Source organism: Hippopotamus amphibius, chromosome 8 (genome assembly GCF_030028045.1).
Source record: "Hippopotamus amphibius kiboko isolate mHipAmp2 chromosome 8, mHipAmp2.hap2, whole genome shotgun sequence".
In the NCBI taxonomy this organism is placed as follows: Eukaryota; Metazoa; Chordata; class Mammalia; order Artiodactyla; family Hippopotamidae; genus Hippopotamus; species Hippopotamus amphibius.
In genome coordinates this window covers 91,714,039-91,858,217 of record NC_080193.1, presented here as the reverse complement: position 1 = coordinate 91,858,217, position 144,179 = coordinate 91,714,039, and the positions used below count along the sequence as shown (strand labels likewise).

The window sequence follows — 144,179 nt, the reverse complement described above, 5'->3', positions numbered from 1 at the left end:
CCGAGATGCACTGGTTATCTGTGGGTTGTTATCTCCGGTGATTGGTACTCTAAGATCAAGTAGAAACCAACCACATTTTCTCGGTGCCACTTCTATGAATCCACTCTACGAATTTGCTATGCCCTGTCCTGGGTGAAATTTCACAGAGTTTCCATATTTTTTTATGGTGACTCAAATAAAAGGAATAGAAATATCTTTTTTTGGATAATACAAAGTCCAGTACAATCTATGAATCACACAATTTCAGTCAGGTGTAATATTAAAACTCCAAGTTTGTATCCAATTTAACTCTTTACATCTCCTGAGCAGTCACATTTGGCTCCACTTTAGACAGAAGATGGCACGGGGAAAAGGGATGACAGCTCAGCTTCTCTCTTTGCATCCTCCACAGCTTGCTAACTGAAACGTGTGCTTTTGCGGTGTTGGTTGAGGGTGAAGCATGAGGAGAGGTAAAGGTGCAGGGAAGAGCTTTCCAGAATGACTCACTCATAATCTGGTGTTGGTGCCCTGGAAATGGCAACCCAGAGCCAACTGTTTCTTTCATAGGGATCTTCTGCAAATTGTTCAGACATTCATCCCTGGATACCCCTAATTATAGTTTATTCTCACACCCTCAATTCCTCTCCACTAATACACTTCTGACACCCCCTGGGCCCCTGGACTGCCAGCACTCCACATCCAGGCTGAGATCCTATTGTCCTTTCATATAGTATTCTAGACAGGCTGCTCCTTCCAATGGGGTCTGGTCCCCAAGAAAGAAACACCTTTGTCCCACCTTCAGAGGAAGAGCAACTCACTCCCAGCATCCCCTGGTCAGTCTTTACCCTAGGATTTCTCCTGGGAAGAAACAGACCCCAGTTCTGAGTTTAGCAGACTCCAGGGGATGAATATCAAGTCCTCCAAGGAGATCTTCTGAAACCCCTTGTCTCACTTGACTCAGGGGAGAAAGAAGCCACTCACCTTTTCAGCGCTCCTACTTCTTAAATGCTCTCCAGGTGGGAGATCACTCTTCCTGGTCCTTCCAGCTCATCCTGCATCCTGCACAGGTGATCTACACCTCACTTTTCAGTGTGGGGTACCTGAAACCCGTTATATTATTCTTAGCCTTTAGAGTTTCTGCTGAAACTCAATGATTTTAAAAAAAAAAAAAAGTACCATTTTAACCATATTGCTGCATTATTTTCTTCTGTTTGTTTTTCTCTTTTTTTAGTTTTCCTACATTCATGTTAATTATTTAACAATCAGAGGAAAAAATGAGTATTTTTTTAAAGGATATCCAGGGCTAATTTTGCCAGAATGATTTGGCAGCAGTTACATATGTTTGTTCAACACACATTTTAAATATTATTTTTAACTATAATATAGACACATTCCCTTTATAATTATAAAAATATTAACAAGCTTCTTTAGAATTTTGCCACATATATAACCAGAACAAACCACCTCTACAACATGTCACTATACCAACATCAATGCCACTGCTCTCCTCTCCCCATTAATATTTCCTGTGGTAATTTAAAGAGTCATGATGGTAAGGTCAAAGGCTTACAAAGGGAAGACTTCAAGAACAGCACATCTCTGGTGAAGTCACCACTATCCAGTACTTAAACACAGCTCTTCACAGTCTAGAAAATCAACAGTGTAGAAAATCAACTTGATCAAGGACTCCAGAATTTTTCAGACTCAGAATAACCAAACAAAATCATCTGAAAGTGACACATATGATTTATATGTAATGTGTTCAAATTTCAGATCGTAAACCTATTTGTTCAAGAAATGTTACTCTATGTTCTCTATCTGAATTAATCGATTCTGAGATATCATGCTGCTGAATGGAGAAATTTAACGCTGGTCATTTCATGATCATCTGTTGATTTCGGGTCACCTTCATGGATTCAGGATATCCACACAAGAAGAGATGGATGGATGGCTTATATAACCCGGGGTGGGGGAAATCTGGTCTTCCACTATCCTTGATAAAACACCCCCTTCCCCAGGAAAAAAAGCCTTCCCTGCCTCTTTCTCACCAAACCCCCACCCACCTCCTCAAGCACTCACAGGTTGTCATTAATAGAGGTTGGCAGCTACCCCAATGGAATCACTCTACAAAATAACCTAGAGCCAACCTGTATGAGAAAGAGAAGTATAAACAAATAAATCAGAAGGGCAAGAGGCAAAGCAGGAAAAGTGGGCAAAATGTGATAAGAAGTTTAAAATTTATTCCATTGCCTGTGATTTCAAAACTCATGATAAACGACTTTTTCATTTTCTAGTTTCAGAGACACCCATGCAGACTTAGGGGCTAGGACCAAGAAAGAGCTCACAACCTGCCCACCCCCCACCCCAACTAAAGACAGTGCACTGTTAACCATGGGCAATTCATCGTCAAGGAAATAACTAAGTCCTGATCATTTAATAAATTGTAGCCCTCAGGCACTAAATGGTGCTTCTGTGGCCTGGGGAAGTTCATTTTTTTTTTTCAAAAGCTCAATAGGCATCCACTGTATAGCTACCCTGGTGGGATCTAACCTAGAAACAATGTTGGTTCCAATTCTTTAATAGCACATATTTATTATAAGCCTTCAATAGAAAATACTAAGTCAGATCAGAGACAGATTGTTTATGGCAGGCCTCCCAGAGAGCACAAATAATCACAATACATGGTGGAAGGCAGCAAGTGCCCAAGAGAACAAAAGGACGGTTACGGGAGCCAAGAGAGGCAAGTATAGAGAGTTTCAAGGAAGGGGACTGGGGGACGGCTGCCTAGGGGTTTCAGCTGAATCCTAAAGGACAAGGAGATGGATGTGTGGGGGTGATGGAGAAGGGTAGTCCAAGGAACTGGCAAGAGCGGAGGCAAAGAGCAGGAAACAGAGGGATTGTAGAAGGAATAAAGAATAGGTTGGAAAGATAGGTTGGGACACAGACAGCAAGGCCTTGAAAATCCACCTAAAGACTTCGGAGGATTGTTTTGGTGTTTTTTTGCTTGTTTGGTTGGTTGTTTTTGGGGCTTTTGTGTGGGGGTGTGGGGGGGGGGCGTGTTTGTTCTTTTGGTTTGGTTTGTTTTTTTCTGATACTAGGAATGCACTTGTGATTATTGAGCAAGGGGGGGCAACTTTCGGACCTGTGCTGCAGAAAACAATGGAAAAGAGATTGTAAAATGGTTAGGGGAGGGACTGGAGACAGTGAGAAACAGGAGTCTATTGAAATAGTCCTGGTGACATCTGCAGAAAATCTCATCTAGGACTGTGTCACCCTGCTCCTTCGCCATTCCAGAACTTACCTCTTCAAGTGCTAAAAGGACGGAATTAAAGAATGGTTGAATGAAGATGAGGGAGAGAGTGAATGAGTCCCTTTCTGGTAAAAGACGGGAAATATAACTTGAGGAAGACAAAAGAGTTTTGAGAGGACGACACTGATTCCTGCAGATAAATTACAATTAGGTGAAAGGTTAAGGTCATTGGACAGGGTGAGAAATTAGGGTCATGAATGACTAAAAGGACTTTGGAACTCTCTACCCAATGGCTCCCTCACTCTCTCCTTCTTGTAACAGGAAGAATAATTTAACAGGTATATTCTCTCTTTCCTGTTACTACCTGCTACAGTCTCAGAATATATGCAACAAAGCACAACTTTGTTCATTAAAACATACATTTTAAAAACATACTTGATTGGGCTTCCCTGGTGGCACAGTGGTTAAGAATCTCCCTGCCAATGCAGAGGACACAGTTCCAATCCCTGGTCCAGGAAGATCCCACATGCCATGGAGCAACTAAGCCCGTGTGCCACAACTACTGAGCCTGTGTGTTGCAACTACTGAAACCCGTGAGCCTAGAGCCCGTGCTCTGCAACAAGAGAAGTCACCGCAATGAGAAACCCTGTGCACCTCAACAAAGGGTAGCCCTGCTCGCCACAACTAGAGAAAGCCCGTGTGCAGCAACAAAGACCCAAAGCAGCCAAAAATAAAATAAATAATAAATTTAAAAAAAAACATACTTGATTATATTTTTTCTAGATACAAGAATATCATCTGCTCACTAAAGTTAAATAATTTAATAACTTGGAAAATTCAGAAAATCACTTGCAATTTCATCCCAGAGATAAACACATTTAATTTGTAAAAGTCTTCCTAGATATGTGTAGATCTATGGAATGTAAGTCAGTAGATTGGTAGACGCAGGTAGAGTAATATATGTTGCTAGGTAAATTCTTCCTTTGGAGCAATCATCTAATCCATTGATTATCTGAAATAAATTCCTGTGCTCTTTTGTTATCCTAAAATTTGTCACTGTTGCTTTTACATCTCTCAGAGCCATCTCAAAATGAAAATCTACACCAAAATTAAAGAACTCTGTTTAGCTATCTCTTGGACCACATTACTGTCCCTACTTTACTTAGTTATAATATGTATATAGGACATTCGCTGCAAGGGAGCTGGCAGCCCTTGTCAAACTCCAGGAAGTAAATAGCAACTACTTTTAATCTCGGGGCTCAGATACATAAACTCAAGCATCCAGCAGTTGATAATGAGCTCAAGGTCACCTGGTCCATAAAAAGCAGGCCTGGAAAACAAAGCCAGGATTCTTCAGACTGGAACGTTCACCTAGGGATGGAAATTTTTCCATAGAATATACAGTCTTGTAGATTTGAACCAGAGAGTACAGTTCAACCTCTTCACTTTACAGACATTGAAACAAGGATACAGAGTGGTTTTACGGTTTGGGTGGGTCAGGTGGATGGTTAATAACTGATCTAGATATTTCTTTCCATTGTATTAAACCTGGACGGAGTACAGAATTTCCCCCCGTACTAGTGGAGACAAGGTATTAAGGGAGATGTTTTTTCAAATTTAAAAAAAAAAAGTTAATTAAAAACAAACCCTGATTAAGTTGAAAATTAGAGTTCATTAAAAATGAAGAAAAGATAGACTATTTTTGACTTGATGAAAGTATTTAAAAGTGAATTTTATTTTTTAAAACTGAGTGTCTATTACTTCAATGAGTTTTTAAATTAAATTAAGTCATTGCGTGTTTTATAATTTTTAATTTACTTTTTAAACATTGCATCAAGCTTTACTACACATTTAAAACAGATTCTGTCAATGTGTGATATGACTTTTTTTTTTAAGTGTGTGTGTGGTGGGGGATTGTGTATGTAGGTGTTTGAAAGGTCGTACATCAAAATATTAACACTCTATGGTGAGATTTCAGGTGTTTTATTTACCTTTTTCTGACCTGTGCTTGTTAACTTTCTCATTTTTCTGTAATAAGTGTATATATATATATTTATATAATGCAAAAAAAGATTTTGCCAGTGCCTCCGTGATCTTCCCAGCCTTTGCAGGAAAATAGTCATTTATTGTACTTGAAAAGCAATGTGTTATTTGTTCATTGTGGCAGATACTGTGTGGCTTGCCTGTATAATATCCATTCCAGTCTCTTTCTAGTACATCTTCAGACACTGCAGTGTTTGGAAACCTGAAAATTATAATTCTTAGACTCCTTTGCAGCTAGGGTTCCAGATGAGACTTAGGTTCTGCCAATTAAGACACCATCACATGAGGCTAGAATTTGAAAGTGAGTTGAATGGGAAGGGAGGCAGGCTCTGGGGTACAGATTGAAGCAGATCACAGCTGAAGTTGTGTGGCTCTGAGGTCCCACCTGCCACCTCCCTGACTCTCTAGCTTCTTGCCGCAGTGGGGGTAACTTGCCCTGATCACAGGGGAGGCAGGGTGATTCTGGAGGTGTTCCTGGAAATTCCACCTACCACCTATTCCTCCACCTTTTCCAATAATATTGTAAGCTGTCTTATACATTGTAAAAAACCCATTCTGCTTAAAGGGGCTCTGATGTTTCTGTTGCTTACAATTAGGCCCTAACCCCTGGAGTCATGTTTAAAATGTTTCCACTCGCCCTCCTTCTAGTCCTTAAGCTCCACCATTAATTTTTCTCCTTTTGTAGTTACAACAATAATAGCCGCTTGTTGTAAAAAATAAAAATAAAAAAATCAAGGAACACAAAAGTTATTCATTGAAAAAATAAACATCTCTCCTCATGCTCCCTACCCCTCATCCTATATCCTAAAGGAATCCATGTTTAATAGTTTGCTATTTCATATTCCTCCAGGTATTTTTTCATGCCTATGGAAACTGAACACACAGGGGTTTTTTTTTTCATTTTTATAAAAATGACATGATATTACATATACATAAATCCTGCAACTTGATTTTTTTTAATCATTCCATATTTGTGTGTACTCAGCTACCTAGTTCTTTAGAACTACTATATATTATTCTACACTGTGGAAAAACCAAAGTATATTTTAACATCCTCCTATAAATGGACACGTTAACATTTAAAAACAATGTTGTCATAACTATCCTTTATAATATATCTTTGTGTGCATATTTGAATATTTCTTGAGATAGATTCTAAAATCTAAATGCAAGAAAAGTTAAATGTTAGCAGATTGCATTTAGCAATGTGTTTAAAGAAAAATGTCTGTTTTGCTTCTTACTGTATCACTGGTGCTCAGCATAGCATCTGCCATGTAGAAGGCACTAAATAAATATGTGTGAAATGAATGCCAAATGAATGATTGAAAATAGATTAGGAAATGCACTAATGCAATTCATCACATGAAGGGATTAAAGGAGAAAAAAAAAAAACATATACACCCATTATGATGGATATCCCCCCAAACTGGGTAAAACTCCACATCCATTCCTGATTTTTAAGAAAAATTGTTCATCAAGAAATAGAAGAAAACATCATTAACCTGATAAAGGGACTTTTCAGAAACCAACAGCAAAATATATTTCTAAATATTTATAAAAGAATAGTTACTACCTCCAAGGACTCAATTACGAATAAAAATAAACTTGCAGGCCGGAGCTGGGAAAAGAGGCAAAATATTAAAATAAGATATAAAATATCAAAAATCCCATAGACTGCCACAAAGAAATGCAAAGCAGGTCTAATCAAAAAAAGCAAAATCATCTGCCACACAGGTGCATTGAGTTTATTCTGATGAAGTTCATCATACTGGGGGCAGGCCTGGTGGTCCATTTTTAATATCTGGAAAACTATGGGGTCACACAAGGAAAGATTCTCAGAAAGAAATGAGCAGCCTGCAGCCATTCTGCCCCTTTCCCAGTACTCCTGGCCTCAGCAGCAGCAGCAGCAGCAAAACCTATTCACCTCTGCCCTAATGTTCTGCTGTACTGGTTCTAAATACTTCTCATCCCCTAATTGTGGTCATTTGTAGGATACAGACAGGCCAAGAATAAGGCTATTTTTAACTTCAGGAAACTCTGTGATATAAATTTAAATTACAGGAAACAATCGAGTGTCCCATAATTTGGAATATTACATAACCATTTAAAAATATAGGCAGCTTTATATGTTCATATATAGAAAAAAACACACTAAGATGTAAGTGAAAACAGTAATGTGGCAGTGTGTATACCATAACTATATACATGGACATTTTTGTTTCTAACAACTTTTTTGAGATATAATTTACATATCACAAGTTTACCTATTTTATAATTCCATGATTTTCAGTGTATTTCCAAGGTTGTGCACCTGACCATAATCTTATTATGGAGTATTTTCATTATTCCAAAAAGAAACTGTGTGCCAATTAAGTCACCATTCTCCCTCCCCCCAGACCCAGATAACCACTAAACTACTTTCTTTTTCTACAGATGTGCCTATTTTGAACATCTGATATTAATGGAATCACACAGTATGTGGTCTTTTGCGACTGGCTTCTTTCACTTAGCATGGTGTTTTCAAGATTCATCCATATTGTATCATACATCAGTACTGCATTCCTTTTTTATGGTCCAGTGACATTTTATTGTATGGATATACCACATTTTATTTACCCAGTTGTTCATTGATGGACATTTGTGTTGTTCCCACTTTTTGGCTATTATGAATAATGCTTCTAAATGCATTTGTGAACAAGTTTTTGTGTGGACATACGTTTTTATTCCTCTTAAGTATATATGTTGGAATGGAATTGCTGGGTCATATAGTAATTCTATATTTAACATTTTGAGGAACTGTCACGCTGTTTTGCAAAGCGGCTGGATTTTACATCCCCACCAGCAACATAAGAGGATTCCAATTTCTCCATGTCCTCACCAACATTTGTCATTGTCCATCTTTTTTATTATATCCATCCTACTGGGTATAAAGTGGCATCTCAGTTTGGTTTCAATTTGCACTTTCCTAATGACTAGTGATGTTGAGCATCTTTTCATGTGCTATTAGCCATTCATATATCTTCTTTGGAAAAATGTCAATTCAGATCCTTACCTATTTTTCATTCGTGTTATTTGTCTTTTATTAGAGTTATAAGTTATTCATTTATTTTGAATACAAGCCGCTAAACATATATATGATTTGCAAAGATTTTCTTCCGTTCTGTGGATTGTCTTTTCACTATCTTGATGATGTCCTTTGAAGCACAAAAGTTTTTAACTTGGAAGTACAACTTATAGATCTCCTTTTTTATAACTTGTATTTTTGGCATCATATCTAAGAAACTGTTGCCTAACCCAAGGTTTTGTGTACATTTTCTAAAGTATACAAAAACTTATGTGAGCATATGTGCTTTCTTCTCTGAAGATTCACAGAAATGTTAATAGTGATTAACTTTGTGGGGAAGGAAAGAGAATTTCATGTTTCACTTTATTCATCTGTATGGTTGGAATGTTTTACCATCTATATATACCACTTCTATTTTGAGGATTATTTTTTAATCCAAATTGAATACTAATGAATAGCAATTGACTATTGTTGACATTTTGGAAGGTCTAATAAATGACAATCCTCTTTTCTGCCTGAATCTGAATTGAGATACCAGTTGAGATACAGATAGAGAAATCAGAGAGGTGAAAGCCATAATGGCAACCTGATTTCTGATAAAGCCATATTGGAGGGGATGACTTGGTGTAAGAGCCAAACAGACCTGCTAAAACATCTTGCCCCTGCCCTCACTCTGGTTTATATTTTGGAACAGTCTACCTAAGAAAAAGTTGGAGTCTAGGAGTATACACAATTCCTGAGGACTAGTGCCCAGCACTGCTTAGGGGAAAATAGGATAGCTACAAGCAACAGGACACTCTATGCCTAAGAACTTTTAATATAGTGTCTCTACCCAATAGAAAGTTGTGAATCAATGCCTTTCACCCACCAACCAATTAGCTGATTTCACTTCCATGACTAATGATTGAGGCAAGAGGCTTAGAGCATTTAAGAAAAAGCCCTTTCCATAGACTATAGAGAAGTAGAGAAATAAGTAACTTCCCCTAACAATTGCCATGAAATTTTAAAACTACAGTAAATAGAAACGTTTCCTATATATTAGATATCCTTATATCTTGCTCCTTGGTCCACTATAAAACTAGTGTGTACATACAAGTAATTTGTAATTAAGTAGCAAATTGAGAACCTAAACCAGCTTGGAAATTCCAAGGCATTTGGACAGGTACCATATTTCCTGTGAAGGGCATTTTGGGAAAGAAGCTCAAGAGTCCAGGATATAGGATTTACATTCAGAAAGCAGAAAATAGAGAAAGAGTGTTTAAATTCTAAAGCACAAGAATGGAGCTAGAGAGTAGAAGCCTTTTCAAAACAGAAAAAAAAAAAAAAAATCAACAGAACAGTTACTTAACTACTACTGAAAAAAATCTGCATGTAAGTAGACCCATGAGTTCAAACCTGGGTTGTTCAAGAGTCCACTGCAGTTGCTAAATTCAATGCAATAAATGCTAACATAGAAATAAGCAATAAGGATGCAGATGCAGAGAATGGACTGGAGGACACAGGGTTGGGGGGGGGCGAAAGGGAAGCTGGGACGAAGTGAGAGAGTAGCATTGACATATATACACTACCAACTGTAAAGTAGATAGCTAGCGGGAAGTTGCTGTATAACAAAGGGAGATCAACTCGATGATGGGTGATGCCTTAGAGGGCCAGGACAGGGAAGGCGGGAAGGAGTCGAGGGAGGGAGGGGATATGGGGATATGTGTATAAATATAGCTGATTCACTTTGGTGTACCTCAAAAACTGGTACAAGAGTGTAAAGCAATTATATTCCAATAAAGAGCTTAAAAAAAAAAAAAGAAAAGAAATAAGCACAGAGGAGAGCTTTATCTAAGGTACCATAATCACAGCTTATTGTCATTGAGTAATTGCTACCTGTGAAGGCTTGTGGTAAACAGGTTACAAACCTTATTTCTATTGAGCATGAGAAACTTTGTTGGTAGGTTCTATTATAATTCCCTTTGCCAGATGAAAAGATCAAGACACAGAAGGTTTTGGCAGCTAAGTTTCACAGCTAATCAACAGAGGAAGCAGAATTTGAACCCTGCTGTTTGAACCTTGCCTTTGCCCTTAAGCACTGACCATCAACAAGTTCAACCACCCAGTCATGGTCAGGGAGAAAGTATTAAAATATGCCACTCAGTGATGTTTCTCAAATGCATTCTCACTTAACTCATGGAACATTTTATTTCAGTTCATCTTTGCTTGGAAATATTAGCCTGAATGGATGACACTATATTTTAAAGGTCTAAACAACCAATTAAAAAACTAGAAGCATCACATACATTTAAAGGTAAAAGCTCCAAGTTTGATAGCAGTTGAGCATGGACTCATATCTTCATGGGGACAAAGCAGGTACACTGTCTTTTTCGTCTTTGGGTCCTTAGCACAGTATCTAGTACTATAGATGAGGAAGTCAACAGTATTTGTTGAATAAGTAATTGAATGAACAAATATACAAATGAATGAACAAATTAAAATAGCTGCTGAATACAAAAAATAAATCACAGAAGAGAAACGAGGATATCTCATGGTGCAAACAAAAATGAGTGGTGCCTTGATTATCTCCACTGATGCAAAAGTTACTTGAAGATCATAGTCACAATCTTGACATTGAGCATATCATATTGTTTGAATTCTAGAATATTCCATTTCCAAGAGACATAGAAGATATGTAATCTGACACAATTTTGAAAGCCTCCTTGGTGACCTACCAGGATGTCATTAGACCTCCATTTGAATATATCCAATGGTAAAAAGCTGCTTGTGACCAGCTTACATTGCTTAATATACAAAAACCTTTTCTGTCTTGACCCAGTATCTGCTTTTTGGTCCTAGTTCTACTACTGGAAACCACATAGAACAATCTAATCCTTCTAGCTCATGATAACCCACCAAATACTTGAAGACATTAATCATGTTTTCTTGTTCACACTCCCATATCTTTTCTGTTTTCCGAGAGTACCATTTTTTCCTATAGATTTCATATGACATGTGCATGTGTGTTTCACCAGAGCAGTGACATGATTAATGCAAAGTAGCCACAATTGTGGTTAGAGGCTTGAGAAGTCCCTTAACAGCGTATATGTAAAAATATGTAAAGAGACAAAATTATGTGCTCCTGAATGGAGACAGAGCTTTCCAGGTCTCCAAAGTCCCCCATGGAAGTAATATATGTGAATACCACCTACCCCTCTTCTCAGAGTAAGCATTCTGCCAGGCATATAAGCTCAGTTTTGCATTTTCTGGGGGAAATTTTATATCCTCATGGCCTCTTCTCAACCTGCCTATGATGGAATCTTTGTTTATACACTCAACAGGTACAAAGAAATAGTGCAGCATAAGCCCAAGTGTTTACTGTGTTTACTAAGTGTTTACTGTAAGACTGACCTTCAAAAAGTCAAGTTTCCAGAAATATTCCCCAGCAAGCCTAGGAATCGGGCCTAGCTAAATTTCATTGCTAAATATCCAGATTTTTTTCTCACATTCTAATTTCCCTCCTCAGGTCTTAAGTTTTCCAATATCCAGTTTTCCATTCCAGGAATATAAAGGGACCGCCGCTGGATATGCTAAATCAATACTGTTGTAGAGAAAAAATCAATTTGGGCTCAAAATACAAAAACAGGACCTCACTATTTATAAGAACTGTCCTGCAGGAAGTAAAGAGCACTGAAAGAATGAACCAACATATCCAGTTTCCTAACACATCTACATGAAAGGCTTTGGTTGGTACATGAACACAGTCTAAGACCCTCCAGGATTTGCTTTGTGGTCAGCAGGGCCGGGGGGGCGGGGGGTGGTGACATGACATTTAGTTAAAAAAAAGATGAGAAACCATGGCATTCAATAGGAAAGGATGCAGTGTGTACTTACAAGTTAGCACAGAACACAAAGGCTTTATGAAAGGGGCACTGATAACATACATCGGAAGGAGGTCACAGGATTGTACAAGAGGACATTTAGGATCTGTTACGGGTCACAGTGTTTGTCCAGGACGAGAGGACATTGCAGATTTGTAAAGCGGTCTCAATATCTGTCCAGGAGGATAAAATATTAATGATCTGTTAGTTGAGAATTTGTTCTTTCCGAAACTGACAGAGTTTTGTGGCTTGTGAATCCTGCTTCTCTCTTCAGTACAGAAGAGGCTGAGAGTCTCATTTTTCCTAAAGGGCAGTGTGTCCCTCTCCCTCTCCTGAGTGGAGGCTTCCCGCTGCTCCCCACGTCCGGAGCTGTTTTGTCATCCTGTCTCCTTCTCCCACTCACCCTTCAGCTACAGGGGACTTTTAGTGCCTTAATGTGGGCAGAGAGCAGTTTCACATTGTCCTTACTGAACTAAAACCCCAATAAAGAAAAGAAAAAAATTCTCTATCTGGCTCCTTACATTGAAATTAAGTTAAGGAATTACTTCTCTTTTTTAAGGAGCCATTTTTTGCCCCTTGGTAGTGAAACAAAATTGCACAAATCAATGTTAATTTATGACAATGAAACAATAAAATATTGATGAAATAAAAATCCCTAGACTTCAGTAATGAGAACAGGCATTAAATCAATTCTCCACACCGGAACAAAAGCAATCTCTCCAAAACACTAACCAGTGTGTGTTTCTTGCTTAAAATACTTTACTAACTTCCCACCATTTGTAAACTAAAGTCAAAACGCATCAGTAAGATAAAATATTTTCTTCTTAGTTGACTCTTGCTTTTTGTTCACGTCCCACCATTCGGATGTAATCTCTTGTTTCATACTTCACCAATTCTAAACTACTTACATTCTCCAAATGTAATCATTTAATTCTTCAAATATTCAAAGGAACAAGCAGCTTTATTGAGGCATAATAGACAAATAATGAACTGCACATATTTAAATTTACAAGTTGATTATTTGTGACATATGTTTATACCCCTGAACTGATCACTAAAATCAAGACAGGGAATGTCCCAACACCCTTGAAAGTTTCCTGGTGGTCTTTTGTAATCCCTTCCTCCCATCTCTCCTCGCCCCCCATCCCTAAGAAACCACTGATTTCCTTTCTGTCACTATAGATTAGTTTGCATTTTCTACAGCAGAGTTTCTCAACCTCAGCACTATCGACGTTTTGGAACAGATAATTCTTTGTTGTAAAGGGCTGTAATCTGCATTGCAAGGGGTTTATCAGCATCCCTGGTCTCTACCCATCAGATGTGTGTGTAGTACGCCTGCCCTGGTTGTAACCATCAGAAATGTAACCAGACATTGCCTAATGTCTCCTAGGGGCAAAATTGGCTCTGACTGAGAACCGCTGTTCTAGAGTTTTATATAAATGAAATCATATGGTGTATACATACTCTTTCTTATCTGGCTTCTTTCCCTAAGCATAATTATTTTGAGATTTATCCCATAGGGATCTTTTTCATCAGCCTATCTGATCAGAAGAGTTTCTGAGAGTGAATGTTTTATTATCAAATAGGTAGTATATAAAGTATGACAATGCAGGAGTCAAAAGTCTTGGGTTCTGAGTTTAGCATTTTCACTCACTGGCTGCTCTGTATTAGTAACATGAAAATATTTGTCTAGTTCACTTTGCAAGATTAACAAGAAGGTCAAGTCTGTATAACATTAAAGTACTAGTATTTGCATTCATTTTTTAAAATTTATGAAAATATAAAGTACATGTTCATCAAATAATTTAAACTGTCATCTAATTTACATTTTTTATAGAGTCCTTGCATCTATAGAGTGTTCTATGTACTGTGACACAAAAATTAGTTTGTTCCCAAAGAGCCCACAAGACACTGTGATTAAATGAAACAGTAGAAATAGGAAGACAATGACAAATGACAATGACAAAAAAAAGTCCCTATAGTATGAGACAAAGGTCTCCACAATCCTCTCTAACTCAAAAATGTCATGCTCATGAGAGGGACCATAATCTAGCTTTAGGATGTCATTATGATCTCTTGATAATCAGCATTTCCTTTCCAAGCATAATCCCTGGCAAGGCATGATCTATTACCACTTTAGATGCAAAATAATATAGTAGAACTATATGGAAGATTCAGAGTCCAAGTTCTGAGGGTTTAATACAAGGCACAAGGTGTTTCTTTCTATTTCAAACAAACCAAAGTAGTACGGAGATGATGAACATAAACTTCATCCATCTATCACTGGAGGAAAAGTCTGAGGTTCGAACGAAGGACCTTGTAAGTGCCCATCAGTGTGAATGCGCTTTCTGGATCCTAGAGAGCCACCTCCAAGAAATGCCCAGTTGTGAAAGTGCTGACTTTCACCTGCCCCCTTTAGTCAGTCAGGACTGGAACAATTAGACAATTGGGTGGAATGCTTAATGAGAATAGGTGGTAAATCTCACCAAAATTTATACCATTCTCTAGTGTTTGGTCCAGCCCCTTTGTGGTAGCCACACTCTAAGATGCACCCCAACCATCCCACCTCATTGAATTGACATCCTTATATAGTCTTCTCCCATATGGTACCAGTGTTAGTCTGTATGAACAACAAAATACAGCAGAAATTATGCTATGTCACATATATCTTGATCTCTTTGTTTCTCTCTGTCTCTCTCTCTCTTTGATAGGCACCCTGGGATAAGCCAGGTGCCACATTATAACCAGCCCTATGGAGAACCCCACATGGTAAGAAAATGAGACAGCTGACCAATAGCCAACAAGAACTGAGGCCTGCAACCGCCCCATGAGTGAGGATCTTCTGGCCCCAGTCAGGCCTTCAGATGACAACTTATCTGTAACCTCATGAAAGATCTGGAGCCACAACCACTCAGCTAGGCCACTTCTGAATTTTTGACCCTCAGAAATTTAGTGAGATAATAATAAATGTCTGTTGTTTTAAGCTGCTAAATTGTGGGATAATTTGTTATACAGCAAGAGGTAACTAATACACTAACCTACTCCTGAAGCATGGGAGTTAGACATGGCCTACATTTCGTATGTATGTGGTCTTAGGATATTCACACCCCAACATGGTAACTACTTCTGGAATGGCATCCCAGAGTCTAAAGATGACCCAAAATGCTCTTTGTATGATAGAAGAAAAGGAAGAAGGATGTGGGGTGGCCAAAGGCACAGATGTAAGTTGATCTGGATGTTCTGGGTCTGTATAAAGGATCTGGGTGAAGGAAGGACATACATCCGATCCAGAACAAGTACCTGAAGCTGGTTGAGAAGCACAACATGGAGACTTTAATAGAGGTCTTTCTTACATATTTGTTCCAAGCAGACTGAGATCTGGAATACAATTCATGAGTTAAGTAGAAACTTATTACCAAATAATTCACTTAAAATCTGTACCATTAGACCCACAACTTTGGATAGAGATAAGACATTGTCTTATCCAGGTGCACATGCCACCTGGGAGAGGAGCAAGAATCCTCTTCCATTAATATTATGGCAGAAGTAGAGTTGGGGTGGTTGATAAAGTTAATTTCTTTTTTTTTTAATTAATTAATTTTTTTAACAAAAGGCACAAAGAGAAGAGAAAAAAAAACTAGAATAAGGACCAAGGTGGTTTTAACTGAAATGCTATCGGGGAAGTTGATTTAAAAATGAACAAGCTCTTGGAACAAACATATAGACACCAAGGGGGGAAAGTGGGGAGGGTTGGGGGGGAATGAACTGGAAGATTAGGATACCAAATTGTACACTCTAAATATATGCAGTTTATTGTGTGTTAACTGTATCTCAATAAAAGTTCTTTAAAAAAAATGAACAAGCTCTTGGATTGGAAGAATCAACACTGTGAAAATGACTATACTACCCAAAGCAATTTACATATCCAACACGATCCCTATCAAATTACCAATGGCATTTCTCACAGCACTAGAACAAGAAATTTTACAATTTGCATGGAAATGCAAAAGACCCCAAATAGCCAAAGCAACCTTGAGAAGGAAAAATGGAGCTGGTGGAATCAGGCTCCTTGACTTCAAACTATACTAAAAGCCTACAGTGATCAAGACAGTATGGTACTGGCACAAAAACAGAAGTATACATCAGTGGAACAGAATAGAGAGCCCAGAGATAAACCCAAGCACATATGGGCAACTTATCTTTGACAAAGGAGGCAAGAATATACAATGGAAAAAAAACAGCCTCTTCAATAAGTGGTGCTGGGAAAAATGGACAGCTACATGTCAAAGAATGAAATTAGAACACTTCCTAACACCATACACAAAAATAAACTCAAAATGGATTAAAGACCCAAATGTAAGGCCAGACACTATCAAACTCCTAGAAGAAAACATAGGCAGAACACACTATGACATACATCAAAGCAAGATCCTTTTTGACCCACCTCCTAGAATAATGGAAATAAAATCAAGACTAAACGAATGGGAGCTATTGAAACTTAAAAGCTTTTGCCAGTGAAAGAAACCACAAACAAGACAAGAAGGCAACCCTCAGAATGGGAAATAATATTTGCCAATGAAGCAACTGACAAAGGATAAATCTCCAAAATATACAAGCAGCTCATGCAGCTTAATACCAAAAAAGCAAATAACCCATTCCACAAATGGGCGGAAGACCTAAATAGACATTTCTCCAAAGAAGATATGCAGATGGCTAACAAACACATGAAAAGTTGCTCAGCGTCACTGATCATTAGAGAAATGCAAGTCAAAGCCACAATGAGGTATTACCTCACACAGGTAAGAATGGCCATCATCAAAATATCTGGAGACAATAAATGCTGGAGAGGGTGCAGAGAAAAGGGAGCACTCCTGCACTGTTGGTAGGAATGTAAATTGGTACAGCCAGTATGGGAAATAGTATGGAGGTTCCTTAAAAAAATAAAAATAGAACTACCATATCACCCAGCAATTCCACTACTAGGCTTATACCCAGAGAAAATCATAATCCAAAAAAAAAAACAGATACCACAATGTTCATTGCAGCACTATTTACAATAGCCAGGACATGGAAGCAACCTAAATGCCCATCAACAGAGGAATGGATAAAGAAGATGTGGCATATATATATACAATGGAATATTACTCAGCCATAAAAAGGAATGAAATTGAGTTCTTTGTAGTGAAGTAGATGGACCCAGAGACTGTCATACAGAGTGAAGTAAGCCAGAAAGAGAAAAACAAATACCTCATGCTAACTCATATATATGGAATCTAAAAAAATGGTACTGATGAACCCGGTGACAGGGCAAGAATAAAGATGCAGATGTAGAGAATGGATTTGAGGACACGGGGGTGGGGGGAAGGGGGAGAATGGGGGTGGCGCGGAGCAGGAGGCAAAGGGGAAGCCGGGATGAAGTGAGAGAGTAGCACATACATACACTACCAAATGTAAAATAGATAGCTAGTGGGAAGCTGCTGCATAACACAGGGAGATCAACTCCATGATAGGCGATGACTTGGAGGGCTGGGATAGAGAAGGTGGGAAGGAGTGGTGGGAGGGAGGGGATTTGGGGATATATGTTTAAATACAGCTGATTCACTTTGTTGTACAGCAAAAACTGGCACAACAGGGTAAAGCAATTATATTCCAATAAAGAGCTAAGAAAAAAGAAAAAAAATAAAAATGAACAAGCAATGATAACAATAACAAAACCACAAAAGTGGCTCACAACCTTAGCTGCAGATGGGAATTATGTAGGGGGCTTTTAAAAATCCTATTGCTCAGAACACACCCTAGATCTCAGTATGTTTAAGTGTGAGAAGCAAGAGTCATGTTATTTTTAAAAGCTCACTGGGTGATTCCTATGAGTAGCCAAGTTTGAGAAACACCGAGCTGTGAGATTACGAGACATCCAAGAAGAACAAAGAAGGAGCAAAGAGGCAAAGGAAAACAAATCACTGAATTCAGCAGATTCGTCCTGTCCTTCTCATGGGGATAACCCAAGGGCTCTAGCTGCCGCTGTTTACTTGACAACATAAACTCATCAAGCTATCTCAGTATTGTAGTCCTCATTTTTTACAGCACCAAGCATGCTGCTGACATTCTATAAGTGCTAAATAATAACAATGGTTTGCCATCAGGTTGTTTTTTTTTTTGGTAGTTGTCATTACCGTAAAGCTGGGTGTCAGGGGAGAGGTTTTGTTCAGCAAGTTCCAATTATTAGGACATCACAGCGCTAGACAAATCAGAGTTTACCATAGACTCCAGGACAGTGAAGCTACAAGTGGAATGTCAACAGAAGCAGTTCCTGGAGTGTCACCTTAGTTTTCCCACAGCTGCATAGCTCCATTGGCTTTCCAGAAAATCTGGGTCTCTCTCTCTCCTCTCTCATCCTGCAGCCACCCTCTATTCCTCCCCATTGCCGACATGTTCTGTGACCTGAACGCATAACCTAGCCGACTACTTCTCAGCGAAATGGCCCTCTGGCTCTTCTCCCTCCTAACAAGACATTTCTAAGATCACCTGCTCTTAGAACATCTTGGGTAGCTGTTGTGAAAGGAACACTCTGAAGTATGCAAAGTCTGGGGAACCCTCCGGCTGTTGATAAGGAAAAAACAATTAAGGATCAAAGCCTTAAGAAAATTACATTTCCAATGTCATACCAAATGACCTTTAATTGTGAATAGCTAAGAATTATTCCACGTCCAGGCTCTTATGTGTCTATCTAGAATCTTTACACTACAAAATTCAACCTTCTGCTTTGTTTTAATAATGTCTTTAGGCTTCCACTGGGAGTTTCCTCAATACACAAAGATGTTAATTGGCGAACAAGAAAAGTATTTGAAGGACTTCATGCCCTACAATTATTTTGGGGGAGAGTAGGGTTTTTTTTTTTTAACATCTGAAAGAATAGTTGTGCCTCATGTTCTCAGTGATAACTTGCTGTAGCAATAATTCTATCTGCACGAGGCTATCGTGTGTTTTAGAATCGCAAAAAAGACTTTCCTCCGTTGGTTTCCTCTGTAGCATCCCAAGACAATGTAATGAGAAAATAAAGCAAGAAAAATGCAATTCTCTTGTGACTGCAAACAGCTAATTTAATGAATTACACAGTAGACAAAAAGTGAAGATGAAAACAAGATTCTGACTCAATTTATGTGAAGCTCCTTCTCTTTTTTTTGCACACACACACACACACACACAAAAGGCTCAAAGTTTCAAATTTATTTCTTTCTAATCCAGAGACCAAAGAAGTTCAAGCATGTAATTTTTTTTCTTAGTAAAAAAAAACTTTTACCATAGTAATACCGCATATTATGACAGAGTCCATTGAGAAGAGGCAGGGGTGTATTACAAAGTAGTGTTCATGTTTTGTGGAAATTTGCATGCCTGAAGTTCCTTATTATAGTAATTTGAACTGGGGAGATGCAATTATTATGCAGCAATAAAGGACTATTTTACTGAAGACCTACTTGTTCATTACTTGGTTTGGGGTACATTGTTATTGCTGCTTTTTACAACTGTGTGATGGAATCTGTGTCACATGAAAGCACAATGACATATATGCAAGGCTTTTGATTATAGCACTGTTTGTAACTGCAAATAAATGGGGAAAAATGAAATAGCTATCAACAGGAAATATTTTAAATAAATCACGACATATCTGCTTAATGAAATCTAGGTAAATGTTAAAATAATTAAGTTATTTATAAAATTCTCCTTAACAGATCTAATTACATGAAATTAGAAAGGTGTAGTTTAGTATGTACAATACGCAATCATTTGTGGAACAAAAGAGAAATTAGATATGTATATGTAACTTGTATTTGTGTAAGTTGATAATAAAAAATAATCATGCAAAAAAGAATTGAGAGAGAGTGAGAATTAGGGGCAGAAAGAAGAATTTTTACCTTTTTCGTGTTGTATGTGGTCTGTACCTTTCTCTAAAAGACTTTAATATATAGCTAGCGTGGTATACATGAGCACATTCAATATTTTAAACTTTTTCCTGTACCCTGGGTAATTAATTGTCATTTGAAGCATGTTCATCAGGAATACACACTTAAATACTTATTAGTAATAACTATTATTATTAATAATAACTTGTATTTAAAAGTAATCAGAAGCCCACGTTCCACAAATAGACTAATATATCACATCACCAATCTTGCTTTCTGGTTAATAGTAAAGGTCATGTCAGTTTAAAAAAAATAGATTTTATTGATTTCTTTATGTATTTAAGGAATATTTATTGGGCAGCTACATGATAACAGGCATTTTCAGCACTTGGCCCAAATCAGTGAACAACAACAATTAAAAAAAAGAGAGAGAGAGATATATATTCTTGTAGGGATCTAATACACCCACAGAGAACACCATAATTCAAAAAGATACATGCACTCAAATGTTCACTGTAGCACTATTTACAATAGCCAGGACATGGAAGCAACCTAAATGTCCATCAACAGATGAATGGATAAAGAAGATGTGCTACATATATACAATGGAATATTACTCAGCTGTAAAAAGGAATGAAATTGGGACATTTGTAGAGACATGGATGGACCTAGAGACTGTCATACAGAGTGAAATGAGTCAGAAAGAGAAAAACAAATACCGTATATTAACATATATATGCGGAATATGGAAAAATGGTATAAATCAACTGGTTTGCAAGGCAGAAAAAGAGACACAGGTGTAGAGAACAAACATACGGACACCAAGTGGCGAAAGCAGGGGGTGGGGGGGTGGGGGGGGTGGAATGAATTGGGAGATTGACATTGCCATATATACATTACTAATAAGAAAAAAAAATCAAATTGTACACTTTAAATATATGCAGTTTATTGTATGTCAATTGTTTCTCAGTAAAAGTTCTTAAAGGAAAAAAAGATTAAAAAAAAAGATTTATATTCTTGTAGGGACCTAATATATTTTTTAAAAAGTTTTTTCTTGATAAAATTAGTGGATTTGACTTCTGTTTCCAGCCATGATGGATTAAATACTACCTGACTTCCCCTCCCCTGCCCCATGCAGGCACAATCAGAAAACTAAACAATACAAATAAGTATTTACAGACACTGAAAAACAGGGAGTCCAGGACAATGAGCCCTAAGGGAAGGTAAACAAGATGAACCCTACATGTTTCCCTCAGCTTTCTGCCTAGAGTCACTTTCCAAACGGTAGCACAGAAATGGGGATCCCTAACAAACCAAGTGGTCTTGCTGATTATAAAAGGCAAAGATCAAAGTCACAGAGGCAGCTGAAATTTGTAGGGCAGAACACTGGAGAAAAAGGTTCTACATGAAACTCAAGAAATCTGCTTAGGCATTCTCTTGAGTCAGAAAAACTGTAAGCTGTAAGCTGAATAATTTTCAGTGCTCACACAGGGCTGAGAGACACCCAGGTTCCAATGAGCCAAAGTGGAGACATCACTGAAGCACCTGCACATTCAATAGAGACCCCAGAAGGGCCATGCTTTAGTAATGGGGCTAAACTAGTCCTAGAGAAGGAGTTACACAAGACTCACTCAAACAAAACTTAAGAACAAGCTCAACTGCCTGCCAAACAAAATTCAACATTCTTTCTAAAAAAGACAACAAAATCTTGATTCTCAATAATTTAACATTATAATGTCTGGTATCCAATCAAAAATTACTATACATGCAAAGAAGCAGGAAAATGTGATCCATAACCAAGAAAAAAAATCAATCAAAAGGAAAAGTCACAGAATGTCAGAGATAATGAAACTAGTACACAAAAACTTTAAAACAGCTACAATAAACATGTTCTTGGATTTAAAAGAAAACACAAGCAAAATGAAGAAAGAAATGGAACCTGTGAAAAAAGAATAAGAACTTCTAGAAATGAAAAGTATGCAATGATAAATTCACCATAAGTGCTTAATATCAGATACGACATATACCCTGACTTGAAGATATGGCAAATGAAACCATCCAAACTGAATCACAGAAAGGAAAAAGAAAAAAACAAAAAACTAAAAATTAGCAAACAGTTACGGGACAGTCACAGGACTTTTTTTTTTAATTAAATGATTTATTTATTTTATTGGCTGTGTTGGGTCTTTTGCTGTGCATGGGCTTTCTTTTTAGTTGCAGTGAGTGGGGGCTATTCTTTGTTGTGGTGCGCAGTCTCCTCATTGCCATGGCTTCTCTTGTTGCAGAGCATGGGCTCTAGGCACGTGGGCTTTGGTAGTTGCAGCACATGGGTTCAATAGTTGTGGCTCACGGACTCTAAAATGCAGGCTCAGTAGTTGTGGTGCACGGGCTTAGTTGCTCCGTGGCATGTGGGATCTTCCTGGAGCAGGGATCGAACCCATGGCCCCTGCATTGGCAGGTGGGTTCTCAACCTCTGCGCCACCTAGGAAGCCCAAGACTTTAAATATACATGAATTTAAATACTGAAATTCAAAAATCAGCAGGGGGCAAAGGAAGAAAAACTAAAGAACTAATGTCCAAAATTTTTTTTTAATGTGTTGAAAAACAAAATCCTACAGAGATCCAACATACTCAACAAACCCCAAGCAGGCACATCATAATCAAATTGCTGAAAATGCGTGATAAAAAGGCAGTCTTAAAAGTGACCGGAGAAAAAAAGACACATCACTTTTAGGAAAACATTCCAAAAGACAAAAGAATGACATCTTTAAAGTAATAGAAAAGAAACTATCCACTTCAAATTCTATGTCCAGTGAAATTATACTTTAAAGATGAAGGGAAAATAAAGGCTTTTATCAGAAAACAAAAAAAAGAGAAAACTGTCACTAGCAGACCTGTGTGCAAGAAATACTGAAGGAAGTTCTTTGAATTGAATAAAAGATATCTCATGGAGACTCAAATATGCGTAATGGAAGGAAGAGAGCTAGACACAGTTAGCATGTAGATAACATGTGACTTGTATTTTCCAAATTTTTGACCTATTAAAAATTATAATATATCATGGGGTTTACAACAGATGAAAAAATATAATGAAACAATGATAGAAAAAGGGACAGCAGGGAGAAGTGGACACAGCTCTGTTTAAGGCTCTTATATATGAAATGCTATAATATTATTTTAAGTGAGACTCTGAGAAGTTAAAAATAGGTATGATAAATTCTACAGTAGCCATTAAAAATTCAGCAGACATAAGTCTAAAAAGCTAAATACTATGTAATTTATGTATTTATATAACATATAAATTTATATAATATATGAAGAAATGTCCAAAGAGTCAGGTAGGATATTATTTATCTGAATTTTTTACTCTTTGTGATATCTGTCGGCTCCACAAAAGAAAAAATAATTTTTTTTTTGTGATTTCTTTTCTCTTTCTAAATATATACTTATTTTTACCTATAGTTTTTTTTTTTTTTTTAAAGCAGCAAATAGACTTTATTTCCACAACACAGTCTGTTTTCTCTTTCCCCCAGGAGCATAAATTGACCTCAGCCACTAAAGCAGAGGACAAAAGTTGACAAGTGACAGAAGGCAAAGGGTTACTAGAAAAATACATTCTGCCCAAGGCTCTCCTTGCAGGGATTTAAATCCCTGTCCCCAGGCTCCCGCCAGGGCTCAACCAAATGGAGGGAACTAAGCACATGAAAAGAGGCTGGAAACTGACAAAAGGGAAAGGAACCTGGCAGTGAAAAGACCAGTGGGGTGGGGTGGGAGCTTGGCTCCTAGATTAAGTGCTGATAAAAGGAAGAGGGAGAGAATAATTTATTGGGTGATGTATGTAGTTTCAATTATGTCCACTCCATATCTCTAACTTCTGGCCAGTCTATGGAGGTAGAAATTGGGGATGGAAGGAAAATTAGACTCCTTCCTACTTCCCCCAGAGAGTAGACTTCATTATCCAGCTCTACCCATTTCCCAGCCTGCCTCCCCCCAAAAGCTTCCAAATCCCTTAGCTAAAATTTGCATCAGAAAATGGAATTGGAATAAGGGCTGTCTTGCCCAAATCTTCCAGCCTCAGAACTGAAATGAAAGTTGAACAGGTTTGGGGAAAGGGAAGTTTAGTAATGAGATTACAGTCTCCCCTCATCCCCTACTCAAAAACTCAGATCCCTGGGCAGACAGAGGGTGGGAAGACCAGGCAGCTGTTTTCATCAGGGACCCATGCAGACCTGTTGGACAGTAGGTGAGAGAAGGCTGAGGCTGGAGGCTAGGAGAGCTCATTAGGCTCCTAGAGGGAGAAGCAGGGGCCTGGGGTCAAGGAGGAGCACGAAGCAACGCAGTAACAAATAGAGGAGCCTCTGAGCCCCCAAACTTATGGGCCACCATCCACCACCACCCGCCCCCCCCCCCCCCCAGTGCTAACCAGAGGGGCCCCTGCGGGTGGCAGGCTAGTCAAGGGCAGAGCTTGATGCGGGTGCGCTTGGAGAGCACCCGGAAGAAAGGGAAGACACGCTCGCCCAGGAAAGCAGCTGAAAAGGTGTGCACGTGAGCCAGAGTCTCCGCATTGTAGAAGCCCACGCGCCCAGCCTCATAGTCCAGGTACACGCCAAAGCGCCGCGGTTTCTCACTTGGGCTCAGCAGTGTCTGCTCCGTTGAGCTCTGTGCCTGGTAGCGTTTGCCATTGGTGCCCACACACCACACTTCCCGCTGGAGCAGGGGCTGCTGGGGCAGGTGGAGCCGGCGGCGGCGATGGTGATGGCGAGAGGAGGAGCTGGCATCCCCGCTGCCCACAGTGGACCCCCCAGAGCCCACCTTCTCCTTATGATGGGTCGATTCACGGGCAGCGCCCACCGCCCAGCCCCGCCGCCTGCCCACCTCTACCTCCCAGTAGTGCCGGCCAGAGCGGAAGCCCTGGGCCCCCAGCACACAGCAGTCTGCCGAGAAGCGCTCGGAATGGTCAGCAACCTCTTGCCGCCGCTCTGCCAGGCGGACCCCCCGGCGGTCGGGGGACAGCATCAGGGCCGGGTGAGCCGTGTCAGGGTCCAGCGTCAGGTCCACTCGGGCAGCCTGACAGAACATCCGGCTCATTTTCCTCACGATGGCGTCTGTCAGGAAGTCATGGCTATGGGGTTGACACGGGTCAGGGGACCAGACCTCTGGGGGTTGCAGCTGTACCTCTTCACACCTATTGAAAGTCTCCTTGATGTCCTGGAGCAGCCGCAGGCCCCCCTGCTGGCTCCGCTCTTGGGCCTCAGACAGCAGGCGGCTCAGCTGGGCAGCCTGCTCGGAGAGGCGGCTGGCCACTGCTCCCGCGCGCCCCAGCTGAGCTTCGTGCATCTCTCGGAGGCGCCGCTCTAGCCCTGCCTGCTCTTCGGCCAGAAACCGTGTCAGCCGCCCAAATTCTGAGGCCACAGCTGCCAGTTCTGACTTCATCTGGCTCTTCAACTCTGTCACCCGCCTCTCCTCCTTGGCCTTCATCTTCTGCACAGCCTCCAAGTGCTTCCTCAGCGGTTCCACATGCCCCTGCAGTTTGGCCTTGTACTCCTGCACCACCTCCTCCAATGGCACCACGCTGTGCTGTTTGTGGCTCCTGGATTCTCGGCACACCACACAGATGGCCTCTTCATCCACCTCGCAGAAGAGCTTCAGGGCTTCTTGGTGTTTGGGACAAATGCCCTGCTCGTGCCCACGGCTCCCTCGACCAGGGGTTGGGTGCATTTGGCGAATCACCTGGACCATGTTGGCCAGCTGCAGGTTGGGGCGGAAGCTCCGCCTGGGGAAGCTTTTGCGGCACTGGGGGCAAGTGAAGCACCTCTGAGGGACTGGAGGAGGGGGCAGGGGGGTGACGGGATCTAGCTCCTCTTCCTCGTCCTCCTCCAGCACTTCCTCCTCGTCCTCCTCATCCTCCTCTCTCAGGTCCTCCTCCATGTCCCCCAAGTAGTTGTCCAGGTCTTCCTCCTCCTCCTCCTCCTCCCCCACGTAGTCCATGTTGTCCCGGTTGGACCCGCCCATGCCACTGGTCCAGGACACACCCTCCTCTTCCTCCTCGACCTCCTCCTCCATGTCGCCCTCATAGTCTTCATCCCGCATGGGGGTGTCCCACCCCCCACCGGCCCCCACAGCCTCCACTTCCTCCTCCTCTCCGTCCTCCTCCTCTCCGTCCTCCTCCTCTTCCTCCTCCTCCTCTCCGTCCTCCTCCTCTTCCTCCTCCTCCTCTTCCTCCTCCTCCTCTCCGTCCTCCTCCTCTTCCTCCTCCTCCTCTTCCTCCTCCTCCTCTCCGTCCTCCTCCTCTTCCTCCTCCTCCTCTTCCTCCTCCTCCTCTTCCTCCTCCTCCTCTTCCTCCCGGTCTAACTCGTCCCTGTCCTCTTCATCCTCCCCTCCCCACAACTGGGTTACACACACTCGGCAGAAGTTGTGCCCGCAGCCGATGGACACGGGGTCCGTGAAGTAATCGAGGCAGATGGCGCACACCGCCTCCTCCTGAAGGGTCTGCACAGGGTTGGGTGCCATAGCAACGGCAGCCATCTTAGTGTCCAGTCAGCCGGGGTAGATGGGCTGTGGGGGGCGGGGGGTCTTCCCTCTCAGACTCCCTGACGACCCGGCCCCACCCCCAGCCCTGCCTCTCCACACCTTGCCTCAAGCGCAGCCAGAGAAACGTCCTCCGGACAACCCACCCCTCCACACAGAGTTCCTTTCTCCCAGACGACAACCGTGTCCCTGAGAGGGGAGGGGACACAGCTCAGCGCTACCGCCAAGTACCTCAGGTGGCCCTGAGTGCAAATCTGCCCCAACGCTCCCTTGGCCTCCTCATAAACCCCCGCCCCTCCTCAATTCCTGGCTCCGCCCCCTCACTTCCGGCCTTCCCCCAACACTTCCGGTCCTGGGAGCCACCCAAGCTCGCGAGTTCCCTCCACGGTCACGCAACGGCCCTTTCCCTCCCTCCACCACCCCTCCCCGCCCCGGTCCCCTGGGTGACAGGAAACGGTGAGGGAACGCTCTAGCGGACACTCGGGAACAGGGCGGGAGACCTAGAAGGACGGAGGCGCACGCCTCTCTGATGCGAGGGAGCCGGGAACGCAGACGAAACAGAAAGCCCGGCCTCCCCCATCGCCCGCCACTGGGGATAAGCTTCGGGGGACTGTGGAAGGGCTTGGCGCCCGTCTGGTCTCGGTGCTATGACCGCATCGGCCCGGCGCCATCCTACCGACCGGACACGGAGAACCGCAACAGGGACTCCCCTTACCTATAGTTTTGAATTTGGAGTTTAGGACTATTTTTTTCTTAAAGAGAGCTCTCAGACGTATTTAAGCTGTAGGCCACACAAGACCTTTAAACAACGTGCTGCCCAAAGGCCTGTAAGAACAAAGAGAGGGCTCTCGATCAAGCTTTCACAACAGGCTGCATGACTGTTTTTGTGCCTGCTTGCTAATAGAAGTTTTTATATGTGACAGAATTGGGCGTAAGACTTATTTCCAATATAATATACTACCCGGTAAGGAGGTTGTTGGGTAGGAGACCAAAGCAGGGTAACCATATAATTTATCCTACAAGCAAGGCACTTTTAAGAGTGCTAAACTACTAAACTGAATGGGACATTAGAATAACAGGCACTAACGGAGTTGGGTCCAAGCAAACTGAACTTCATTCTACCTACTGAAGGCTTCAGATAGCTTCCAAAAAAGGACTTTTGACAGATCAAATGGGCTTAGGTCAGTTTGCGACAGTTTGAATGAATACATATATGTGTAAATACATATATATATACACTTATGTATGCATATGTATATATACACCTATAGGTATATACATATGTGTCTATACATGTACACATGTATGCATGCATGTATATATGTATACACACATATATATGTTGGGGGTTTTTTAGTAATGTGATCATCATTTCAGATAGTTGTTTCTTTGGGAACAATTTAAGAGGTGTTTTTAATGTCACTTTGTACTCAAAAGACACAGCTACTCAAGAACAAAATGAGGCACTTTTTTTAGGCAGATAATTCTGTTACTTGTGTTATTTGTCTTCCTTATGGAATCGGGTTCTTCATTATGAGGCACAGTAAGAAAACCTCAGATGTCAATGCTTTCTCAGAATTGCATCAAGGCAGAGGTCAGAGTGTGGAATATTTAAAGGGCTGTGAAAGTAGGAGCTACATTCAGTGTTTCTGTGTGTTGCTCTCTACGTATCTGGTCCCCACACCTCCCTCTTTATATGTAACTATCCTTAAAAGAAATATGCTACAGGAGCTGTATGAAGTTCCTGTCATTAAAATCTCACGAAGTAAGTAAATATGACTAGATTTCTCACAATCTTCTATGTTGGTCTGACTTCCTTAGACTCTAGAATTTGGAGCCAAACAATTGTGTAAAAAAATCATCAGATTTTTGGCGTGTCATTTTTTAAGTTTTTGAAAATATCAAATATTTCCAATTGACGCTCTTTGTCCGTTTCCTATTTGGAAAGAAATCTACCATCTCACATTTCCCAAAACAGTTGCCAATGGGCTTTCATCAGAAGAGGTTCTGGGCACACATGTCAGTCAATACCCAAGTTTTCAAATGCAAGGTGATGGCAGAGTCATTAGGAGAAATTATACACTTGGTGTGACTTCACACTTGAGTGGCTTTTCAGTTTCTCATTTGACAGTATGTTAAAGACAGTGAAAAGTGAAAATGGACAACACAGAGAAAATAAAACACACACTCTTAGTATCCATGATTAATCAGCATTTAGATTAAGAACAGTTTTTAGAAAATAGACTCTTCTGCCTACAACTTTAATTTTAAAAAAATTCAAACAGTTCACTTTTCATAGACGCTGCAATACAGTCAGCAGAATTGTATTTTTTTTTTTTTTTTGGAGGCTTTAGTAAAAAGGGTATTGGGTTTATTTCCTATATTGTCAATATTTCTAATGCTATTTGTACCTAGTTGCTGTCATTGTCCGCATTTTCATCAACAACAAGGTTGAGGGAAATTGCCTATGGAGTGAATGAGTGAATTAAAAGGACTATAGAAGCTTAGGGAATTATAAACTGATGATTTGGTTAGCCAGTCAGTGCAGTGCCTGGATTTTGACTCACAAGTCCCCACTCTACAAGGTGCCTTATGCTGTTTCACTCTTTCTCCTACTCTTCTGTTCTTCTTGATTTTTTTCTTTCTTTTCCTTTTTTTTTTTTTGTCTTTATTTCCTTTATCTTAGGTACATACAATTAAGTCGATGATGCTCTCCTCATGGCCCACCATCATCACTAGTTTATTCACTTTGTTTTATCATTTATCTGCTTTGTCTCTGTCCCCATCCCATTCCCTTTTCCCATCTCTAGTCACCTACTTTACTGTATTTAAAATATACCCCTAATATATCATCTTTATGTGTATTAAACAGATATCCTTAAAATATTTGTTTTATAAAATTTTATAAATATTAGACTTAAATCTTATTATTTATTACCTTTTTTAGTTATACTTTTTTTGAGCTCTAACCACATTGTTGTTAATCTAGTTGGTGTGATAGCAGTACAGTATTGCATTATGTGGTTTTACCACAGTTTGAGTCTGATTTTCCTAGATACCATTATATATTAAGGACCAAATTTTGCCCAATAAAAGTGCAGCTGTGAGCTTTATCAAACACATTCACTCATGGATCTGTGCCAGAGTTTTTCTGAGGTATATACACAAATGGGAGTGTGGGATCTACAAATAAAACCATATTTAATGTCACAAAGCACTAGCAGGATATTCCCCAAATGACTGTATATGAAGCTTCCCTCCACTAGGGCCTCCCTATCTCACCATGACATTATCAGTTTTCATGATTGGCAAAGTCGTGTTATTCATAAATTTAAGTTCCATTTCTCTAATTACTAAGAAAAAAAGAACATCTCTTCATATACTTCTTAGCCATTTGGTTTCCCTTTCTCTGAATTACCTATTCATTGTCTTTGCCCAATTTTCTATTTCCTTCCTTTTCCTTGTTAATTTGCAGACATTTCCTCTAAGTTCTAGGTTTTAATCCCTTCTTATATTTCAGAAATTTAAAATATCCTCCTTCAGTTGCTGTATAACAAAGGGAGGTCAACTCGATGATGGGTGATGCCTTAGAGGGTCAGGACAGGGAGGGTGGGAGGGAGTCATGGGAGGGAGGGGATATGGGGATATATATGTAAATATGGCTGATTCGCTTTGGTGTACCTGAAAAGCTGGTACAAGAGTGTAAAGCAATTATATTCCAATAAAGAGCTGAAAGAAAAAGAAAGGAAGAAAGAAGGAAGGAAGGAAAGAAAGAAAGAAAGAAAGAAAGAAAGAAAGAAAGAAAGAAAGAAAGAAAGAAAGAAAGAAAGAAAGAGAAAAAAAAGAAAGAAAGAAAGAAAGAAAGGAAGAAGGAAGGAAGGAAGGAAAGAAAAAGAAAAAGAAAGAGAAAGAAAGAAAGGAAGGAAGGAAGGAAGGAAGAAAGAAAGAAAAGAAAGAAAGAAAGAGAGAGAGAGAGAGAGAGAGAGAGAGAGAGAGAAAGAAAGAAAGAAAAAGAAAGAAAGAAAAAGAAAGAAAGAAAGAAAGAAAACATCCTTCTTCAATCTACCATCATAGCTTAACTTGGTTATGGTAAACCTAGTTAAAAACTGGACAGAGAATCAGAGTAGATTTTTTTTTTAAATAAATTTATTTATTTATTTGCTGTGTTGGGTCTTCATTGCTGCACACCGGCTTTCTCTAGTTGCAGTGAGTGGGGGCTACTCTTCATTGTGGTGCACGGGCTCCTCACTGTGGTGGCTTCTCTCACTGTGGAGCACAGGCTCTAGGCACGTGGGCTTCAGTAGTTGTGGCACACAGGCTCAATAGTTGTGGCACACGGGCTTCATTGCTCCGTGGCATGTGGGATCTTCCCAGACCAGGGATCGAACCCGTGTCTCCTGTATTGGCAGGTGGGCTCTTAACCACTGCGCCACCTAGGAAGTCCCTGAAAAGATATTTTTTTAAAAAGACATACAGATAGCCAAAAGGCACATGAAAAGATGCTCAACATCACTAATCATCAGAAAAATACCATTCATAACCACAATGAGATATCACCTCACACCTGTCAGAATGGCTATTATGAAAAATACAACAAATAACAGGATGTGGAGAAAAGAGAACTCTCGAACTATTGGTGGGAATATAAATTGGTACAGCCGCTATGGAAAACAGTATGAAGATTCCTCAAAATACTAAAAATAGAACTACCATATGATCCAGCAATTTTATTCTTGGGTATTTATCCTAAGAAAATGAAAACACTAATTAGAAAAGATATATGCACCCCTATGTTCATTGCAGCATTATTTATCGATACAACAGCCAAGATACAGAAGCAACCTAAGTGCCCATCAGCAGATGAATGGATAAAGAATGTGTGTGTGTGTGTGTGTGTGCACTATTTCAATGAAATATTACTCAGTCTTTTGACTTAGTCTTCTTTTACTAATTTAATAACTTAAAAAAATTTTACTGAAAGATCTTGTGCATTCTGTTAGTTTTCTTCCTCAACATTTCAGTTTCTGTTGCTCTTATGAAAGGCATTTTGCTTTCTTATATTCTCTACCTAGTTTTTATTCTCTTTTGCAAAAGAAAGCTATTGACTTTTGTATGTGGAACTTGTATCCATCATTATTTACTTACATATCTTCTCCCTTCTGTTAATACTTCTTTTTTTCTTTCTGGGATTAATATTAAAGAAGTGTTGGCATTTCTACCTCTAGCCCTCATATCTCCTGATTTTTCTTTCATTCTTTCCATTATTTTTAAATCTTTTTCTAATGCCTTAAAAGAAAGTCTCTCAACCTGACCTTCCAACTGACTAATGCTTACTTCAGTTGCATTTTCTCTTCACTTCAACCCAACCATCAAGTTATTTCAACAGCTTAAGTGTTAACTGAGGACCACTGGTTCACTCTCACTGATGCTACATGGTATAGAAGAATTACCTGGGTAAGCTCTGACCTAATCCCTGATGCACAAGATTGTGAGATATAATAATTTTTTTTCTTAAAGATGCCACTAATTTTGGCCCAGTTCACTACACACAATTGATAACCAGATCGCCATGAGATGATAGTAAGTGAGGTTGCAACTTTGACAGACAGATGAATCAAATCCCAGCCTAGATTTTGAAAATAAAATAATCTAAAACTGGTTTAATCTAGACTTTAAAAGGAAAATAAAAGCTGCCCAGACTGGTTCCATTGCAGACAGTCTTTTCCCTGCTCTTACTGCTCAATGGTGTCACAGGAGTCACGGCATAGTAGAAATGCCGAGCTCTCAGGGGGCTTTCACATCACTAGATTCATCTGTGTGGACCACTGGGGGCACTTCTGTTCATAGTGTGTGGCCTGTTTATTAACTGAAGTAGTTCGCCTCATTATGAATACATCAAAATGTGGTTGTGTTTGCTCTTTGGAGTCTCAGAGTGATTTTTAAAACACCTCTTTTTTATATGCTGAGAGCCTCTAATGAGGACAGAAACCATCAATTCAAAAAAACATTAAGCTTCAAAAGGGACATCTAACCATCCTTTTGGCTCTTAGTTGATGGCCCATGCATAGGGGTCGAACAACAGATTGTTATTCATCTAAAGAAGACAATCTACTGCTGACCTTGAAGAAACATGTATTTGCCTTTAATTTGCCTCCAGTATGTAAAATTCAGAAGTCACCTGCCCAGGAGAGAACACTGAGTAGCTGTGGGAGGAGAGAAGTGGGGTAGAGTAGCGAGATATAATAACCTCAGTGTACTATGAGGAAAGAATAGAAGCAACTCAGGAAAGTCGTTTTTTTTGTTTTTGTCTTTGTATCTCCTACTTAGCCTCAGTTTTCTCATCGACAAAAGGAAGGTAATAATACCCATTCTCAGGGCCAGTGTGAGAATTTAGTGAGGATTTATATCTAAATTGCCTGAGAAGCACTCAATACATGGTAGCTGTCGCCTTTATCACCACCATCACTAAAAAGGGAGGAATGAATCTCAGTAATTCAGAGCAAGGTTAAAACCTAGAGAGATCATGGAAAGAAAGCATTTGGTCAAGAAGTCACTCCAATAGCAATGAAGCTTTAGATTAGCTAGAAAACCAGCAGAAATACCACATGTAAGTTGCTTGGGGGCACTGGACCAGAACCCAAAAAGTCAGTTTAGACAAAGTACTCAAATGCCGTCAAGAGAATGAAGAACTCATGTAGAAAGAAAGATGGGCTATTTTGACCCATAGAGCCCATCCCACTCTCTATGCCATTTTTAAAGGCTGATTTGCCTTGATCGATTTCCATCCTAATGTTCAAGAACAGGGAAATCTTCTGGTGAAGGGCAATAAGGATAAAAAAGGAGAGAGAGAGATGTCATCAAGAATTCCTCTTGGAAAGGGCAGTAGTTATTTGGAAAGAATACTTTGATAGGGTAGCAAACACTGTCAGTGCCCAGCCTACATCTTATCTTCTTGGATCCCTCATTCTATTTCTTTGTGCCCTTCCAGCACAGCTTCCATGTGCACTTGCCCCTCAAGGCCCGTGATGGTACCTCTTCTTTGACGGACAGCACTTAGGCTCCCGGAGTCCTTTACCTGCATATACAGAGAGCCTCAATCACATGAGAGTTTGTTACCCTCAGGTTGGTCCTTGGCCAATGACTGACGGTGCCAGCGCATGGAAGCCCAGTCTTCTTGCCCTAAGTCACAAACTATGAGATGCAATGTGTATCACACAACTTCAGGTCAAGTCTAGGGCTTCACCTGAAGTTACACCTTTGCTTGGCTTCTTCCTCTTCTATGTTCTGCTTCCATCACTTCTTCTCCAGTTTCTCCTGAGAGCATCTTAAATAAATCACTTGCACTTTTCTCATCTCCAGGTTTGCTTCTGATAACACAACCTAAGACAATGAGCTACTTCAGTGTTGGCTGCAACAAGAAAAGGATGCATAGGTAACAAAAGGCAACCTGTACTCTGAAATTGGCAGAGCCTATTAATGGGAAAGCCCTTTGTTTCGGTGGATATGGGAATTTACATTTAATTTAAAATTAAATACCAGACAGAGCTGGCATTTGTGTGATATAATCACTCCCCCATATACACACATATTCAAGTCATCTCCTCTGTAACATATCAAGCAATGTGTATGTCACACACTAAGATGTTCACACATGAGAGGATTCTTTTGAAGAACTGACCACGTGGTGAGTTCTTCATTAGAAGGGGCAAGAAACAAATGGCGAAACTGCTCTTGTGAACCTATACAGGGCCAGAGATTTAGGGTGCATTTCACCCTGGTTACACATATAAAATACAAGATTTTAAGTTGTAACCAACTTAGAAGATGGAATGGAAAAACAACAGCAATATATTAGCCTTAACCTAATCTATTTGTTCTCCTCTTTCCTTAACACTTCAGTTATATAAAATGCTTAATCCATCTGTGCTGAGTTTCTCATTCTGTTATCAAAAGTCTAACATAAGTATAACATTTGCTCCCCTCCTTCCTTCAGTGATCAAACACTACTCTTCACCCTCTCAACTCCTCGGCAGCTGTTTTCCCACTTCTCCCTGTCTCCTTCCTCTGGGTGTCCTCCCACCTTCCTGTACTTGAAGGCTGATGTCATCTGGAAGAAACACACAGCCTCTATTTTCAGAGGCTCTGTCATCATTGCAGGCGTCTAGCATCCTGTCATCATCCATCCCTGTCAGCTAATACAGGTAGACAAAACTTCAGTGACATTATGCAAATGTGTAACCTTCCCTGGAGAATTGCTGCCTGGATGCCATTATCTAGGCGTAACTGAAATAACACATTGTCCACTTACACAGCTGTAACCTACTCTAATGTGTCAGAAAAAACAAAGGAAAGTTATCTTGACCTCATTTGCTAAGGGAATCTGCAGCTTCTGGAGTAGAGTAGCCTTCTAGACCAAAGGTCCCACAAGGAAAAAATGCTTTAGAAATCCATAATGCATGTCACCCAGAAGTCAAATGTAAAACTCACGGAGTAAAATTGCTTCTGGGATCCAATAGGCTGGAGAAGGGGAAATCCACTTCCCATTTTAATCACGTTCTCCTCTCCTTCAGGTTCATCAGGCTAATTCAAGTAACCTAAATGCACTAACATTCCAAGATACTGAAGCATATAAACCCTTGTTATTTAAGCATCCTAATCGACTCACTCACCGAAACTACTCCTCATGACCATTTTAGCCAGCAACAACCTTAGCTCTCCCTTTCACTCAACAAATAGTTCATAACTCTTAACTGTGTTCAAACACTCAGTAAGTCCTGGGCAAAGCACAACACCAAATTACCAAGGGCCTGTTGTCAATGAGCTTGGAACCAAGTAGGGGAAATAAGAAACATATACACATAAAATCAGTGAGAAATTGTGCATTGATTTGAAAACCCAGAAGTGTTTCAAGAAGGTAACATTTATAAGCAAAGACAGAAAAGGAGGTTACAGTAATTTTCTAGTTGTAGCTGTAACAAATGACCACAAACTTAGTGACTTAAAACAAAATAAACTCATTGTTTCATAGTAAATACAGTTCTGGAAGTCAGAAATCTACCACAAGTATCAGAGAACTAAAATTAAGGTTGTCAACAGGGCTGGTTCCTTTCTGAGGTTCCAGAGGAGAATCCAATCCTTGCCTCTTCCAGCTTTTAAAGGCTACCTCAGCATTTTTTAAACTCATAATGATAGCATCATTCGAATCTCTGCTTCTGTCTTCTTGTCACCCTCTCCCGATCTGATCGGCTGTGTCTCTCTTATAAGGACCCTGTGCAAACATGGGGCGCCCCTGGGTAACACACAATCATCTCCCCAACCTGAGATTCTTAACTAAACTACATCTGCAAACTTTCCTCTTCCATATAAGGTAACACATTCACAGGTTCCAGAGATCAGGACGTGGACATCTTTGGGGAGAGGAGACATTATTCAGCCTACCGCAAAGGTGTTCCAGGCCACAGAAGTTTTCTGATGAAAGGCATGGAAGCAGGTGGGTATATCACCATCGGAGGAATGGTGAGGTAAGAGTTTATGCAATGGAGGTAGGAAATCTCCATCTAAGTGGTAGGACAAAATCCTACTAAGGAGGCTGAAAACTATTTAAAGACAACTAGAAATAATCAAATTGTAGAGCAGAAGAGTTTTAAAATATCATTATGACAGTATTGTACAGAATGATTTGGAATAGGAGTCTCAAATATAAATGGTCTAGAGGCCAATCAGGTACCTTAAGTGAATGAAATGCTCATAGTGTAAAGAGAAGGCAGTCGTGAAAGGAAAGGAGACCACAGACTCCCTTCTAAAAAGGCCAGCAGAGGCAGCCCAAGCCAATTACAGCCCTGAAGGTTGAGGACCCTGTGGTGTCATCAGATCTTTTAAAAGAAGTAAGAAATCAGAATTTTATATAACATCTCTCAGTTTGTAAGTGTTAATAACTATTCAAAAAATGTTTTTCAAAAACATTGTAATATTGAAACAAAGCATGTCTGTGAACTTGAAACACCCAGAGCTGGCAGTCTGAAGCCTCTGAATGAGAAGACAAGAGGAGTCATTCAGTGCTCAGGGCCAATCTCTGCTCTGTATGTGGAATTGTGACTGGGATTAGGAACAAGGTTGTAAACTTAATCCCTAAAGCGTCCTTTTACTGATTTCCACATGTCAAAATACTATCCACCACTATTATCTAGTGAGGGAAACAGAACATAGACATGAAAGGATAATTAACTCCAAAAGTTCAAATATGCTGTGTCAGTGAGTATTATTTCAACGGTTGCTTCAGGAATCAAAAGGACACTGATGGTTTGGCCCGACAGAAAGCCTTTTGGATAGACTATTTCCTCAAGTCTGATTTCAGTTATTTGGCCTCAGTCATTACATGTTCAATCAAATATCTTCATTCCTATAGCAGAAGTAGTTGTAGCCTAACCAATAGCCAATCCCATCTCTGACTTCTTGCTAACAAAACCTTGATTCTGTGCAAGAATCTGTGTCCTTGTGTTTAGTGGAAGCTGGATCCCTCCCCATATCTGGGGGAAAACCTTGTTTAGTATAAATCAATCATGACAATTCCATTCCCCTCCCCAGTGACTGGTTTCAGAATTTGTCCAACGATGCAGTTCTGACCATTGAGATGGGAAAGCAATTCTGTTGATGTAACTTGTAGAGCAGTCTTCTTTGCTCTTATAAAGGCACAGATATGGGAGATTGCTGTGTGATGTCTGGAGCTGCTGCAGCTATCTTATGTCCATGCTGGGGCAAGCATGAAGCAAGATCCATCATGCTGAAAATAGCATGGCCAAAAGGTGAACCAGTATCAGCAGTGATATTTGTTGCTAAAGTTAAACATGGGAACACAACAAAAGGTGGCATGTGGCTGGTTGGTTCAAGAACCATAAGGAAGGAAATCCACAAACTTTTATAGCAATAGTTAAAATCAGGCCTTTCAGCACCAAAGCCAGATGGGTGGGAAGAACAACATGAAAAGTAAGAAAGAAGAAAACAGACGAACACAGTGAAGGGTCAAAGGAGCAATTAAGAGCAGAACTGACTGTAGAGATTCCAGGGAGTAATAATGCAGAGCAGCAGGAGAAAGGAACAAGCTACACACACGTCAGGCCCTGGGGGCATCGCTAAGAGCATGGATGTCCAGCCAGCCCAGCAATCTAGAGAGTGTTTAGTAAAAAAGAAATAATTTTTAAAGAAAAATTGCAATACATGCCTAAGAACCTTAAATGGTACCACTCTGAAACTCTACTACACAGTAACAAAACTTGGGGACAGTAAATGGACAGTTTAATTTCTACTCATTTAGTAGCAAACTAAATTTTATCAACTCAAACTGAAATAACTGAGATTATAGGGACTAAAGAGGGCACGTGTAATAGGATAAGTTAAATGATAAGGAAGTTAGAGCAAAACAATTAGGTGTACAAGCAAATGCACAAAGCAAAAGAAGCAAAAGAATGAAGACACAGAGAAGCAGAAAAAGCTGTATTCATCCTAAAACAGAAAACCTGAGATTGTTATGCAATTTGAACAGAATAATTAGAAAAAAATTATCAATAAAATATGACTCTATGGAAGTATGACCTAAAGATCAGAAAACAAAAGCTAGTTAAACTTATGAAAATTATGAAAGCTATGACAATTAAGGCAATTATGGTCAAGTAAAGCTATTAAGAAATTCTCCATTAGAAACAATTTGAGAACCTTGACTACATTTTTTGAATGAATCTCAGTAAAAAAGTATAGAGTAATCCTGTCTCTGCTTTTTGACAAATGAATATATATATTAATTTTTAGTATTAAATGTATTATTTCTGAGTCATATGTATCTTCTGAAGGTGCTGATATTGTTGGAAAATCCAATATAGCTTTAAGAAGCCACATGTATTTTATGGGGGAGAGTCAATAAACTAATTGCTAAACAATTTTCCAAATTCAGATACTTATTACTATTTATAAATATTAGTAATATTTAATACTGTTTCACAGGTTGGAATGCAATCCATTTTAAGGACTACTTTACAGACGTTCTATCCTAGCAGGGGCTAGTGAATTACATTCTTAGGGAATTTCACCAGTACCAGGTAACTCCTTGCCTAAATACTGATGCTTCAGGCGTCTCATAAAATACAGACTTATACATGTGTAAGATTTTCTATAATGTAAAAATTATATTTGTGTCCCCAGATATGTTCTTTAAAGTATAGCTAATTTACAATGTTGTGTTAGTTTCAAGTATACAGCAAAGTGATTCAGTTATACATATATATATGTATATCCTACATACACATATGTGTTTTATCCTCATCGCCTACATTAGTGGTTCTCAGCATTTTTTTTTCAGCTTTAACATATGTAGTGGACAATGTTCACAAGTTCCATTCCCTTTCCCTTGGTTACTAAGATTTTGCTGATACAAAGAAAGAAATAGCTGGGACCTCTAGATGTAATGTTGAGTTATAATTCGCATCTTTATTCATACTTTCTTTATCCTTATGTTTTTCCTTATTGGTAAAACTAAATAATAATAATTAAAATTGCAGCTTATAAGGATTTAAATGATCCATAATCTCTCATATATTATCAGTATATTTATAGCAGTTGCATTTCAAGACAAGCCTGTGAATTATGAACATTTCCCACCCAGCTAATGAATTACAACTCAACCCCTTTCCTTCCATATCAGAAAGCAGGTAAGAGAGAGAGTCTTGGGTACACCTTAATTATTTGTAACAAAAGGAACTCATTTATAAACTTCAGCACTCTTATTAGTAACAAAAGACCTATACCTGGGTTCACAACCCATTTTATCACAGATGCCAAAGTGTGGCTTGACGTTGTTTTAGAGAACTGCTAGCCTGTTAAATGCAAACTAAAGTGTTTGTAAAGAAAAAATTCAATTTCATATGTTTGTGCTTTCAGAGGGCGAAAAAAAGACATGCTCAGCATAGTAATTCTGGGTCATTAAAGAACATGTATTTGGAGAACAGGGTCAGTGTGTATTAATAAGTTTTATTATTTTCTATCTCCCAAAGTCACAGCCTTCATTTTACCTATGGACCAGAGTATAATGAAAATATGAAATGTTATTATAGGTGAAACTGCATAAGAAAATTCTTTCATCATGCAGAGCCTATGCAGATTTTCAAGATCTCATTATGACCTTAATATGCAATTTCTAATGTTCCTTGTGCCTGGTGAGACTCAATGGTGAGGGAGGGGCAGCAGGGAAGAAGTGGCTTAAAGTATTCAGGAGGCTGAGTTGATAGTAAAGCTCAGATGCCTCAACAGCAGCAGGAGGCAATCAAAAATCTCACACATTCTCTATTAGAAATGCAATATTCAGAATGCGTTCCCTGCCTCACAGACCACGCCTAGATTAATGGGTGCTATTTGGATCTCACCTTCTTGAATGGGGTGTGAAAAAACAAGAGAAAATTCAAAGAAGAGTGAAGGGGATGGGTTTGAAATCCTGTTATAAAAGAACTGCCTTGAGGACATGCTAGGTGAGATAAGCTGGTCACAAAAATTCTATGATTCTACTTCTATGAGGGACTTAGAGGAGTCAAATTCATTGAGACAGGGGCTCAGGGGAAGGTGGCATGTGGAGTTGCCTATTTTATTTTATTTTATTATTTTATTTTTTGCCCACACCGCATGGCTTGCAGGATCTCAGTTCCCCGACCGGTGACTGAACCCAGGCTACGGCAGTGAAAGCCCAGTATCCTAACCACTAGGCCAGCAGGGAACTCTGGAGTTGTCATTTTAGTGGATATAGGGTTTCAGTTTTGTAACATGAAAAGCGCTCTGGCGATTGGTTGCACGACAATGTGAATGTACTTAATACTGTGAAACGGTTGACAAAAATAAAGATGGTAAATTTTATGTTATGTGCACTTTACAACAATTAAAAGCTTAAAAGAAAACCAGCTGAAAGAACCAAGATTGTTTAATCAGGAAAAGAGAGAGACTCAAGGTCAAAATATAGAAGAAACAGGGCAAATCTATTAATGAAGACTCACTACATGGAAAATAAAAAAAACCTTATTCTTATGACCTTAAGAAAAAGCCAGCCCCAACTAGTATTAACCACTGGGCTACAAATTTTAGCTCAACATAAATAAGAATAATTCAACAGTCAGAATGTAGGACAGAAAGATAGAATAAATGGTTGATACCTATGGCCCATATTAGTGACCCTGAATAAGTCATGCCCCAGGAACCAGTTAGTAGCAGTGAAGTAGTATGAAAGAGCATTGGGGAAGGAGTCAGATGACCTGAGTGTAAGTCCACCTTTGTCACTTATTAGCTGTTACTATCTTAACATACTTTAATGTACCTTAATTTCCTTATCTGTAAATCAAGCGCTTGGAAAGGACTTCTAAGTTAAACGGCAACTGAGGTAGGCATCTAACTCCACACCACACCGATTTCTACTCACATGATCAAAAGACGAAAAAAAATTGTGTAGCTATGTCAGAAACAAGGAGATATGGGGCAGATATAGTGCACACAGGTCATAGCAAAAGCAGTCACCAAGATGCTATCTGCAACTCCTACCAGTGGGAGAGCATCACAAGAGTAGAGAGGATCTTGGAGCATCACATTACAAAGCTATTTATCAATATAATTTAGAGGAGTCAGAAATGAATTCATGGCTGAGCCTGGGGAGAGGTGAAAACATTCCTTTGAATCACTTTAACACTGCAGAGCATCAATAGATCAAGCTATTTGAGACTGTGGTTTGACTTTTTTTTTTTTTTGTAGTAACTTTTTTTTATTAGTTATCTATTTTATACATATTAGCATGTGTGTGTCAACCCCATCTCCCAATTCGTCCTGTATCCTCCCTTTATTGAACCCCATTCAAAAGATAGTAAAGGATAAAAGTCCTCTAAGACTAGACAGAGGCCTTCAGCAGATGAGCTATTTCAACATATTTCTAGAAGAGAAAAAGCAGATGAAAGAGTGTTGACAAATGAGATAAAATTGTGGAAGCCGTTGTCTAGAGTTCAAAGCAGAATTCAGTGCTACTGAGATAATCAAGTCTCTGGACTTAAGACTAAGAGCAGGTAAGACAAAGGACAGGACAGAGAGAGGCAGAACATAGGGTAATTGATTGCCGGTCTCTGTGCACCACAGAAAAGTTGATTCCCTGCCCACTCTACCCCCACATCCCACACTGGCATGTAGAGTATAGGTAGCTGGTATTTACCTCCAAGGGGAAAAAGTCAAAGCAGAGAAAATTCCTAGACATTTTTTTTTGAGATGTGGGGATAATTAAGGTAGCTAGTGAGTGTGTTCATGCCCTTCTGGTTCTGACAATTAGCAATAATAGATTGCTCCCCCAGCAGTCCCTTTGAAGATGGGGGAAAAAAAAAAAAGGCTGGTGGTAGTAACATTGCCCTTACACATAGAGCTTCCCACCCATCAGTCCCTCCTTTTAGAATCTGACTCAATATCTGAGGTCACCAAAAGCTGAGAAAAATCTAAAATATTAAAGATGAAAACCAAGATAAACAACTCCAGATAAAATGAAAGCTATTTTGTATCTTCAAAGGTATTCAAAAGGATATTGCATGCAGAAAACAAGAAAATTGGTATGATGATTTTTTTTCAAGACAGCACTTTTGTAATAAAGCTGCAAGGAAATTTTTCACTAAAATTTTAAAGTCAGAAATATTCTTTAGGGTTCCAAATTTATGTATTTTTTTCCTCATCATTGTTTTAAATATCTTACAACTTCTAGGAAATATTCCTAGATTTTGATAAACCTATCTCCATGTTAATTCCAAATCAATCTATAGTATCACTTGAGATGATATCAAGGAAAAAAAAACAGAAATTTATAATAGTTAGAAAACAAGAGCACCTAAAAATTTATGTTTCTGAAATAAAATTTTCAGTAGGTGAATTGAAAAATACAAGGAAATCCCCCAGAAGGTAGACTAAAAGATATAAGTATGAAAATTTTCAAGAAAGAAAAAAAAAAAAAAAAAGGAAAGGAAGGAAGGGAGGGAGGAAGGGAGAAGAGGAAGGAAAGAAGGAAGGACCCAGAAGTTTAAATTTGAACTGATAGACACATAAAAAGAAAAAAAGAATACAGAAAATGTACATATTCTGGCTGCTCTTTTAAAAAGTACTTAACTGCACAACCCCAGACTCAGAGATTCTGATTCAGGAGATCAAGGATCAGACCTTAGCAACCATAACTTTACAAGTGCCTCACACGATTTTGATTTTAGTGCAATTGCTGAAAAAGGCTATTACTGTTTGGAATGATCTTCAGTTGGAATGTTGGGTAGAAGTAAATGTAGAAAAGAGAGGAAAATTGATAAACCAGAAAAGCTAATGAGTACTCTTCCCAAAGCATTTCTGCCATCCTCCATTCTTAAATGTTATATAGTCGTATCCATGAGGAAACATAAAAGCTTATATTTCACCTCAAGGCTGAACAGAAGTGGTCCGATATCCTGTAGTTTTTTGCTTTGTTTAATAAGGAGAAGATCAAAATGTTTTGAAGAGGTCAGCTAGGGGAAAGAGAGAGGAAGTGGACCCTCCTAGAACTATATGAGGATACATCCTTTCCATTAAGGCAACTCAAATCTTCTGAAGTTTCATTGATTGCTTTGCACTTGAGTCAAGCAAGAATCAGGCCCTATCAAGTTTATAAAACCCTTTTCAAGACCAAAACTGTACTTTCTTTCATGCTGCCTCCTGGAATTTTTTTTTTTTTTAATTTCTTTAAGAAAAACTGTGAATGCAATAGTGAAAAAAGTGAAGGAATTGTGGGAATAATGACTAACCATGCAGAAATTCTTTCAAAAATATTAGAATGCTAGGTTCCAACTATGCTTTTATTGAAAAAAATTATATATATTTGGATCAATAGCGGCCAACAATTCTAATAATGAAAATAATAGCTAATATTGTCAAACACTTCATGCTGGGGACTGTCCAAGCACTTTACATATAACTACTTATTTAAGCCCACAATAACCCTAAGAGGTAGGTTTTAAGAGGTGAAATAATTTCTCCAAGTTCTTGCACCTGGAATCAGTGGCAGAGCAAGGATCTGAATCTAACAGTCTGACCTCAGAATCTATCCTCTTAATCAGTAAACTTATAAGCTTTAAGCTGACAATGGAAATGGAGAAAATATAACTATATGACAATGAGATGATGGTCAACAGCTGTGACAAAAAGATTAAGAATTAAAAAAATAAGAGGGTAAACGATAAGAACAATCATCTTAACCTCAAGTGTACTGGGACACAACATGAAAAAAAATGGAGATAGAATTGTACAGAAAAATTATGGATGTTATCTTAGGTACCGCCAAGATTTGGTGGCGTGGAAATTGTGACTAGAATGTGGAGAATGCAACAACTAGATCAAATAGAAAGAGAAAAGAACTATATGTAAAGAAGGTATCAAACACTTTAAAAATCAACACACGAGAGTGGGATTATTTGACAGAAAACACTTAGGTGAGAATTAAAGGAAAAACAAGTGAGAGCTTTGAGATCAAAGTAGAGGACAGATTGTACAGCCTGGATATGGCTAATAGATCCCTAGTATTGATTACAAAAACTCCCAAAATGTAGTCAGGAGGAGCCATTCCCTTTGCTTCTGGGAAGAAGATGCTGTGGAAAGAGTATGGGCTCCGACATGGGCAGAACTGCATTCAAACCCTAGAGACATCACTTATTGTGGTGACATAATGCAAAATTACTTAATTTCCTCAAGTCTCCTATGAAAAATGGGAATAACTTTCCTTACGACATGCTATTTCAATAATTAATTAAAATAACACACAAAAAGATACAAGCTCATTAAATGTCAGTTCTTTCTTCTGGAATTTTTGTTAGGCTGAAAGTAAAAGATATAATATATGCTTAACTTTCCTTGCTTGTCCACATTGCCCCCTCAAGAGGGAGAAGAAGAAAAACTGTTATGTTTCACTGATTGCTGGACAATCAGGAAAACTGAGATCAAATCTGGAGAAATATAGAGTATGGTAAGTGGTGAGAACATGATAAAACCTTGGGAAAATCTATCCATGCCATCTTGGAATGTGATTGTGTGGGTCAAAAAGTGCTTTCGGTTTTTTAAGTGAAAACAAGACACATTTTTCATTTCCACCAAGAACTTCATTGAACAACATATTCACCCTTTTGTTCCACTACCTTCTGTCATTTTTCAGGCAACTTCATAACTCCATCTAACCAAAACTTTTTATCTTTTTGAGCAAAGCACTGTTGCACGTGCCTTTTCCAGTCTTCGTGAGAATTTAAATTTTTTCCATTAAGATAATTTTGTAAAGACTGAAATAAATGGAAATCCAAAGGTGCAATGTCTGGTGAATACAGCAGATGAATCAGAATTTCCCAGCCAAGCTGTAACAGTTTTTGCCTGGTCATCAAAGAAACATGCGGTCTTGTGTTATCCTGATGGAAGACTATGCGTTTTCTGTTGACTAATTCTGGACACATTTTGTCGAGTGCTGCTTTCAGTTGGTCTAATTGGGAGCAGTACTTGCTGGAATTAATCATTTGGTTTTCCGGAAAGAGCTCACCACAGAGGACTCCCTTCCAATCCCACCATATACACAACATCACCTTCTTTGGATGAAGACCGGCCTTTGGTGTGGTTGGTGGTGGTTCATTTCACTTGCCCCATGTCCTCTTCCATTCCACATTGTTGTACAGTAGGCACTTTTCATCGCCCATCACAATTTATTTTAAAAACAGAATGTTTTCATTACGCTTCAGTAGGAATCGCATGCAGAAATATGGTCAAGAAGGTTTTTTCGCTTAACTTATTTGGAACGCAAACATCAAAGCAATTCACATAACCAAGCTGGTGCAAATGATTTTCAAGGTTTGATTAGGATATCTTGAGTATGCTGGCTATCTCCCACATGGTAAAACATTGATTGTTCTCAATTATTGTTCTGATGTGATTGCTATCAACTTAATAGGTCTACCCAACTGTGGAGCACTGTCCAGTGAGAAATCTCTAGCACGAAACTTCGCAAACCACTTTTGACATGTTCGCTCAGTCACAGCACCTTCTCCATACACTGCACAAATCTTTTTTGTGCATTTCAGTTGCATTTCTACCTTTCCTGAAATAATAAAGCATAATAGGCCAAAAATGTTGCTTTGTCCTTCCATCTTCAATATTAAAATGGCTACACAGAGATTCACCAATTTTGATGTCTTTTTAGATGCACATTGATATGACAGCTGTCACATGCAATCTAACAAAATTGAGTCACATGACATTAAAGACAACTAAGTGCTACTAGAGCCATCTAACAGAAAAAAGTGAACAAACATTTTGGCCAACCCAATAATAATAAAGGAACGCAGGTGTAAGATGAAAAACGGCATGTTCTATTAAAAGCAAGTAATGTGTTTTTAGAGTAGGATCTGCTTCATACCATATATTATTAAACTTTCCTTGAATATTTATTTTTCCCCTCCTTATCCCATACTTTGATATCAAGAGGAGATATACTCCTAATAACCAATAAACTAATAAAGAAATCACAAGGGACATTAGAAAATACTTTGGTACTAATGAAAATGAAGACACAATGTACCAAAATTTATGGGATGCAACTAAATCAGTGCTTAGAGGGAAATTTATAGCTGTAAATTTCTCTATTACAAAAATAAAAAATTTTCATCAATAATTTAAGTTTAAACCTTAAAAAACTAGAAAAGAAGAACCAACTAAACCAAAAGCAAGCAGAAAGAAAGAAATAATAAAGATTAGAGTGGGTAGAAGTAAAGAAAGAATAGGAAAATAAAAGAGAAGATTAATAAAGCCTAAAGTTGGTTCTTTGAAAAGACCAACAAAATTGGCAAAACTTTGCATAGAATGACCAAGGAAAAAAGGAGAGAAGACTAAAATTACTGAAATCAGGAATGAGAGCGGGTACATACTACTGAGTTTACAGAAATAAAAAGTATTTTAAATGAATATTAGGAACTATTGAATGCCAAAAAATTAGATGACCTAAATGAAATGGACAATTTCTAGAAAAACACAAACTACTGAAACTAACTCAAGAATTTTTTTCGAACCTGAACATATCAATAACAAGAAAAGAGGTTGAATTAATAATCAAAATAATTGCCACAAAGAAAAATCCCAGGCCAAGATGGCATCACTGGTGAATTCTACCAAATATTTAAAGAAGGCTTGACACCAATCTTTCACCAAACCTTCCCAAAAAATAGAAGAGGAAGGAAAACTTTCCAACTCATTCATGAGGCCAGAATTTCCCTGATACCAAAATCAGACAAAGACATCACAAGAAAAGAAAATTACAGGTCAATATCCTCTAAGAATATAGCCATAAAATTCATCAATACAATACCAGCAAAAAAGAATCTAGTAATATATAAAATGGATTATTTACCAGGACTAAGTGGGATTTACTCCAGGAATAAAAGGCTCTTGTAATAAATTACAATCTATCAATGTAATGCACAGTATTAAGAGAATAAAGGACACAAATCATGCGATCATTTCAATACATAAAGAAAAAACCAACTGACAAAAACCAAAATCCTTTCATTATGAAAACACTGAGCAAACTAGGAATAGATGGGAATTTCTTCAACTTGATAAAGAACATCTACAAAAACCTCACAACTAACATCATACTTACTGGTGAAAGACTGAATGATATCCGAGATCAAAATAAGGATGTCCAAAAAAAAAAAGATAAGATGTCCATTCTAACCACTTCAACACTGTACTGGAGGTTCTAGCCAAGGCAATTTGGCTAAAAAAGAAATAAAAAAACATCCAGACAGAAAAGAAATAAGTAAAACTACCTCTATTCACATATATTATCATGTACATAGAAAAATCATAAGAAATCCACAGGAAAACTATTAAAGTTAATAAACAAGTTCAGCAAAGTTGCAGGATATAAGATCTACATACAGGAGTCAGTTGTATTTCTATAATTAACAATAAAAACAATCACAAAATGAGGTTAAGAAAATGCTATTCATGGTAGCCTCAAAAAGAATAAAATACTTAGAAATAAATTTAGCAAAAGATGTATAAACTTTGCACACTGAAAAAAACTACCAAACATCATTGAAATAAGTTAAAGAAGAACTAAATAAATTAAAACACATATCCCATGTTCATGAATTGGAAGACTTAATATTGTTAAGATGGCAATACTCCCCCAATTTATCTACAGATTCAATACAATATGTACCAAAATTCAGGTGGCCTGTTTTGTTTTGTTTTTTTACTTTATTTATTTATTTATTTATTTATTTATTTATTTTATTGGCTGTGTTGGGTCTTTTTTGCTGTGCACGGGCTTTCTTTTTAGTTGCGGTGAGTGGGGGCTACTCTTTGCTGTGGTGCGCAGGCTCCTCATTGCCGTGGCTTCTCTTGTTGTGGAACACGGGCTCTAGGCGCGTGGGCTTCAGTAGTTGCAGCACGTGGGCTCAATAGTTGTGGCTCATGGGCTCTAAAGCACAGGCTCAGTAGTTGTGGTACACGGACTTAGTTGCTCCACGGCATGTGGGATCTTCCTGGAGCAGGGATTGAACCCGTGTCCCCTGCACTGGCAGGCGGATTCTCAACCACTGCGCCACCTAGGCAGCCCTAGGTTGCCTGTTTTTCATAAACAGACAAGCTGATTCTAAAATTCATGTGGAAATACAAGAAACACAGAATAGTTAAAGCAATTTTGAAAAAGAACAAAGTTGGAGACCTCACACTTCTCAATTCCAAAACTTTATAGTAAGTCAGTGTACTACTGACATAAGGCTAGTCTTATAAAGTAAGTAATAAAATTGAGAATCCAGGAATAAACTTTGACATTTACAATCAACTGCTTTTTGACAAGGCTGCCAACAATTCAATGGGAACAAAGTAATCTTTCCAACAAATGATGCTGGGACAACTGGATATTCACACTCAAAAGAATCAAGCAAGATACCTACTTAACACCATGTAAAAAAAGAACTAAAAATGGATCATAGACCTAAATGTAAGAGCAAAATTATAAAACTTTTAAATGGTAACATAAGAATAAATCTTCATGATCTAAGATTAAACAATGATCTATTAGCTATGACACTAAAATCACAAGTGACAAGAAAAAAATAGATAAATCAGATATCATCAAAATTAAAAAGGTTTCTTTCAAAAGAAAGCATCAAGAAAGTGAAAAGAATTCACAGAATGGGAGAAAATATTTGCAAATCATATATTTGATAAGGGACTTGTATCTAGAACACATAAATAACTCTTACAGCTCAATAACAGGAAAACAAATAACCCAATTTTAAAAAATGGGCAAAGGAGATGGATAGACATTTCTCCAAGGACAATATACAAATGGCCAAAAGCACATCATTCACAACATTAGTCATCAGGGAAATGCAAATCAAAACCAAAATGAGATGCCAACTCACACCCACTAGCATGTCTAGAATCAAAAAGTCAGATGATAACAGGGGTTGTGGAAGACGTGGAATAATCAGAGCCCTCACGGTAGTGCTCTTGGTAATGTAAAATGATGTAACCTCTTTGGGAAACTGTGGCAGTTCCAAAAATGGTTAAACACAGAGCTACCGTATGACCCAGCAATTCTACTCCAAAGTGTATGTGCACGAGAAATGAAAACATGTGTCCACAAAAAAACTCGTGCACAAAGATTTATAGCAGCATTATTCATAATAGCCAAAACGTGGAAACTCAAATATCCATTCACTGATGAATGGATAAACAAAATGTGGTATGTCCATACAATGGAAATCATTCAGCCATTGAAAGGAATGAAGTACTGATAAATGTATGAAAGAACCTTGAAAGCATTATGCTAAGTGACAGAAGCCAGTCACAAAAGGCCACATATTGTATGATTCTATTTACAGGAAATGATCAGAATAAGCAAATCCATAGAAATGGAAAGTATTTAGACTGTTTGCCAGGGGCAAAGGATAGGATAAAAAGAGAATGATTGCTAATGAGTACAAAGTTTCTTTTTAGGGTGATGAAAATGTTTTGAAATTTGATGGTGATGCTGATGGTTACACAACTCTGTGGATACACTAAAGATTAGCGAATCGTACACTTTAAAAGGGTAAATTTTATAGTCTGTGAATTATATCTCAACAAATCTGCTATTTTTTAAAAAAGTAAAAACAATTCAAGTAAGGAAAATAACTTTTCAGAGCTATATTTAAATATTTCTATTTACATTAAAATTTTGCATAATTATCTTCGTACCTTTGATTATATGTTAGTCATACTGATACTAAAATTTTGAACTTTCTACTTAATTTTAACTAGACTTACTGGTTTTCTGCTTGGTACTCTCAGTAGTGCTCTGATAACCAAAATAAGAAACAAAAGAGTCGACTTTGGTGTAGTCTTGGCCAATTATGACTTGGCAAACAGCAACCAGAATATTATCTGAGGCCAGCTTTAAAGTTTCCTTAATTTTCCTTGCATGAAAATGATCATGTGTGAATACACGTTTCTTTCACTGAAGCTACCAAACAAGTGCCAGGCCAAAAAGAAAACCAAAACCAAAATAAAAACAAAAACAAAAAAAACTCCACAAAAATCATGTTTAACGCATCACCCATAGAGAAGATAACTATCAACACCAACTATATTTTCATTAAATTTAAGTCCAGGATGGAGAACTAGCTTAGCAGGTAAATCACATTAAATTAAGCTTGGCTCCTTATAACAAAGACAACAACAAAAAATCCAAAATAGAAGTAACTTTACAAGATACAAGTTTATCTCTCTCACATTAAAGAAATCCCGAAGTTGGCAGCCCTGGACTTGTATAGGCTCTCCACAGTGTCATCAGGGAACCAGACTCTTTTTAGCTTCCCACTCCCTGGTATCTGGGTGTGATCCTTGTCCAGCAAATCTATCCACTTTCAACATTAAAATGAAAGAGGACAAGAAGGGCTCATACAACACTTTTTGTGACTGATTGTTGGCACTTAATCACACAACAAACTGCAACGGACACTAAGAAATGTAGTCTTTTGGTTAGGTTAAAAGATCATAAACCTATACTAAGAAAAGAGGGAAGAGTGAATAATAGGAAGCAACATCTAGAAATCTCTGCTATGAAGAGTATGTGTAACAACGATCAAAACTTGTCAGCTCACCAAGTCTAAACAAACAAGCATAACTAGTTTAAGTTTTTCCTTCTGTTTTTATGTAGTGATGGTAATTATTCTGCAGCCATTTACAAGCATATATTCTTCCAAAGCTGTGTGCCAGATCAAGAAGTCATAATGTTCTATGTATACAATGAGCTCTCTTTTGACTCATTAAGCAATGACGAAGGATGTTTAGAAAAAGCAGGAAATCATCTTAGTAATGGCAGAATCTGAAATAATTTCTAGGATGCCAAGACCATTTCTCACTAAATGTGGAGACTTCTCCCCCTGCCATGGCTTGAAGATGGTTGTAAATCCTTCAGTCCATCCTTCAATTGAGATGTGGGCTCTATTTTCCCTCCCCTGCACCTGGGCTGGCCCCATGATGTGTTCTGATCAACAGAATGCAGCACAAGTGATGCTCTGACTTCTAAGGCTAGGGATCAAGAAGCTTCTTCCTTCACTGCTTGAAATACTACTCTGTTTGGAACCCAGTTGACACACTTTTAGAGGTTTAGGCGAAGTCTAAGTTGAGAGGCCATGTGGAGAAGAACTAAAACACAAGGAGGTTGTGCAACCAGTAGCGACTGCCCATCATGTGAGTGACCCTTACTGAATGGCTCAACCCAGTCAAAGCTACAGATGTCTGCAGTCCCAGCTGATACCATGTAGAACACAACCATCGGGGTGAGTCCAGTCAAGCCACGGGTTACGAAATATGGTAAATTTTAAGCCACTAAGTCTTGTCATACAGTAATATATAACTGATATACACACCCTCCTATGTTAGATTGATGATAAAATATACAATTTGTTTTCATCTGACTTAGACTTAAAATATTTGTCTTTTTAAAATAACGATTCTTAAATTTGTTAAATCATTGGGAAAAGACAATTTCTCCTCATGAATCAAAAACTATGTCTTTAAGTCCATACTGTCTTGACCAGTAGTACACTGGTCATCATGTAAATATTTATTTAAGATATGATGCTTTTCAAGAGATACACATTTATAATGTCAAAAGTAAATGGGGTGTAAAGAATGAAGGCTTTTTGATAAACAGCATAAAATCTCAGTAAAAGACATTCTTTTGGAAATAATTTTGAGCATTTTGTGGAGAATGACATTTACAGCAGGAATGCTTTCCCTCAAAAAAAAAAAAAAAAAAAAAACCAAAAAAAAAAGGAAGGAAAAAAGAAAATAACTTTTAGTAATCTCTGTTGGTCGTACTGAATTGACCTTTGATTTTTTTATTGCTTTTGAGAATATATTTCCTATACTGTTATGCAGAGTTTTACAAGTTTTTAAGTTCAAAGCCAAATTTCAAATTCACATATTTTTACTATGCTGTAAAGAACAAAAATAATGCATCTTTTTAGATATCTCTCATGTGATTACTTTGTGAATTCAATAGTCTATGCCATTAAGGTTCCCCTTTTTAATTCTTGAAGGTGATATTGAATCTATGCATGACTGAGAATTCAATGTAAAAATTAATCTTGGTTGCAATTTATGCTTGTTCGATCCCAGTGAGAGTATGTATTTATGACGAATAGCTCAAGAAGATATACTTTCTATTCTGTAAGGTTAAAAAAAAATATAAAGATTAGAGATAAAACATTTTTATCTAAGAATATCTCCTTACTTAAGAATGTAATTAACCTTTTTCAAGAAATAACTCACTACCTTAAATATGAAGAAAGAATAATAAATAATCTGAATTATTTTCAGAACTGCATGATAATTGTATCTTGGTAACAACAAATTTACCTGTGATTTTGATAGAGTGTAAAGCATTTATTTAAAAAATCATTGATTCCCTCTACCTTTAATTACATGACATCTATAAAATATTTCAAATTTAGATAGGTGGCTAATATTCTGACGATAATAATATGATTATTGCAATCCTATATCTTGAAACTAGAGAGCATCTGGAGATGTTATCCATCTCTGAAACATCATACCTACTTCTCATTTCTCCTGACAGCCAATAACTTTGTCTGCCTTGATCAAGTACATCTATCAGTGAATTTCTTCCCTTGATAGAATAAACCCTGAATTTAGAAAAGCTAGTATGGTGTTAAAAGCCTCCTAAATTGTAATTCCTTGTATTTACAAAGGACCTAACAATTTACACATGCAGTATTACTTGATGTGCACAGTAACCCCACAGGATAGACAAAGATGATTGTTCTTGTGACGCAGGTCAAGAAGAGGAGACTGTGAGAAGCCCTGTTCGAGTCGACAGTTGGTAAATGACCCAGTGGGAACTCCGTCCAGAACGTGATGTCTGGTTTAATGCACTCACTGCCCTATCATGCTGTTTCCAACCACACAATGTACTTTCACTTGAGGGATTGATAGCTGAACCTACAACTGTTGACTTAAAAAGGAAAGTGTAAATTTATTTTATGTTGTATTAGAAATTACAGAACATTGTAAAGGACAGGGGCATAAAGTGTGGTTATTGTCAAAAAGAGCCTTTGCAAAAACAGCAACTCGGAAGAACACATATTTCCTCCCCATGTGTCTTCTGATTCACGTCTGCTTAGCTCACTCAGTAAAAATGCATTTTTTACTACCACTGCCTCTGAGGATCCAATCTCGCTACAGAAGAGCAAAATGCATGCTGTTCTGCCTCATAAATAAAAAATATAGCTGGCTAAATTCTGATTTCAGAGTCACCATTGTTGGCAATGATATAGAAACTTCCTTTGTTGAAAAAAAAAATGGTTTCAGTCTATGTTCTTAACATATAAAATGAAAACAAACATTTGGCAAAATGTTATATCTGAACCCTGTTTCACAAATACTTGAATTTGTCCTGATAAAGACAGCAATGCTTGATATCTTAAGTCATGGATGTGAGAGTGTGCGCTGATAAAAGGGTGGCAGTTGCAGAACTTATTATCAGGAGATGGTGATCTAATTTCATAAATCCTTGACTTTTGTGTGGCAGAAATATGTAGCAAAGCTCCAAGAAATTGAGAAACATTGTACTGGCCCAATCATGCCTAGCAGTGATTTGAAATCAGGTAAAGAAAATCCTTCAAGCCAGAGAGAGTACATCTACATAAATATCAGGAGCTTCCGTATCATTGCATCAGCTCTTATTTTTATAATGGCAAACACCCAGCAGCTGAAGCCAGCGAACTCCATCAATGCCACAGTGAAACAGGCTTGACTCATAACTGCAAAACACAAACATTGCCTGTCTTCCTCCAAGGGCGAAGACGACTCAAACACTAAAGGCTCAGTTCTGGATTTTTTGGTAAGATCCCAAGACAGCCCAGCACTTAAATATTTCTCCAGTTTTTTTTAATGTTCCTTTTTCACCAGATGGGACAAAGTTTGCCTCTTTTCTGCATTCGTCACTAGTACATTTTGCAAGAATCTTCTCTGAAATAGCCTATCTTATGAAACGGTAAAAATGAATTTTATTGGACCAGAGGCAAAAGAAATGTATACAGGTCACTTTCCGCTCTCAAACGCAGGCATATTAAAATCACATTACCTTCATATTTTAAAGCAGATAGGGGGGAAAATCCTAGTTATCTTTGCCAGGCTGTTTCCCAGCATTACTGTAAGAAATTCACCATTAGCAGTGAACCTGGGCATTATTCTTCACGGGTTATATTTCTGTCTGTTCCATCCATCTTGCACTGGCACTCCTGAAGATTCCCTTATTTAACCCATTACACATATGGCTAAAAAAAAAGTGTGTTCCTGTTAATCATCTTAACTATTAAATATTATCAATTGAATTTTTAACTGAAACTCAATATCATTAAAATCATCAATACCCTGTTTTACAGTTACCATTTCCTTGTTTTAAATCAACCTCAGAAATGTCCTTGGCATAATTATATCTGCATTTATCCTCAGATGAACTCAAGCCTTGTCAAATGAAAAGACACCAAAATGCCATCTAAATATAATCTGATCATGTATCCAAGGTTAAACTAACCTTTGATTATATAATTGTTTGAGCAATGGAGCCTCATTATTGAAAGTCTCTATTTTTCATTACAGATCAATAAGGCTAATGAAATCAACAATTTGCAGAGCAAATGTCAAGTAATCCACTGGATCATCTTGGTAAGGAGAACTCTGACGTGGAAAGGTCACTCCAGAAAAATAATCCAGTGTGCAGTGGACTGATGACAAATGGGCCCCTTCTGATGGCTGCAAAACCACAAGCCAACCATGTGCCTTCTATCACCACAGACCACCTCTTGTTCTTTAGAGCAAAGATGATGTTATCAGTTCATTTTCTACTGAGTCGATGTTTTGTGGTTTGGGTTTGCTTTCCCCATGGGAGTGAGGATCAGTTGAAAAAAATCTACATTCATTAATGTCTGGACTACACTCATTTATGAGAAGGTTGGCCAAGGACAGACAGTAAGGGGGCAGGTAATTAATCTCTGTGGAGTTGAAGCCCAATACAGAGGCTTTGTGATAACTCTAACTAATTAAGGTAACTTCTTTAGACCTGAATAAGACCTTTGCATGCCATTCTTTTGCAAGGGTCAAGCCCATTTTTCCTGTCTTCATGTTTTAATGTAGGTAGCAGGAACATCCTTTCATTCCCCTTCCAACTTATTCCCTCACCCAACCCCCCACCTTCTACAAGGTGCTGCTGCTTCTGAGGTTTGCTGCTGGCTACAGTTGCTACTGTTCCAATTCTTCCCTAGTTTTGTGGTCGTTTGTTCTTTCTGCTATGGCTTCTGGTACATACATGTGATCACCATGTATAAAAATACATGCACCCACACATACCTATATTGGCTAGCCCATGCTGCTTTGCTAAGGGTTCCATTTTCTTTGTGATAATGTAACTTTCTAATCAATGAAACCAATGAAGCAGATTTTGGGTGTGGTTGGCAGAGCTGGTGACTCATTTGCTCTCTCCTTTCAGCCTAAAATGCAGACGTGAAGACCAGAGCTATTGTGAACACCTTTAACAAGGCTGTAAGGTAGAGAATGGTGCCCACTGTACCATCCTTGGACCACTTGCCTCTAGACTTTCTGTTACATAAGATAAAAATAATTCCCTACCTCATTTAAACTGCTGCCTTTCAGATCCATGTGACTGATTTATTCCTAAGATAGATGATTCCACACACAATCACTACTCTATTCATGCCAAGCACTTTATATGTATTCCTTCAGTCTTCATGACCCTTCAAGACATTTTTGTCCCCATTTTACAGATGAGGAAACTGAGTGTCACGCATGAATCATTCAAGTTAACTTCATAATTTAAAGTTAGCCCATTATCAACCACTACACCACATTGTCTCTTTCACACTGCTTTTCCAAGTTCATCCTCTTTACAGTCGTTGCTTCAGTGAGCTCAGGGACTGATTCTTTGCACTGAACTCTTCTGGAGCCACATCTGGGTTCAGAGATGTTGTGGAGAGCTGAGGGAGTAAACAGTTCACGCCCTTGAGTGAGATTATATGGACTCAAGTCTCCGGAGGACTAAAGCTATCTGTATGGTAAATTTTCAAAGCCTGTTTTCTTATCTTTAAAATGGGACAAAAATAGTACTGAGGAAATGAAGGCTGTTGTAGGAATTATTTAACATATGTAAACCAATGAAAATGGTGTCTGATCATGGTAGGCATGCAACAAGAAAGCATTCACTGCCTTGATTACAATATAGTCCTGAATTTAAGAAGCTTATACAAATTAGGTCATGGTTTCTTTAATAAGAGCCAAAGGACCATTGACTTTCACCAGTAACTGGAAATAAAAGTTTTGGTAATTTTCTGATAGCTACACTGAATCAATGTTGAAGTAAAACCCAAATTCTGGAGAGAAAAAAGAGAGAAAGAAAAAAAAAGCTAATAATTCATACGGCAAAAAACTTTTTTAAAAAAAAGTATGTTTTATTTACTGAAGTGGGTGAACCTCTGATGGCTTTATAAAAGTAGGCAATTCCAAGAATCCTGTGGAATCTTGTTTCCTCTTGGATGACAAAGCTAGAAAATAATTGGAGAGCATCAAAGCTCAGAGTTTTTGAGAGTGAATGCCATTTAACAGTCAATGAGGGGTAAAAATATGGGGGGAATGGAAGTCTAGCCGAAGCAAAAAAAAAAAAAAAAAAAAGTAAGCCAAAGACAATGCAATCAGTCTCCTGTTCAAGATGTACAGCAGGGGAGGAGAAAGAGACCTTTCTATTAAGGAAGAATTTATTTAAAATATCTGGTGCAGAACTGGCAATAGGAAAACACTCAACTATAAAGTGGAGAAAAATGGGGGAAAAAACAAACCCTGAGGTCCAATTCTGTAGCCTTTTAGTTTACATGTGATGTAACATTTTAAACAAGAGATAACTGAAGCAATATGCTATTTTTAGTGAACCTTACAATTACCTACAAATGGAAATGATTTATAACAGAACAAACTTTTGGAAAAGGTTCAAAAGAAGAGAAAGAAATGGCTCAGGATCAAGATTCTAATTCACAATTTCCTGACACTTGACACAAGCTGACAGTGTAACTAGGGATGATCCCATCAAGGACGTGTTGAACTTTGAATTATTTTTGGTATATGGATTCTTCTCCTTCAAAAATTACTACATAATGTTCAGATATTCCCCAGAGATAACCACCTGAATATGATATCTCTATGGATTATTTACCACCCAAAGCAGGGTAAGAGATTTATTGCCCTAAACCCCCACAATGTACAGATATATTGAGAATTCAATGACAATATTTTCTTATAGATAAAAAGCCATAAAACCACAAGCTTACCTTTGAATGAAGAGGCTTAGCTTACCTGCCGGTTCTTAAGAAATTATAGTGTAACATAAAATGACGTATAGCAATTATTATGTATGCTTCATTTTGTTCATTCTTCCTTCCTGTTGCCTCAACCATAGTTCTAGGAGACTGATAGACTTCCTACTTGGTATTCTACCCTCCAAAATGTCCAAAAGGTCATCATCAACTGGCCTTATCTTTTTGTGCCATCATTACCTGATAGCTTCCTCTTCTTATGCCCTTTTAAAATCCCCATCACCTCCCCTACACCTAGATGACTCTCATTTCATTTTAGCAGCTCTCCTGTGAATACTGCCTTTACTTTAAGGCTCTAAGTTTTATAAATCTCAATAGTACTACCTAAAGAAAAACGTGCCTGGTTAAGAAAAATTAGGCGGGAAGGCTTTCTGCTAAAAAGATTAACCATGAATATCACAATAGTTTGTATATGTATATAGAATACTACAGATAGAATCAGTGGGCTTTTCTGGGCAAAGAATGATTCAGCCATTTAAAATCATCATTCAAGAACCCAAATCTCATTTGGAAATAAACCGTTTAGCTAAGTTCAGTTTAGCAATTTGCTCGAAGCCCCACATGACTAGCCTGCCTTATTTGGTCAAACATTACTCTAAAAAGGCAGATTACACTATTTTAAACAAGACTATGCCCAATTATTTCCAAATGGCAGAAGTAGTCCAAAGCACTGTTTTATTAACTATACATAAAAAGTAAAAATTTCTGGTTTTCAGAAGAATGAGTATAGATATTAAAGGCATTGCTCCACTGCCTGCCCCTTTCTCTGCCTGAAAACCACACAGAAAAACCCAATGTAACCTTCAAAACAGTACACGGTGGATGAAAATGACTTCGTAGATGGAAGGTCAAACCACAGTGCCTCAAAGGGAACACAGACAAGAAGGTAGAATTTGATTCACCCCTTAAAACCCTACTCTGAAGGAAAACCATTACCACCTAAGAATTATTTACCAAGCCAAAGGTCAGTGGTAATGGGAGAATAAAAACATTTTCAGACAAAATATTTAGAGATTGTATTCTTTCTCATAAAGCTACTGGAGGATATCCTCCATCAAAATGTCAGTGTAAAGCTGAAACCAGGGATTCCAATAGAGAAAAGCAGCAGAGGGGCTTCCCAGGTCCTGGGAGAGAAGAGAAGTGGCAGGATGAAAGCCATGTAGCAGATCTTACTCGGGAGCAGTCCACACTGGAGAGGGGAAGACAGAGGGCTTAGGAGGAAAGTGTCTAGAAAAACACTGAAACCAGTATATTACCCAAACAGGTTCATCTTGGAGAAAAATTATACTGTGAGACCTTTCTCAAAGATGTCAGAAAGTAGTGGACGTAGGTTTCAAACATCTAATAAAAATTTAAGAAAAACAAAAAGGTTTGCAAAAAGGGAATGCAATCACTTCAAATAACTTGGAAGAGCAGGGAATATGTCCACAGTCACCATGGTGAAAACCCTGAAGAGAGATTTAAGTCACCTATTAGGAAGATTTGGAGAGGAATGGAGACAGAAAGTCAGAGTGCAGAGATGACCATGCACCATAAGAGGAAATCAATAGATGTCTAGAATGGATGAATCGAGAGAATGCAGGGCATACACACGTACTAATGGAGAAGGCAAATACCAAAGTAAACTGCTGAAAGAGTGCAAAATGATTGTTTCTGGGGAGAGACTGAGAGAGAGCTTCAAGAGACTGATGCTTTTTTGTCTAAATATTTTGGTGTTATTTGACTTTTTAAACTATCTACACAAATTACTTTGCTACAAAATGGAAATTTTTTTAAACGCCAACAATCCACATAAAAAGCCTTTCTTACATTAAAAAAACCCTTCTTAATGACTACATCTGAATTCATAGGAAACCAGCATGAATATTAAAAACATGCATTTTTTTGGCAAAAAGGTAGATGAAATAAATCTGGATAGCTTTAACTACTGTTTAAATTATCTTGAGATTAAATTTGCTAACTTAGCAAATTAAACACTGATAGCAAAAAAAAAAGGGGGGAAAAACCCCTCATTTCCTATTCATGGCTTCAGCAAGCTACATTTGCTATTTCTGACTTGACTTTCTAATTAAAGAAAAAGAAAACCTTCTAATAAAATATTGATAAAATGCCATTCTCTTAGAAATATCATTCAAGGGGAATCAAAAAATGTTTAGTGAATATCATTGTGAATATTAATTCCTCTGGCCCTAAGAATGAATCCTAGAAACCTTTTCAAAACATAACCCATATATCCAGAGCAAACGCTGGTTAGTTCCTCTGCCAAGTAAGTCACGTGTGGCTGTGTGCAAGGTAGCATTCTTGATGTCCTGACATAGAAATGCCCCCCTAGGGTACAGGTCTCCACCACGGCGTTCTTCTTGCACAGGTAACAGGGGCCTGCCTTGCCAGAAACAATACCTGTGCAGTCATCTGTCTACTTGTTTGGCTCTCCTACTGGAGTGCAAGCCCCTCGAGGGCTGTGTTCCTGTCTTATTCACTTTTCTTGTTCCAAGTGAGCAACAAAGCCTGATATCCAGCAGTTTCCCAATAAATATTTGATGAATTGATGTACAAATTAGTGAGTGAATCAGTATAAGGCTCTTGTTCAACCTCCTTTGAAAACACAAATCAGATCTATATTTTTCAAAAGGAAAGGGATAAAATGCTATGTGTAATTACTAGTGAATCTTTGCACTTTAAATAAGAGGATACTTACTGAAAAAGTCAATTGCCTGCCCTTTGTGCTTCTGTCACGTATCTGTAAAAGAAAGGTCAATGGAAAATAGCTTCAGACTTCATTTACTTTTCAGAATGTATTAATTCCTTTTTAAAATACTTGTTAATCATACATGTTAATCATTACTTCCACAGCCCAGAAATATAATATGTATTTACCACCAGGAATCAGAACTCTAGCACTCACAGGAAAAAAGAAATGATTATTACTGTGAGAATGGTGATGATTTTAAGGTACATGCATCAACCACATTCTACAGGAAATTCCACATAATTTAGCTTTAGAAATGTGTCTTGAGGAATCAGATATATTACATACATAATATATGGTTACATCTAGTCAAATACACACATGTACATTTTGCATTGCAATAGGTGCCTGAATCAGAATACAATCTCTAAATGGTGTGACCATATCACATATAAATTTCCAACAATAAAAGGTACCAAAAATGTAACTTACAACTGTGGGAAGTGCAGGCATAAAAATCACCTAGAGAGGAGGGGAGTCGAGGGAGGGAGGGAATACGGGGATATGTGTATAAAAACAGATGACTGAACTTGGTATACCCCCCCCCCCCCAAAAAAAAAGAATATTCAAAAAAAAAAAAAGAAAAAAAAATCACCTAGAGAGCTTTTTCAAACTATATTTCTCCTTCCCACTCTCTTGGTCTTTGAGGTTTTTTTTCCCCCCCTTCAACCCCCAACTAGGAAGCCATGGCCTCCCAATTGAGATTCACCTTTATACTGAGCCACAATTATTGACTGGAATAGGTCCTATACCTCCCATATGCTGTGCGGAAAGCAATGCACGTATAAAGATTACTTAAGTTTTTCAAGAGTGGCTCAGTTTAGTGATGGTAAATACATCCTAACGGATAAACTAACTTGACCAGTTGGTTGTGCCTGCCTGAAATAAAAGATTTTAAGACCCTTTTTGGCCTCAAAAACAGACGTAATGATTAGTAATGTCTGCTGAGATAGAGGCGGGTGGGGGCTGCAGCATGCACGGGATGGATGCCATCTCCTCTTCTAGATGTTCTAGATCAACTTAATAAGTTCATGTAAATAGAAGTCAGATTATAGGCAAGAGCGAATGCTTTGGATTTCTTAAAGAAGCAACGTACCCTGGAAGGTGACGTGGCAGAAGTAGAACGCATGCTTTTAACCTGGGCCCTGCCAATAATGAGGTAAGTGATCTAAAGGTCTCCAGGCCCGTTTCCTCATCTTTACGCAAGAACTCCTCACTGGCAAGACAACCCGTAAGATCTCTACCAAAAAGCCTAAAATTCCTTTTCTTCTTCTTTTTTCTAATTAGCTTCTAACCCATAAGAGCTGGAGTGTTCTGAACCTTACACATAAAGCCTCGTCAACTTATGAAAATCACAGCAATCAACTAAGGCTCATTTTCTAATTTTTATATTTTAAGCGTAACTATAGGTCTTCATTTAAATATGTAGGGTGTGCACTGCATTTTACAGAGATGGTAATGGCAGATAGTGACTTAGCTTGACATTTTAAAGAAAATCTTCCCTGAGAACCAAAATGTAAAGATGTTTATATAGCTTTATCTGTAATGAAAATAACCCAAATATTCAATAGCATGAATTTGATAATTATATGTTGTGGATAGGTTACTATACAACTATAGGAAATTACATGTAAGAGTATTTAATTACATGGAAAAATATGGGAAGTAAAATATATTCAGGGTTTAAATCCTTAGTTATAAAATCTGTATGTGTGAGCTTGTGTGGAAGACAAGAATGTTAATAGCTGTTATTCTGAGTTGTGGATTAACTCAGTATTTCCAAGGCCCAAGTAAATGAGTAAAGTAGAAGGGGGATAAGATAGTAAGGAGTGATGGGGACTATGGAAAACTGAAGCACACATGCCCTTCCAACAGCAGTCAATCTATTTTTTCACATAAAGACAGTCAAAAAACCAATTTGTCAGTTTATGGTTCCTGAATTTGGCTACCATTTTCTTCCTTGTGTTTTTGTATGTTGCAAATTTTCTACATAATACTTATGTAAGAAGAGTTACTTAAAAACCTGAAGGTAGTTACATTGGTAAAATTCAGAAAAAGACCTATATATTTCATTGATGGGAGAATATTTTGGCAATATTATTTTAGCCAGCAGGCAATGGGGAGTGATTTTGAAAATTTTATAGTATTAATAATGAAAACATGAGTTTCACAAGTTATGAACTAAAGGTAGAAAAAAAAAATCCTTTTTTTTTTTTTTTAAAGACATTTATTAAGTTTATCCTAAAGCCATATAGCAGAAGGGCTGAGGTACTCAAAAGGGACTGTGACACAATAGTGACAGAAGTTTGGCCAGTGCTTTCTAAGGTGCATATATTAAGTCTTGGTACCCAAAGTACATGCATTCAGGGGATGAAAGCTAAACAAAATCTTACCTGAATGGGCAGGAGAGGCTACATAGCTGGGGAAACTTCACTCATAGCTAGAGAGAGAAGTCAGAAGCAAGAAATTAGCCAGACAAGCCAGGTCCTGGATGTTGTTAAGGCTAACGTGAGTAAAGTGAAGATAGGACAGCCAGCAGTTGAGCTGGGGATGGGGACAACAGCCAGGATGATTAAGAACCAAGATGAGCTGGGCTACCCAAAGCCACCTTTCAGAGATATCTCTGATCCACCCTGCTCATGTAGGAATGAAAGGTGATCCTGAGAGTGCCTACAAGGTGCTCAGTGTTTTCATCTGCCTTGACATCCATTTGAGACAGACAGTATTATCTCGACTTTATAAATGTAGACACAGGTTAACTAAACTACTGAACAAACCCAAGTCCAACTGACTTCAAAGCTTGTGCAGGAGGCATGCCCTTCTTGGGTCTTTAATCCAATCTTCAAGCCTGACATTAGGCTCAATGACCTTCTCAGCGTGGCCTGCACAGACAAACTAGAGCACTAGGGCCAAAGGAATCCTTATCAGAGCTGGAGTGTTAGTCACAAACCCTTTAAGCCAGGCCAGAGTCAGAACAGTTTAGTGTTTTCCCCACTTCTCCCACATCACCATTCTAATAGAAACTTCCGGGTATAGAAAGGTGCACTCTGTGCCTTAGAAAGCTATGCAAATAATCAACAATCCCTAATCCATAAGAGAGTATGCAGGTAAGTAGCCAAACATAATACATACCAGTTGTCTGGGGAAAAAATTAGAACTGCTTAGTTTTCATTTATTAGGTGTTTAGATGTGCATATTCTTGAAAAGGGTTGACTTATAAAGATATACATTAAGTTCACAATTTGTAGTTCAGTCCATCTTCAAATAATATAGTGGCTTATAGTCATCAAATAAAAACAGCATTATTTTCTGCCATGTTTAGAGAATAGGCATTTGTGACTATGATGAGGTCCACAAATCTTTAGAATGCCATTGACTCTTTTTTTCTACCCCAACTCATGGAGGCAGTAAGAGCTAACATGTAATGCGGTCCCCCTCTCTGATCTTATTTCTATGGGAAACATCAAACCTTCCAAAACATAATCTTCATCTATGCAGAGGTCACTTAATTGCTGAATTCACAAAGAAGGCTCAAAAGAAATCAAGAAAGATGAAATAAATGATGTCTTATCTATGAAAATTTAAATGTCTAACTCTTAGGTGAATCACTAAAACTCTCACATTGTTTGTTTATCCTTATTTCATCCATAATCCTAGTATACTTCCTAACTGGTTTCCATTCCCCAGAAAGTCAAAAGAAAAAAAAAATTAACAAACTAGACAGGGTAATGTATTAATGGAAATAGATAAGTAGCTACAAAGTAGCAGCTGTCAAGGGAAAAAGTGGAAAACTGCAAGATACAAGTAGAACTAGAACTAGAAAACAGCCATGTGTAACACTGTAGAAAAGCTCCCCAACCCTCTGACTTCAATAGAACCGTAAGTCCCTGACGGAGGTGATTGAAGATGGCAGCATAGGAAGAGGCTGCCCTTACCTCCTCCCACAAACACAACAAATACACAACAACATTTGGATCAATTCCTTCTGAATAGAACCTGAGAACTAACTGAACACTTGTTCCACAGCAAAAGATAAAAAGGACATCGAGATGGGTAAGAATGGTAGAGAAACCAAAAATCTCATTCACACCTGGTAGCACACAATAAGGAGGGATCTCACCAGGTAGATGCTTCTCCTGGAGGAGCGTGGGGTTGGGGCCCCATATCAGACACCCCAGTCCCTAGGATTTATACCAGAGAGACCAGCCCCCAAAATGTCTGGCTTAGAAAACCAACAGGGCTGAGGTCCAAGTGTTCCAAAGTGCTATAGGAAACCGAGACTTCCTTCTTAAACGACGCATGTGGTCTCTCTTGAATCGAGACCCAGCTAAATAACACCAGTTTGAAGCGTGCTGAGACTATATGTGAAAGAGATGTTTGCAAATCTGACAGCATCAGCTGGAAGGGCAGGATGGTGGAAACACTACCCAGAGATTGAGATACTGGCAGAGGCTCCCCACCTAACCTGCTAGCAAAGGTGGGCCATCACCCCCCACAGCACTACATAGAGAGTAGAATGAAACATAACCCATCTTCCTCGTGAAAGACCTGTTTACTTCAACAGAGTGGGAAAATTAAGAGGGAACGAATCAGACTTGAATACCATAACTGAAATTAAAACTACACAGATGAGCAAAAAGAAAAAGAACGGTGAAAATAAGAAGAATTTTAAAAAATGAGAATAGCTTAAGGGGCCTCTAGAACAATATCGAGTGTACTAATGTTCACATTATAGGGGTTCCAGAAGGAGAAAAGAGAAATGCGGCAGAAAATTTGTCTGAAGAAATGATGGCTGAAATCTTCCCTAACATGGGGAAGAAGAGAGAAATCCAGGTCCCAGAAGGAATAGTCCCAAACAAGGTGAACCCAAAAGAGGTCCACACCAAGACATATTATAATTAAAATGTCAAAAATTAAAGAGAGAATTTTAAAAGCAGGAAGAAAAAAAATCTAATTGCATATAAGAGAACCCCCACAAGACTATCAGCAGACTTTTCAGCAGAAACTTTATCAGCCAGAAAGAAGTGGCATGCAATATTCAAAACACTGAAAGGAAAAAACTTACAACCAAGAACACTCAATTTGGCAAGGCTGTCATTCAGAATATAAGGAGAGACAAAGAGCTTTGCAGATGAGCAAAATTAAAGGAAGTCATCACTACTAAACCAGCCTTACAAGAAATGTTAAAGGGAATTCTTTAAGCAGAAAAGACCATAACCAAAATATGAATATATGAAAAACAAAAATCTCACTGGTAAAGGCAAATATATAGTAAAGGTAGTGGATTAACCACTTATAAAGCTGGTGTGAAGATAAAATAGACTCTAACCAAAACTGTAACAAAAGAAGGACATCACATAATGATAAAGGGGTCAACCCAACAAGAGGATATGACATTTGAAAATATTTATGCACTAAACAGAGGAGCACCTAAATACATAAAGCAAATATTAGCAAACATAAAGGGAGGAATGAACAGTAATACAATAATAGTAGGGGACTTTAATACCACACTTACATCAATGTATAGATCACCCTGACAGAAAACCAGTAAGGAAACACTGACCTTAAATGACACATTAGACCAGATGAACTTGAGATATAAAGAAAACATCCCATCCAAAAACTGCAGAATTCACATTCTTTTCAAGTGTACATGAAACATTCTCAAGGACAAATCACATGTTAGGCCACGAAACAAGTCTCAATAAATTTAAGAAGACTGAAATCATTATCAAGCCTCTTTTCCAACTACAACTTTGAAACCAAAGATCAATTTTAAAAGAAAATGGGAAAAAACACAAACATGTGGAGACTAAACAATAAGTTACTAAACAAACAGCCAATGAAGAAATCAAACAGGAAATCAAAACATATCTTGAATAACTAAAAATGGAAACACAACTTTCCAAAATCTGTGGGATGCAGCAAAAGAGGGAAGTTCAGAGAGACAAGACTACCTGAAGAAATAAGAAAATTTACACCTGAAACTAACACAACACTGTAAATCATCTATACCCCAATAAAACTTTTTTTAAAATAAAATTTAAAAAAAGAAATAAGAAAATGTACAAATAATCTCACTTTACACCCAAAGAAACCAGAAAAAGAACAAACAAAGCTTAAAGTTAGCAGAAGGAATTAATAAAGATCAGAACAAAAATAACTGAAATAGAGACTTAAAAAAAAAAGATCAATGAAACTAAGTGCTGTTTCTTTGAAAAGATAAGCAAAACTGATAAATCTTTAGCCAGACTCATAAAGGTATGTGTGTGGGGGATGGGGGGAGAGGGGAGTGGAGAAAGAGAAGCCAAATAAAATCAGAAATGAAAGATAAGTTACAACTGATACCACAGAAATGCTAAGGATCATAAGAAATTATTATCATATGCCAACAAATCAGACAACCTAGGAGAAGTGGCTAAATTCCTAGAACACACAATCTCCCAAAACTGAATCAGGAAGAAAGAAAAAATCTGAATAGAGTAACCTCCCTGGTGGCACAGTGGTTAAGAATTCGCATGCCAATGCAGGGGACATGGGTTTGATCCCTGGTTGGGGAAGATCCCACATGCCATGGAGCAACTAAGCCTATGCGCCACAACTACTGAGCCCATGCGCCTACAGCCTGTGCTCTGCAACAAGAGAAACCACCACAATAAGAAGCCCAAGCACCACAATGAAGAGTAGCCCCCACTAGCGGCAACTAGAGGAAGCTTGTGCACAGCAACAAAGACCCAATGAAGCCAAAAATAAACAAATAAATATTATTTAAAAATCTGAATAGATTGATTACTAGTAGTGAAATTGAAACAGAAACTTAAAAATTCCCATGGAAATTCTACCAAAATTTTTTAAAGTTAATATTTATCCTTCTCAAACTATTCCCGAAAGTTGAAAAGGAAGGAACACTTCCAAGCTCATTTTATGAAGCCAGCATATTACCCTGATACCAAAACCAGACATCAAAAAAAAAAAAAAGCAAAAAAAAAGGCAAACCAAAGTTGTCAACAATACCTTGAAGTATCATACATTATGATGAAGCATAACGAAATAGGATTTATTCCAGGAATGCAAGGAGGGTTCAATACCTGCAAATCTGTCAATGTGATATACCACATTAACAAAAATAAACGATAAAAATCATATGACCAACTCAACAGATGCAGATAAAAAACATTTGACAACATTCAACATCCATTCTTGATAAAAACGCTCAATAAATTGGGTATAGAGGAAACGTACCTCAACATAAAAATTACATATGACAAACCCGCAGCTAACATCATACTCACTGGGGAAAAGTTAAAAGTTTTTCCTCTAAAATCAGGAACAAGACAACAATGCCCACTCTCACTACTTTCATTCAACATAATATTGAAAGCCCTAGCAAACAGCAATCAGACAAAAAAAGAAATAAAAGGAATCCAAATTGGAAAAGAAGTAAAATATCACTGTTTGCAGATGACAGGATACTTATATACAGAAAATTCAAGATGCCACAAAAAAACTATTAGAATAAATTTATTAAAATTGCATGTTACAAAATTTATAGAAATCAGTTGCATTTCTATATACCAAAAACAAGCTATCAAAGTTAACAGAACAGTCTCGTTTACAATTGTATAAGAGAATAAAACACCTAGGAATAAATTTAACCAAGGAGGTGAAAGACGTGTATTCTGAAAGAATTTGAAAACAACACAAATAAATGGAAAAATATACTGTACTCATAGATTGGAAGAATTAACATTGTTAAAATGTCCATACTACCCCAGGCAATCTATGGATTCTATGCAATCTCTATCAAAATACCAACGGCACTTTTCACAGAACTAGAACAAAGAATCCTAAAACGTGTATGGAATCACAAAGGACCCAAATAGCCAAAACTATCTTAAGAGAAAACAAAGCTGGAGGCATCATAATCCCTGATATCAAAATATACTAGTCTAGAAATAATGATGTATATATGGTCAATTAATCTATGACAAAAGAGGCAAGACTGTAAGATGGAGAAAAGATAGTTTCTTCAATAAATGGTATTGGGAAATCTAGACAGCTACATGCAAAAGAATGACACTGGATCACTCTCTTACACTATAAACAAAAATAAATTAAAAATGCATTAAAGACTTGAATATAAGATCAGAAACCATAAAACTCCTAGAAGAAAACATAGGCAGTAAGCTCTTTGACTTTGGTCTTATCCGTACTTTTTTGAACCTCTCTCTTCAGTCAAGGAAGCGATACAAAATTAAACAAATGGGACTACATGAAACTATAATGCTTTTGCACAGCAAAAGAAATCATCAACAACATAAAAAGGTAACCTACTGAATTCATAAATCACATATTCCATAAGGAGTTAATATCAAAACTATATAAAGAACTTTACAACTTAATATCCCAAACAAACAAACAAAAAAACCCACAAAACCCCCCAAACAACCCTATTTAAAAATGGACAGAGGACCTGAAGAGACATTTTGCCAAAGACATACAGATGGCCAGCAAGCACATGAATAGATGTTCTACATCACTAATCACCAGGGAAATGCAAGTCAAAACACAGTGTTTATCACCTTACACCTGTCTGAATGGCAATTATCAAAAAGACAAAAAAATAACAAGTGTTGGAGAGAATGTGAAGAAAAAGGAACACTTGTGCATTGTTGGTGGGAATGTAATAAAACAATATGGAGTGTCCTCAAAAAGTTAATAATTTAACTGCCATATGATCCAGCAATCCTACTTCTGGGTATTTATCTAAAGAAAACAAAACACTAATTGAAAAGCTATATGCACCCCAATATTCACTGCAGCGTTATTTACAATAGCCAAGAAACAACCTGAGTGCTCATCAATAGATAATGGAAAAAGATGTGGCGTATGTGTACAATGTATATATATAATATCAACAAATTCAGCCATAAAAAAGAATGAAATCTTGCCATTTGCAACAACATGGAGAGATCTAAAGGATATTTTGTTAACTGAAATAAGACAGAGAAATACAATTACGATATGATTTCACTTACGTGTGGAATCTAAAAAACAAAACAGAAGCAGATTCACAGATATAAAAAACAAACTGGTGGTTGCCAGAAGGGAAAAGGGTTGGAGGGTTGGGGTTCAGGCAAAATCAGTGAAGGGGATTAAGAGATACAGACTTCCAGTTTTAAAATAAATTTAAGTCATGGGGATGTAAGGTGCACCATAGGAAATACAGTCAACAATATTGTAACAATCTGGCATGGTGATAAATGGTAACTAGTTAACAAGGTGACCATTTTGAAACGTATATAAATACTGAATCATTATGATGCACACACGAAACTAATACAGTATGATGTCAATTACATTTCAATTAAAAAAAAACTGAACCACAAGGGAATCACTGTAATAAATGACACTCGATAATTCCAAACTACCAAGGTTACACTTAAGTAATAAAGTACTCAATATACTTTAGAAATATGGCGCTCAAAAAGACAAGCTTTTCTCAGCTGAAAGATTTCCTCTCAAGTTGTGAGGAGTCTCATTCTTCAACAGTGCAGAATAAGCTACCTCTTACAGAAGAAACAGAGATGTGGAAGCACAGATAACTTTAATTATTTACGGTAAATAAAAAGGAAGCTTGAATCTATGATTGAAAAATAAAAATAATTACAAGTAATCTATACCGAAAATACAAGTTTCAAGAGCTTAACACCAATTAACTGCTGCCAAAATAAATACGTAAAGAAACCAAAAACAAAACTGCTTAACAGTGGGACACAAAATACGACAAAGAAGGAGAAGGACAAACCAAGAAAGTGAAAGCAGGAAAGCGAGTAGCAACTCCCAAAAGTGTTTTTACAAACAGGGATTCACATCAGAGAAACAAACACAAACCTGTCTAGGAATATGACCAATGAGGCAACAGAAAGTGACTAAAAGTCAGTTATGATTCAAAAATAACAACCAAAATCCCAGAGAGTCTTAAATTATTTAACCCAGGCATTAGCTAACCCTTCAGATTTGCTTGGCGCTGTGTTCTTCATCACCCTCCATTAGAATGAAATGTAGAACAAACACATTACCAGCTGGAGTGTTTCAGGGATAATTCACCCTTGAAGGTCAGGGTCAGCAGTATCATTGTGTTCTCATAATATATTTCTTGATATGGAAAAATAACATGTCAAAGAAGGGATTAAAGTAAATTTTATTTTGAAATAATCAGCTGAATTTCAAACTTCAAATAAATGGATATTAAAATGTTCATGAACTTCAGACTCTCAGTATTCTAATCTAGTGGTTACCAAACTAGTCCCTTTGGCCCAAAAGGGACCAAACTGACAAGTTTCAACAGTTACACCTCTTCTATGTCTTTAATATTCTAAGTACATTAAATTTCTGGAAAGACTTATTAAAGAATTTTATTTCTTAGGCAATGTTTTAAAATGATCTAATCTACCTTGTTGAAAATACTCAGACCACAGTAACCTTCCCAGGTCTCCCCATTTGCAGGTGATGTCCTGTCCACTACTCTGAAACCTTGATGGTCCTGGTATTATGAGTAAGCCCTTTTCACTACTTTCACTAAACTTATTGTCATAGCCTTTTGTATAACCTGGACAAAATCTGTTCTAAATCAAGTAATCACCAACTTCTGCCTCCCCAGCAATCTAACAATGAAAAACAATTTATGAAGAAAGAAATTAAGACCTATAAAAAAGTTATTTTAGCAATACATGGTAAGGTCCACCAGAAAGACTGCTTCCTTATTTATTTACATTTGACTGACAATTTGCTAGTCTGGTGAGACTTCCTAAGAAATATTGAAATTAAAATGTGTTAGAGGAAATGCTCTAAATGTATATATATATATGTATACTATTAACACAGTTATAAGTTGATTATTAACAATAAGCAAGTATACACAATAAAAATATATACCATGAGCCCAATGCTGGCTTTCACCACCAAAGAACAATAGTATTAAGATTCAAATAATGATTTCCTGATTAAGAGAAGATTTCTTTAAAAAAGGGGATAAAAATCTAGCAACAGACACCCAAGTAAATTATAGCAGCTAAATAAACACAACTGTAGACAGGAGAACAATTTAACACCTATGGTAGCACATTTAGACTAGGTAATCTATTTTCATTATAATAAAGCTAGAATAAACTATTTGACAATATTATTTGCTTACTAAATGAAGGCAAGCACTTTTGCTGGTGGCAGGTATAGATTTTTTTCATCAAAGAACATTAAAAGGCTGAGACATAATGATACCACTTGTATATTTAACCAGCATTCTGACACCCTCTCATTAATCTTTGATTGCTGATAATGGGAATAGAAAGACATGATGAATCAACACATGCCAGTTTTAAAAGAAAAATCCTTTAAGGCAATTTCGGCACCTAAATGGTAAACACAAAACGAATTCCTAATCTGGCAGACAACTTATTTTTTTCAATTCAAGGGAAAAAAGTGTATGAATGAGTCTACCTATTTGTAAAAATGTGAATCATCAAAAGTGCGATCACTGGGTTTTCACATTGTGTAAGTTCAATTTGAAATGTTATTCTGGTGTAGGATTCAGCTGTCAAGAGGGAGCAACTCAAAGGACATCACACAATCTATAAACCAGCTGGAAGTAGCCATCCAGACTTTGCCCTGCCGAATTCTCTCTGGGCGATGATTAGACAAATCCTCATAGATGATATACTGTGTGCAGAAGCGCTGATCAGAATCAGGTTCGGCATGGTACGCAACTGTATTGATGGTCTGAGTCACGTCACTGTCTGGCTTGGGCTTTCTACTGAGAATCTGGCCCCCAGCTGCAGTGACAAGCTTAGTAAGGTTGTCCTTTGGATGGTGTTTGAAAGTTCCCACAAAATAGAAGTAGCATCCATCAAACAGCTTTGGCAACTGAAAAAAACAAGAAAAAGTCTGTGAAAAGCAGACCAAAATATTTGAAAACACTGCATATGAATAAGGGAAATAAAAATAAGGCACAAGCAGTTAAGAAGCTACTTAATGAGGTGCTAGGACAAGCTGTATTTCAAGTAAACTATTTGGGTCAAGAAAAATACTCTTGCAAGTAAAAGTTTCCCATACAATTTTTTCCTTAAGATTCTGGTCTTTTTCATTTTTGTCACATTTCAGGTGTGCTCTGTGTGTGCGTGTGTGTGTGTGCGTGCTATACATATGCACATAAAACCTGTTCATCAAGCTTCTTGTATCAGAATGTTTATTCATATTTGGTGGGACTTATAGCCCCAAAAATGCCTTCTTAGGGTATCTGAAATATGCTTCAGGGATACCAAGCTAAACTTAAGTGTAAGAGTAATATCTTTTCCATGGAGCTTTCCAATTCTGCCCATCCATAGTCAGGTCCCTATATATTACCAACCTAAGGTCTCCATGGCAGCAGCATGGGAGTGTGGCCTCCAGGGTTCTAGAGATGTTTTCCTTAGAACACAATACATTATAAAGCCATGGCTAGGGATCCAATCAGCTGTGAAACACACTTCTGTGCACTTTAAAGAAAAAGTTTCACAATTCCCTTCTACAAAATTTTTTTTGACATTTCTAATATATTTATATGTCAACAGGATAATGGAATATTATCCATAAAAACTGCAATATGAGGTAATAAAGACACAGTTAACTAAATCCGGGCGGCATCTCGAAGTCTTCTCTCAAGCTACTTCCTGCATCTGAGACTTACCTCAGATTCTGAAAGGTTTATGGGAATGTCCAAGATGCCCAACATCCAGTAACAGTATGAAATCATTACCTTCTGGATTTTATGGCTCATTGTGACCATTTCTCAGAATCAAGTGCTTGAAATAAGCACAGTTAAAATTTGAATCAGTCACCTGTACTTGCTGAAAGGGCAGGAGAAGTTTTTCCTGATGGTAATAATAGTATTAAGTTATAATAAGAACAATGAAAGTAGTATCAAAAGGAAAATACCAGCTGTTCTCTGTTGAGCCTGCTTCTCTGTGGTCCTTCAGGAATTTCATACTTATCTTCCTGTTCATATTCTTTTCTTTGTAGACATGCTTTCACCCCTGGCAAAAAACAAGGATAAAAGCAAAATAAGTATCAAGTGAGCATTATTTCTTTCACACTGAAATTAAGCTATTTGCCTGAGGCTTCTACTTCATGGTTAAGTATTGTTCTGAAACAAAAAAAGAAACCTTACTTATGCCAAAACAAAATGTAATAAAACTGGTTTTCCATATAAAGAAAATGTATGAAATCCTTCCTTCAGAGGACTGAGCAATGAAGTAGTACTGAATACTAATTTTAGTTTTCTTTCTGAAAAAATCTAAATCAATACACTATTTCACATACAAGAATAAAAATCTATTAGACGATAAGTGATCTGACATTAAGGAAAGTACTTGAGTCCAGAGCACCACAAAGAGGGCTCTACAGCTCTTATTAAAATAAACAGTAAAGCACAATCTGGGACATGTTTGGAATTGACAGGTACACACTGAACTCACCAGTCTAGAGATGACTTGGTGAATATTTCAAATGCTTTAGAGCTTCTTCAATTGAGATATTCCAAGATGCTGCTTAACATATAAAAGTCAGAACATTTTAACGACTGAATACTCCATCTCTCCAAAAGCAGAGCTTTTGTCAATGGGCTGAATTGTTTCTTAACTTGGGACTATTAATGCATATTCTAATTCAACACTCAACTCTGGCATATCTATAATTCCCTATCACGTGATTCTTAATATTTTGCTAGTTTTGCCTATGTTTTGGTGTCCCTTTCCCCCACCTGTTTTCAATACAAGGATCATATTTAGCTAAGTTTGCTATGCAGAATCCCACTCTTCTCACTAACTTATAAATATGATGGTTTTATTAAAATTGTTGGTTTTTTGCATATAATAAAATATATAACTATACTTCAATAAAAAATACTTTCTAAAACCTAACCAAATGACATTTTGTATTTGTACTTAATAAAATCCATTTTATTCCATCATCTGCCAATAAAATAGATTAGCAGAAATGCATTCTTGTGAAGAAATAAGAAGCATATACAAGATCACCAGTTAACTTTCTCAGCTAAATAGGAGGATCTGAATCCAAATTGAAATGACTTTACATAAGTTATATTGTTTATGTAAACAGAGGAGATTTCTGAATATGCCAGAATCACATATACTTTAAAATGTGTCAAGCCACTATCCTTGTAAAATGTATGCTTTATATCATCTTTCTTACTTTTCATATGTTCTATTACATTTTAAGATTTTGACCAAAACTATCATTTTGCAGAAATATAGGAATGAACTACCTATCTTACTAAAACTAAGATTCTTTTCAGCTCAGATGTATTCCTGATCATGTCTATCATTTCAGGTAAGCTTTCCTTTTGCCCTGATTTTATTACTTTTTTATATAGAGGTAAGCGGCCCAATTCCCAAAGTATTGCTTAACTCAAAGTTATTAACTCAAAGTCATTAAGGTAGCTCTGGCTACCTGAGCAAAGTCTGGAATCTGCATACTAATGCAGCTTATGAATTTTGGGATACATTTTTTTTTTTAAAGAGGCTTCTTGTACCATCCAGAAATGCATTCCTTTATTCTGAATCTCTAGTAACCACTCTTGCCTCCTGCCTCATAAAAGCACATCATATCCATGGATGTATATTTTCATCTTAGCTGTATGAACCACTAATGATGTTCATTAATCTATATCAAGCTTAGTCACTTTTCCTAAAGGATTACACAAATGGGAGAGAGTAGAAAAAAGGGTTCTTGAATCTACAGCTGCACACACATGCTTATAGAATACAATGAAGGCAGAATAAAGCTTTAAAATGGAGATCAGTTAAATGCCCAAAATTCCAAACGTCCAAAGGGGAAATTATCCCTCCATGAAGACCACAGAATGTAAGTACTCTCTTCAAAAACTAGGGCAATAAATAAATTCTTATTTTACAGAACTGTTATTCTTCTGGAGCCACTGGCTATTTGTAACTGAAATAGCACTGAAAATCAGAATCAAATATTACTCTCAGCCAACACTAAATGTTAGCCTAAAAAAAAAAAAATTTTTTTTAATTTATTTTTTAGCTGCGTTGTGTTTTCATTGCTGCACATAGGCTTTCTCTAGTTGTGGTAAGCGGTCTTCACTGTGGTGTGTGGGCTCCTCATTGTGGTGTCTTCTCTTGTTGTGGAGCACAAGCTCTAGGTGCGTGGGCTTCACTAGTTGTGGCACATGGGCTCAATAGTTGTGGCTCACGGGCTCTAGGGCGCAGGTTCGATAGTTGTGGCTCACGGGCTTAGGTGCTCTGCCGCATGTGGAACAGGGATCAAACCTGTGTCCCCTGCATTGGCAGGCGGATTCTTAACCACTGCACTACCTAGGAAGTCCCCAGAGTCAAAATTTTTATGGCAAAATCAAAAATCCTAATAAATATGTCATTAGATCCAAACTAGGCACTTACGTAATTCAAGAAAATTGCATATTAGTAAAATAAACACTGAAGAATTTCCCTTTTGATTGTATTAAAAGTGAATACCCAAGTTGTAAAAACAAAAAAAAATTATTTTTTTGATGCTTTTCTAGTAGGCTTTTTAGTTAAATAGGCTATGCTATCACTAAACTTCAGACAAAAGGAAATTGTTTTTAAGAGGAAACTTTCTACAATGACAAAAATGGCAAAACAACTCTTACTCTCACTGTAATTTTTTAAAAACTGGATGGCAAGTAAAAGAAAAACTAAACCCAATATGAAATTCCACAGTGAAGAGTGAAAGGACAATAAAATGAAGGCTGAAAATGTAAAATAAAAGGTAAGAGTTCCTCTCATGCCACCATAAACATTTAGATTTAGGAAATCAACTGTCCCAGATCATTAGATTTTGTGTTTTCATATAAATACCACTGAACAACTGTTTATTTTTGGCTACATGTCCTCATAGGATAGTTTGTTAAATTTATTTAACAAACAAAATACATTTCCTCATGGGACAGTGTGTCAAATTTATTTATTTTACTTAATGCATATTGAGAAGCAGGTCAAATTCTATCACAAAAATATATTACTGTACCATAAAATTTGCTCAGGCAAAGTTTGGGTATCAATTCTAAAACCCTGTATTATGAATAATAATATCAAAATAATCCTTCTCGTTATAAATGTGGTTAAAGGCCAAACTCAGTCTAATGTCCAAAACTTTTCTCAATAATTTAAAACCTCCTACTTGATGTTCTTTTTTAGTCATATTTAAAACAAATATTTATGTAAGATTTCCATTTTTATTGGACAATAACCATACTAAAATGTATCTGCTAGGTCTGCATAACAGGTATTAATCTGGTGTATCAGACTGGAGCAATATACATATACAGGTTCTAATTTCCCTGATTAAGAATGAAACCATTACCTACCCAATTAATTTTTAGAAATGATCAAAAAGAAGATCTAATTGTTATTAGAACTTGAGAAACTGAATTTCTTCCTAAAAAAGTGAATTTGAGACATACATTGACTTTAAAACTGTTATAAATAAACAGACCTCTACCTACCAATCTACAACTGTTTTGTTTCTTTGCCTGTACATAGTCCTACATTTAAGTATTACTGACAGTGGAGATATAATTGTTTTATGCTTTTTAAAAATTTTTAAAAATTTGCTTTTTTGTAATACTTCAGTCCTAATAATTATCATATAAAAATAAAGTTTTTCAGAAAATGCCTTTAAGCATTTCAGAATTTTCTTAATTCTCTCATATTAGGGTTATTCCCCCCCTACTTCTTGTTAAGAAATAATAATGCAAATAGTTTTTTTTCTTTCTTCTGTATTATTTGCTTGGGGTATATTCTCAAAAGTAGGACTATTCTATCAAAAGATGTTAATTTTTTTTATTCTTAGACAATCTTTGGTAAAAGATTTTTGTAAGCATGCAGTTGCCTAATGAATCTTAGTTGATAGAAATGCTTTAGTGTATTTATTTTTTGATAATTAGCAAAATATGACTAGAATAAAAATTGCCTTTATTTTTAAAATTCAACATCCATTTGAAGAAATAAATTTTAATAGAGAAGTATAAGTTTATTAATCTGATTATGAAGTTATTTATAAAATGATGATGCAATGATTGCCTCTTAGGTTCTATCTTCCTCACCTAAAACAAAAACAAAGAAACACCGTATCTGGCCCTTCCTCTTCTCACAGACACAAGTCGAGTGTAACATGTTTGGCACATTCCCACAGCAATTCCCTTAGGTGCTAAGGACTTTCAAAACTTCTATAGCAGCAATTTTATTTAAACTTAGATGAGAGTGGGGAAGAGGAAGAGATTATGAAAGAAAAGATGACAGCCATCTGCTCTCCGCTTTACAATGAGATGAGAAATGAAGAGGCAGAATTAAATTTTTTTTTAAAAAAAAGGTTAGGCTAGAGGATATTTTGAAAGCAGTGTACTGAAAGAACAGGTCAGTAAAATATATCTTCTCTTTCTAAAGGCTGGTTTACATCTTTAGGATGTAATTCCACCTTTTTCATTCTCTAAGAGGTGAATAAAATGGCGTATTTATATATCTTCTATTCTTCATTCTAGTTACATCTTTAATTACCAAAATTCACCCTGTACGGGGATGGTTATTAGTTGCCTGTGAGGAATTAGCACCAAAACTAGGACTAAAGCAGAATCTCAGGCACAACTTTAATCCTGAAGAAGAAACTTGCCTATCTATATCTCCCATTTCTGTACAATAAAGATAAATATCATTCAATAAAATATCTGTAAAATAAATATGATGAGACAGAATGGCTGGTACAATAGTATAATTGTACCCTATTCTTAGAATGTTCATGCAAATTCATTAACTATGACATTGTAAGATGCTCTCTCTCTATATATAAAATGTAGAAAAATAAGAGCTATTAACCAATTAAGACAAAATATGTTTAAACAGAAGACTTCCAATAGCTAAATTTGGATCCAATGGATCCACACTGTTTTGTATAATTCTTTTTGTTAATTTGTTTAAATTTGTTTAATTTTTTAAATAAGTCAATTGTCTAAAGAGAAAGTTTAGATGAAATTTCCTCTTTAATCTACTTGGTTTGTGGAAAATACCATAAAAAGTTAATACTAAACTTTCTATATAGTTTAGCCAGTAAAGGTTCTGTCTACCAGGCAAGCTAGTGGATATCCTCAAACACAAGATCTAGTTTTAATAAGTCATAAATCTTTATGATTAATTTTCAAAGTTTTTTGTCTACCACAACTTTCCTTAATATAGATTGTTTTTCAACTAGTTTTGTAGAGCTCTAAACATTTTTTTTAAAATCATGCTAAGTTGCCTGACATTAAGAACAACACAAAAACCACAGAAAAGTGTATTAGGATAGAAAGTATTTGAGGGTTCTTGCCTTCTTTTTATAAACTCAGCGGCTATTTAAAGTAATTGTCTCAAACCCTGAACCTACTTCTCTTTGGACTTTGTATTAGAAAATATGGGGATATGAACTTCAGTTAGAGATTCTACCCATCTTTTATTCTAAAAGAACCATTGATATTAGAGTATGTTATTCACTACTGTGAAAATCACCAAGTAGCACACTATTAAGTCAGCTTGAGTCCATCAGTGATTCTATAAAAATGACATGACCAAGCCATTAAAGTGACAAAACTTCCATTTCTTAAAGAAGGCAGATTTTATGGAAATGAGTCATGTAGTCTGTATATATAACCAGATGCAAGTTCAGCAAACTCACAAGAACTAGACTTACTGGGTAAGTGGTAAATGCCTTAATATTCAAAATTTCACATGGTTTCTTTATTACTGAGACCTTATTATTACAAAAATCCATTCCTTCCTATAACCACTGGCAAGGTTATAAACCTTGTGACAGAAGGTTTCTGGCACAAGTTCGGTACAAAAAACATCTATAATCATGGAATCATTTGAAGTCAATTTTTTAAATACTGAGGCCCAGTAAGACTTACCACAGATTTAAAAGGGAAATGAAGGTTCAAAAATAAAAGACATAAAGAGAAACTTTTTTTTCTATGTAAATGGCCAATCAGTCCAACTGCTTATCATGCTTTAACTGGTTGACTGGCAGAGTCTAGTGACAGATATTGATGAAAACAGATAAGAGTGGCATTGTTAGTCGTAGCTAACTCAGACCACATCAGTAAAGACTGCCATCACAAGAAAAGTGGTAGCTGTATTTTATAAAGACATGAATATCAGTTGCTAAAAGAGCACTTTTCTTTTTTACAAACCAAGTTAATTTCAAACAACAGATTAAATTAATAATATAGTTAAGATTTTGAGTAAATCAAGCATCTCTACCATAAAACCTTCAAAGCTATAAACAGGATTTTTCAAAACAAATTCTAATCATTTGCTTTTTAGAAAGGAAGTTTCATTAAAAATACTCACTATTCTTTTTTAACTTTTTAATTTGAAATAATTATAGATTCACTGATGGCTGCAAAGAAAGATACAGGGAGGTTCCATGCACCCTTTCTCTAGTGTCCAATGTTAACACCTTACACAACAATAGCACAATTATGAAAATCAAGAATTTGACATGGGGGACTTCCTAGGTGGCGCAGTGGGTAAGAATCTGCCTGCCAATGCAGGGGACATGGGTTCGATCCCCGCCCCAGGAAGATACTACATGCCCTGGAGCAACTAAGCCTCTGTGCCACAACTATTGAGCCTGCGCTCTAGAGCCCGTGAGCCACAACTATTGAGCCCATGTGCCGCAACGACTGAAGCCCACGCGCCTAGAGCCCATGCTCTGCAATGAGAAGCCCGCGCACCACAATGAAGAGTAGCCCCCACTAGACGCAACTAGAGAAAGCCCGTGTGCAGCAACAAAGACTGAACATAGCCAAAAATAAATAAATAAGTAAAATAAAATTAAAAAAAAAAAAAAAAGAATTTGACATGGATACATTCCAAAGAACGTATTCAGATTTCATCAATTATACACACACTCATGTGTTTCTGTGCACGTGCGCACACACACAGATCTGACATTTATTCATATATGCAGACTGTGTAACGTAACTACCGCTAGCATCAAGACACTCAATACAATTCCCAGTGTACCCCCTTTACAGCCACTATTCTTTTATAAACAATTAGTTAGCTTTTTAAAAAGGTCATTTTGTTGTCCTATTTTAGCCAGCATATCGAAAGTAGATACTATAGCGACTGAGGAGTTGAAAATAACCTTGTATGAGCTTTCTTTTTATTTTGTTAAGTCCTAGGTGAATCCAAGGTTAAGAAAAACAAACAAGGGAGAGCTGGGAAGGTGAGAGGCAGCTCCTAAGGTGGTGGTGGTAGACTATGTAACTATAAAGGGGTAATGGGAACATATTTTCATCAGAGGTATAGAGACTACATAGTGTATCTGCCCCAAACCAGGTAGTACAAGGCAGTCTAAATTTCCAAACAACTTCCTAAAATATACCATATTAGCTAAGAGAGCAAAAGAGAGTTATATGGTTAAGTTTTTAGAAATCACAATGGGAAAGCAATAAACTACTTTCATTTCATAGTCATATACTTAAAACATTCATTTATAAAGTTAAATATATCATGTAATGGTATTACAGATTGTTTAAGCTAACAGGTCTATTACATAATCCATTTACTCTTGATTAAAATAGTTCGTATTGTTAGAATAAAAGATTTTGAAACCAGGACACACTTGTGGATATTTACTAAGAACATCTAAATGATACCATTAATACGAGAAGCTTTTTCAAAATTCAGTGACTAACCAGAGGGCAAAAAAAAGTTAGTATAAGGTCCTTACATAATTATTGGCAGTAGTGCATTATAAAAATGAAATTAAGTCTACTTAATTCCTTTCGTAATTCTCCCAAATCCAATACTTACACTCAAATTTTAGGATCCAGCATCCACTGAGAATCCCAAGCATACATTTCAGGGTGCTTTGAACTGTATCACCAGGAACAATGACATGAGTTACTAGAATATAAAAAAAGAAATAAGAGAAACAGAAATATAAACCAAAATCACCATGTAACTAGTCTGCTTTTTATAACCAGTTAGTCTACATTTTTTAAACTTAAGCCTGAATTTTCTTCAAAGGCCAACAATTTTTAAGTCTTATACCTCAGTATAAGACTTCTTTTATTTAGTTTCATTCTCTATCCTGGCTACCAACATGAAAAATCAGATCATAAACCATACATCTTAAAGCCACATTAGCCAACAGAAATTTTTCTTTTCTATTTCAAATTATAATTAAGGAACTAAAGCATTACATTGCATTACCATTTATTGGTCATTAGCAAACTCATAAAATTGTTCTTCTGACATACTGTTGTCCTAAAATAGGTGCAAAACTTTCAGCTTTATATTTCCTAACTAAATTAAGACTGTAAGTAGTTTATAATTGTAAAATCATTTTAGAATTATTACCAGATTCAAAGTATACAGTCAGATCCCAATGGTTAAAACATATAAATTACCAAAGGGAGTTCTACAATGGAATTACCCATTTAAAAATTTCTCCTACCAAAAATAAATAAATTCTCACCTGTACTGTCAAACTCAGCACATTTTTTAGCCTTAAGAATTGTTGCAAGCTCGCTGAGCATTTTCTGTTGTTCTGAAGAAAGTCCACTGCCTATAAGCACAAGAGGCCGATCCCTTCGCTGACCAGTGTTTATCTGTCAACAAAAGAGGAGATGCCACAGTGTTAAAAACATTTAAAGATTAGAGAAAGATTAAACTGACTTTCAGTTGATACAAGCTTGGATTTCATTCCTTAGTTTACTTTAGCTAATAATTCCTAATAATGTCCTTGAACCGTCACTTGGAACCTTAACACTCAATGCATCTGAGTAACTTTTTCTATGTCTTTACCCCCACCACCCAATAAAGCACTACCTGGGATAGCTCTCTATACCCAGGGTATCTTGTTTCCTTAATTCTAAATTGGGTCTCTCTAGGGTTTTACAACTTCACTTTGTCACTAATAAGCCCTCCTGCCACTCCCTGACTTTTTTTAAAGTAACCCAAAATATCCACTTAAAATGATCAATTCTCTATCTCCCCACCCCTAACTTATTCCAATAGAGTTAAACTCAACTTGGTCTGTTTAATTTAAACTGAGATCACATAAAAAAGAACACTAAGGCTTCTAGAACAGCATTGATCTCAAAGAAAGAAAACAAAATTTTAACACTGGAACAGTTACCTCTAGAAATCAAGAAAGTGAAAACAGACAAGAGAATACCAAAGTTAGATCCACCAACAGTAATAAGTCAATGCAGCTTATGAAAAGGAAAGTGATCTAACAAAGAATAATATTTTCACTTTAATAGAATGACTTAGAACTTATAGGAGACAAAAACGACAAGAATAAAAAGGCACCAATGGATACCATTAAAGATGAGGCGTGACAGATTCAAAGAAGCAAAGGGACGGCGTTTTCAATAGCAGCCAACAGAAATTTAATAAGTGAAATTGGAATGAGAGTTAGCCAAAAGCTACCTGATAAAAGAAAAACAACGACCCAGCAGATAAGAAAGAAAAGGTAAATCAGCACTGCTGTATTACAAGATAAAAAGCCAAACACAATACTTTAATTTTCAAATACAATACAAAGGGCCCTCCTACATGTATGAGTGTATATGCAGTCTGGACATCTGGACTCTCAAAAGTTCCACAGGACATGAGAGAAACACTGCAGGTATAATTACCAGTCTCGCTCAGCAACTACACTGGAGAAAATTGATATTTAAATAGTCACTTCACATATCTGAGTAGCGATAATTTAATTTGTCCTGTCTGATGCCCTACAATATTACATGTAAATTGTTGGCTACATCCATAAACAGACTGATCTCAAAAATTCATTCACTCAAAATACATTAAATAAGATTCTACTATGTATTAAGCAAGTATATATTTAAGACATTTTAAAAAAGATTTCTATAAAAAGGTTTTTTACAGCAATATTCAGCACTTAAAAGTTCAGCTTCCTGAATTACTTCTTCCTCAAAGGTTCAAGTTGCAAAGATTTTACTGGACATGCTATACACATACCACACACATACTGACATCACATTTCTGTCCACTTATCTTTCCTATTTACTAAATTACAAGATAAGGTAACCACGTCTAACCTAAACACTATAAACACTCTATAACATGAAAATAGTTCAGTCTACTTTATCAATCACTCAATCACTATATAATAATATTAAAAAAGAGCATTTCAGGACTTCCCTGGTGGTGCAGTGTTAAGAATCTGCCTGCCAATGCAGGCGACACGGGTTCAAGCCCTGGTCTGGGAAGATTCCACATGCTGCAGAGCAACTGGGCCCGTGCGTCACAACTACTGAGCCTGTGCTCTAGAGCCCTTGAGCCACAGCTGCTGGGCCCACATGCCGCAAATGCTGAAGCCCGAGGGCTCTAGGGCCCGAGCTCTGCACCAAGAGAGGCCACCGCACTGAGAAGACTGCACACTGCAACGAAGAGTGGCCCCCACTCGCCACAACTAGAGAAAGCCCGTGCAGAGCAACAAAGACCCAACACAGCTAAAAATAAATAAATAAATAATTTTTAAAAAATTAAAAAATTAAAAACAGCATTTCAAATATTCTTGTCAGTTATACAAATAAGTGCCATAAAGTAGCTCTAAATGGAGCGCATTACTTTTCAATTTATATAACTCCACCTCAGCCAAAGTAGTTCTCTGCACAAAATAAAAAATGAAGAGATGTCAATTCTAAATATAGCATGTGACACTATTTCCACCAACCTCAGGGAAGCACCAAAGTGGGTCAAGCGTTTTCCTATCCAGTTTCTAAATCTGAATAAAAAACAGAAACTGGTACTAATTTCTCGTAGTTAAGGAAAGCTATTCAAAAAATAAAATAAAGCAAACAGCTGTCAAAGCCACATGTCAGATTTGGGGCAGGAGGTGAAAGTGGGGAGGCATTTGATTTGAGTAAGCAGAGGTCTCAGAACCAGGAGGTTCAAAAGATGTTCAGAAAACATCCCAAAAGTTCAATTCTCTGCTTCTAGCGAGATGAGATACCATGTACATTGGTATTAAATAAACTCTTACTTAAGGAATAACTAGGTATGAAACTTTTTCTTAGAAAAATTAGTTACTCTGAATTTGTCAAAATTAATGAGTTTATCACAAAATAGAGTTTAAAAAAGTACAGAAAGAGCCAAAGGGAGTGAGGAAGCATGCCATGTGTATATTTGGCTCCCTACATTTGTTCTTGGTGGAGAAAACAGCTAAGGATCTGAAACGGGACTGTGTTCGGGGGATTCAAGAAACAGCAAGGCAGTCGATGTGGCTGAAAATGATGAGTGAAAGGGAATCTGACAGTGGCTAGGGAAGCACATTCCAGAGCTTGATTTTAATGAGTACACCGAATGAAACAACCCTTTCAGCTTATGGATTTGTTACCATTCATTACTGTTTCCTTAGCCAAGTATCTACCATTAAGATAGTAAATAACGATATTCACAGGCAGTGTCCATGTGACATGCAGAAAGTATAGGTTTCTTACATTTAAAAAAAAACACTAAAGTAAGTGGATAGTTGAATTAAGAGGAAGATCGCCACCCTCGGATTCCGATAATACCATAAAGATATCTTTATTTTTGACATACCAAAAATAATTCTTTTCCAGCTTTTACATAAAAGAAACACTGGCAAATGACAACTTAGTTATGTTACGTTCTGCCAGCAGAGTTCATGTGCAAATGAATAAAGTGCCAATTTATAGTTAAGTATGATGGGACTGAATGAATACTGACCTACGATTTAAGAAATTTAAGTTCTAATTGATCCATTAAAAATTTTTTTTTTCCTATGGCTGGTTAACCCTGGGCAAATCATACCACCTCTGTTTTCTCATTTATAAAATGAAGAAATTAAATTGCTGATTTCTAGGCTCTCTTCCAATTCTATAGATGGCACACACTTACAAGGCTGAAGTCTGGAGTAGGACATTAAGAGTTTTCAAAGTATAAGGGTAATCAGCCCGTGGCAGCACCTATGACCACCTCAAACTGTAAACACTTTCGGTTACCTCCTTAACTTAAACAATGGAGTCAATCACTACTCCACTGCCCTTATTAGACAAGAAGTCTTCTCTGAACAGTTCTAGATCCCAACTCATCATTTTCTCTCAGTTTCCCCCAGCCCACCATCCCTCTCTCTCTAAAACCCCTCATCTTCTCTCCACATAATCCCCCATCCACCGCCACCACTTGTAGTTCCAGTCCTCACCACTTCACACCTGGATACCACTACAATAGCCTCCTAACCGGTCTTCAGTCCCAGCCCACCCCCAACTATCTCCTGCAGAGTCCTATTCTGCTTAGAGACACACTGAGGGTACCCCACTAACTGGGGAATAAAGTCTAAACTCCTCCACAGGGAACTCAAGGTCTTTCACAATTTGATCCCAACTCATCTCTTTACCTCCAATTTCTCTTTAAGGCACCTCATGCTCCTCTCACACTAAACTCTAGTTTCTCAAATTTTTTAAGGTCCTTTACACCTCCTTGTGTCTGGGCAGCTGTCCCTTAGATTTGGGGTGCCATCCCTGCTTCGTATACCCGACTGCAGTGGGCAATCAAAATCCATCCCTCATAGGGAGGGAGGGAGGGAGTCGCGGGAGGGAGGGGATATGGGGATATATGTGTAAATTCATTCATTTTGGTGTACCTGATTCATTTTGGTGTACCTCAAAAACTGGCACAACGGTGTAAAGCAATTCCATTCCAATAAAGAGCTTTAAAAAAAAATCCATTCCTCACTCCCTCCACACTAAAAGAATCCTAATTTTGTTCAGATACCCACTCTTCAAAGGACTGACCCTATCTTCAACCATCGTGAATGCCAAAACCAATTGTGTGACCAGTTCTGACCAATGAGACAGAAGGGCAAGTCCACTGGAAGGCTTATGGGAAAGGTTTTAGTCCTAATGCTGGACACTGACCCATCTGCAACTGTAGCAGTCATCCCGCAACCACTAGGAGGGAGATTACTGAGGACAAACCCACCAAGCTGAGGATGTCAAAGTATAATAACAGAAAGAATTTGGGTCTTTGGTGTAGCCACGTAATTGCTAAACTAATCAAATTAAGAGCTATCCTATACTGGGATTATCTTTACATAATACACTGTCTTTAAGCATTTGAGTGAACGTTTTCTACTATTTGCAGCCGAGAGCACTCTACTAATCCTTTGCTGAAACTTGTACTTTGAAAGTCTTACTTAGACACCATGTCACCTTTTCTTCTGATCCCTCCTAAAATCAGCTTCTTCCTTTGTGATTCTACTGTACATTTTTATGGCATTTATTATAAAATCACACTGCAGTGCATAATAATTTTTTTTACTACCATATTCCCCACTAAAGTATAGGTGCCTAAGAAACAGGCATTCTTTCCACAAGGCAGCAAATGGCACCACCACCTACTCCACTGCTGAAGTTGTATTAATTCTATCCTTTCTCCACACTTCGTATATAATCCATCCAAAAGTTCTGCTAGTGTTAACTCAAAACTATATACTAATCTCATTACTTCTCATAATCTGCACTGCTGTTACCTTAATCCAGGATCATGGTCTCTCTCCTATCACAAAGAAACAGTCCTAAGTGATCTCCCTGCTTCCACTCTTGCCGCCACCCCACGTCTCTTGATTAGAAAGCAGCCAGAGTGAACTTTCTAAAGCATAAATCAAATCATACTATTCCTTGCTTTAAATCCTATGAATAGTTTCCTATTACTCTTAGACACACCCTAGTCACCAGCAATAACGACCTTCTCTCTAACCTTCAAACACACCAAGGTCATCCGCTGAGGGGCCTACACACTTGCTATTCCCTCTGCTTGGACACTTGTCCTCCAGATAGTCACCTGGATGCCCCCCCTCATTATCATTCAGGTTTCAAACCAAATATCAGTTATTTTTTAAAGATTTTTTTTTTGATATGGACCATTTTTAAGGTCTTTATTGAACTGGTTACAATATTGCTTCTGTTTTATGTTTTGGTTTTTTTGGCCGCGAGGCATGTGGGATCTTAGCTCCCCAACCAGGGATCAAACCCACACTCCCAGCATTGGAAGGTGAAGTCTTAAGCACTGGACCACCAGGGAAGTCCCCAAATATCAGTTCTTCAAAGGCCTTCCTCGATGACCCAGCTAAAACGGTGCCTTTTTTGGGGCCTACAACCTCCACTCTATTACATTCTATAAAATCTTCTTCAAAGCACTCATTTATAAGTTTCTGCAATTATTTTCTTTATGTCAATTTATATACTTACAGTCTGTTTCTTTCCTAGCTTTCACTAGAATGTAAGCTTCTTGAGAATAAGAGTTCTACCAGTCATATTCACTGCTGTATGAATGCTGCCTAAAATATAGAGGGGGCAGGTCAAAAATATTTGTTGATTTATCCTGATTATGTCTTTGAATTTGAATTCACAATACCTACTACACAGAAAGTGCTCAATAATTGGTGAATGAAAGCAGTTGGCTAACTGGAAATTTTGCCACTATGTTCATTTTATAGCTGATTTCAATAAAATACATAACTTTCCCAAAAGTAAATCCATACTCACTACTGAGCAATGGCTAGCTGACGATGATTCATTCTTCTCTGGCAGCAGCAACAGCGATTTCATATTTTCACTGTCTGCATAATCCGCAGGCCGCAGACCAAATATGTTACTGGTAAAACAAGTGCAGATGGGTTTAAGTAAATAAAATGTGTGATCTGATTTCTAACCAAACGAATACATTAGTGGAATAATTTTTCAACTTCCTTAATAAAAAACCATTTTTACTAAAATAAATGACTCAAGAATTCACATAAGGCATAAGGATCAAGTTCCACAAGCTGCTGAATTCAATAGAAAAAAGATGTGAAATTCAATTTGACACCAGGCAATTATAGGGCGTATTTTTAACTGAATATATTGTTACTTGCATATTAATTTTTTCACAACTCTGTATTCTTGTGTATTCATATTTATATTTTAAAATATAGCTTCATAATCATTCATCACCACGGGGTGAGATGCTTTCAAATGCAAATAAAAATCATTTACTGTAGCTATTATAGGCTCTATAGTCTATATAAACAAATACAAAAATTAGATACATTCACAAGATAGGTATTTAGACCCACTAGAAGGAAAACTATGTCACATGACAAGCAATTTAATAAAGTAGTAAACAGGGCACTTTTAAAATTAATTTTACTGTGTCTGTACACTATAATCAATAATAATCACAGGCATCGCAGAACAAACTGATGTGGTTCAAAGAACGTGTTGACGCAATTCCCAGCATGAACTAATTCACGAGTCACAGAACATTACATGGGAAGAGACCTCAGCAACATGGTACAACTGTTATTTCATAGATGAGAAAACAGAGAGAAAAGTTCCAATGACTTGGAACGTTTTCCTTCCATTCATTCCAACAACAATCCATATTGCCCAAGATTAGTCTCTCAATCACAAGTAAATTGTTAAAACTACAGCACCTTGTCTACTCTTCCACTTCCTTACGTATGGTTCCAAAAGCATTTTCATGTATTATATACCATGGCAGAAAAGTTTTCTAAAATGAACATTTCTTTTAAAATCTTCTACGGTTTTTAAGATTACAGGATATCTATATAATGGTCATTAATGTTCAGGTAAAAAAATGCAGTGGGTTAAACAGGATATAAAATGATAAACTTGGTACAATACCAGTATAGAAAAAGACCTGGAAGGAAACATAAGGGGAAGAGAAAGGAAGAAGGTGTCAACTCCGATGCTGCCTGGAGGGCACAGAGATGAGGGATATATAATTATCTACTGGGTGTAGAAACAAGGTCATTAATGACCTTGGAGAAAGCTCTTTTGATGGCAGAGTAAGAAAAGAAAGCTAATAGATTAAGAAAAGAAATGAACCACAGCAAATGTTCCTCTAGTAACTGCTATTCATGACTATCAGGTTCAGTTGCCCTTTCTTCTTGGGAAAGTGCTAGGTAAACACTGATCAATGTGTATTCTCAGATTCACCTACCTGCCCAGGTCCTAAAAAATTTAACTTTCTTCTGGCAATAGTTTTTCTCAAACCAACATATAATACAATCAACTGTGTTTCAACTTTCTGATTTACGACAAAGTGACACAAGTTACTGTACTGGAAGTTGGGTCTTCCCAAGTTCCCATACATTTAAAGCAGACAAGGTCACCTTTATTTCAAAAGGTAGCTGATCTTATCCACTACACTTGATACTTCTCAATTTCATTCTCTATGATGCCCACACACCAAATATGCAATTTCCTCACATACATATCCTATAAGTATGACAATCAAAAAGAAATCAATATTCTAGATCTTAAACCACCAAGTGCAAAAATGAACAACAAAAATCTATCAATGCACACATAAGGACTTTTTAACAAAGACAAATGTAGATTTCTCCAAGGAAATAAAATTTAAAAGCCCAATCAAGTGTACTTTAATGCACAGTAACTACAGCATAGTTGTTTTACACAAATACAAATAAAAGTTCACTATGACAATATTTAAAAATGTTAAGTGAAAGCACTTCCCAATGAACCACTATCAGCTAACGAGGACTTTAAATCAAAATTAACCAATGAAACAATGGTCTTTGAACAAGTAAGATGCTTTTACCATCTAAAGAACTGCTTCATAAAATGACTAGCAAGATCCTGATTTACATTTAGAGTCCTTACTACACAAAGTTTACTATCTTATATGGTCCTTCAACACGTGGTTTCTCCACTTGGATTATGGATGGCTTCTGCTTATACACAATTTACTAAACCCTTAGCCCTCCTGCATTGCTAATGCACTGGAGAATGGCACATTAAAAATGCTACAGATTGAAATAATCAGGTAACCTTTAGTCCTGCATCATGGGAGATGGAGCCTATTAAATCTTGTCATGATTCTGCTTTGCCATGGACCACTGAAATTTCCAATTAGACACAAGTTTCTATGTGACACTTTCAAAAACCATAGCAAGAGAAGACAGGGCATATGTAAGACTTCTTTATTACATGGGCATGAAAAAGTCATAAAACTTTTTTTCTCATAATGGTATATTTGAGTAGAATAATACTTTGCTTACAGATTTATGTGAAAAATCAGTTTAAAATATACATAATTATAGAGTTATTCTTTAAAAAAAAATAGGTACTACATGGAGGAAAAGTCACAAGGAACTATAAATGTGTCTAATTATTAATTGAAGGCAGTGATAAATCAATTATTCCCCATCACTACATAAGGAAGAAGTGTTTTTGTTTTAGGTTTACTGCAACACTATGGACTTAAATAAACATCAATAATTTACTTTGCTATTTTATTATAATGGGTTACCAAGGGAGCTTATAGAAGGATATTTTTTCTAAATGTTCGTAAATATAGCATGTTCTCTATTTTCTGACATACTTTAACCTAAAACCTTAACCTTAAACTATGCATTTTAGAGGGATACAGAAGACTTAGAAAACAGTGTCCTTAGCCTTGTAATCCTACTGAGGACAAATACTCATTCAACAGACAAGTATAAAACTGATAAGGTATAAACCAAGATACAAGTAATGAGGTGAAACATGAGATGCATTTCAAAGGAGGTAAAAAAATACACATTAGCAAATAAAATGACCTCAAACCCAGGACTAGAAAACTAGAATTTGGTTGATGAATGTGAAGTGCCCCTAGAGGGAATAAGCAATGTGATTGTTGAAATGGATGGAATTAATGGAAGAAAGCCTTCTATCAAGGCTGAAGAGTTTAATTACTGTATGCTCATGTGTCTGAGCCAAATATGACATGGAAAATTGATGACATAATCGGGCATAAAGCAATAGTCATTAGAGACAAAGACAGTATGTAGCTGTGAAAATGGAAAAGCTTAAGTGTCTACAGCTTAAACTGTATGGATCAATGCAACACCAATATAATTTAAACTATTTTCAGAACATAGGAAACATCATCTTTACTGCTGAATTTACATGTAGTGCACGACAGTATATAAACAGCTTTCATATGCACTACTTTTGACAGTTCATTCTCTTAATGACCTACCAAAGAAAGCCCTTCATAATTCAGTGAATTGCAAATGAGTACATATAGATAATATACTTTATCAATACTAAATTATAAAAATTGGTAGGGAAACATTTTATACAGTCACTAACCAAGAAGGTATCTTTCTGATTCTAATTTTTTTTTCCTGTTCCTTCACTACACAGTATATTAACAAATTTTACCAGTTTTTTCCCTCTGATAAAGTTCTGCTCTATTCCTTTAGCTGTGATTTTTTTTTTTAATTTATTTATTTTTTGGGGGGGGGTACACCAAGTTCAATAGCTGTGATTTTTAATAATTTTAAAAATATTTCATATAAAACTTTTGAAGATATGAAGACTTTAAATTTTAACTTTAAAATCTTGACAGAAGATCTAAGTGCCCATAAATTACTACTTTTTACTATGAAAAAGTTACTAAGAAATACTGGAGGATCATTTATCTGATACACGTTAATGGATTCAACATAAAAATGCATACATGTATTAATATACATGATATATGCATATATCACAACTAGTAATAATCATTTATTTAACACACACAGAATGAGTATGTGTATACACAGTCAGCCCTCTGTTTCCATGGGTTCCATGTCCACAGATTCAACCAACAGCAGATCAAAAATATTTAAAAAAAAATTTTTTTTTTTTTCAGAAAATTCCAAAAAAGCAAAACTTGAATTTGTCATGTGCCAGCAACTATTTACATAACATTACTTATAATACCTAATACAACGTAATCTAGTGATGATTTAAAGTATATGGGAGGATGTACATAGGTTATATGCAAATACTATGCCATCTTATATAAGGGATTTGAGCATCCACAGATTTTGGTATCCATGGGGGCCCCTGGAATCAATCCTCTGTGGATACCAAGGGGCAATTGTGTACACACAGGGGAAAAGTTACAAACATCACTTCGTAATCAGTTTGGCAAACAGTCATTCAAGTACTTCTAAGGACTCTTTTAGTCACTAAAGAACCAATGAGATAAAAGGTCCGGACAGAGCTCAGTGGGGCAAAAGCAGAGGAAAGAAAATAGGAAGAACTTAAAAGCCTGGTGAAGCTGCTTAGATGTGAAAAGAGGAAGAATAAAAGGGGGTACCGAAGTAGAATAAGAGCCTCCCAGCAGAGAGAAAAGCTTGTGTGAAGGCCTTGAAGTGAGCTAGTGTGGCAAATGAGAAACACCAAAAAATTTAAAAATAAAGAGAAGAGCAAGAAAGAAGAGAAGAGAGAAGAAGACAGAGAGAAGAGAGAGAATACACAGGAGAATGGGGATGGAAATGTAAGCTGTGACCAGAAGGAAAAAGTTGGTGCTGCAGAGGTGGACTGTCTCCTTGGGGCACCAGAAACCCTGCAGACCTCTCCAGACGGTCGTAAGCACGAGGCATGGGATCAGTAGAGTAGGGCAGCTACACAACCAGACAGTCTGAATTTAGATTCCAGCTCTGCCACTCAATAGTTGTATGACTTTCGAGGTATTTAACCCCCTATGCCTCTGTTTTTCTCATTTCTAAAATGAGAACACAACCCACTTTGTAGAATTAATATATGTAAGGACCAAATGAATTAACGTATCAAAAGCACTTAAAACAATGCCTGGCAGATAGTAAGTGCTCAATAATTGCTTGCTGTTAATATTATCAGATTGGCTTTTTTAGGGAGACAGATACAAAATGAAGATACAGGAACATAACATTCCTGTACATCTCGAGTGTTGACCGCTTCTCTTCACTTTCTCCAATTTTATGACACACTTCACTCATGCTTTGTAATAACAATTTGGATGTACACTAAAGGGAAGGACAGAAGCCTGGTTTCTTGGTAACATTAAAATAGGAGTAGATTTATGTTGTCCTATATGGTACAACATAAAGATAAAAAGTATGAATGGTACAATGTAAACATAAAAATTATAAACTAGATGACTTTGAAAATTCTTTTCCTCACTAGAAATCTTTTCAATCACTAAGGCTAACAAAAAGGAAGCACTTATTAAGAGGTGTTTAATACTTCAGCTGTTTTTCAGGCGTTTAACATTTTGGTTTTACCCCAAAGGTAGAGTTCAGAATACAGTATAGCCCTTCAATGCCTTTTTCCCCTAAAGAATGATAGAATAGAGACTTTCTAGGTGGCGCAGTGGTTAAGAATCTGCCTGCCAATGCAGGGGACATGGGTTCAATTCCTGCTCCAGGAAGATCCCCCATGCCGTGAAGCAACTAAGCCCATGTGCCACAACTACTGAGCCTGCACTCTAGAGCCTGTGAGCTACAACTACTGAGCCCGTGTGCCGCAATTTCTGAAGCCCACATGCCTAGAGCCCGCACTCCGCAACAAAAGAAGCCACAGCAATGAGGAGCCCATGCACCACAATGAAGAGCAGCCCCCACTTGCTGCAACTAGAGAAAGCCCGTGTGCAGTAACAAAAACCCAATACAGCCAATAAGTAAATAAATAAATAAATTTTTTTAAGTTAAAAAAAAAAAGATAGAATAGACCCCCACCTGTAACTCTGCCCAAGATGAGTTTCACTACTAGTGGAAAAGGAGAAGGAGAGACTGACAAATTGAAACTTGCACTTGCACATACAGATCATTTGATCCCAAACACACATGCAAAAAGGCATTTTTACTAATGCTAAATCTATCACACATGACATCTTGATATCAAGACAGTCCATGATGAAATTCTTTATGAACAACTATGAAATTGCAAACACATAGATTCTAATTTTTCAAGTCACTTGACTTGTAAAGCAAGAAAAAGCAGAGAAATTCAAGAGAGTGACATGCTTTTTTAAAAGCTATAAAATATAAATTACCTCTTATAGATTAATTTTTAAAAAATTAACTAGGGCAGTGGGATAATTAATAAGTCCAATAGTCTACATACTATTTTCTAATTAAGAATTCTACATCCTTGCAAGGAAAACTTGTTAATAGCAGACCAACTACTAAATCCTAAACTCTATATTTCTGTTAAAAAAAAAGCACATGATATGCTCCAAACACTCAAAATAATTCTGATGTGACTGGAATAGCTTCCAAGTTCACACTGGAATAGCTTCTCTTTAAGTGGCTTATCCTTCCACATGCACAGAAGGCCATGTGGAAGGATAGCCAATGAGGTTTTGAACAGTTGTCAATATAAATATTCTTGAGCAACAAAGACGTATAGAAGATATGAACCTTATTCTCATATCTGAAGTTAATATAGAACTAATTTTCCCTCTTGGGTAATGGACTCTTATTTTAGCCCATAAGAGATAAATTTCTCATGCAAAACACAAGCTAATTCAGAGTTAAATGAATTAACACTATTCAAATGCAAGATGCATTTTAGAAATGCCAGAGTTTGCACAGCAAAAGCTCAAAGCAGGTAAGAAAGTATTCTAAGCAAAATATGACTTTAAGAGAACAGTAAAGTATTAGAATATTTAAATTAAATCAAAGATAAAGTCAGAGCTACGTATATGGCCTCAGATAAAACTATAAAATAGGTAAAAACTTTGTTTTATTGTCAATGGGGTTGATTTCAGGATAAATTTAATGGGATAACAAAAAGTCCATATTCTCTTTAGTACCTGTATTCTACTATTAATACACCAGTATTTCAGAGTGATGATTACTAGTAACCAAATTGAGAGAGATCTCCAAATATTGTATAGTATAAAAGTTAGCAAAATAAATAATGTTATGTCAGGTTGGGAACAAGGGACAGGAAATAGGAGGTAGGGTGGGAATTATTTCTGTACGGTACTCCATTCATGTCCCCGAGATCAAAGAAGGTGGAAAACATCCTGATTATCTTTAAGAAGCTATAAGTATGATTTTAATATAAAAACTTGAGGGCAAAATATGAAAGCTAAAACAACAAATCATTTTAACTTATAACTATAGATGCAAAAGTCTTGAATAAAACCCTAACAAATTAATGCAAAGTATTTGTTTAAAAAATAGCACAATACACTAAGTCAAGTTTATCACAGGAATGCAACATGCTGTAATATTTTAAAATGTGTTTATGACATCAACAGGCAAAAAGTCTAACATCACCTCAAAATCATTTAATAAAATACAGTCCTGTTTAAAAATGGTAAAATAACTGGAAGAACTTTTTATTTTTTTTAATTGAAGTACAGTTGATTTACAATGTTGTGTTTTCTGGTGTATAGCAAAGTGATTCAGTTACACATAACATATATACACATATACATTCTTTTTCATATTCTTTTCCACTATGGTTTATTATAGGATATTGAATGCAGTTCCCTATGCTATACAGTAGGACCTTGTTGTTTATCTATTTTATATATAATAGTTTGTATCTGCTAATCCCAAACTCCTAATTTATCCCTCCCCCACTCCCTTTCCCCTTTGGTAACCATACGTTTGTTTTCTATGTCGGTGAGTCTGTTTCTGTTCTGTAAATAAGTTCATTTGTATCATATTTTAGATTCCACATATAAGTGATATCACATGGTATTTGTCTTTCTCCTTCTGACTAACTTCACTTAGTATGATAATCTCTAGGTCCACCCATGTTGCTGCAAATGGCATTATGTCATTCTTTTATTATGGCTGAGTAATATTCCACTATATACATATATACCACCTATTCTTTATCCAGTCCTCTGTCGATGGACATTTAGGTTGCTTCCATGTCTTGGCTATTGTAAATAGTGCTGCAGTGAACATCAAAGTGCATGTATCCTTGAGAATTACAGTTTTCTCCAGTATATGCCCAGGAGTGGAATTCCTGGATTATATGGCAGCTCTATTTTTAATTTTTTAAGGAATCTCCAGACTGTTTTCCATAATAGCTATACCAGTTTACATTCCCATCAACAGTGTAGGAAGGTTCCCTTTTCTCCACACTCTCCCCAGCATTTACTATTTATAGACCTTTTGAAGACGGCCGTTCTGACCAGTGTGAGGCGGTACGTCACTGTAGTTTTGATTTGCATTTCTCCAGTAATTAGTGATGTTGAGTATCTTTTCATGTGACTCTTGGTCATCTGTATGAGAAGATTTCTATTTTTAATATTGATTTTAATATTGACTTGTAAACCTGCAGCCATTTTTTTAAAGAACTTTTGAGGTACAGTTAACAGACAATAAACACCATATATTTATAGTGTACAATTTGGTATCCCAATCTCCCAGTTCATTCCACCCCAACCCTCCCCGCTTTCCCCACTTGGTGTCCATATGTTTGTTCTCTACATCTGTGTCTCTATTTCTGCCTTGCATTTCCTGTTTCCTAGTTGTTAGCATTTGCCTCATGTATTGAGGTGCTCCTATATTGGGTGCATATATAATTGTTATCTCCTCTTGTACTGATCCCTTGACCTTTATGTAGTGTCCTTTCTTTAACATTTTTTATTTTAAAGTCTATTTTATCTGATATGATTATTGCTACTCCAGCTTTCTTTTGATTTCCATTTGCATGGAATATCTTTTTCCATCTCTTCACTTTCCGTCTGTATGTGTCCCTAGGTCTGAAGTGGGTCTCTTGTAGACAGCATATATATGGGTCTTGATGTTGTATCCATTCAGCCAGTCTGTGTCTTTTGGTTGGGGCATTTAGTTCATTTACATTCAAGGTAATTGTTGATATGTATGTTCCTATTACCATTTTCTTCATTGTTTTGTTTTTGTTTTTGTAGGTCCTTTTCTTCTCTTAAGTTTCCCGCTTAGAGAAGTTCCTCTAGCATTTGTTGTAGGGCTGGTTTGGTGGTGCTGAACTCTCTTAGCTGTTGCTTGTCTGTAAAGCTTTTGATTTCTCTGTTGAATCTGAATGAGATCCTTGCTGGGTAGAGTATTCTTGGTTGTAGGTTCTTTCCTTTCATCACTTGAAATATATCGTGCCACTCCCTTCTGACTTGCAGAGTTTGTGCTGAGAAATCAGCTGTTAATCTTATGGGAGTTCCCTTGTATGTTATTTGTCGTTTTTCCCTTGTTGCTTTTAATGACTTTTCTCTGTCTTTAATTTTTGTCAATGTGACTGCTCTATGTCTTGGCATGTTTCTCCTTGGGTTTTTATCCTGCCTGGGACTCTCTGTGCTTCCTGGACTTGGGGAGCTATTTCCTTTCCCATGTTAGGAAAGTTTTCAACTAGAATCTCTTCCAATATTTTCTCAGGGCCTTTCTCTCTCTCTTCTCCTTCTGGGACCCCTATGATGTGAATGTTGATGTGTTTAACATTGTCCCAGAGGTCTCTTAGGCTGTCTTCAGTTCTTTTCATTCTGTTTTCTTTATTCTTTTCCACATCAGTGATGATCACCATTCTGTCTTCCAGGTCACTTATTTGCCCTTCTGCCTCAGTTAATCTGCTACTGGTTCCTTCTAGTGTATTTTTCATTTCAGTTATTGTGTTGCATATCTCTGTTTGTTTGCTCTTTAATTCTTCTAGGTCTCTGGTAAACCTTTCCATCTTTGCATCCAGTCTTTTTTCAAAGTCCTGGATCATCTTCACCATCATTATTCTGAATTCTTTTTCTGGAAGGGTGCCTATCTCCTCTTCATTTAGTTGTTTTTCTGGGGGTTTTATCCTGTCCCTTCATCTGGTACAAAGTCCTCTGCTTTTTCATTTTCTCTCTCTTTCTGTGGCTGTGGTTTTCAGTTCCACAAGACAAAATACTGTTGATACTGCTTGATACAGCTGTCTGCCCTCTTGTGGAGGAAGCTATCTAGGAGGCTCGTGTGCGCTTCCTGATGGGAGGGACTGATGGTGGGTCAGCCAATATTTTTTAAAAATGAGAATAAAACAAAAAAAATGAGAATAAAACAAGCATGCCATCATGATTATTTTGTAACATTGTTCTGGAAACTGACAAATGCAGTAAGAAATGAAAGTTAATAAATGATCATTAGATCCTTCAAATTAGGTGTTTGCTAGATATAAGAGAAACACACTGAAATCAACAGCTTTCCTCTATATTAGGAATAACAAGTTGTATTTATTAACAGAATATCCACTTCACCAGGGCAACAAAAGAATCAAATACCTAGAAAAATCTCAATAAATAGTTAGTTGCATGTGTATACAAACACACATATACAAAAGAGATGAAAAACTTTACTAAAACATATAACAGAAGACTTAGAGAAACATACCACGGTCCTGAGTGAGAAATCAACTTTAATAATCCACTATAATCTATACACTTATACAATTTTAATCAAAATCATAATAGGATATTTTTGAAAGCTAACACAGTAAATCAAAAACAGCCAATTTCCTACTTCACACCTCACTGCTACTGTCACCACTTTAACTCAAACTCCCATCACTTCTCCCCTAGATTCTTGGACACACCTCTTCACTGAGTTTCCTGCCCAGTGTAGAGGTGAAAGTTTTCAACTTAAAATTTAAACTCTTTCGCACACAAGGCCTTTCACTGCCTCTGCCCACTTTCTCTGGCCTCTCATCCCAATCCTCCTCCCTCCCGTCATTCCAGTATTGCATCAGCTCCTAGAAGGAAACCAACAAGCAGCCTGGCCTTAGTAGCTTAGCATCCATCATCCTCTTTCTGAAGAGCCCATCCTCCTATTCTTTTTCTTCAAATTCAGTTGAAGTGCTACTTCCTCTAGAAAGCCTTTCACAATTTCCTATAGTCATATTTCTAGCCCCTATCCTAGATTTTCACAGAATCTTGGGGCATTGAGCTGTGAAGGCATGTATCATTCTGTTCCGTAACCACTAACATATCTGTCTCTTCTCTCCTACAAGAAGCAGATAAAACAACTGGGGAGATGAAAAAGTAAAGAGAGCGATGAAGAAGAGAATGAGAAAACCTAACAGCATTTCATTGGAAACCCCAAAAAGAAGGCATCTAAATAGAAAGAAGACTTAAAGAAGATTGCCAGAATGTCTGTTCTAGAGCTAAAGAATGCCGTTTAGAAATTTAGAATAAGCAAAAGGACCCTACTTATCTACAACCTCAATTAGTTAAAGTACCAAGGCCTAAAGAAGGAAAGATAAAAGAATAGTTTTTGCCCTTTCTGGTTCCTACCCCTCTTCCAGGGGTGGAAAGAGTCTAGTCCTGGTTACTGCAAGATACATTAAGAGTATAAGATATAATAAGCAGAGAAAAAAAAGAAAGCATGCTTGCCAACTCAGATTCCAGAGTCTGAGACATTGATGGCTGAAAAGGAACAAGAACTTTAGGCAAAAAATAGAGCAGCAAGAACCTTATATAGTCTCCATGCCCCACTCCCTATGCTCTACTTAAGAAATGGAAGGCGGCACAGGAACAAGTTTCATCTATTCTCACCTGTAAGTACTTAACTCTAGAAAGACAATATACAGAGCACTGGCAGAGAGAAAAATAGACCTTACAAATGTCAAGGCTAGAAGAATCACTTTGGATAGCCTGGATCCCACAAAAGGTAACATGGATGCCCAATGGGCAAGAGACTAACAATTCTGCCTGGGGACCAGACATCATCCACTCCAACATCTACCAGGAACCCACTCTTACCACCCTAGACAAGGTACAGCTTATGGAAACTTGGTTTTAGACATTCTCTTCACAATTATAGTCAAGTTGGGAGCAGAGGGAGGCAATTCCTATTCTCATCAGCCTCTTTTATCAAGAGAGGAAAAAATATGCCATCTTTTTATGCATTCAAACACTTACTAATTCACTCTATAAATAAATGTGGGTATAGACTACGTTAGGCACTCGGCAGGTCTGGGAGAGCAGGCATGATCCCTGGTACGTAGAGCATACAACCTAATGAGAGGAGAGTAAGAAGCAGACACACTACCACCTCTGTTCTATGACTGGGAGGAAGCGCAACACACGGACAAAGGTTTGGGAAAGCCAACAGAAAGAAATGATACCTAAGATGAAACCCAAAGAATGAGAAATAGACCACCAAAAATGAATATTCCAGACAAAGGGAAAGCATATTCAAAGGTTAGGAAGCAAAACAGCTTGGCACATTTTAAAGAAATAAAAACGTAGGAAGGCTAGTGCAAAAAGCGGCTGAAGGAGAAGGGGGACAGGAGGAACTGCGGAGAGACGGGGCTGGAGAGCTGAGGAGAGCCAGATCATCTGGAGCCCTACAAACCAGGTTCTGAAGTCTGACTTTTATTTTAAAAACATTAAGAGCTGCCAGTGAAGAGTTTTAGGCAAATAAGTCATTTGGCCAGAACTGTGTATTTTGAAAGTTCCTGGGCTGCTGTATGAAAAGTAATCTGAAAAGGAAACCAGTTAGGAAATGGCGAAGCCAATCAGGTCAACAACTACCACAAAATAAAATAGAAAGCACAGAAAATACTTAAGTATGATGACCAACAGTCCAGAATAGAAGGAATAAGGATGTTTAGAAACCGCTCCTGTGCTGTTATACCCTAGATTCATCCGACTCAAGCATTTGCCCTACAGTTGCCTTACTATCCTCTACTCAACATCATTCCCAACTTCTGTCACCAAATAAACCTTCTTCCCTACTATCCTAACTGTACCAACCAGCTCTCCAGTGCAGTAGCCACCTGGCATATGTGACTATTTAAATTAATTAAAATACATTTTAAAGTTTAGTTCCTCAGTAGCAACAGCCACAGTTTAGGTGTTGAACAGTAACAGACGTCTAGTGGCTACTGAGTGCCCAGCACAAACGGGGCATTTCCATGAGTGCAGAATGATCTACTAGACAGTGCTGGGCTATCGATGTACCTAACTAAACCTGCCACTTCACAATGTAAGCCTGTTGAGAACAACACAGCTATCTGAGAAGGCACCTGTGAAGGCAGATCCACTCACTGTCTCAGGCCCTCACCTTGTGTACTAATGAGCTTCAGAGTGTAGTGAAGAATCATGGTATACAAACCATAAGACAGGCTCTGTGTTTTGGTTCATTAATCCTCACTATGCTCTAAAGAAATAGAAAAGCAGCAGACATCACCCATGTTTTATAGGCGTGGACACCAAGGCACAAAAACAAACCTGCCTGAGGCTATAAAGTCAATAATGGAGTCACAAATAAAAGCTAGAATCACTAATGCCCTGACCAGTGCTCCATTTATTAGAGGAGTCGTGGCTGATTTAAGAATCCACGAATGGAAACTACTCTGTTTCACCTGACCCAAGCAACCACTTGCTCTACCAAATGGATTGCTATGCCCACAGGAGGGTCATATCTGTTACATGTGTATATATATGTGTATACACACACACACACATGAACCTAGTATAATTCACATGTACGTGTGTGTGTGTATGTAAAAGAACAGAAAAATTTTTAAATATTAGATATGTATTCCCCAAGCTTGCCCCAACTATCTTATCACATATGACAGGAAATAAGGGATATTAAAAACACTTACCAAAACTAACAGCACCAAAGTCTGGGACCTCCCTCTGTTATTGTTTTTCAATTATATTATATGATTACCTATTAAAAAAAAATTACAACCTAGAAGCTCTGCAGTTTGTAATCCTTATTTGCCTCTGTAACCAGAATAAGTCCTGACTTTTGTGTGCTCCTTCCAAACCTGTAGAAGTAATGGGGGTACAGAGAGGCGATTCTTGCATTTTCATTTCAACTACTTTGTTAATGAAAAGCGTAAAATAACATATATGGAGACATAAACCAAGTTAGAGATTAAAGATATAAAATCCACATACACTATTTGCTTGTGACACTCTCGACAACAGCAATTTTAAAATGCGGCCGCCAGCATTCACTAATGCATCTTGTGCCCTAACCCTGCAAAACAGTTTACCCAGAGCTTCATTTGAATGATGTAAAAAAATCTAAGAAATAATTTGACTGCACTTGCCTAACATCTGAATTCTTACATATTTTAACTGTGGTTATACTAAATAGGCAAAAAAAGGGAGAAAAGGAATAGAATATTTAAAACAATTCTCAAGCACTGGGAAGCATACCAAGTACTTATATGCTTCTAATTCTTGCCTTATTAATAAGTATGAATCAATCTATATAATATAAAAACTAAGTGAATTTTTCCAGAAAGTCAAAGCTTCCAAAATTAATTTACAACTGTTTCTGAATTAAAAGAGCAAATCTCCCTCAAATATGTAAGTATCGTAAAAGAAAAGAGCATGAATGCTGATTTTTAAATCCAGAATATAACTGCCACATCTAAGTTTAGTTGTGAAAAAAAACAGAGCCATCAACTTGGGTAGTAAAGTCTCTGCTTCATCATAGACCTTGATTCAAGAATAAGTAAGAAAAACAGTCTTTAAGTTGAACTACTTACACAGCGTTCCTGGAGGCTCCATAGGAGAGTAACAGCTTGACTATATCCACGTGCCCGCTCTTGGCTGCATCGTGAAGAGGTGAGTCATTCTGGTACCCAGTGGTGTTCACCAATGCCTTGTGCTGGAGCAGCAATTCCACCACCTCCAGGTGCCCGTGATTGCAGGCCTCATGCTAATTAAAGATAAACAAGAGGAGTGAGAAGAGTGATGAGGAAGAGCAATGAACAGTATCATAACAAAACCACACGTTAGGAAAACAAATGTGAACCTCGATCAGTAAATTGGTTCTTACCTAAATACTCCTACAGAATATAAGTTATTGACCAAGTAAAAGCCACTATTAATAGTCTTTCTGGTCAGATATGTGGCAATCAAGATTCACGCAATTCATGGAAAAAGATTTTTTTCATTTGAGGCTTGGGTCAAGCTCTCTTTATTTGGAAGAAAATATAGCTTTGGACCAATTATAGCTCCTAAATTGTTCTACGGTAAGAAATTTAAAACAAGAAAAAAAAGAAACATAGAAAATATTTAACAACCAGATCATGCATAAAATCTGAAATCCTCCAAGGCTAAACAGAGCTCACTAAATCAGGTGCTCAGCCACAAGCTAAGTGATATGCCTGCGTATATACATAAGCACCCAACAAAGCAAACAGCCTTTGCAGACAAAGCCCCTCCAGTCCCTGAAGCTACAAATACTGTATGGCTGGGGCCAATAAGAGAAATAACACTGAGTAGGTACTCAGAAAGAGCTTACTGAATGCATGTTCAAAGATGCTTCACATGCACATCTTTCCTTATGTTTAATGATCTGCTAACAATATGCTGTATTCTAATTAACCTCTGGCATACCGTGCTTTTTAAGTACACACATTCAAATCTTAATAGGCGATACACTACATTAAATGTCTGTAGGTCTATTTCCAGGAGAAAGGAATCCAAATTAGGCATCGGGTCCTCTGAATCACTCACCAACTTTTACTACAGTTTGCCTTAGTGGCTTAAAAGAAAACTTAACCCTTCTTTGGAAAGGTTAGCCAGCCTGTGGAGTCCAAACAACAAAGTGACTCTGATCCAGTCTAAACATTCCCAGCTTAAAAAATTGGCAAGAAGTCATTATATACAACTTTAAAACATTTTTTGCACCTGGTCTAATGAGAATCTCTCAATTTCTGTGAATTTACAGTTCACAGAATAAGGGCATCCACTTCATCTCTTGACAATTCTCTGGCTGCACTTGAACCACATGCTTACTGTCCTAATGCAATTAGCCGATACAGTACTTGTTTCCATGTATTTGTGCCATTCTTCTGCCAGACTATCCTTCACACTGTATTTTTAGTAATAATAAGTAAAGACTTTAAAAAACTGTTTAACCTGAGCAAAGATTTCTACTGCCTCTTGTGTGTTTGCAATTGGATAGGGTATAGTGAGGCTAAGATCCTCAGTAAGAATCACTGCCTTGTGATACATTCCTGTTCTTTGTTCCAAGAAATGTGGTTCCAATGACTCGCAATGCTGCAGAATGGAGCCCAGTTTCTGTTGTAACACTTATCTCTCAATAAATGAGCTAAATTCATCAATGTGGTGTAACTGGATTCTTATATCTAAATGCAGTAATTCAAAAGGTAGCCAATTTCTCACCTGTCACAACTGAAAAGCTAGATAAAGCATAATCATTTACTCTTATATGTTGAAAATATAAGTTCTTCAGATTAAAAGGAGACTACATATGGCAGAGGATGATACATAGATGACTACATAGCTATAAACTATAATCACTATAAAACATAAACAGAATGATAATGAAAGATAAACAACTAGAAAACTACCAATGGTGTCCATCCAGCATGGTCTTTAACATTCGGGTCGCTTCCATTTTGTAAGAGGTATTCAACAGAAGGTATGTCACCCTAGTAGAACAATGAAAAAGAAAAAGATTAAAAATCATCAAGGAAAGAAAAAAAAATTAAGATTTTGGATTTCCTTCTTAAGATTTTGTCCTCAAGATAAAATAAAATTTAAATCTTTCCCCTCCTATGCTTATTGCTCAGGAGTCAATAATAAGTTATGTATGCACAGACTGTTCTGAGGTACCAGCTCATCAAAGTCACGTGGTCCATCTCTGAATACAGCATACAAAATCTCTGCTGTTAGCAACCTGTATCAAAATTCATTTCAAAATACCAAGGACACTAACCAAAGAGCATCTGATCATAATGAAGTTTTTAAAGTCACCGTTTCAACTGTGAAAAACATACTTTTTGAGCATACATGAAAATGGTTTCTGATTACTGTTTAAAACAAAATTAAAGCCAAGAGGGCTGCTCAGTGAAACCAATATTAAAAAGCCAAAAACTGTTGTCTTATTGCCAGCTAATCCACTTATCCCTGAGACATTAATTTAGTATATATTCACCTTATTTGCTCAGATAGTTTTTAGGCAAAAGCAAGGCTTATTTTCCCCAAAATAACTGACAGCTTACTCTGAAAAAGGCTGAATAAATAAAAGTTGCATATGACAAAAATTATATATGCCAATGTTGTGTTTTGAGAAGAGCTTCTTTAGGGAGAAGGAAATCTCTCTCCTACCACTCCCAGTCCCAACACTCTTCTGAAATGAGTTTTTCCCTACTAGTTTGAAAATGTAGGAGTCACTAAGTCCCCTAAATACAGTAACATTTGCTTTTACTGGATTGTTTTGGACTACCTCTCAAACACAGCAAATCTTAAAGATGGTAGCTTACTCAGTTTTCTAAAAAATAAATAAATAAATAAACCCGCATACAACATATATTTTTAAGATCCTAACTTTAGCAAAATGACCTTAAATGTTAAATGGGCCTAAAAAAATAAGCATTCTATATATTTCAAGTCAATTGTCCCACTTGCAATAAAAAAAAACATTTCCCATACTTCGAGGTGCAAATTCTACACCCACAGTGCAAGTTAACATACATTTAGCAACTTTTGCACTATATTCAAGTCAGTTCCAAATAAGCTCAGGAACATCTGTCAAGATACAAAGTTGAATTTTTGTAAACAATCCCATGAATATTGGGGCAGATGAACCACCAGAACCACATACATTCCCAACCTTCAAAATGAAAGTATCCACCAAAAATATATGAAAACCTTCTCAAAAATGTCCTCAATCTAATAATACCACATGGCAATCACAAAAACATACTAACCTAAAGAAGCCTGTAAAATAATATAAACACAACTGTGGAATGGAAGAGTCACATGAAGCAGTCACATAGAGACAATCAGAGTGACAATTTAGAAGCTAAAAGCAGACTCTCTTTTAAGGTTGCTAGCTAGTGGTATTTTTCTTTCATGTCACCTCTTCATATTATCAAAGGTGTCTTCTGTTAACATTTTACCCCTAGACTTCCCTGAAATGTATAGCTGATTTGCAAATTGCTTGCTTTTTATATATACCCAATCTGCTTTTTCCTCCCTAGTACTTAAAAGTTTGTCATATTTTCTCCTTCCACTTTATGTAAATTTAATGTCATGCACATAAATAAGATTATGATAATTAGATAGGGGCCACAGTAACTGTGTAAGCTTGAACCAATATAAAGTTTCCAGGAAATAAATTAACTTCTGCTTCTGATTTCTTTAAATTACTTTCTTCTCAAACAGAATATTTTCTCAGTAATAAGCACTCACTTTTAGTCTCCTCAGAATGTAAAAGAATAATTGAGATTCTCTTAAACCACAGAGGGAAAAAAAAATCATCTAAGGAAAATGTATTTACCAAGGCTTATAAAAAATTTTAAACAGACTTGGTGTTTTCAAATAATACCTTAAAGGCCGAAAATAAGGGAACGTGTGTCACACTGAATATTCTTATTGCTAACCTTTCATTCAAAGGAAATATTCTTCCACACGCATATGGCAGCAATATAAATTAACTTTCCAAAAACAAATACACACACACACAACTCCTTTTCCTTATAAAGGTTAGCTCTTCTAAAATACTACTAAGAATAAATAATTTTATAAAAATAGTACAGGATGTTACAATTAAGTACAATAATGACTTACCCAAAACGGTTAAGCTTTTCCACATAAAGGAACTAACCAGGTACCTAAAATTTCTCCTTTTAGCCACTAGGTGTCGTTTAAAAAAAAAAAAGAGTTCAGTCATCTGGAATGGAGCTCTAAGACATATTAATAAACATTTTCTGGATGTCTTAGTTATTTACTAAATAAAATAATTTCACAGATGACATACAACCTAGCCATCATGACAATAAGTTACTGGTATTACAAAGATGGTGGGTGACAAAAGGAAAAATGGAGACTGACTCCAAGAGGTGCTCTAGAAACTGAAATCTTGAAAATATCACAGATGCCAGTCTGCTTTTGAGTCTTTTGCTATTTTCTGAGGAAGCCAGTATGGAGAATATGTAATAACATGACTTTACACACAATATAACATGACTGCCTTAAGGTATAATGAGTTACAAAGTCAAACCCTAAAGGAAATGCCTCACAAGGGATTTTCTCTCTACCTAAGAGATCCTCATCACCTTTGTCATGTTAAGTACATCATCCCTTGTAAGTTGCCTTCCAAATATTATCTATTATGTCTGCACCTTAAATACATGATGGCATGTCAACCTCAAGCCATTCTTCTATTCCTAATACGTTCATTGCTACGGCATGAGTTATGAGTAATCATTACCATTTTAAGAATCTGTGCTAGAGAACTTTAGAGTGGTTTATTCCACCATCAACCAGTTCTCAAGCAAAGGTGAAATAATAGAATAACAAATAAAAATTTTCTCTGTGTATAATGAAATTTCAAATACTAATATTTTTAATTAAATCAGAATAAACAGTGTTTATCTTAGTTTCTATGTAGGCATAACGCTTCCTCATGAAATCTCTCACTTATAACATAATGTTCTCAAAATCACTCTAACCATAGATGACACAGATATTCAAGTATCATGCGGGCATGAAGAGAGCACAGTGAATCTCAACTTTTGTTTTGGTTAAATGAGAATACTCACAATATCCCAGACATAGCATTAATAAATATTCTGCTTAAAATTCCATAGTGTAAGAAAATAAATGTATAAATAAAGAATTCAAGAATAATCATGTCTAAGGTTTGCATTTAAATGGTACTGAATGCCCAAAAGCTAGCTGGCCATCCTATATGCCTGTGATCCTGAGGGGAAGAGGAGCTGAGATCTGAGAACATAAACATTATCTGCTGATGATATAGTAACTGTCTACATTCAGGCAGCCTGAATATTTAGGAGGTTTGGATATTTAATAAGAGCCTTCTATTGCCAACTATGGAATTTTCAAGATAAAATAAGGTTAATAGATGCTTTATATAACCCAAAAGTCCCATTTCTAGTTTATCTTAAGGATATACCTGTTCACATATGAAACAAAGATTGCTTACTGCAGCATAGTTTACAAAAGCAGAAGAATGGAAACAGGCATCCATCAGTAGGGACCAGTTAAATAATAAAAATTCACGAAGTGCTATGCTACCATAAAATGTACAGAAAGTGTGTACTAACATGGAAAGCATTTGCCTGTATTTGTATAAAGAAATTCACAAAAGACACAAGAAAGTAAGAAAGGGCTTGTCAGCAAGAGGATGCCTGGCGACAGAAATGAGAGTAAGGCTTTCCACTATAAATACTTTTATTCTTATTTTTGAAGCATGAAGTTATTACTCACATTTTGAAATTACATTTTAAATGGAGAATAAACTTGACATAACCACAAAGTCTAATTGAGAAGTAAACAGAATGCCAAAGAAATATAAATGCAAACAAAATAACGTAACCAAAGAGAAAAAAACAACTGTGGGAATTCTGAAAAAGACTTACTAAGAAGGCAGGCTATAAGGTAGATTTTGAAGGTTAGATACAAAGGATCATGAGGGAAAAGGGAAAGATGCAGAGGAAAGGATATAAGGAGCACAATAAAGAGCATGTGCCAAGTACTGGTAGCATTAATGAATGCACCTGAATAATTCATAAGTTTAAAGTTCAGTGTCAGGAGAAGAGGGTTCAGATCATGGCTGAGTGGAAAAAAATCACTTATTTATTCCACAAATATCAACCTATTACATACCAGGCAATGTTCTAGACACTGAAGATAGAACAGTGCACAAACAACTCTTGCTCTCATTCTGAAGAGAAAGATAAGAAACAGATCTATAATAATAATGTCAGGAAATAATAATAGGAAGAAAAACAAAACAAGCTAAGCGCATGACTACTGTTTTATATAAGTTCAGAAAAGTCTCTCTGAAGCGGTGCCATCTGAGCTGCAGCCTAAAGAAGGACAGTTCACACAGGGCTGTCTAGGCCATGAGGAGGACCGTGGATTTTATTTTAAGCGGGCCAGGAAGTTATTGCTAGGGCAGCACAGAAAAGACAAATTCTGATTTTGGTCAGATGACTTTGGCTGTTACACAGAGAACTGAGTGCAAGAAGTATAAAGGAAAAGTAAAGCAAGAAATTCAGGGATGTAGATGAATAAAGACCTCCACACCACCACCAACAATGTCCATGTTCTAATCCCCAGAGCTTGTGAATGTTACCCTACATGACAAAAGGGACTTTGCAACATGATTACGGGTACAGACCTTGAGGTGGGGAGGTTAGCCTGCACTGTTCAAGTGGCTCCCATCTAATCATGTGAGTCCTTAAAAGCAGTGAACTTTTCCTGGCTGGGGCAGAAGGATGGAATGCCAGGACTCCACCTGCTGTTGCCAGCTTTGAATAAAGTGGAAGAGGGCCACACACCAAGGAATGTGACAGTCTCTAGAACCCAAGAACAGCCCTCAGCTATAAGGCAGCAAGAAAATGGGGTCTCAGTCCTACAACCAAAAGAAAGTACACAGTTCCTGCCAACAACCCAAAAAAGCAAGGAAACAGGTTCTTTCCTAATGTCTCCAGAAAGTTACATAGTCAATGAACTGATTTTAGTCTTGTGAGACCCATACCAGACTTCTGGCCTGCAAAACTGTAAGAAAATAAATTTGTCTTGTTTTAACTCACTAAATTTGTTGTAATTTGTTATGACAGCAATAGGAAACTATTTCAAGTAGTTAGGGCAAGAAAACACAAGTAGCTTCCACTAGGGTGATAGCTATGGCCAACAAAGATGCCCAGAGGTAGGTCTGGGGCAAGATATTAAAGAATTTTATTAATGATGTGACCAAGTTCAAAGATCATTCTGTAAAGCCATCACTGTAGCAAGGGAAGCTAACTAGCCCAACAGAAGAGTAAAACTACTGCAGGGTTCTCTGCCTTCCACGCATCTACCAGGCATGCACAGTGCAACAGTACACACTTAGCAGCTGAGGGAAACAAGTAAAATGTGGACAGTGCACATCTACAAGATGTTTCAGGGGAAAATAACAACTACAACAACAACAATAAAATCTACCTTTGACAGCAAAAAAAAACCCTCATCTGTTCTGGCTACCTGCAAAGTCATCAGATCTGTATTCATTATGCAGCTGCAGTAACTCTCCTTTTCCCTGCTCCTCATTCCATGTTATAGTACAGCTGACCCGTGAACAACACAGATTTGAACAGGACGAGTCCACTTATACACACATTTTTTTCTAGTAAATATACTGGAAAATTTTTGGAGGATTTGTGACAATTTGAAAAAGCTTGCAGACAAATCAAGTAGCAAAGAGCTATGGGAAAAAAATAAGAAAAGTTAGGTATGTCATGAATGCATAAAATACATGCAGATAATAGTTTTTCCTTACATAGATATAAGGTGATATTTAATATAAAATTAACAATGTGTTAGTCTTCTGTTTTCTAACTTTGTTCTCAAAGAATTATATCACCGTACAAGATGCATGCCTCTCTCTTGTAAATGGAGAAACTGCACATCAGCCTATCATCACAGGTAGGTGGTTTTTTTAAAAAAAAGTAACAATGATTCAACCTTATGATTCATTTATAGTGTACAGGCTAGGCTACAGTGATGCAACTGCATCAATGACACTAGTCTACCATAAAGCAATCATATTGCTGCTTCTTCATAATCAATTCATGAATCATTATACCTGCAAATAAATATGAATCTGTTTTTCACAATCTTTTTATTTTTGATGTCTAGTATTAGTAATATATATACCAACTACAGTGTTTTGTATCATATAAGACAACACTGACGTATGTACTGACAGATGATTCATCTTAGACCATGTAAACTTAAATTACCGAGTATATGATACATATAATATACAACATATGTGTTAATCGACTTTATATTACCCGTAAGGCTTCCAATCAACAGTAGGCTATTAGTAGTTAACTTCTTAAAGAGTCAAAATTTATACGCAAATTTCAACTGTGCGGAGGTCAACCCTCCTAACCCCTGCCTTGCTCAAGGGTCAACTGTAGTTTTAACTTTAGAGCCACTTCAAATCCTTTTATGAAGTAGGTGAATATGAAGCATAAACAAGACGGCAGGATTGCAGCATTCAGTTTTCAAGTATGCACAGATGACCCATCCTCATTTGCAAACAAAAAAAAAATTAGGATAGAAAATGAAATTACTATTTATAAAAAGATAAATATACTGATAAATCTGATTTTTCTTCAAGTATTTGTTTTGATTATTAAAATCAAGCTGAGATGGGGGCATGCGTTCAACTTATAATAAATTTGTAAAAGAGAACATTATTGTTAAATAGGCATTTAAAAAAATGATAGAAATCAATTAACTTTTCTTAAATGTACTATATCAGAATCTGCCAATGAATGACAAGATAGTATCTGATAAGTTCGAGAATCAAAATGGGTAATTCTAATTCTGTCAAGACAATTTCTAAGTAAAATGACAATTTAACAAAACTTGTATTGAAGCAATCTTAAACATAGCAATGGAGAAAATTCACTAAGATGGCATCATGACACCATTTTTTCCTGTCTTAAAATTCCACTGGGCTTTTTCCCATGGCCTATGCCAAGCATAGATAAACTATGGCCTGTAGGCCTGACAATTGATTGTGTGTGTAAAATCTTATTGGTTTACATATCATCTATGACTACTTGTGCACTAAGACAGAGTTGAATAGTTAAGACATATTCCTACAAAGCTGAAAATGTTTACTCTAATTGCCCCTTTAAGAAACAGTTTGCCAAACCATGGCCTAGACTCTAGGTCCTAGTGATCCTCACTAATAAAGATAAATGAGCCTCACAATTGAAAGAAAAATTTTCTACTAATGTAAGTGGATGCTTAACTGGTAGTCTGAAAATAATTCCCAGAAAGCAAACTGCAGAAATTAAAACAGTCTACAATTATGTATTAGCCCCCAAAAAAGGAGCAAAAAATATTTATTATTATGCTAGCTACTTACAACTATGAAGCATTAATAACATTATAATGTTAGGATTATTATACCTTATATATTACATAATACACACACAAACACACATATATATAAATAAAACAGAGGACAAAAAATATAGTCTGATTCTTAAAATCATGCTTTGCAAAAATCAGACTAAAATGTAACCAGACTCCAAAAATTCAAGCTGCTCAAAGGATATGGAATGCCTAGAAAGTAGTCACGTTGCAGGTTCCCCCTTACTGCCATCAGATGTATTCTACATTCATCATTTATTGGAAGATAAAGCAAGAAAAAAAAAAGCATTGGACAAAACTCATTTTTTTGCTTTCCCCTTTCTCCACAGAAAAATACAGGAATCCCTGGACTCAATGACTACTCCATGCTCTTCCCAGACATTTTATGTTGCTCACCAGCTTCATGTTCAGAGGTTTCAAGGGGTTTTTTCCAAATCTCCCAAAGTTCTCTACCCATGCAAAAGATCCAAGGGTTTCCCTGTAAAATTTACTGAAAGATCATAAAAGCTCTCCTAATCTAGTACTAATCTCTCCCATATTATATTTTCATAACATTTGTACAAATTCACAGACCAAGGTCTGTAAAGCTATAGTGCTAACTGCTCCCCTCTAAGTGCAGCACTTGTGTCAATTTCAAAGATTAAACCACTGCAAGTACACCTCATGCTCAGCAAATGAGCCAGGTTCCAAAAAAATGAACATAGCCACATCCCAGGTGTAGAGGCAATAGAGATAATTCAATGAACAGGCAAGTAAAAGGAATGGGCTGGCTGTGGGGCCCTAAGAAGCCCCTTTGGGGTAAACCACAGGAGCCATTTCTGACAATCAAATTTCCAGGTCACTGGAGAAATGTACAGACCACCTCTTGCAACCTCCCAGATTCTGGCAGTGCCCACTAGGAGTGTCATACATACAGAAGCTCATCCCCTTTCACACTGCCCCTGAACTCTGAGGTTAGGTAAGGACGTGTTGCCAGAAGTAACTTGGCAACTGTCTGTCTATATCCATAAAGCATGAGAAGAATGGGTAAACACAATGGTGAAAACTGAAAAAAAAACCATTACGGGACAGACAAAAACAAAAGCACTTGTCAAAGTTGAGGCTGAAATACAGAAATACTGGTTTTCTCCTGGGAGATCACACTCCTCAGGCCCAGGGGCCAATGCTCTAAGGTAGGGCTACAGTCCCTGTGAATATTTGCTTCTCTGGTTTCCAGGAAGTATCACATCTGGTTAGGTTAATTAGCCTAGTAATCTTATGTCATTTTTCACAAACTCCAAAGAAACTGTTTTATATAGGGTCTCATTCTGAAGTCGTATTTCAAAGGAAGCATCCTACCTTAATTGAAGCAATATGGAGCAAAGTCTCTCCTCGATGATTTCTTTTCATAGCCATAAGGCTACTGGGCGACAGCTTCACTGCTGAGGGACTACACATCATTCGTCTGTAACTTGGACTATTCAGTGTAGAAGGGGGCGTACCTGGTGAAAGGCTAATGGATTCATCTAATATATTCCTGCTTTTCCTCCTTAATGTGTCACCAACTTTAAGTTTGTTTGAAGGTGGAGAAGAACATCCAGGCAATGGCATGTTTTCTGAGAGGACTGTTTGCTTAACAGACTTTCTACTGGTGCTCAGACTGCTGTTTCTACATCTCTTAGAAACAGGACTGGAAAGTCTTTTGTGACGCCCACGTTTCCCAATATGACCTGATGACAAGGATTTCTTAGACATAACATAGTGTTCACAGAGATTCTTCTCTGGAGTCACTACTTCATTCTTGCTGTCAATTTCTGGAGACTCTATTTGCTCAGCCAGTGGTAAAGAGACTTCAGTTAAGCTTCCAAAACATTCAGATTCTGCTACGGAGCCACTTGCTAGTAAGTCTATTTCACCATTTACCTGTGGACTAGCAATTATAGATGGCTGGCTGCAGAAGGATACCAGCTTTTCCTTAAACTCCTCTTTGGAGTCAAGCTCACCAACTTCTTTCTCTGCCTCTAACTTCCATTGTTGGTTGATTTCAGCTAAAGTTTTCTTTTTCTGTTTTTTTCCAGATTTTCTGGAAGCCTTCTTGGCCCTCTCAGAAGAATCCACTGGAGGGCTTGTAGAGACAAATTCATACACGGAGGTCTGCTGAGCACTTTCATCGTTTATCACAGGAGGCTGAGTTTGCACTGAAACTTTACTCACAACGTACCTGACCTTCTTACTTCGAGGACTATACCACATTTTTATTGAATTCTTCTTATATTCTGCATCACTAAATAAACTTTTCCTAGATGTTTCTTCTTTCAAATCTGATAGGAAAAAGGAAAAGAAATCTGTTACATGAACTTAATCTCTCCCATCTTGAGCTCCCAAGGAATTGTGTTGATAGTTCTCCTAAGGTATACCACCTTTTATTTATGTACCTCTTCCTTCCCTCCTAGATTATGAACTCCTTGAAAGCAGATATCCTCATTCAACAAATATTTACAGAATCCTACTTTATTTCAGACAGTGTTCTAGGGGCTGGATATACAGCAGAGAACAAAGTGTGGAACTTTTTTTATATTCCACTGGGAAAGACAAAATATACAAAAAAATAAGTAGAACATACAGTCTGCTATATGGTAGTGATAAGAGCCATGGAGAAAAGCTATACTAAATAAATAAATAAACAGACAGGCAGATATGAGATTTAATAAGCAGTAGTCAAAATAATTAAGACTTAACTCATGCTTAATTTTAAAAATAGACATTTGAAAATCTATCAATATAATTCACTATATCAAGAAGCTAAAAGAAAACCATATAATTTTTCTCAACAGCTATAGGAAAAAAAAAATCAGGCAAAATCCAATATCCATTCATTATTTTTATAAAGGCTCAGCATTAGGGATAGGAGGAAACTTCTTCAACCTAATAAAGGGCATTCACAAAACTATACAGTGCTAGTACCATCCTTAATGAAGAAAGACTGGGGGACTTCCTAGGATGCACAGCGGTTAAGAATCCACCTGCCAATTCAGGGGACATGGGTTCAATCCCTGCCCCAGGAAGATAACACATGCCATGGAGCAACTAAGCCTGTGTGCCACAACTACTGAGCCTGTGCTCTAAGCCCGTGAGCCACAACTATTGAGCCCATGTGCTGCAACTATGGAAGCTTGTGCACCTAGAGCCCATGCTCTGCAACAAGAGAAGCCACCACAATGAGGAGCCTGCGCACTACAATGAAGAGTAGCCCCCGCTCGCTGCAACTAGAGAAGGCCCGTGTGCAGCAAGGAAGACCCAACTCAGCCTATAAATAAACTAATTAATTAAAAAAAATTAAGAAAGAAAGACTGGAATTACTATTTTGTTCCTATTACCTTGTTCCTATCATCAAGAACAAGGCAAAAATGTCTGCTCTCACCATCCCTATTCAACACCATACTAAAAGTCCTGGATAGCAAACCAAGGTAAGAAAAAGATATAAAAGGCACACAAATTGTAAAGGAAGATATAAAACTATCTATTCACAGCTGACTTGACTGGCTGTATAGAATATCCCAAAGAATCTTTAAAAACAAAATTAATAAAACGGGTGACAGTAACAAGGTCATAGAATACAAAGAATACAAGGTCAATATAACAAGTTCAACTGCAATTGTATTTCTGTATACTAATAATAACACATGTAAACTGAAACTTTTTTTAAATTTGGTACTATTTATAATAGTATCAAAAAATAAAATAAGTATAAATCTAACAAATGATGTACAAGTTCTGCTTGCTGAAAATTACAAAATATTTATGAAAGAAATCCTATACAAATAGAAAGACATACCATGTTCATGAACTGGAAGACTCATTATTGTTAAGATGTCAATTTTCCCAAACAGATTTACAGACTATAAGATAATCCCAATGAAAATTCCAGTATGCTTTTTAAAAAACAATAGACAAGCTAATTCTAATATTTACACAGAAAAGCAAAGGAACTATAATGTGGAAAAGCAGAAGACCTGGACGGCCAAAACAACACTGAAAAAGAACAAAGTTGAAAGGACTCACACTACTTGATTTCAACTTACTTCAGAAAAAATGAATCTGTGGGGGAGAATGAACTGGGAGATTGGGATTGCCATATAAATATTACTAATAAGAAAAAAAATACCAAATTGTACACTCTAAATATACGCAGTTCATTGTCAAAAAAAAAAAAAAATGAATCTAGCCAATTAAAGATAATAGTCACAACTCTTCAGGTACCACCTAATACAACCTCAAGCTATATAAATGAAAAATTAACAAGAATGAATGAACTATAACTACATACTGAATATATGAAGCAAAAGAAGCCAGATATAAAAGAGTACATAGAAACAGCTGGAACTAATCTAACATGTTAAGTCAGAACAGCAATCATCGCTATGGGGAAAGGAGGCGATGACTAGAAACGGCAATGAGAGGGGCTTCTAGACTACTGTTTATTCTTCTGGGTAAGTTCAGTTTGTAGAAATTAATCAAGCTATACACTTATGATATGTACATTATATACATTAAAATAAAGGTTTTTTAAAAAAAATACATATTTATAATCAGAAATTAAAACACAAAGATTCAGGAGAATTTTAAAGAAGAAAAGAATCATTGTCCCAAAGTAGACCAGGGGTGACATTTTGTGGGTGAGCACTCTTTTGTACAAACACCTTGCTGCTTCAGCTAAGGTCATTGAGGAAGGCTTCTTTGAGGAGCTCACTTTTAAGTTGAGACCTAAATGACAAGAGGAAAGCAGCCACATAAGGATCTAGGAAAGTGTTTCCCAAGCAGAAGGAAGAGTAGGTGCCAAGGTCCTAAGATGGGAACAAGTTTAGCATATTCAGTAGACAGCCTGCCAGTGTGGCTGGAGCTTGGAAAAGGAGCAGAAAATGGAGAGAAATGAGGTCAGACAGGTAAGCAGAAGTAGTCTATAAAAAGCTCAGTCTCAAAGGTTTTTGGCTAGTACTCCGCATTCCACTAACCTCTGAAGTGGGAGGGATCAGGACTTTATCTGCAGTAGCTCCCTTGGTAATCATATACATACACACACACACACACATACATATACACTGGCAAATCCAAATGTATAAGTGCAGCCCAGACTTTTCTCCTGGACTCCAGGTGCCAATATTCAACCGCCTACTTAACAACTCTACCTGCATGTCTATTCCTAGTAAGTGTCTCACACCAAACATGACCAAAACTGGGCTCCTGGTTCACATATTCCCAAACCTGCTCCTCCTACAATGTTTCCCATCTCAGTAAATGGCACATCCATCAGCCCAGCTGCTTTAGGACAAAAACCTTAAGAGTCAATCTTGTCTCTGCTCCCTTATATCCTTTATGCAAAGTGCAAGTTATATCATTGCTACCTGAAAAATATATCCCAAACCTGACTACTTTTTACATCTTCATTCCTACCACCAAGGTACCATCCCCTCTCACTAGATTAGTGCCCCACCCTGCTACGCCCTCTCCCTTATTATGTCTTTGTCTCCTCCCCTCTAAGTCAATTCTCAACACAGCAGCCATTGGTCCTTATAAAATCGGTCAGATCATGCCACTAAAACCCTCCAGAGACTTCCAATCTGACTCTTAATAAAAGCCACAATTTTAGTCTATGAGGCCAGAAACAACTGGACCCTCCATTTCCTTCCTGATCTCACCCTCCTGTTCTCTCCTTCCTCACCATTCAAGCTACCGGGCCTCCCTGTTGTTCCTCAAACACTCGAGGCATGCTTCTGCCTCAAAGCCTTCACATTTGCTGACCCTTCGCCTAGAGACCTCTTCCCCAAATAATCTGCATGGCTCACTCTCTCACCATCTATAGGTCATTGGTCAAGCATCAAATATTTTGTGAGATCATCCCTGAAATTCTATTTAAACTTACAAATCCTCACCTCCTACTTATTTCACTTATGTTTTTGTGCCTTGTCTGTCTCGTCATATCAGAACAGAAGCTCTAGGAAGGCAGAATTTTGTGTCTCTACCCTGCCATTCCCCAGTGCCTATACAGTGTCTAACACATAGCAGATGTTCAATTAATATCTGCTGCATGAATGAAATTAATGCAATAATATAATCCAGCTAAGGCAAGATAGATATCATTCAGACTCAATTCAGGGAGAATAATGTTTTGTGTTTTAGAATGATCACTCTGGCTGCTATATAGAGGACGAACTTTAGAAAAAAAAGAATGGACACAGGGACCAATTACATAGCTATCATCCATTAGAAAGATCACAGTGGCTCTGACAAGCACTGTAGCAGTAGAAACGGTAAAAAGTATCAGATACAAAAACTAAAAGACAACTAACTAAACAAATAAGCAAGAGGAAAGACGCAAGAGAGCGTATAATACATTCAAGGAACTAAAAGACAACCAGTATACTTGCCTTGCAGAGAGACCAAGGAAGAAAGTGGTGTAAAGATGAAGACTATAAAGCAAAGCCAGCCCATGCAAATTCTTGCTGGCAATGGTAAAGACTTCGATACCTATGCTAAGAGCAACAGAAAACCAATAAAATGCTCTATATGAATCAGGTGGCATGACTACATCTGTGTTTTTAACCAATCCCTCTTGGCTGGAGTGTGGGAGGATAGGCTGGAAGAAGGCAAGAGTGGATGCAAGAATAACCATTAAGAGGCCAAAGTAGGAGTATAAGTAGAAGATAACAGCCTGGGGAGGTGATAATAGAAAAAAAAGAAGTAGAATTATTTGAAAAATATTTAGGAGATAAGATTTACAGGATTTGGTGATGAAATGAATAAAGGAGAAGATGACAAAAACAACTCATATGTTTCTGGCTTACACCACTGAATGCACCTAGAGAAAAAACACTGATGCTGGGAGAGACAACCTGCCCAAGCTCCTGAGCATGCCTGCACGCCCTTACAGGGTGCACCAAGAAGGCAAGGCCCTGGCTGCTTTTTACCCAGGCCATTTCTCAGGGCTGTGTTTGCGGCAAGCAACCCTGAGGGATGCAGTAGTGTGTCCCCAGGGGAAAAAGGCAGGCCTATTTCTGTTTACTATAAAAACAGTCAATTCCCCAAAGCTCAGAGTTCCTTTCCTGTATCACAACTCCCTATATGTGCAGGAAGCCATGATGGGCCCTTTGCCAAGTATCATCAAAGATGCAAAACTGCACTGAGGAATTTCAAAGGCAATATGATAAAATATCTGCAAATTTTACATGCATATACTCTTTCACAAAGCAACTTTACCTCTAGTAACCTATCTTACAAAATATACAAAATAATCATACATGTGCCTGCAAACATGGATGTGTGTTAAGTGCAGCAATGTTTGTAATATATCAAATTAGGAAAAAAGTCAGTGTTCATTAATTAGAAATCAGTTAACTATGGAGCATTTATATTACAAAATCTTATGTAGCCATTATACATGTCAATTGACATGCAGAGACCCTCAAGACACCTGAAGTGTAACACAATCCTATTTACATTTTAAAAATGCAATTGTGTTTATGTCCAAATACTTTCATAAATTCATAAAAGAAAGACTAGGAAGGTTAAACAATGAAAACAGTACCTCTGAAAAACATTTTGTGTTTTTTGGTTGGGGATAAAAGGTAGAGAGGGACTTTCACATTTTACTCTACACATTTTTATATTGCTTAATCAGTAATTACGAGAATGTTCTCTTGTATTTCTTATGTAAATTACACAAATAGAAAATAAAATTGTATAAGGTTATATACCTAATTGGTGATACAGCTAGCATTTGAATGCCTATGTTTTCACTAAGTAAACATAAAAATTTTCACTAAGTACACAGTGTACGTGATATTGTGATTTATAAGAAATATATATTTGGTCTTCATCTACTGTCCCAGGCACCTAGTTCCTAAAACCTTTGTAATTTCCTATATGAACCACAGGGACATCTTTTGTTATATTTAGCTGTATCCCAGTTCCCGAAATAGATCAAATGAAAAAACTGAAATGGGTGTCTTTTATTATTCATAACAAACCCAGTTCAACCATACCTGAGTTTATGTTAATGAGGTGACTTTTGGAAAGCCCCTAATGATGGGGGCTGGTTGTCAAGGGAACCAACCTGGATTAGAGGGTTAGAACTTTCAGTCCCACCCCCTGACCTCCAGGAAGAGAGAAAGGATAGAGGTTGAGCCAATCACCAATGGCCAATGATTTAATCAGTCATACCTACACAAAGAAGTCACCATTAAAAAAGCCCAAAACGGGGTTGGAGACCTTCCAAGATGATGAACGTGTGAAGGTGCTGAGAGAGCAGCACACCCAGAGGGGATATGGAAGCCCCTTGCCCTTTAACATACCTAGCCCCACGCATCTCTTCTGTCTGGCTGTTTCTGAGGTATATCCTTTTATAATAAACCAGTAATCTGGTACGTAAAATGTCTTCCTGAATTCTGTGAGTTGCTCTAACAAATTATTCAAACCCAAGGAGTGGATGGGAGCCTCCAATCTATAACCAATTAGTCAAAAGTACAACCTGGACTTGAGAGTGGCACCTGGGGGGGTGGGAGGGGGTTGTCTTGCGATATTCTTAACCTGTGAGATCTGAGACTATCTCCAGGTGGACAGTGTTACAATGGAGAAAATTGTAAGACACCCAGCTGATGTCACACAATGGCTTGATACGAGGAAAACCCACACATCAGGTGTCAGAAGTGAAACAGTACTGTACATAACAAAGTAGTGTGAATAGAGGAGACACAAAGAAGTGAGTCTTTCTTTACACAACATATAGTATAATCTTTGTACGTATTGTATTTTTTTCAGCCCTAACAATCTTGCCTGTTAACAGATGCTCCAGAAATAGTCAGTGAATGAATTGTACAGCTTTCCACTTTCTGATTCTAGCAGTGATCCCTCTTCAGGTTCTCTTGCTTTGTTTTTGCCTTTAAACCTATTCACTTTTCTTTAGAAAACATTCCCTTAAAGTTCTCTTCTCTCACCCCATACAGACAAGTAAAACCAACCCAGGTCAGCCCAGCACAGTGGTGAGCACATAAACGATGCTCAGAAAACATTGATGAATAAATTATTTGATATCCTCTCTTAAAACTTGAAGGCATTTAAACAAGGGAGGTTAGAATTCAATTTAAGGGCTAGAAGAAAACCTGAGGATCACTTGTCCAATTCTCTCATTTTAAAGATGAGGAATTAAAGTTAAAAAGAAAGGAGAGGGAGGGAGTCTCCTAACCCCCAATCCAATGCTCTTCTCTCCACACAAACTGCATTATCAAGAGACCATTTCAGGTACCAAAAAGAACACCAGAAAGGCAGAGAAACTGGAAAAATCACCGTCACCATCACCACCTGATAGGATTGACAATGACTAACAAATAATTTCACATTGCCAGATACTCATTCTCCAAATTAAAACAAACTGAATCTCCTATAACCAACTAGGACAACTGGAATATGTTTTACTTGTCCTGTTTTTGAAAAAAAAGAAAGAAAAAGGACATTATTTGAATCATGTGTTTCTCCTGAGAGGTCACTCCTCATTCAAGATGAAGAGAACTCTGTATAAAATTTTTTTACAGTATGGAATCTAGAAAAAAATTTTAATGAACCAAGTTCTAACACTAAATTACTTTAAGAAGAAAACCAACAGCCACCTATGCATCTTTTGCCTAAGGACTGGTAACAGCCAGTGTGTAGGAAATAAGCATGTCGGACATTACTAAGGTGTTATATCAAATTGTCAAGTGTGCTATTCCTAAGAAGCTTTCATACTTAAGAGATACAACATAATTTTAATTTCATTTTTCTTATTGTTTCTGGGAATACATTTTAACGTTTATCATGTCTTAAAATATTAGCAAAAGAAAAGGAAGTTATGAAATATTACTTGTGAATTCCTTTTAGATATTCTTTATTCACACGGAACACTATTATCAGATTAAAATTATTAATACACAAGAGGATTAATAAACTAAATCTCAGATCTTCTCTACAGTTCAAAATCTCTTTTGTCTATTCACCTCATATTTCTTAAGTACAAAAGTCCTATCTTTATAAACAGATCTGCCAAGTAAAAGACAGCACTTTAAACAGATAAGAAAAAATGAAATAGAGTGGATTTTGGAAAACAATTAGTATTTGTCTCTGGAGAAATTTCAGAGATCGCTGCCAAGCAAAAGAATTCAGTCAAACTCCACTCTACTTCAAAGAAGCTATCCCTTCCTCCTGGAAATGGAAAAGGAAAGCACTGCATTGAAAAGTCAGTAAACGCTAAACCCAGCTGGAAGGAGCAGTGGGTATCCGAGTAAGAGCGGACCCTTTGACACCCTTTTTACGACTGAACTGAACATCACCTGCTCAGAAAAGTGCTATCAGGATAGGATCTTGGAGATAAAAACAATCAGAATAAGGATCCAGTCACACACAGACTTTATGTCTAAATTCAATAAGGTCCCTTCTCTGCAGTGACAAGTAGATTTCAAAACCAAGTCCTTTCCGACATAATCTCGAGACTAGAGAAAAGGTCAAAATGAAATGCTATCAGGATTACTTTTAAGAAAGACTCAGGATTACTAAAACTTAAAGGTTAATTCTCTAGTAGTCTGTAAAAATGAGTACTTGATTTTTTTAAATTTATTATTAAACATAGCTGATGACATCTTCAATTAAAAACGTCAAATTCTTAAGTCCTCAACACTTACAAAACTTACAAAATGTAGAATTAGGCGTTTTAAAGGAAAATTAAGGCTCCTAAGTAGTAACAACACATTCGATCAACTAAAAAATCTAAATCTAAAAAGACAACAAAACTTTGAACTCAGGAACACATATTTTCTAACTTATAAAGGAGTAACTGTAGAGAGCATATATTCATGTAATTTACATGTACACAATAATCTCACTAATCATCCAGTAATAAATTTACTCAAGAAGATTTCAATTATGCATCTTGTCCTAACTAAGCAAGAACCACTACAGCAAACATGATTTTAAGTTCTGAATTTTACACAGCGTAAATAAGACTGTAAAAAGCAAAAACACCACCACTGCTGGAACATAAATCATGCTCTTAACAGCTACAACAGTTTTTATGGGTGAGTACTTTTAAGCACGGTAAATTATCATATTCATTTCATGAAGAAAAATATTGGTCCTTCCTCTACAGAGTAAATTTCTTAATGATGACATTTAAAAGAATTCTATTCTCTGAATTTAAATATTTCTGAGTACACAAAATATCAAGCAACAGAGATGCACATGCTACTAAGGAGCTGCCTAGCCAAGTGTTTTTCTTAATATTTAATAATAAACTATACAAAAGGGAGGCAATTAGAAAATGTGATTTAGCTATCATTAATCTACATCAAAGGATTATAATGATGTACATTGTGTGCCTTTCAAATTATTCTCTATTATAGGTTTCACAACAGAAGTTGAGAAATCTCTTTGACAAACTAGTCCCTTATTAAAAATCAAAGGAAAGTGCTTTGCTACCATCTGTGCAACATTAACGCCTTCACTAAAGAATGATTATTTTGTAAGTTAAGAAGTATTCAGTTCCATTTAAAACAAAACAACAGCGACACAGCTATTCAAACGCTCATCTTCATCTATTATAAAAAAGTCATAGCATATACGAGACACTATGTAATTTGCTACAGAAAGACCAGCATCTCTCCCAAAACCAGGAAAGAGAGAGGAAAATTGGGAACCTCTGAAAGCATAATCAAAGCATTTTTTTAAATGTCACTAACACCAACATATGCTTTACAAAACCTGACCAGCACCTGCAAGGTCTGATTTCATATGATGGGGGGCAAGAGAAAATAAAAACTTTTAAATTTAATGCCACCGGTAGAAAGCAGATTATGTTTTAAAGAATAAGGCAAAATTATTCATAAATGGTTGTCAGAAAAACTTATGACAATCTCTTCTCTTTAAAGTACACTGAACCAAGAAAAATCTGTCCAAGTATTTAGAAGCTCATCTTAGAAAGTATTACTATAAATCAGGCTTCTTTATCTCCATAGTATACCGTATACTATGCCCATGATTTGACAAGTTCTTCCTAATTACCCATATTAATTATAGTAATTATATATGTTATAGTAAATGAAAATAACAAGGTTCATTTGGAAGATAAATTGTGAACTACACTTGACTGTTTCATAGAACCATATGATTTTGGAGCTAGAACTTAGGAATCACTTAATCTAATACCTTTATTTTATAATATAATTTTCCAATTTTCTCATTATAAAGAGACCATTATTTGTCCCCAACTATTAGTTCCCTCTACCTATTTACCTAGTTTGCCTTATAATACTTTAGTTTTAGAAGTACTTGCTAGATAGTAAACTAGCATAAAGGTATATATACATGAAATACATTGAATAGATAAACTATAAGGAAACAAAGGGATATACCAAAGGAAAACACCTCAAATACCCTTCAAGGCTAAATTTGTTTTGGGGGACCTTGGGAGGAAAAGTTGGAAACAATGCAACTTATGATAAATAGAAAACTCTTTGTACCATGGAAATTACAGATCCAAATAGAAATATGTATTTCAAGGACTTCCCTGGTGGCGTAGTACTTAAGAATCCACCTGCCAATGCAGGGAACATGGGTTCAACTCTTGGTCCTGGAACATCCCACATGCCAAGGAACAACTAAGCCCGTGAGCCACAACTACTGAGCCTGTGTGCTGCAACTACTGAACCCTGTGCATCAAGAGCCTGTGCTCCGCAGCAAGAGAAGCCACCACACTGCAAGAGTAGCCCCCGCTCGCCACAACTAGAAAAGCCCGTGAACAGCAACAAAGACCAAACACAGCGAATAAATTAATTTAAAAAAAAGAAATGTATATTTCAATATGTTTATACTCTAGACTTATTTCATCTTCTCTAAATGTAACAAAGGAGGATGTTACCATTATAAAATGAATTACTGAAACCAAAACCTAAGAATTTCTTTTAAAAATTGTTTTAATGAAGTTTAGTCTCTAGGATATGGATTAGTCTTCACAGTGCCAATTTTTCTCCAACACAATTCAACAAATAAAACAAATACTCATACTTCTAACAAAAGCATTGTGCTAAGTGATAAAACAGTAAGCAAGAAACTGACAATATGACCACCCTGCATAACCTAAGCCCTCAATTTCCTCACCTACAGAATAAAGATTTTAAAATTCTGATTGTAGGTTAGGCAAACAGTGAAATTTCAACTCATCTTAAAATAAGTAAAATGTTAAAGCCAGCACAGCTAAAGCCTGGTAATGAATATTGTAATTATTATTCATTATGATAAGGAAAATGAACACAAAATGGCCTTTGGAAAGTGAATCACCACAATTCTCTCCCCAAACTCCACCTCTACTCTTAGATGATTTGAAAGACAGCATTCCAAAAGGCCTCAGGTCCCACACAAAAACTTGTTCTCAACTCAGCAATTTTCCTAAATATTCTTTTAATGATGAAATATTAAGGCATTTCATATTCTATGGTCCATAAAATATGAAAACCATACTGATAATTCAAACATCACTAACTACAATGAAACTTCTTGAGGAGTCATCTAATTCTTCTTTGCGCCCACTGAAGGTTATTCTGCCCCCCTCACCCCATTATCACCATTAAAAATGTCACATTACTTGTTTATGGGTTAAACTGTGTCCCTCCCAAAATTCACATATGGAAGTCCTAATCCCATCACCTCAGAACATGACCTTATTTGGAAACACGGTCACTGCAGATATAATTAGTAAAGATGAGGAAGGTGGGGCTCTAATGCAATATCAATGGTGCTCTCACAAAAAAGGGAAATTTGACGCAAACATGCATACGTGGGGAACACCTATAAACACAAAGACCGTCTTCTACAAGTCAAGGAGAGAGGCCTGGAACACATCCTGCCCTCGCAGACCTCCAAGTAACCAAACTCACATACCTCTTGATTTAGAATCTCTAGCCTTCAGAACTGTAAGACAATAAACTTCTATCGTTTAAGCCGCCCCTTCTGTGGTACTTTTTTACAGCAGCCCTAGCAAGCTAATATATTACTGCACAGCAACTGAAGAAGAATCAAGTCAAAACATCATCACAGACACAAAAGAGCATCCAAATTTCAATGCATGGCCAACATTTCTAACAGACCACACATCTTGAAGAATCTGATGAAAGCCACTTTCACATAGACATGAACATTTTTCATGTTATACACTTAGCTCAAGAGACTCTCTAACCTAATCCCCCGCCCCCACTGCCATCCCCAACACTGCTAAAGACTCTTGATTAAGAACTCCTGCTTTAATCAGTGGTAAGAGGAAATGGGGGAGGAGCAGATCATATATCAATCTTTTTTAAATAGAAAATAAAACAATATCAGCACTGTCTTTGATAAAGAAGGAAACTACTATAGATGAACTAATAAAACTTTTCCTCATTGTGCTCTTAAAGAGGTTTACTAGATTATTTTTACTATATTAAAGAGGTTTAATATATTATTTTTTTAAAAAGGTAAATACTTTTTACCATCATAGGACATTTTATCATAAAACAATGGAGTCTAATACAATAATCAGAAAACTAGATGAAGAAAACTTTTCTTAGGTAATCTATGATGTAAATTGTTCTCAAAAATATGGACCTGGTCAGTAAGGCTCAAAGTAGTTGCCTTATTTCTTTATTTTGCCCAATCAACTTCACCTTTAGCAGCTGACATCATGTTGGAAAACTAAGACCAAAAGTTTTAAAAAAGAAATTCAACCATTTTATATGAGCTTTATCAATCATTCGTGGCATCCTGCTAGTCAAGAAAGGTTCTTCCATAAACACAAGCTAAAATGATGTTATCTGTTCAATAAAAAGACAATTCCATATCTTCATATCTGATTATGAAGATTCAAAACACTGCACTTTCTTTCCACAGCTAATTAGTTCTCAGCAGAAAGCACAATGGGAAGATATATAGTTAATACACAGAGCCTAAGAACAATTTGAAAAACATTAACAATTTAAATAGAAAAGAAAATGAATATTAGATTTTTGCTCTTTCAAAATGTGCACATCTAATTAATCTGTAGATAAGTGATATACAGAAGGTTGTATTCTATCTTGTGAAATTATATTTAAGTGAGTATAAGGACAAAATCACTATTACTAGGGACAAAAATCACTATTCCATATATATTATACAGAAATTATTATAACTGTAAAAAGCAGCTAGTAAAGATGGTGAAAAAGTCTCTGGACTGACAATCAGAAGAAACAGTCTCTATTTCTTCTGCTCCTGGTACTAACTGCTTGTGTGACTTCAGGCAAGATCATTTAACCTCTCTGGACCCTGGTTTCTCATCTATAAAATAAGGGAGTCATACTTAATTATCTCTAAGGTATCTGTCACCTCTCAAAATGGTTCCTAACAGCATAAACCTTAAAATCTGAAATGTCATTCATAGTTTACATACTTTATGTAATCAATATGAATTTATTAGTTATTTAACTAAGAGACAGTGATATTTCTCACCTGAACAATCAGTATCTTGCAGCAAATTTCGAAGCTTACTACAAAGCTGGATCATGCTGTCCAATTGTCTGTTTATCTTCACATCTTGTATCCAGGCTGGGGTATAACACACTGGACATCCGGTTCCAATGCAGTCACTTACACAATTACTTTAAAAGGATCAAAAAATATGTAGATATCAATACATTCAGCAGGATATCTGAATTCCAAAAAATAAAGTTTGAACAGAAGTAAACGAAGCAGAGGCTGTTCTAATAAACAATGGTCAATTATAAAATATTAGTTAAAACAGTGTTTTTGAAAGAGCACAACACTGACACACACACACTCTCTAAATCTAAATTCACTTACGTAATTTGCTATGAAGAGACTATACTTGGCCAGAGAATAGTCTGCATACTTTTTCCCTGCAAATAAATCTATAGTTTGTAAACAGTGAGAGTATAGAAAAAAATATTTAGTACCTAATGCATGCAAGCCATGCATCTCAACCTTTCCTACTCTAAACCTAACACAGTGCTTCATGGAAATACCTAAAATTACTGCAAAGAAATGGGGAAAGGTATTTTTTTCTTTTATTTTTGTACAAGTGTCTAAAAGCTTTAAAGTAGTTTTTGAGAAAAGATCTTTGGTTCTTTCAAGTACTTTTATAACTGTAGACTCAATCAAATTACCTTGGGTTATCTGTCCAAGAATTACAGTCTCATAGTTAGGTTTTTCCTAACTTTCGGGGTTACAAACCCTTTGTGACTCTGATGAAGATGTACACAAGCTTTTGTCCACAATCCCCCCTGAAGCCTATCTATGAATCCTGAAATAAGAATCCTTTAATTCCACACCTTCCTTAGCTTCACCAGATGGGCTCTAGCAGGATTGAGTAATACAATAGTTGTAAAAGCCACATCTCCAAATGCTACATCCCTTTTCATGTGACCCTCATCTGTAGGCAAAGAGGATTCCTATAATAGGAGCTCCCTCAGAACATGTAACCTGTCTTCTACTCAGCAAAATAAAGAAATTTGCAAAAATGTAAAAACAGGCCACTCTTCTTTCTTTGGTTTGCAAAACAATTATTTTTCCTTAAAAAGTATTCTTTATGTTACTATATAATGGGTTTATTATTGTTATTTTTAAATGAGTTAGTATTTTTAAATGTCTCAGTTTTATACCGTAAATACACACACACGTACACAACAGCTCTTTGGGGTCCTCAATTTTCAAGTGTAAAGTGGTCTAAGACCAAAAAGTTTGGGTCCCCCTGCCACATGTCTTAAACACTTATATCTCAAAGAGAGTTCATGGACTACTTTATCAGGGATTGACATGAAAGTATTCTGAAGCTACTAGAACATGCCAAGATAAAAATCTGTGTTCCCTCCAACCTTCTCTTGACTCCAATACTTCAGTTGCACAGCAACATATCAAAAACATCTTTTAAAACTACATGGCAGGAGTTCCCTGGTGGCCTAGTGATTAGGATTCTGGGCTTTCACTACCATGGCCCAGGTTCAATCCATGATTGGAGAACTGAGATCCCGTAAGCTGTGCAGTGTGGCCAAAAAAAAAAAAAAAGAATGAAAACAAAACTTCACATCATTTACAGCACTGCTCAGCAGCTTTACATATCTCCAAATCTGCAAAGAATAGAAACAGCTACCCTAATTCTTGGCATCATATAATGAAAATGAACCAAAACTACACTGAATCAATTCTTTCCTCTGTTCATATACAGATGACCATTTTATCTTTTAAGATGTCCTCATGCCTCTCAATCCTTCATTGACTGTTTTAAGTCACAGACCCCTTGAGAATCCAATTAAAGGCATGAAACACAAACATATACACACTTTACATACAATTTCATGACATACAATTTCAAGTTTGTTATGCTCCAGGATATCTGTCACTAGTCTATTATATATAGTGAGTACAAGCCCTGAAACAAAATAAATCTGTTTGCTCTAGGGAGTGGACAAAATTTTATACAGGGATTATGGGAGGCCTTTTGGAGGAGGCAATATTTGAACTGAAACACAACTGATGAAAAGCTAGCCCCACAAAAATCTGGCGGAAGTACATTCTAGATGGAAGAAGTAGTAAGTGCAAAAGTCCTGGGGCAGGATTGAGTTTGAGGTGTTTAGTAAACTAAAAGAAGAAGGTGGCTGAACAGTGTGAGCTAGAGGAATGTGCAGTCCAAGAGGCAAGCAAGGATTCGGCCCTGTGCAGGGTCTTGTGGACCTCAGTTTGGATTTTATCCTAATTGTAATAGGAAGTCACTGAAGAATTTTAAGAGCAGTAATGATACAAATGTGATTTACATTTTCAAAAGACCACTCACAAGAACATAGAAAATGGGGAAGGGGGCCAGCTATGAACTTCTGACAACAGTCTGAGGAGAGAGAATTTGATGGTGGCTTGGACCAAAGCATAAACAATTGTAAATATAGAGAAACGTGGAAAAATTCAAGATTTAAGGCACATTTTGACAAGAAACTGGCAGAACTTAATTATGTGGGATAAGGAAGAAAAATAGCAACCAGGTATGACTGCTGGTTTTTGCTTTGAGCCACTTTGGTACTATTTATTCCAGCGGTACCATTTATTGCTATGAAGATTATCAAGGCAGGAATAGGGTCAAAGGGAGGGTGATCAACAAATCTCTCTGAACATATCAAGTCTGAAATCCCGTTTCATCATCCAAATGGAAATATCAGGTAGGCAACAGATACTGTTTCCTGTCCCATCCTCTTGTTAGAGATGCCCCTGTAACAGACTTATGTTACTAGAAATAAAATTGGGACCCCAAGCATAGATGCCTCCCACACATCCCCAGCCCGATGAAGTCACACAGTAAACTACTTTCACATGTGCTTAAATTTCATATTGCAGTTTGCTCATGCCAGATAATCACAGTCATAACTTGAAATAATTAAAAGATTTATTCAAAGGAGGATATATTAACCCTGTCTCACAGACAATTAAACTAAGACATTCACTCCTTTAATTGATTCCTCCTGAATAAGAAATAAGACGAGATGAAAATCTAATATTCTAACCTCTCAGCCAGGGTTTTAATGGATATAATTTCATAATAACTGTTATGACTTGAATTGTGTCCCCCTCAAAAGATGTTGAAGTCTTAAACCCCAGGACCTGTGAAAGTGACCTTATTTAGAAATAGGGTCTTTGTGAATGATCAATTAAGATGAGATTATCAGGATGAGTGTCCTAATCCAACAAACTGGTATTCTTACAAAAAGAGGAAATTTGGACACAGAGGCAAACATGCACACAAGGGAGACTGCCATGTGAACATCAGGCTACAATCAGAGTAATACACCTATAAGCCAAGGAAAGACTGCCAGAAACCAAAGATTCTCCGCCAGAAACCAAAGATTCTCCACCAGATACTAGGAGAGAGGCACAACACAGATTTTCCTCACCATTCTCAGAAAGAACCAACCTTACTGATCACCTTGCTATCATATCAGACTTCTAGCCTCCAGAATTGTGAGACAATAAATTTCTGTTGCTCTAAGCACCCAGTTTTTGGTACTTTATTATGGCAGCCCTAGGAAACTAATACAGTAAAGATAAGAAATAAAGTTTCACAATTCGCAAAGTCTAGATTCAAAACTAACTGGAAGAATAAGAGAGAGATATTTGAATTATATAACAGATATTAATTTTTCCCAAACATAGCAAAGCTACTTACCAAGCTTTGTAACTGTCAAGTCATCCTCTTTGACATTTTAGTTTCTGATTTGTAAATTAGGACAGTTAAAAGGACCAAAGTGAGATAATGTACAGTAAGTCACTTTGCAATCTGTGAATTACACAACATAAGGTAATACTAATATCAACATGATTACGTGACTATTACCTAGTAAAAATATAGTTACACTAAGTGTGTGTATCTATTATAAACCATAATTTCTTACCTACAAAAGATGTGCTCACATCCTCCTAAACACACAGGCTCCCTCAGAATATTAATGCTGTTTGAAGAAAGAAAAACAGTCAAGACTTAGGTCATTGTTAGATAAACATTTTTCACTCAACATTTCATAAGTCCAAGACCTAGCACTACCATATTTCTTTCTCAAAACAGAAGATATTAATGATGTATTCATTTAAAAGGCTGTTCCTCCGGTTAAATATGGTATCATCATACACCTGCTGAATTCAAAGAGTAACTACCAAACTCAGTACAAATTGTAACACATTTTATAATGCACATACTGTGAAATCATAGAAGCAACTTTGTTCAATACTTCTAAACCTCTAACAGACAAAACCAATGCTTCTTTCAACTAATGATTCAAAGTGTAGACCATGAATCTCAAAATGAGACCCACAAGTAGAACGACTATATAGTGGATTGTCCAAATGAGAACACTTCTGAAAGGGAAGGGGAGTGATTAACTGGACAGAACAATAAGTGTAAACCAGGACTGTCACAGAAAAATAGGACATCTGGTCACCTTGACCATAAGAATTTATGGTTTCCCATTAAAAAAAAAAAATTGGTTTCCCATTGTTGCCAAGTAGCCATCTTTTTTTCTATTTATTTATTTATTTATTTATTGGCTGCGTTGGGTCTTCATTGCTGCGCACAGGCTTTCTCTAGTTGCTACTCTTCATTGTGGTGCACAGGCTTCTCATTGTGGTGGCTTCTCTTGTTGCAAAGCACACGCTCTAGGTGCGCAGGCTTCAGTAGTTGTGGCACATGAGATCAATAGCTGTGGCCCACGGGCTCTAGAGCACAGGCTCAGTAATTGTGGCACAGGGGCTTAGTTGCTCTGCAGCACGTGGGATCTTCCTGGCCCAGGGATCTGACCCATGTCCCCTGCATTGACAGGTATATTCTTAACCATCGCGCCACCAGGGAAGCCCTAGCTGTCTCTTTTTTACAGATGTCTTATCAAAAATGCAGCCATTCTTTCCGTTTAAAGGAATTTGATTGTTTTATTCTTTAAAGCAACTGCAAATAGGCGTCATCGGTTAGCGGTCTGCAGACAATTAAGTATTCTCAGCATTGTCCATCAAAAAACATCTGCTAAGTTAGATAATCCTAAGAAGGTAACGCTACTTAACTAATAAACACGTATCAGGTCATTACACTCAGAGGGTGTAATGAGGCAAGAGAAAACAGGAGAAGTAAAGCTTTTAAAGAATGAACATTTTTTGTGCTTTTTTATTATACTAACCCTAGGACCTTTAGGTATTTACACCATTATTATCCAATTACCTCTGTACACATACCACATATCAGTAAAAATAGTTTTCCACATTTCTTGAAAGAGCATAAGTATCACACTGCACATTTTAATAGATATGAACATTAAGGTGAAACTGAGCTTTCAGAAAGTGCTAAAAACAGAGCACACAGTGTTATTCTCGAGATACCGAAAATGGTGCTCACTGACATTATAAAACCCATCACTTTTTAAAACCTCAGAATATCTGAGTTTTCTATCACATTACATAGAACATAGTGATAAAAGTAGGACTTGTGATGTGCCAGCCAATTCTGTGATTCTGGTCATTCAGATGATCTCTACTACAATGCTCATGCTGGTCCTATAATTTTGTTCATTATTTGACCTACCAAACCTAACCTCTGATCTTGATTAAAGTGTGTTGAATTCTACTTCATTATGAGCTTTGCCTCTAAGATTCCCCAAAGTGCTATGATCTTACCTCCTATCATAATATTCCCCCTTCTCACTTATTCCATCACACTGACCAAACCTCCATGTTCAGGTTGCTCTCTACGTGTAGGAAGTTTCATTCAGTATTAGCTCCTTGGATTCCCTACCCAGTCCAAGCCACAGAGTTAACTGGTTCAGAGCCATCTTCACTACCACCCTAATTATACCAAACTCTTAGACACTCGAGGATGCCAATCTGTTGATACAATGCTAGACAGGCCTGCCAGTCCACTCCTTCCATGCCTGCTATCAGGCTCTGAATAACCATTACAAAAAGACAGGAAGATACACAAACTTGTCTCTATAAACTCATTTGGTAGTTTCCTCACCTTTGCATCTCTACCAAAGTGATGTATTAGATGTTCTGTGAGTAAACAAACAAATGAATAGATGGCTATACAAAACAATCCCCAGGCTCTAAATCCCATTAAACTTACTGAAGCCAAACAGTGTGAGCTTTTCACCACCAGACTCCTTTCCTACCTCTCCACCCATAATCTTATGCCTCCCTCCAGGCTCAGTGGAAAGGATCTCCTTCAGTCATTCTTCCTTCTTAAAATGCACTGCTCCATTTGTCCTTAGATCCCCATCTTCTCTGCTTGCTAAGAGTCTATTCTCATCTTCCATCCACATCTAAACATGCAAAGGTAATCCCTCCTGCAACCTAAAAATACCAAAAAACAAACAAAAAAAAACCCTTTAGACCCTTCCCCCCACTCTACCTTCTGCCCCAGTTCTTCCCTGTCTTGCAGATGTTAAGTTCTTAAGTAGGTGCTCTGTACCAGCTAACTCCATCTCCTTTCCTTCCTAGCTTTAACTCCAACTATTCTGCTCAAACTGCTCACCAGAGCATTTTTTGGTCCTCATTCTCCCTGACCTCTCTGTGAAACAACATCAACTTCACCTTCTTTCCTGAAGCCTTCCCTTCCATTGAGGCTTAATTTTCTTACAGCACATTTATTTGCCGATTTCAGTATGTCCTTAGCTGCTTCTTTTCCCATCTCTCAATGTAGGTTTATCCCCAGGATGCAGTCCACAGCCTTCTGACTTTCTCTGCCAATACTTGACTCGCCTTGATTCTATTTCTAAACTTAAATTTCTTTTCTAAGATGAACCCCCTGATCTATAGTTCTTACCCTTCACCCTAGTAACAAGATGCTACAGTGCAATTCGCACTGAATCTAGTACTACAAATAATTGATCTACTGTACTAATTATTCTAATTAGTGACCTAGAAAATATTTTTTATTGCTGTCAATAGATGAGAAAAGAGACTAGGAGACTGAATGAAAAGTATGTGCATGTGTGTGTTGAGGGAAGGAGCAGGGTAAGGACTGTTACAGCCAAAGCTGGGAGAGGGTAGTGCAGAGTTCAAAAGGATTTTAGTGGAAGAGCTCAGAGAACAGATATACTGCACAGGGGGTGGCACTGATCTCTGTCAAAGCAAGACTTTCTGAAAATGTCTAGAGCTTAGCTGAGAAGACACTCTGGAATAAAAGAATTCTTATTACCACCAGACAATATCTATCAAAATTTTAAATATACCAAACTTTAACTCAACTACCCTACTGCCTGGAATTTATTCTTCAGATAATCTCAGATGCTTGCAAAATTGAAATTTCAAAACACTAAAGATACCTATCTAAACAAGATACCAAAAGCTTCCAGAGACTAAGAAATAATAAAATGTCAGATACACGTGTGTGTGTGTGTAACTATCTTTTTTTAAAGGATCCAAAATAGCATAAGACATCTTCAAGGGTGACAATGAACATGTGGCCTTCACAGTAATGACTGAAAATTATTTTGGACTTTGAATTCTATATCCAGTCATTTTCCATAGTAGAAAGTTGATCATCAGTAATAAGAAAACTCATCTTTCAGAGTAGAACGTTAGGAAGTTAACAAATAATGTCTAAAATGGAAAAAAAAAATCTAGAACTAGCAATAGAAACACATTTGGTAATGTGGAAAATACAGAATTAAATGAGATGAAAGAGGCTGTATCTAAAGTATAGAACTCAAGGCTGATAAGGGATGAGGCAAAAGGTTGTTTTCATTATAGTCTTTGTCCTACTGACTTTGTCAACTGTGTTCATGTATAATTCTAACAAAAATTGTTTAATGTAAAGGCACATGGACAAGGGCACTCACTCCTGCATAAGTCTTGTGTTTATTACAGCACAAGACTGGAAACAATCTAAATTTCTATCAAGGAAATGGTTAAATAAATCATGACACATCTACCTGATGACTGATATTCTCTCATCTGAGGCACAAAGTGGCTATACAAACATAAAAGAATACACAAGAAACTGATCAGAGTGGGTTCTTGAAGAAGATTCAGACTTACTTATCCATTTAACAAATATTTAATGACTGTATACCGTGTTATTCTAATTCTTTGGCATATACACGTATTACTGTCAATTTTTAAAAACTTAATATTAAATAAAAAGTTCTTCACAATCTGGTTACTCCAAAGCCAGGCAACCTTTGTTCTCACTGCTCCTCAACAAAAACTGATCTTATCAGGGCAGTTAGAGTCTGTAATTTTTCTTAAACACCTTATGTCCAATTCTAAGCCCAGGACTGCACAGACTGTCCCCAGCCTAGAATACACTTCCTCCTCCCCCAACACTATTCAAGCCCAACACATTTTCCAAATACAGTCCAGGATGATATGATAGAAATGACACTAAACAAAGAAGCACAGAAATTATTGGAATTTAGTTTCCACGTCATCATTTATGCAGAATTTGTACCCCACAGCAGACACATACAGGACACAAAGTTGACTGCGTTACACTTTCCTAAGTGGCTGATAATCTAGCTAGGTAGTTTTATGAGCCAAGTTAACATATGACATAAGTACTAAATGCTCTAAAGCTCCAGAGATGGCATCAAGCTGGCGCTCTGGAAATCAATGTTGAAAACTAAGTATTTATATTTTATCTGTCTGATTCCCCTTTATTGTTTGTTTTTAAGTCTCCAAATAGACTGTAGTCCTACAGATAAGAAACCTTGACTTTTTTTCTGAGCTCCCCAACATACCATTACCCACCTAGCATGGTGCTATGCAAACAGCAGGATTTCAATAAATCCTTAGTGAACGAACCAAGTGGAAGACTACATACAAAAAATGCATTTATATTAACAATTCTATTTTATCTTACCCTTTTTTTTGTTTGATATACATATATATTAGAAGGGAAAAAATCCAGAAGAATAAGAAAAGACATTTGCATGGTAACAGGATTTTTGTACCTTGAAAATTCAGCTACTTTACTTTTTTCCGTCTCCAGTCATACTTCTGTTACTTTACATGTAGTTGACTTGGAAAGACTGGTACAGTCAAAGGATTATAACTTAGGGAAGAACTAAGTAGGGACAACAAACATTTCCTTTTAAAGGTCCTATTGATAGAAAATTTTCTTTGCAAAGAAGAAAAGGAAAGTAAATGCAATTGAGATTACAATACTCAGGCAGACGTATTTCTTAACTGAATGGCTCCCTAAGCTTCCATGAGATGCCAACTGCTATTTAATAGTAGGCACAATAGCTACTACAGTGCTCTTGCGTTTTAGAAAATTCCCATGCTGTTTTTAAGTGTGGACCAACATATTTAACACCAAAATGCAGAGGCTCCCCAAGCCAATTAAACAATGTGCTTTATTGTTCTTGAGGAGAATAAATAAAATTGTTAACAAGGGAAATGGATAATGACATAAAAGCGTCTTATTTTATATAGTTATTTAGTATGCCAGACTCAAGTAAATCACATGGGAAAAATAATAACTCACGTCTAATTGTTTACTGTCAATAAATACTGAATAAATCAATGAGTCAAAGATCCCAAAAATCAAAGGGGTAATTAGAATTCTATCTATTAATGACTAATTATAATACAATCTACTATTATGAGACAGATAAGCCACAGAGAATATCATGTATGCCCAACTCAAATAGTTTTGGTTATTTTGTTTTCTATTGATATATTCCATTTCCTCCAAAGCAAAACTGTATCTAAGCACCTGCTGATATTCCTGTCCTTAAAGCTTCACTTCCTCCACCTGATGTTCAAATATTGAGCTTCAAGGCTCCGACACAGGCATTCACCTTTATACCCTCTTCCCAGCTCACTTCCAGAAGTATGGCTTCGATTACCATATATATGTAGATAACTTTCAAATGTGCACTCTCAACCTGAAATCTCTCTTCTGAACCAGACTCGCATAACAGTAACTTCACTTGTAAGACCATCTCCTCTGCTATGGAGGCCAGTACTAAAGGGTGCTCAACGTGTCTAGTAAGTTTCTCTGGCAGTAACAAGCCCTATATAACACCAGGTGTGTGTAGCCTGTAACAGGACTGTGCAAGTCGTGGTTCTAGCTCTAAATCCCAGAGGGATAGACTCAAGCCTTCTGTATCTGCCCTGAAACTGCAGTCACTGTTTACTGTGGTTAATTATCCCCCAGGAACCTACGGAGGCTTCTTGGTGATTCAAATGAATTAACCAGGCCCTCTGGCATTCCTGTAACAGTGTTTCTTTGACTTTAACCTTTGCTTTTCATTGCTTTTGTTATTATAATCATACATAATGGCCTGCCTCAGGGAATCCTGCCCCTCTGCCAGGACTGTTAGCCCTTTTTACATTACTTCCTCACCACCTCTCCCTCTCTGATTCTATAAAGGAAACTGGCATCCAGACCCTGATGAGATGGATTTTTGGAGACACTAACCTGCCATCTTCTCGGTTTGCCGGCATTCCGAATAAAGTCATATTCCTTGTCTCAACACCTCATCTCCGATTCATTGGCCTGTCATGCAGCGATGTGATCCTAACTTAACCTAAATTCTTCCATGTCTCAATTTAACAAACACTAAGAAACTATGTGTCCAGCACTGTGGCTGCAAATGTGAACATGTCTTTATGAAAGGTGTAGCATAACTGAAGGAGACAGGTGTCAAACAATCAAAACACCACAAAAGTAAATAAATCCCACAATTTGGAGGAACATATGATAGGTGAACACCAGTGATTTGTGCCCTCTTCTATGTGTATGTCAAACTTAACTAAAAAGCTTTAAACAATATTTTCCATCCAAAAGACACTAATAATTCCGGAATCTGAGAACTGGAGAGAACATGAAAAATCAATTCGTCCATTTTCCTCATTTTACAGATAAGGACACGGAGTCCCTGGGAAGTTACACAAACTGCTCTCAGGAGTAACTATGTGAAATAATGTTAAGCTTCTAATCACTAGGCTCTAACCTTGTCTTAACGCTGCCCACATGAGTCACTCACTCTTTATTCTATATACTTTTTAGCATATTTTTATTTGCTATAATCCTTTACCCAGATCCACCTGTAAAAATCTATCCAAGCCCCAATTCAAAAGTCCAGGAAGCTTTCCTCTACTGGTCCCACCGAAGTACTTTTCTCTGCATCCCCTTGGCCTTCATCCTAATTTACCCTGAACTGTGTGTACACTTCATCCCTTACAGCTAAGGATATGCTCCTTAAGGGTGAAAAGCTCACAGCATCACACACAGTGCCTCAGGGATTGCTTGTTGTCCTAACAATGAAGGGAGTAATCATCCCATCAAAGGATCAATGGCCTGTAAGAAGTCTCTGAACATTCGAAACTAATGAAGAAAAGACTGAGGCTGAATGCTGGAGTCAGGAAATCTATCTTTTATTTTACAAGCATTCATACAGCACTTAGAACATAACCGACATTGTTCCAAGTACCTTATAAATATTAACTCATTTAATCTCCCTAACAAACTAATAAAGTAGAAACTACTAACTCAATTGGCAGATGAAGAAAAGGAAGCATACGAAGATAAAATAATTTGTCCAAAATCACTGAACCAGGATTTGAAGCCAGGGTCCAAAATCCATTCTCTCTTAACCACTAAGCTATGCAGCCTCAAAATATAAGAGAAAACAATCTCAATCACCTTTATTATAATGACAAGAAATAATTTAGAAAAATAAAATCACGTATCTTAAAAATCACAAGACTACTTTTTAACTTTTTACTAAAAGTTGATTAAAAAATCACTAGAACAAGGTCCTCAGTATAGCACAAAGAATATTCAATATCCTGTAATAAACCATAATGGAAAATAATATGAAAAGTACATATATGTATAACTGAATCACTTTGCTGTACACCAGAAACACAACATTGTAAATCAACTATCCTCCAATTTAAAAAAAAAAGTTACTAGAACTAGAAATTAAAATTGTGGTAGATGCTAAACCCCAACCCCCACCAAAAAAATATATCAAGAGGTATCTAATTATTGTAATTCACAATCAGTGTCATCTGACACCTGGGCTTTTACACTATCGCTCCTATTTCCTGCTTCCTTTAGGAACACATTATTCTCATGCTTTCTGTAAGCCTCTCAAATAATACGGTCTTCCTGTCTCATTTTTCCAAATCTTTAAATAGCTTCTATCTGGTTGTGAGGCTTGGACCTAACACAAATGTCACACCTGGGCCTCTTGAACAATTTCATCAGCTTCACCTTGGAGTCTTACTTGTGTTAAAGGTCAAGAAAGGATGCCCTGTAATGTAGCCAATTCACCCTCACCTGCAAGTAACGCTTGCTGCAAAACAGATCCAATGTGCTACGTAGGACAGGTGACAGCTGGGAGCACTAGATGGATGACAGCTGCAAGCTGAATGTGAGGGTAATTGGGGTAATCACTAGCCCACTGGGTAAAACTTTGAAACTCTGTAAAAAGGACATACTGACACACAATTTCAAATAATACGATGTTGTTTTGAATGATGCGTAACAAAAGCAAGAAGCAGGCCATCCCGAGTTGCTCCCTTCCAGCAATGATGTCAGGCAGCTACTAGGCAAAGCACAGGAGGAAAGAATGGGTTGGTTTTTTCCTATCATATACTCACTACAGACAATGCCAAACATGCAGCGACAGGGAGAGGAACACTAATCATTTCTAAACACTAAACGCCATGTGACATTAAATTTTACACCGAAAAGGATTTTTAACCTTAAGATGTTTTACCTGTTAAAACAGTGTTTTGCAAACTATGTTTTGCTAACTATGCACCAAATCAAGCCAGTAGCCTGTTTCTGTACAGCCCTTGAGCTAAGACTTTATGTCTTTAACAAAAACAAGAACACTGGCCAGCAAAGCCTAATATACTATATGATCCTTAACAGAGGAAGTTTGCAGAGCCCTACGTTAAAATATGCACTAAAAGAAACAGCTGAGATTTAGTTAATCCATCAGTGGTTCATCTATTAATTTTTTTTTTTTTCTTAAATCACTGGAGGGAATTCCCTGGCGATTCAGCGGTTAGGACCCCGCACATTCACTGCCGAAGTCCCGGATTCGATCCCTGCTGGGGGAACTCAGATCCCACAAAGCCGCACGGCAAGCCACGACAATCAATCAATCAATCACTGGGGTTCAATATCATTAACCATCCAGGATGAGTGGTATTAAAAGTCTGGACCCAGTTCCTTATGTCTACTTTCAGTCTTTTGGCTCTCATTGTCTGTTCATTTCTGTTAGAAACTGGAAAAATTGGTAGCGGATAAAAGAGAAACTGGCTTTATTAGATTTCAGGACAACCTATAGATTATTCCTTTAGATTACCTCTTTTGTCTCCCCAAACCATTCAGCAAGTTGACTGTGCTTTTGTATTTTTATAAGACATCTGTTGTTAATCACTTATTCTATGACAATCACCACTTTCACCACTTTACATGTACAATTTCATTAGTTTCTTCCCTCCCACAGAAGGTTAGCTTCATAAGCGTTGGGGTTTCTGTCTGCTTTGTTTACTAATGAATCTCCAATGCCTAGAATAGTCTGGCACTTCGTAGGTGCCCAATAATTTTCTTTTTATTATTAATGAATCCTCACAGAAGAATGAGCTGAGCACTATCACCACTTAGGTAAGGACACTGAGGCACAGAGAGGCTGAGTGACTGGAGCCCCTCAGCACTGTCAAAGCTGGAACCGGACCCCTGCAGCCTGACTCTACAGTCTAAGTGAAGCCTCATGCTGCTGCCCTTGTACCTTCCATACAGAAATGTGCTATCTGCATGTCTAACTTTCGTTGACCTATGAAGGTGTGACTACAATTGCTTCTATTATAGCAACCAGCAGAGACTGTTTTAAATTTCTTATTCTCTGATGGATGACCCTTGTGCTATGGGAAAGCACACAAAGAATGTCTTCATGTACAAAAGTGCTACTTTTCTAAGGAGTGTAAAGATGTCATTTTGTCACAAGTTTTAAAGTTTTTGTAAAACAAAATGTAAGTGCAAAGCTCTGTGACAGTTAAGTCCTTTCCATTTTTAAAGAAAGAGTTGCTAAGTTACTTATGCCTTATGTACAACTAAGTTCTGCAAGTTGGAAATCAGATGGGGGAAAAAATCAAAACAAAGTCCAAAAAAGAAATATGATAGAACAGCTACAAGCAGAGAGGAAACCTGCCAGAGTGATACTGATGCAGAAATACTGAGCTGTGCACACAGCAGGTGCTCAATAAATGCTTTTGGAAGAAATAAAAAGTGAGATAGGCCCTTCCTGGGTTTTATAAACCTTCTTGATTTCTATATTAGCAGGAGCTACAGGAAAAGGAGAAGCAAGGAGTACCAGTCATGAAAGTGATGTCTTCAGATGTAATAAAAACCTTGACCTTAAAGGATTCCCATGATGTAAAAGCATGAAGGAAAATGAGAAGCAAAAAGTAATAATAATTAGCATCTCTAAGAGCTGGAACCCCAAGCCATACAGCTTTTGATCAAACCAAGGAAATGTGAAACTGAATGAGAAATCGGCGGTGTCCATCACGCTGCCATCTTCACTCTATCCCCAGGAAAAGTCCCCAAAACTCTCTTCCCCTCCCCACATAAGGCTGCGACAGAGAAAAGCTCAAAAGGGCCAGCTCAGCAAACAGTGACAGCTGCTTCAAATTCAAACTTTAACACCCCTAAGGTTCTGGGATTACCCTGGTTACAAGAATCAGGGCCCCCGTTGGCTGTGCAGATGCCTCAGCCCAACAGATTCAAACTCTGGAGGCGGGAACAGGGATCCGCACCTTTAGCCACACCTCCAGACTTTCAGGCCCGCCAAAGTTCGAAAACCATCATCTTAGTTGGGTTTGGTGCAAGAAAGGCTGGAAGGCCGCCCAGAAGGGCTTGAATGGGGGCCCGCCCGAAGCGGGGATAAATAACACCAGACCCCTAAGCAGGTGGTAACTCTGCTCGCCGGTCCAACTGCAGGGGTAGAGAGGGGACGGGAATGAACGGAGGAAACCGGAGGTTTGAAAAGACCCCTGCCCCCGCCGAGGCCCTCCCGGCAGCCCCCGCGAGAGTCGGTCTTTACCAACGCGAGCAGCGCAGCAGCGTCTCCAGCCGCTCGAGCGCGGCGCGGCTGTGGGCCCAGGCCCCGCGACCTGCCGGCTCCATGGCAGGCGGCGCGGGATGAGGCTCGTTCCCGGAGCGGACCCTCGGCCGCCGAGTCCCCCGCATCGCCTCGGCCTCGCGGAGAAGGCTCCTGGGAGAGCGGGAGGCAGGGCGAACGCGGGCCTGCGACCCGGCCCCCGGCCCCCGGCCACAGCTGTTCCCGCGTCCAGACCTGCAGGACGCCTCCTAGGGGGCGGGGTGGGCGGGGCGTGGTCGGAACGCGCCAAAAGTCCCGGCGCGCGGGGCGGGGCCTCGGCGCGGGGCGGGGGCGGGGGCGCGGCCGGGCCCCTGCTGTTGGCGGGAAAGGGGGCGGGGCCACAGGCTGCCTGGAGGGATAGAGGCAGGAAGGAGAGCAAGTCCTTGCCTTCCCGGAGCAAGGACTGTAGGGACCCTTAACCGAGTTCAGTCGATGGAAAGTCACGAACCGAGAAACTTTTAGTTGAGCGTTATCTGTAAGGAGGGCTGATTCGACTCCTGCTGAGCTTGAAAACGGTTTGCTCCTGACATTGACAGTCTTAATTTCCTAAGGAAGTAACTTTTCTCTCCCTGACCCACCCCCACCCCAGGCTTTTCACTGATGGCTCATATACAGATATCGCCTACTATGCACCCCTTCACCCTCCCCATCCTGTTCACTGCCAAATCCTTGCATTTATTTCCCCTTGCTCACTCTCAAATCTTCCCACTCTTCTCTATCTTCACAACAGGCCCAGTTGTATCATTTTCACCTGGATTGTTCCCATAGCCTTCTAGCTATGTTCACCCAAGTCCCTTTCAATCTTTAAGCTATACTGCAGCCATCGAAAACATTTCCAAACAAATATGTGGTTAGTAGACATGGAGCTAGCAAAACTAAATAAGATCTTACAGGGTGTTTTATCTGACCTATGATAGCACATGAAATTAACCAAATATATATAAATATATATACATTTAACCTCACAGGTAGCCAAAAAGTTAATCCTTCTTTTTCTAAGCCATTGCTTACTCTTTGCAGAGAAACAAAACTCTAAAGAACTTAAAATGTTAAATGAACTTGGAGAAATGCGATGGTGTATAATGGAGCTAGTTGGAGATTTCAGGAGCCAGACAATCCTACTTCTAATCCCACTTCCTGCGCTGAATAATTGTGTGATTTAAATCAAGTCTTAAGTTCTCTGAGTATTTGTTTCCTTATCTGTAAAACGGGGATAATGGTATCTATCCTGTAGATTTGTGAGATTACAGTAAATGTAAAATAACCTACAACATAAGTACTCAAAACTAATATGAAGATGATCAGTACTGTGAATGCTTTACTTACCATAGACTGACATTGAATA

General features: G+C 37.4%; 2 protein-coding genes across 3 annotated transcripts; both read right to left on the bottom strand.

The window, feature by feature from the left end:
• Nucleotides 1-24,549: 24,549 nt before the first annotated feature.
• LOC130859609 (E3 ubiquitin-protein ligase TRIM41-like) lies at nt 24,550-27,017 on the bottom strand. The gene is made up of 2 exons (XM_057747179.1): nt 26,419-27,017; nt 24,550-26,241 (listed from the first exon to the last, which is right to left on the bottom strand). The coding sequence occupies exons 1-2, from the start codon at nt 26,620-26,622 to the stop codon at nt 24,550-24,552; spliced, it is 1,896 nt and encodes a 631-aa protein (XP_057603162.1). The 5' UTR covers nt 26,623-27,017.
• A 43,554-nt stretch (nt 27,018-70,571) lies between these two features.
• BARD1 (BRCA1 associated RING domain 1) lies at nt 70,572-143,008 on the bottom strand. 2 transcript variants are annotated; one of them, XM_057747253.1, is made up of 12 exons: nt 142,778-143,008; nt 131,615-131,671; nt 127,674-127,822; nt 113,499-114,460; nt 104,603-104,683; nt 102,767-102,939; nt 88,019-88,127; nt 83,037-83,135; nt 81,952-82,084; nt 81,285-81,377; nt 73,351-73,448; nt 70,572-72,300 (listed from the first exon to the last, which is right to left on the bottom strand). In XM_057747253.1, the coding sequence occupies exons 1-12, from the start codon at nt 142,921-142,923 to the stop codon at nt 71,968-71,970; spliced, it is 2,433 nt and encodes an 810-aa protein (XP_057603236.1). In that variant the 5' UTR covers nt 142,924-143,008; the 3' UTR covers nt 70,572-71,967. The 2 variants fall into 2 exon arrangements, with proteins under 2 accessions (XP_057603236.1, XP_057603237.1); XM_057747254.1 differs by lacking the exon at nt 83,037-83,135.
• Between the last annotated feature and the right edge of the window lie 1,171 nt (nt 143,009-144,179).

What these genes read in the sequence shown, in the direction of transcription:
- LOC130859609 (XM_057747179.1), bottom strand. Translation starts at nt 26,622, where the DNA reads ATGGCTGCCGTTGCTATGGCACCCAACCCTGTGCAGACCCTTCAGGAG. An exon ending in AGGAAGAGGAGGAGGAGGAA is followed by an intron (nt 26,242 to 26,418) that starts GAGGAGGAGGAG and finishes GAGGAGGAGGAC; the next exon opens with GGAGAGGAGGAGGAAGTGGA.
- BARD1 (XM_057747253.1), bottom strand. Translation starts at nt 142,923, where the DNA reads ATGCGGGGGACTCGGCGGCCGAGGGTCCGCTCCGGGAACGAGCCTCAT. An exon ending in CTGCTGCGCTGCTCGCGTTG is followed by an intron (nt 131,672 to 142,777) that starts GTAAAGACCGAC and finishes TTCTTCAAACAG; the next exon opens with CATTAATATTCTGAGGGAGC. An exon ending in CTGCATATACACTCATACAT is followed by an intron (nt 82,085 to 83,036) that starts GTAGGAGGGCCC and finishes TTTTGTTGACAG; the next exon opens with ATAAACACTGGTCAGCGAAG.